The sequence below is a fragment of the Dicentrarchus labrax genome, unplaced genomic scaffold (genome assembly GCF_905237075.1).
Source record: "Dicentrarchus labrax unplaced genomic scaffold, dlabrax2021, whole genome shotgun sequence".
In the NCBI taxonomy this organism is placed as follows: Eukaryota; Metazoa; Chordata; class Actinopteri; family Moronidae; genus Dicentrarchus; species Dicentrarchus labrax.
This window is the reverse complement of record NW_026136713.1, coordinates 1,996,186-2,140,364: the sequence shown is the minus strand read 5'-3', so window position 1 is coordinate 2,140,364 and position 144,179 is coordinate 1,996,186. Positions and strand designations below refer to the sequence as shown.

At 41.2% G+C, this 144,179-nt stretch overlaps 2 long non-coding RNA genes across 3 annotated transcripts in view; one reads left to right on the top strand and one right to left on the bottom strand.

The window, feature by feature from the left end:
- Positions 1-28,168: 28,168 nt before the first annotated feature.
- Positions 28,169-82,330, bottom strand: LOC127375285 (uncharacterized). The gene is made up of 2 exons (XR_007887356.1): positions 82,119-82,330; positions 28,169-28,539 (listed from the first exon to the last, which is right to left on the bottom strand). It is a non-coding gene; the product is annotated as an uncharacterized LOC127375285 (long non-coding RNA).
- Positions 82,331-137,679: 55,349 nt separating this feature from the next.
- LOC127375279 (uncharacterized) overlaps positions 137,680-144,179 on the top strand; it is a 135,517-nt gene continuing 129,017 nt past the window's right edge. For both annotated transcript variants that reach the window (XR_007887344.1, XR_007887345.1), the window contains exon 1: positions 137,680-138,254. This is a non-coding gene — a long non-coding RNA (uncharacterized LOC127375279). The remainder of the gene's footprint in view (positions 138,255-144,179) is intronic.

The following is a 144,179-nucleotide window of genomic DNA, read 5'->3' as shown; positions in this document are numbered from 1 at the left end:
GTGAAAAATGCTCAAAGGATGTGCACAGTACTACAGTGTTTTGAAGGCGATGTAAACATGTCATTTCCTTAAATGTTATCTTGCAGAATTTGGCCACAAAAAGCACATAAGGACGTAGTTTGGAGTAAACACAGCTAAGGCATAATTTTTAGTTGCAGACCAGAGTTAACTAATACAGCTTTTTAAAGGTTGATATGAATCTTTATAAGCAAAATTCATGGTTAAGTATATTTAGGGTAAGTCTGATAAGCCAGCCATTGTGAAGATAGTGAGTTAAGGGATAATCTAACTATTGCTCATAATTGATGTGTACCCTCAACATAAGTTTAATTCCCCACCTTATGCTAAAAGGATTTTCTACTGTAAGTGAAGTTATTGTATTCAGACTTTCTTAAATTTCTGTTGTGTTAGCTTCACTGTATCACTGTAGAAACGTCCATTTCAGAGGAACACAGGGTGGAACTGGACAAGTTAACCAAAAGGAGAAGTCTGGTTATGTTCTATATTTTTAAAAAAAAAAACAAATCAATGAGCACTGTGGCACTGGGTGACATGTTCTTTTATTACCATGAGCACACACACACACACACACACACACACACACACACACACACACACACACACACACACACACACACACACTGTAGTTTATTCTGACTCCCACACACTCAGCTGCCAGGAATCCTTGAGTTTTAAATATTTATGTCTTGAGTAGGAACCAATTCTGGACCCAAGACTGGGATTTTAAAATGCTCAGCTGGATTGAGGTCAGGTGACTCAGCTGGCAGTTGCTGTAAAAAAAAATGTAATTCCACTGTTTGGCTCATTGACAGAATATAATTAACGGACAGAGCGTCAAGCTCAATTGGCTGCTAAGTCTAATAGTATTGACTCTCATAGGGAAATAGGGAGCCTACCTCTGACTTATTTATTTATGATTTATGAACTCAGTAAACAGTTTCCTAATGAGTGTATGGTCTCAATCTCTAGTTTCAATCTTCTTCCATACAGCATGATGTTCATTTAGTAAATTATGGTCATGGAATACCTGGGAAAATATAGACTAGTTTTCCAGTCTTGGAAACACCTGGAAATTGATTAGAATGACCATGTCATGTCATTCTGGAAGATTTTAATTGTATTTTAGCACCTCACTCAGATCGCGATCAGGTTTACGACTGGGTGCATGTTTTGTTTGAAACTCGACTCTCTATCTCTCTGATACTTCAAAGCAAGTTTGCCTGATGTGGAGTGGAATGGACTTGTAGCAATCTTTTCAGGGTTGAGTCATCAATGTCACAGTTAGAGGAAAACTGCAGTGAACTGTGGTCAGTTCGCCAAAGACTGCAGCAGAACACTGCTGTGGAGAAAACAGCCAAGAACGCCTTGAAAGCGAGTTAAAGTGGATCACCCTATAAACGCTGACTACCTACCTGTAATGAACCTGAGACACATCATGAAGGAGGAATAAAACTGGGGTTAAATGTGTCAATAAACCTACCGGTAAAGTGTATGACCGTTTGTGAAGAAGTACTGTCCTGTTTTGTTTTTGTCTCCTGGAAAATTACTTCTTAAAAAGAGTTGGAACCTTGAAAATAGATGATAAAGCAAGGTATGCTTTAGGGTCCAGCTCAACACACCAAACTAAGATGAAACTGTCAAACTAGGCAGCGCTGATCAAATATGAATCCAGATTCTGTTACTGTGTTGACTGTTTCTCTCCTCAAATCTTGTCCGGTGTCTATTTCCTTAGTCATGACCTATTTATTTGTTTTCCTTTACACGATCATTTCATTATTTTGGTATTTCTTGATCCAGATTTCCAAACTCTAACTCTCTGGTCTATCCATTCCTGAGGCTTCCCAGGCATTTATCAGGGGTCTGCATCTTGTGGTGAACCCTCTGAGGCAGTGTGGGTGTTTGTGTCCTTGCTGTAGCTTCGCAGTTTAAATGCAAGTACTGTATTTTGCCATATTATTTGAGAAAATATGTGTGGGCCATGCAGAGCATACAGATGGACAGCAGAGAATTGAGTTATGCTGCAGGAGTAGTGAGAGAAGTTTCTGTTGACATTTGAAGTTGACAGTGAAAACATGTCTCAGAACATTGTCACTGACATGAATTCAAGACAAGCACAGCCACTTATTCTAAAGAAGAGGACTAAAAACACTTTTAGAGTCTTTCAAGGTATCAAGGTTCATTTATTTGTCATTTTACAACAAAGGGTTTCACAATAAAATGTGAGTTGTAGCCCATTCATGCAACACACACAGCATACATAAAAATATTTGAATTTGAATAGAATACATTAAAATCTAAATTAAGTGATATATACAGGTACTTATTGACTTATGGTGGTAGCACAGGCAAGTGACTGCCTGCTGAGCATTTCTGCTTGCCGTACCTCCGATGGTGCCATTGCGGGTTGCTGCAGGGTCATCAGCCGGGAGCCAACTTCATTGATGTTTCGCTCCATTAATCCCGGAACATCTCACGGTGGTGGAGGAACGGCAGGGACGTCTCCCAGCTGCCCCCTGCAGCTGACCCTAGGATCCTTGCTTTCCCCACGCCTGGTCCTTCCTTCTTAACCAAAGCCAGAAGCTTCCCTGCTCAGTCACCTCGGCCAGGTCTTTCAGAACCTTTTTGAGTTTGGGGCCTGTGACTCCCATGTTCCTTATGAAGCGCTGGGTGGATGCTCCCACAAACCCCTACAGCCGACTTCCACCGGGTAGCTGACAGCTGACCACCCAGCCTCTCTGCATTTGGCTGTGAGGTCGAGGTACCGGCCTTTTTTCCTCTCAAAGGCTGCCCCCATTCCTCCCTCCCACGGGACAGTGAGCTTTGCCAAGATTACTGTCCGGGCTGTGGCAGACCAGAGAATGATGTCTGGTCGAAGGTTGGTTGTGGTGATCTCTGTTGGAAACCTGAGCTGCCGATCGAGGTCCACTCTCAGGTTGCACTCACAACTGCCTGACAGGGCTGATCTCTGTGGCTGCGTGATGTTAGGGGCCCCTCCTCCCTCTCTGATGAAATGGATCGGCCGCCTTGATGTCTGTGTCTGCCGGAGACCTCCAGGATCTCCGGCAGCTTCCACAGGACTCGGTCATGGCGCCACCTGTACCGACCCTGGGTCAGTGCTGTTTTGCAGCTTGACAGGATGTGCTGCAGGCTCGGATTTGGGGCATTGCAGAGTTGGCAGCTCTCCTCTGAGCCATACCACAGACAGAGGTTGCTGGTGCTTGGGAGGGTGTCGTAGGTGGGCCTTATGAGGAAACTCAGCCTGGCTTAGGGGATCTTCCACATGTCGGCCCAACTTACGGTCCTGCTTATTACTCCTTCCCAGGTCATCCAGCGTCCTTGCTGGCGCTGGCTAAGGGCTTTGATCTGATAGTTCTCCTCCTCTGTCCTGACCACCTCGGAAATCACTAGCTCTTTCCTCTCCTTCCTTGTGGCTTTGGACCACATCTTTGGAGCAGTCCCCCACCCCAGGCCAGTTCTCCCTGACTGTGTCCTGCCAACAATCTCTTGGTGTTTCAGCCTGCTGATAGCCTGGTCGACTGCTAGTTCTGCCCTCCACTTGCGACCTGTTCGGACTGGGGCTTTGGTGTTCTGCACAGATGGGTCTGACGAGTCCCTCAGCTCTAGGACAAGCCTCACCTTCTCCTGTCTGTAGCCCAACATCCTCATCCTGGCCCAACTAAGGAGTTCTTCAAACCTCTTCATTAGCTGGTTGGTACGGGCTGCTGTTTGAAGAAGGGTGGTTACATCATCCATGTAACTCCGCAGGGCTGGCAGTCATTCGCCTGATTGTCCTCTCACCCCTCGGATCATCTGTCTCCCACCGATGAGAATGATTTCAAAGGCTGCTGTGAAGAGGATGGGAGAGACTGAGCAACCCATTGCGATGCCTTTCTGTCGTTGCATCCTGGGTTGTGTAACAAACAGTGAAGCTGTTAAAGTAATTGGAAATGAGGTTCCGAATGCTCGGTGGTATGTGAAAGAATTCTAGGGCAAAGGTGATTAGCTGATGGGGAATGGAACCATAGGCATTCTTCAGATCCAGCCAAACTACATGGAGGTCTTGTTTTTCCTGCTTGGCTGTCTGAATCTGCTCCCAGATCATGGTTGAGTGTTCCACACAATCGGGGAACCCTGGGACGCCTGCCTCCTGGCAACTGGTGTCAATGTAACAGTTGTTCAGGAGGTAGTTGGTTAAATGCTTGGCCACTACAGAAAAGAATATTTTCCCTTCCACGTTTAGAGGTGCAATGCCTCTAAACTGGTTGATGTTGCAGGAATTTGGTTCTTTTGGGATGAAGGTTGTCACGGCTCGGATCCATTCTGAGGGGATGTTCTTGGCCTTCCATGCTACTCTCATCAGCCTCCAGAGTAGCTTCAGCACCATGTGGCAGTTCTTATAAACCTTATAGGGCACGCCATTGGGACCTGGTGCAGAGGCAGACCTTGCCCTGTCTAGCCACTAGCTTAAGCCTAAGTATACATATAAATCTATATATAAATATACCCAGAAAGAATGTACATGCCTCAGGAAAGAATCTGCTCTGTAGTCTGGTGGAAAAGCAGTGGATACTTGTGTATCTGAGTGAACAGGCTGAGATTTTTGGGTGGAGGATCAAACAGGGTATATTTGAGTTTTTTGACTGACATGAGTGTCAGCCTGTCAGCGTCAGCACTCATCTAAATCTGACTCCGAGATAGTAACTGTTTCATATTGCCCCTTTCAAAAAACTCATAACTCCTTACATAACTATGTTTTTCTCCAGTCCAGTGAGAGGCTGCAGGAGAATGGTAGTTATCTCAAAACTAAAAGTATCAAATGTGTGACATCTAACAGTAAGTTGCAATTTGCAATATCACCACCAGATGCCACTGAATCCTACACACTGGACCTTTAAAGCAAATCTTGACTATTATTTCTGGTTAAAGCTGTTTAGTAACATTTTGGGGAATACACTGATCTGTGTTGTTTCTTAAAGTCAGATGATAAGATTTTTTTACGAATTACGGAACTAGTTTAATTTTTGGTGTTTAGGTGTTAGTTGATTGGTCTCGTACTCATAGCGCCCCCTTACTGAAAACAGGAAGTAAGCCTTGTGTGGCAATTGTCATCTGATTTAAGTCAGGTTTTCACAATGTGGTCTACACATGATGTTAGTGTATAACGCAACCGCAGCACGCATGACACGGATAACCTAGCTTAGCATAAAATCTGGAAGCAGGGATTCATTAAAATAATTCTTCTATAGACAGCATTGTTCTTAGATTGAATCCCAGTCATACATTTATTTTTTTCTGCTAACCATGTTCACTGTGGCTGCAGTTTCTGACAGTTATGCTCTGTGACAAGAGCTTCTGTGCACGATCAACCAAGACTCTTTCTCCCTCTCTGTACTTCACTGTCACTCCCTCTCTATTTCTCCATCCTCATTCTCTCTGCTCTCTCCATCTTTTTTCTTCCCTATTTTCTCCACCCCACCCACCTTCCTCATCCATCTTTCCTTTCATCTCTCTCAGTCTCTCTTGTTCCTTTTCTTTCTGCTCCCTCCTCCATATCCTTCCCTCATTCCCTCTCCTTTTTTATCATGCATCAACTGCTGCATCTGATGAGCACATCAGTCAAGGCCTGGCTAATGAAGTCCCTCTCCTTCGCCATTAGAGTGAAATAACTAATCTCTCCCTCTCTTTCACTCTCTCTCTCATTTAACTAAACCACTCTCTCTCCCCACTCACCTCCTCCATAATCCATCTCCTCCGCTCCCTCCTTCCTTCTCTTTTCTCTTCTCCTCAGTCCTCCCGAGCGTCACTTTCTCTCCGTCATTAAGGAGAGAAATAAGAGGGAGGCTGACTGAGGTAAAGGCTGCAGGTTGACCTGGTCATAAGAAGAGAGAGAAAAGGGAGATATTTTAAAAAAGGCTTGGATCACAACATCATAAACAAACAAACAAAAAGAATTAGCATATTTATAATTGGGTAAATGAAATGGCAGGGAAACCATGACCTCCAGAGTGTGACAAGGCTGACAAAGGTCACAAATACAAAAAATATCAAATAGTGAATGCTTATATTCATTGAAAACTCTTTGGCAGGATGTAAGCCCTTGAAGGTAAAAAATGAATCCTTTATGAAAAAAACTGAGTTCAGATGTTTAACCCTCCAGTACAACCCTGAATAAAACATATGTGTGTGCTGTAATATTGTTGCTGTAGTCATTCCTCTACTATGAATACAGATGTAATTAAGGTAAAAGCTCATAGCTTTTCTTAGTAATAACACATGCACATCATTAAATTGATCAAATCAGGCTGATTTGTTATTATTAAACGAACCTTGAACATTATTAGATTAATAAGTAGAGTGGATAATACTCATTTCATCTAATAGAATGTAACGGTTCATCACACATACACAAACTGTGTGTGGACATGCATGTGTTGCATTGTGTTTCACACTCTTTATTTGCAGGCTTTTGCCACCCTCAATGCATGTCTGCTAGGCATGTTGTGTATTTATTTTAAGAATAGGTTAGGCTACTAAGAAATATCATTAATTTGTATGTAATTGTGCCATCTTTTATTTAAAAAAAAGCTATTTTTTGTGTATATCCACATATATTATACTTTTTTTTAAGACAGGAAGACATACGAGACCAATGAGGCCAGGATTTCTTTATTTGTGATCTCATTTCTATTATTATTTTTATTTATCATATTAGACAGATAGAGTATAATATGGATAACATTAATTATGTCTCTCTTACTGTTTTTTCTTATATTTTTTCTTAACAATATTTTTGGGACTTTTATTGCCTTTAATCAATAGCGACAGCTAAGGAGTGATAAGAAATGGGCGAGAGAGAGAGAGCAAGGGGATGACACGCAACAAACTGCTGCAGATTGGAGTTGAATCCATGGCTGCTACAGCAAGAACCCAGCCCTGGCACATACAAGGTTGCCAGCTCCCCAAGGTAAACTACTTAGTTTTGGAACTACAGTTCCCATCATACTCAAGTGGGCAAACAGGACGTACAGTGTTGTAGTGGCTTGATGCCGCATTGGCTGACGGATTGTACGTCAGCCGCGCTGCCATATTGGTCCAGGCAACTTGCCATAACTCTCAAGACAAAACATGCCTGACAGCAGCTTTGGGCTATGCAAAAGGTCACACAATATTATATGTACAATTAAAATCTAATCTAATCTAATCTAATCTAATAATATAATATAATATAATAATTATATTCATTTTGTATTGCACTACAATGAAAATAAACTTTTATTCTATAATGTACATTGATGTTTTTTAGTAGTAATTCATGCTGCTTTTTATACCGTATTGTAAGAGGAAAAGGGCCGGTGCTGGCCATCTGGGTGCCCTACGCATAATTGCTTCATTGTGCCTGTATACTATCTATATAACCTTTTTAAATTTGAAACCATTATTATTACAATTATACACCTCCACCCATTCACATTTTGGTAACTTTACATAAAAAAAAAATCATGCTTAGCATTAGCATTAGCTGCCAGCAGTGCCTTGGATGTCTAAACATGGTGAGTAAACATCTGAAATTATTAGCATGGTCTCTTTTACATTATTTCTTAGCTGATAGGGTTTATCCTAAGAGATACCATTATCACTGAAAGGAGCGAGTCACATTGATTATAGCAATATGGGTACCACATCTGTTTGTTCAGACTTAACTGAGTTATGACACCGAGGAGGTAAGGTTCAAAAGCTTACAGGGATTCTTACTGCTGAAGCATACCATCATATAAAGAGGAAGAAGGAAGCGCTGCATGACTCTGGTGGTTGGTCAAACAGGTGCTCTTTAGTTAGGTCAGTGATCCAGGAAATCGTGTGTATAATGTCAAGTGATGCAGACAACCATAGAAAAAGACTAAGGCAATGGATGAATTAATGTACTGAATTTATTCCTCAAGCATGGGCAATAAAAACTGCAAATGCTGCAAAAGCACTTCCTGTACTGTCTGGCCCATGCTATTACTTTTGTGCCCTCTATGGGTCATGTCATGTATTGGCCTTTTTGGTGTCCGATGACCTCTGTCACAGGTGGGGTATGTAGTATATGTGGTGGAAACCAAGGCTGTCCTTGTCCAGGCTGTCTTCTGCTGTCTTTGGCTGTCCTCTCCATCCCCATTGTACAGACCCCATCCTACTGCATAGCTGTCGCCAAGTGGTACGGTCAGCAGCAGCCTCCAGGGTCATGTGGTCTGATTGTGCACTTCATCAAAGCATTCTTCATCTGGTCCTTGTTGCGCTTTTTCGGCCCTCCAGCTGAGCGCCAATGTAGCTGGCCTTATAATACTCTGAGGGGTAGCTGATACTGGGGCGTTCTTATCATGTGCCCCAGCCACTGTAGCTGGTGCTGCATGGCCTCAATACTTCTGCAATTGGTTTTAGTAAGTATTTCAGTGTGAGGCACACAATCACGCCAAGTAATTCCCAGAATGCGCTGGAGGCCGCTTATGTGGAATTGCTCCAAGGACTTGATGTGAAGGCTGTAGGTAACCCAAGCTTCACAGCTAAAGCCAGTTGCAGCTGGTGTACATGGACTGATTGTTTGTCAGTAGCTAATAAAGTGTTGATACATGTTGATTTGTTTTATTGCTCATGCTTGAAGAAGACATTTATTACAGTAATTTCATCTATAGACGGAGTGCCTGTCTATTTGTTGTCTGCATCACTTGACATTACACAAGATTTCCTGTATTGCTATTCTTTGCATACAATGATATATTAAACAATAATGAGCTTCTAGCTTTGTGTAAACAAGTTGTATTGTTTATACACACAGACACACACACACACACACACACACACACACACACACACACACACACACACACACCTGAATAAGGCCAGCTCCATAAAGGAATGGTTTCCCAAGTTTGGTATGGAGGAACTTGATTGATCTCAACCATATCCAACACCTTTGGGGACTGTCATCAGTCAAGTATGCGTGTTGCACATAGGGTGTGTTCATTTAGTGTCTCATTGGAAAACACTGCCCCATGTTGGATGATTTAATATGTGTAATGACAACAGATGTAGTGAAGTGAAAACAAGGAAAGGTATATGTATGGTGATTGGAACAGAATGCAGTCCAGTCACTGACAGGGAGGTGGACATGAGCCGAGGCTTTTCCACTAACTACTTGTTCAGCAGATAAAATCCCATGCCCCCACATCCACCCCGTGGTATTGACTCAACCTTGCGTGATGAGTGCCTTGATCCGCTCTCCCAACACATCAGCCTGTTCCCTCATGGCACCCATAACCAGCCCCCCCAATCCAACATTAGCACTTTTACCACGGCCCCATGAGTAATTCGCATTTATGCAAAACAGGACCACCAAATTAATGTCATGATCACTTAGCTGCGTGCTAAGGTTATGCTAATGTGCCATCTGAAACCTGGCGGCTTAATTTAATTTTTTTGTCCCCCCTTGCCCAGGATTGGCGCAGCTCACACAACGGGTGGACTCGTCCATTTAATGAATCTGCTTAAAATCCAATAAAGACTTTTCATAGCTCATCGAGCCTCCGTCACCATCTAGCACCATTATCCTGCGGCGTCACATCCACAAGTTGGTTTATACCACACAAAACCACCGGGGTCAGAGGAGGACTCACAGCGCATTCACAGTCAGTACATACAGTGTGTGGTGCTCTGAAGATGCAAGCTAAAGTTTATGGTCTGTTTTACTGATGTCTCTATCACCTTTTGACTGCATTGTCATCTAAAAGCTATTAAAAACACATTAGAGCCATAGTATTGCGCTGGGTGACTTATTACTTCATTGCACTGTGTGGTATATTCCTCAGTAGTGTAAACACTACTATAGAGATAAAAAACCTGCAGAGCTGTTTTAAGGCTATACTTTAGTGATCACCTAAATGTAAAAATATGACCGTGTTTCCTTATAGTTTTTGGAAAATAATGGCACACACTGGTATGGAGGAATAAACCGTACACACTTTGGTTACACAGGTAATATTTATTAAGAACAAGTTATTGTTGACTTTGGTCTCTTCAGGGTTGAATTATTGATATGTATTTGAATTTGATGAACATAAAAAAAAAACATGTCAGCATTAGTATTTATGGGAATGCTGGAAGAAACATAATCGAAGTGTGGTTCTGCTCCTGAAACTCTGCTATTAGGTTCAATTAAGAGTTAATACAATAGGAGCCAGATGGTGTCAATATGCTTCAAACAATGTGCTTGACTGATCATCGAACAACATCTGAAGACCCCTCACCCACACCTTTTCAACATCAGAATGCTGCATCTGTTAACTTTTTAAACTTTCCAAGCAGACAATCCAAGAAGCATGCCGACTGTCCACAGTGATTGGCCAGTTGTAAGCTCTCTCTTGATTCTTCACGAGTGCTTCAAGGTCCAGTGTGTAGGACTTAGTAACATATAGTGGTGTTATTGCAGATCGCAACTCCCTAGCTTCACTTCCTAGTGCAAAGGGGAAACTATGTAGACCACGGAACATGCAAAAAATACTACCTCCATTGAAAGCAACTTATGGCGTCTGTAGATAAAACAGCTAATTTTAAGGTTATAAAAACACAACGATTCTTAATTTCAGGTGATTATACACTAATAAAAACATAATATTATATTCCCACTCTGCAAAAAGATCCTCCTTAATGATACACACTCGACCTTTTAGTGTGCCACACCATGTTCTGTCTTGTCTTCAAGAAGGCTTTTCACTGCACTGCCCATTCGAGTGTGGCCTTTAGGATGTGGTACAAACGTGGAAACGAGTTTGCCTTTAGTTTCTTTCACCCCAGCCTTATGAAACGCTTGTTGTGTAGAGATTCTAAAATGAAAGAAGCAAGCAGGCCAACTTCCTTTGGTGTCTTATGGGCACTTTTCCATGATCGTGCAGTTGGAATTTAGTAGGTTACCATTTCTACATGAACTTTTGATCTCCTGTCGCTAACCCCCCGTTAATGAATGAGGCAGAATATCTATCTCGTCTCCCCTCTTTGACTGAGGAACTGTAGAGGAAAAAATGGTGCTCCCAATAGTAGGAATAAGTACTGCTTGTCATAATGCTTCTGTTTACATCTGAATGTTTCCATAGTGCTGCAAGTTTACACAGATGGTGAAATCCAGCAGTGAAAGGATCAATTATGATGCCATGCTGCAGTAACCAGTTTAATGCCAGCGCCATTGTGAGCAGATTTTGCATTATTGCAGTTTACATGTGTTGACCCAAAACCAGGTTTCTTAAGAATGTAATCCTCTGTGCATGTAAACATAGCCACTTGCCTACAGCTGAGGGCATTAGCGCTCAGCAAACATGTTTAACAAAAGCTCCAAATATTTCAACTCTCTACAGGAGAAACACGACCCGCATATCAAAAGGGTTTTTTGTGTGTGTTTTGTAGCCGCAGTCAGAAACGCGACCGGAGCATCTGCCAAACACTGCTGGCTGAAATCAAAAAGAGCTGCCTAGTGGACTCAGTCCTTTCCTCAAGTAAACAACATCTGCAGGCAGCAGCACCTTCTGTGGCCCCGTCCAGCTGGGGGCCTGGCCAGGTGAGGTTGAGAGGACCAGGGCCCTGTTGATGTCACCCAGTGGGAGAGAGCTCCTTCCTCACCAGCTGTGGAGCTAAAGCTGCCCGTATATCTGCTTGGTTTTTTTTGGTTTTTTTACTGGCTCTTTCTGCAAATAGAAGGGTCCTTTTGGTTCTATATCATGCGCAGGCATGGACAGAATTATGCATGATGTAGGACTCAGGTGTGTACAGTGTTTGGATCATACTATGCATACTGATAGACAGCTGAGTGGAGATTATGCACAGAGGTGTAGTGCTAATTGTTGAAGTACCAGAGCACACATATGACACAAGCACATCAGTGTACACGGTAAAGTTGTGGCTCGTTTCAAAGGTTATGCAACCACTGTTCCTACGGTGGCATACACACACTTTATTTACAGGTCAAACTGATAAGAACAACCAAAATGTCATGAATAATCCCTCATTGCACAGGAAGTGGGCCTGTAAACTGTGATGGATATGAACGAGACACAATTTGGGTAATCATTTTAGCATTTAGCCTCCACCTCAACCAGGGATATCAAAAGACTTGCCCCGGCCTGATGGGCAATGTAATACGTCCAGCGTGATCTGGGTCTACGTTTTAGAAACCTCTTAAATGAGATGCCTGAACCACCCAGGCCTCCTCCTGAATCTCACCTCTTGAGTGCCTGGTGTCTGGGCCTATATCTATTTAGCCCAGGAAGTAACATGGAACTGCCACAGTTAGGTCTTTTGCACCAACAAAGAACTATTCAGAGCATTTCAAGCAACAATAGACGGTTTTCCTTGGAAACCAAAGTGCGCATGTCATATTCTACAGGTTGTTGTGCATTGTGCAGCGCCCTATGTTATTGATGTTTCCAATTACTATGGTTCCACTCAAAACTGGTGGGAATGCAGGCAGGTTCACTAGATAGCAGGTTCCAAGAATCTTGAACTGGACTGGTTAAAGATGTAAAATTTATTTGGTGGAAACCTCAACAGCAGAAATAGAGGTTGGGTGAACTGTCAATGAGGCAGAAGGCCTTGGCGTGCTGAACCATGTTTGTGATAATTCTAGGCAGATTCGGTATCTATTTTGCAAACAGCTCATCTTGAAAGAGGTGCTTTTGTGAAATACCATTTGGTAATTTAGAGCTAATAGCATTTGTTCTAAAAATCTTCTAGTATTTCAAAGTGAAATATGAGCCAATTTTAATACATCAAGAACAATGTTGATTTGCACATTAGTAGGCAGGGGCAAAACTTAATCAAGGGAAAGCAAGGGGAACCTCTGTACTTGGAGGTATAAGAAAATTAGTCAAAAAAGTTCCTGCATTCTGTATGATGTCCTTGCTGTATATGAGGCCTACAGTAGATCAGGCACTGGGGCCAGAGAGCTATATGGCAGGGCCATAGGAGGTTAGTGAGTTCAGTTTATTTATCCCTGTGAGGAAACTCGTCCTCATCATTTGACCCAACCTAACTGTAACTGGGTAGTGGGCAGCCAGTCTCCCGCGTCTAGGGACCTACTCCTATTCAGGCTTCTTCAAGGGCAAGGACAGATCTCCTGAACAGGGCATGAAAACATTATTCCTAGACATGGCAATTGGGTGAGAAGGACCAGAGCAGGGCCTGGGGTAAAAGGGGCACTATCAGTAAATCTGTCACTACTGTCTTCTGTTGGGTGGCCAAATTGGAGGGCATTTCTGCTCCAGACAGTTGATAAACAACAACATGTGGAAAAAACATTTTGAAAGGGCACTTTGGTATGTAAAGTTCAATCCCTCCAAGGTGTTATTTTTATCTTATAAAGGTCATACTGAGGGAGAATCCTTGTTGAGGGAACCATTCTCTGCTCTTTGGGCTCTACATGAACACATACAGAAGAGCCTTTTCTATGTCATTAAATGCTGTGTTAATTTAATACTTATTACAATTAACCTTTAACTTATTTTCATTCAATTTCCACTAATGACCACTCTGTTAGTTTATCTTTTCTAAATCCTTTTTTCTCTTTCACTTTGACTGTGTGTTCATTTGACTTTGCCTGAAACAAAACAGAACCTATTTGTGGGAGCCTACAAAAGAGAAATAATTGAATTGGATAATTGGTGCTTGGAAAGCTGGCCTGCTCCAGCTGCCACTGATGAGATTTATTTCTCTAAAAATGTACAGTATAGCCTCAAGACTTATCAGGAGTGCAGCAACAGGACAAGACACAATAAAATGGTAGTTGCAGGCTTTCCCTTTTGTAATGTGACATATTTCAAACTGAAACAGAATATACAGATGGGGTATCATTTTGGGAATGTTGGCCTCCCCCCACATCTCCCCCACCCGCAGAGAGGGCCAGTGACCAATCGGTAGGAGTTGGGAGTGAGACCTACATTACATGATGCACCTTGCCTGTAATGTTGGTAATGGTTAAAATTGAGTGATACCATGTAGGCTAGGACAGGAAGGTGATGTATCATGCTACTTGTTAATGTTCAATTGTCCTATGGCTGAGGTGGACATTAAAGTGGACCAAGTCACACAGCCAAAAGGTCTAATTCAGTAACTATCAAGTTTATTTTTAATGAGAGTGTTACACTAAGCTAACTGAATCCCATCATATAAAACAGTGGGTATGTGGCTGTCCCAAGTCACATTTGGTACATATAGGGTAAAGAATGGGCCATCAAAGTTTTTTTTAGCATTTTACAGAAAATATAAATATATATAAATACTCTCCAGTATAATATAAATGCTAGTAATATAAATGCTTTTTAGCCATGCTAGCAGCTCAGCTCTAGGAATGGTTCACAACTTTAGCTAAACTCAGAATTACTCTGGTGTTAATGGTGATAATTTGCCAAGAAACTTCCAGATTGAATAGATGACACTCTAGTCTCACTTTGAGTTTGCAGTCAGGGGATTCAGACTGCCAAAAGTGAGCTTGAGTGGCTTTGATCATTACGAGCGTGAGAATCCCTGTTGCTGGCTCAAATGTAGTTATACAATTCCTTTTGCTACTCAGATCATCTGTTACACTTATGATTCTGTCCTCCCTCACACACAATTCCAGTTCTGCTCTTCCAAATCCGTGCCTGTGCGCTCTCCAATGTTGACTTGCACACTGAGTAGCGCTCAAATTTGTTTTGTACGCTCTCAAATCTTTTGACCTCAATATACTTCCATACTCCTTCAGCTAACACAGATCTCAGACACTGCACCTGGTAAAACTTGGTAAACTTGGGTGGTTATTTTATTCTCTTTTTAAGTTAAGTTTGAGCCTCCAGAGCTCATTACAATTTAAAATATAGCAGCTGTATATTTAGCTTAGTCAGTCCATCAGATGCTTCACTGATGGTGTGTGTTGGAGCCTACGGTACTGTCCATCAAACCCCCTTAAAATTAAAATTTCAATGCGAAAATGCAAAACATAAATCAGCTCTCTAATGTTGTGCATCCAAGTAGAGAATTGCACTTGTAAAGATTTAAAACTATCTTTGGAGGTGCCCATGTGCTGGGTGGAACTCTGCAGAAAGTGTAACAATGTAAAAAATTGACTTTGAGTACAGGAAGTAAATGAAGCCAGATCCATACACAACTTGAAATTCAATATAAAATGTATTTCTTTGGAAGAGAAGATTAAAAACACTACCAGTATAATTCTGTTGGCTTTTTACTCACACACATCAGGAATCCAGAGCTCAAATTAATCTTATGTTGGGACTTGTATATGAAAGTGAAATGGATAAGGCAATCATTCATTACACACCCCAGTCACAAGTATGAGAACATCTGAAACTGATAGTTAGTTAGTTAGTGCTTTGTATAAATACATCAATAACAGCAGAGGCTACTATAAACATGACTGAATCAATGATGTTCATCCAGTGTAATGGCAACCCATTTTTTGGGGGGTGGTCCATCTGGGCACAACTTTCCGCCAATGTGAGAAAAAAAAAAGTTCTCAAAATATTGGCTTACTACTGTTTCCTAGTGTCTCCCAACTCTTCAAAAAAGCTTAAATTCTATCATATTTGTTCTACTGTACAATGAGTACTTACTCTGTCTGTATGATGCATCCAGTGTGTACTACAGCTATCAACTGTCAATTGACTAAAAGATCCTCTCGAGAATAGTCTTTCTGGAACAATAATGTGTGTCTGATATGTTATTATTGTCAGTGTATGTGCACTGGTGGCTTTTCTACGTCACTCTGTAGAAGTTGCATACTGGGCCAGGACTGACATCCAATTCAAAACTATTTGTGATATCACAAATCATATTTTCAATGAGCACAGAGAAACTTTCAGCAGATGAATGGGAAAACATCCTTCTAGTGTCAAACTCTGCACATACATCACTCTGTACAGTGAAGCTCAAACATCAGACAGTAGAAACAAGAAGAAACACTGTTTTCTGACTGGAGGGGACTTTGGAAGACCTGATCATCTTCAAGCCAAAGCCTTCCTGAAACAACACAAAAAATTTCTTCAGGTGGGTCAGCAGCTCCTTAGGAGAGGGTTGGCCACCTTTCATTGCCAGTTGGCTATTCATGAATATCAGATGATGTCACAAACGTATCCTCACCTGATGTCACTCACATTCTAATTTGTCTGCCGCCATGTTGAGTACCTGATTCGGCGAGATCGCTAAGTCTGTTGCAAGCGTTTAAGTATAACGGCGTTACTAACTAATCGCCAAATTTAATTAAAGATGATAACATACGAATCAGTATTAATTAAGCAATCAGTGTGAATTGGTTTATATACTGTGTCTAACAGCATGAGTGTAGTGTCAAATGTCAGTTTATCGTTCAATAAAAACGTGTTACAATATCTGGTAGAGATTCACATCAGTCGCTAACGTTAGCTGAGGAAATTGTTCAAGTTTAGAACCAGTTTAAGATTATAGCCCGTAAACACCACCATCTCTTTTAGTGTGTGTGCTTTTAATGGTTTTAGTGTAAATGAGTTAATGCCATAGCCTCCCCTCTGCTCTCCGTCCTGTAACGTTATTTACCACAGATATTATTCAAGTGCTCCTGAGACTGGTGACATTAGCAAGTGGTTAGCTAATCTGTTTACACAAAAACGTTGGCAGGCTAACGATGATATCTTTTGAAAGTAGCGTTTCTTTTCATGGCAGTCGAGGTGCGCAATGTTGTCTCTCGTAGCCATTTACTGTATCCATACGAATCCATAAATCGTAGCAAGCGAGCTAATGCTTGTCAGTACTGTCTATGCCGGTACTCGGTAGGTGCTCGAGATGGCGCTAGTAAGCTGGGAAAAGAGCGGATGACGTAAAAGGTCACGTGACTGATATTCATGAATAGCTCTCGCTCACACCTGACAGGTGGCACACCTCACCATTACCCCAAAATGACGGCTACATTATTTAACTCGGCCTCTGCTTTACCTCTGTAAGTCAGCCTGCTTAGCTTTCCCCTCGCCTTCCCTCTTGCCTTCATTAATGTTGGCTGTCTGCCCCTCCCACCTCTCTCCCTCCCCTACTCTCTCTCTCTCTCTTTCTCTCCCCCTCTCTCGCTCTCTCCTCTGTCTGCTTGGCCCCTTGTGAACTGTGTACAAATATAGATTAGTTTAGAAATTCATTAGCCCAGTCGTTATCTGTCATTGGCGTGCGCCACACCATAACAAGCCCCGAGGGGGGGTGAGGGAGGGAGGGGGTGCGTGTGGGGGTGCACACTCGCATTGGTGGCGAGATAAGCAATGAGTTCCTCTTTTTCAATGTGTCAAAGAGAGAGAAAGGGAGAGGAAGAAAGTTAATAAAGAGAGGGAGCGACAGAGGGAGAGATAGAGAGGAGCAGATAAAAATAGAGGGAGATAGATGCAGGGAGGAGGGGGAGAGGACGGCGGGATGGGGGATGTTGAGGTTAGGGAAACAGCAGGAGATGCCGACAGCATTTTTAACATCTGTTTATGCTCTGCAGATTTCGGAGTACACACACACATATCCCGGACAACATTTCCCAACATGCTACAGCGTCAGGAGACAGAGTGCGCTGACAGGCCAGCTGTTCCCTCATTGATATGTTTGGTTGTGTGTTACTTATGTGAGTCGGCATGTGGGTCTGACTTAGACTACCTTTGGGGACACATTTAAGACTAAAGACCAGTTAATTGGGGACAACTTGTTCAACTGGGGACTAATTGTTTTTATTGTTATTTGATGTTATGTTATGTAGCAATCCAAAATCTGCATGGGGTATTTTATTTTGAAAATTTACTGGATTCTCAGTGCTGTTTCTGTGTCTTACTTCCTGCCAATGAGATCTGCCCTGTGCTGCTTGATGGGTCATGTCTGCCATCAAAAATAGTTCAGCTGGGGCATCCTGATGGCTCACCTGGTAGAGCTGGTGCTCAATGTGCTGGGGATGGGTCCTTACTGCAGCGGCCATGGGTTTGAGTCCAACCTGTGGCCCTTTTCTGCATTTCGTCTGCTCTCTCTCCCTTTCATGTCTATCTACAACTGTCCAATCCAATAAAGGCAAAAAGCCCCAAAAAACATATTTAAAAATTATATTCTATTCTCTGTGGAGCAGAAATGAGAGACACTTCTGGGATGCGTCACTGCGCTTCACGAGCATTGTGTAGAACGGGCACCCGTGCATCTGGATGTTCTGAATGGAACTGCAGGACAGCAAAGTAAAACACGCATGACCATATGATGCTATGTAACATATGCAATGTATTTATACAAAGAATTAAATAAAACATACTAAATTCATTCATTTTGTGTATATTATTGTATGTAATTCATTAATTGTTAGTCTTGTTAATCTGTTCTCGTTGAATGAGAGAGCTAAGAAACGTTCGGTTTGAAATTGGCAAAAAATTTAAATATTTTAACACAACAGCATGTCTACCGTTTCTGGCGGCCTCACCGAATTCTATCATCTAGCGCAGGGGTCCCCAAACTACGGCCCCCGGGCCACATCCGGCCCGTCTAATCAACTGGAGTGGCCCGCTTAACAAACCCAAACAATCCCTCTAAACATGGCCTTTTATTTAAAATTGCATTTTCCTATAGAGCTTGGCAACGTGATGTCACCGTGTTCGCGCCGCAGTGTCGGGCGATCAAGCGTCAGGTGCGCGCGGGAGAGGAGAACGGAAGAAAGCCAGACAACAAAATGCCGAAACTGTTGGGGAAACGGAAAATAGATTCAGAGTGCAGAGTTTTTCAACAGCCGTGGACAGATGACTATTTTTTTGTCCAGTGCAAAGAAAAGGCAGTTTGTTTAATCTGCAAAGAGACAGTGACGGTGTTTAAAGAATTTAATATCCGCCGACACTATGAAACCCGCCATATGCTAGCTTGCCCAGCAGAGTACAATGCTACGCCAAACACAGGTGAACCTGTCATCCGTTCGGGCCAGCTTCAAGGTAACAACTGATTGCAAGCTGTGGAAAGTCGTTCAGTGATGGGGAGGAACGAGGTCTCACCTCCCCACTACAAGTCAACTGCCTGATTCACCAGCAAGCACTGTGCTGCAAAGTTCTGAAGTGGGAATCTGTCATGAAGGTGGTTGTGTCTTGCATAAACTTTATCAGAGCAAACGGAAGCAGCAAAGATATGCAGGCTAAAGCAGCTTAAATAAGGCGCCCTGAATTACATTTGCCAATTGGATGCTTGAGAGAATCAGCTGAGCTGTAAGCTGACTGTGTATATTTTCCCAATAGGAAGCTTAGGAGAAATCAGCTGAGCCATCCGCTTATGTGTTAACAATTAGCTGTGATCAGCTGATGTAGCTGGAATTGAGAGCTGAGCTTGACTTTGTGGCCTTCCTGAACTAACGCTGTGTTAATTTTTATTTCGGAGTCATAACTGTAACAATAATTTACATACGTATACGCGTCGACCTCGCCCATCCGTCCACATGCAACCCTCATAACTCACCCTCAATACAACCCAACTAAGCACAACCCGCAAAAGTATCCAAATAAACCAATCAATATCAAAGCTCTTGCCACTGCCTTGAAGAACCACCCAGATTGACAGTTCACCTAGGTTTACAGGTTGTGCCAAATTCCTCCTATATATGCAACAACTTACAGTCAGCCATCTCCGAGCCCAACATTGTTGATAAACTCCTGGATAAAGAAATCAAAGATACATTCATGATTGGTCAATTTCCCAGTCCGCTGTTCCCTACATTTGGAATCAGTCCAACCCACGTCGCCACCAGGAAATACTCCATAAAAAAGACTCACAGAAGTACTTAACAACAACTTCTATCACCACTCAGCCACCTAATCTATGCCATCCACACCATCCCACAAGGTCGATCCTTCTAATCACACCTCCTTTCCATAACCTCTTTTCAATTCAATTCAATTTAATTTTATTTGTATAGCGCCAAATCATAACAGAAGTTATCTCAGAACACTTTTCAAAATAGAGCAGGTCTAGACTGTATTCCTTATAAAATTATTTACAGAGACCCAACAGTTCCCACCATGAGCAAGCATTTGGCGACGGCAGCAAGGAAAAAACGTCCTTTTAAGAGGCAGAAACCTCAGAAAGACCACGGCTCTAGATGGGTGGCGGTCTGCCTCGACTAGTTGGGGTGAGAGTGAGAGAGAGAGAGAATTGGGTAAAGACAGAAGGACAGGGACAAAGGCAAAGGTACACAGCAACAATAGTAGCAACAACTACACTAATAGTAGTGACTGATGGTGATAATGATGCTAGACATGAAGAATATGATGACGACGACGACGATGACGACGACAACAACGATGGGGGACAATGAGCAGTGATTATAGTATAGTAACTGTAGTAATAATAATAGTAATAATACTAGTAATAATAATAATAACAATAATCAGTATTATTTGCAATGGGAGTCAAGCAGGAACATGGCATGAGGTACCACCAGGATCCATGAGAACCTGCGACACAAGAAAGCATGAGAACTCTAGGGAAGAAGTGAAGTTAGTAACATGCATTAATGGGACATGAATGTGTGCAGAAAGAGAGGGAGAGGATGAGAGGAGCTCAGTGCATCATGGGAAATCCCCCGATAGTCTAGGCCTATAGCAGCATAACTAAGGAATGGTTCAGGACTCAGCTGAGCCAAACCTAACTATAAGCTTTATCAAAGAGGAACGTCTTAAGAATACTCCTAAATGTGGAGAGGGTGTCTGCCTCCCGAACCACAACTGGAAGCTGGTTCCAGGAGCTTGGTAACTGAAGGCTCTGGCTCCTGTTCTACTTTTAGAGACTATAGGAAAGTAGCCCTGCATTCAGAGAGCGCAGTGTTCTAGTGGGGTAATAGGGTACTATGAGCTCTTTAAGATATGAAGGGGCTTGACCATGAAGTGTTTTGTAGGTGAGGAGGAGGATTTTAAATTCTATTCTGAATTTTACAGGGAGTCAGTGCAGAGTAGCTAATACAGGAGAGATGTGATCTCTTTTTCTAGTTCCTGTCAGTTCTCGTGCTGCAGCGTTCTGAATTATTTTAGCCATCTTAATGGACTTATTGGGGCAACCTGATAATAAGGATCTTCAGTAATCCAGCCTAGAAGTAAGAAATGCATGGATTAGTTTTCCTGCATCCGTCTGTGACAGGATGTGCCTGATTTTTGCAATGTTACGGAAATGAAAAAAGGCAGTCTTGGAGGTTTGCTTTATGTGGATGAGGAGGTGGGTGTGGTTTGCACTCAGCTGGTACCCATGGAGTAATCACACTTACCTCTTTTAAGGCAGTAAAGTAAGGTAGTCTGCTGGATCTCAAGGCCGACATACATGACAGAGGAGACACAACCGGAGCAGACCTTAATGGACTTTTGGAAACAGGCTAAGTTGTGTGTTAATTCTGTGTGCGGCTGAGAAAAGAATAAAGCTGTCTTCCTCAATAATCCCTGTTGTTGGTCTGTGTGCTGGGAGAACCCTCTGTAGTAGCGAGTCTTGCTACAGTGGGAATTTAAGGACATATCCTGATTGAAGATAATCAGATTCCTGACAGTGGTGCTGGAGGCCAAGGTAATACCATCTAGAGTAACTATATCTTTAGACAGTGTGTCTCCGAGGTGATGGGGGCAAGTACGAGTTTAGCATCAGAAAATTGCACTTTGCAGATTTTATGTCCTTAAGAAATGTTTTTAACTTAGAGAACTGATTAATTTCATCGGGCTTGATCGACAGATATAACTGGGTATCATCTGCATAACAGTGAAAGTTAATGTAGTGATTCATAATAATGTTGCCTAAGGGAAGCATATAAAACGTGAATAGAATTGGTCCAAGCACAGAACGTTGTGGAACTCCATGACTAACTTGTCAAGTGTTTATGGAGGATTCATCGTTAACGTGTACAAACTGAGAACGATCTGATAAATATGACTTAAACCAGCTTAGTGCGGTTTCTTTAATGCCGATTTGATGCTCAAGTCTCTGTAAAAGAATATTATGGTCTGGTGTCAAATGTGGCTCTAAGATCCAGTAATACAAGTACAGAGAAGTCCATTGTCGGCAGCAATTAAAAGGTCGTTATCCTGACTGAAAATCCTCGAATAAGCTGGTGCTATGTAGAAAGTCACGCAACTGCTTGACATCTACTTTCTTCAGAATTTTAGAGAGGAAGGGGAGGTTAGAAATTGGCCTATAGTTGGCTAAAACCCCTGGGTCAAGAGTGGGCTTTTTAAGAAGGGGTTTAATTACAGCTACTTTAAAGGACTGTGGTACATATCCTGACAATAAAGACAGATTGATCATATCCAGTAAAGAAGTGCCAATTAGGGGTACGACTTCTTTAAGCAGCCTAGTTGGGATGGGGTCTAACAGACAGTTTGATGGCTTCGATGTAGAAATTATTGAAGTTAGTTGATGAAGATCGATAGCAGACAAACAGTCTAAATATATATCTGAGTTTACATTTGTGAAAGTTCCTGAACTTTGAGAGACATTGATACCTTTTAAAGGCATTTGGTTATTAATTTTGTCTTTAAGAATTTTATCATAAAAGAAGCTCGTAAAGTCGTTGCTACTGAGGGTTGTGGGGATACGTGGCTCAATAGAGGAGGGCCTTTCTATATGTTTTAAGACTATCTGGCCAAATTGAGTGATATTCTCATACTAATACTCTTCTGTCCCATCCCTCCACGAACACGCCACACCGGACGATGCATGTAAAACGGAGCTAAAATTATGGCCCCAGCTCCTCCCACTATGGAACAGCATTTCATTATTTTACAACCACAACCACATCACTAAGCCAAAACACATCCAGCTATTCACAGACGCAGCACCTCCCATCGAAGCTGCTACTCTGGTGGATTTTCAGCCAAACGGCCATTCGAATTGTCATCCCTCTCTTCTGCCATCTGTGAAACGTACCCGTAACCATAGCAGCTATTGTTTGGGGACACAAATCGTCCAAAAAAAATCACCACCACCATCCGACACCATAAAAAAGGGTCCCACTGCCTTGATGTAATGCAGTTCAAACGGAAGCTCACCCTAGCTTCAGCCCAGCATCGGTTCATTACCCGAGCCAAAAACAATCACCAAATACTCTTTCGCTCTTCGTTACAGAAATTCAGACAATAATTGGCACTAGCCTCCGACGCCGTTCCGGTTCCAGTCCACCCGTCTTCAGGCACCATCTTCTACTAACTCCCCAGATGGACAATCTGGTTACTGTTTTCTTTCACCCAATGTGCTTGCACCCCTCAGCTTCATCCCGTTCCCCGATCCATCATTAAGATTATCGTACCCACACGAAACCGGTTTTGTCACTTCCTGGCAAATCCCGTCTAAATCAAGAGTGTCCCCAGAGCTGTACTCGGGGCGTTCCCTCTGCATTAGAGCCACCCCGACTGCTTCCAGGCAGGGAATCCCAGATAACGTCACTAAACTACTCGGCAGATGTTCTTCTCGAGCATATCTCATTACATCTGTAACGACCTAAACGATATCAAAGACGCCATGCTTGCGAGTCGATTCAAAGTTTATTTTTGGGGATCTCTACGAGAGATACGAATAGACGGTTTCCCCACTCAGAGTCTCACAACCTACTCGGTTCCCTGTAGACTTGTCTCTGTACTTGTATTGTTAGATCTAAGTGCTGCATTTGACACCATCATATTACAGAGAATTGAGCATCTAATTGGCATTAACCTGTTGTTATGTCAACGGCCCGTATGCGGACCCATGTTGTTTACATTCCGCCATGTTGCTTTTAGTACCCATACCATACATCATTGGAAAGCTTAGAATCTCGTCTATTTATTCATCAAAACGCTTTTTGGATACAATCACAACAGCAGGCACAATCGGCCTAGCAAGCGAAGAATCCTAAAATTGAGCCAACTCACCCAAGAAGCCTCATTGTAATCCTGAAATCAGTAATAATCCAACAAAAACAGTCCTGTTTCATTGCCTAAGGTCCAATATATCCACTCCAGTAAGATTTATTGTCCATCTACATGAGCACATAGATAAATGCCCATGAACAGCTATTGCATTATTTGAAATCAGCCGGTCGTTGTGTGTGATTTTTCGCTTTTCCTTTGTGAAAACTACATTTCCAATGCATACAGCTCTGATACCATGATCCCAAAGTGGCCGCCGGACTCTAAACTTTTGATTGACACCTCATTTGACCCAATACGAGCTTCCATGCCATCTCCACAGCCTTCAATAGCCAATGAGTGCCCGCTTGATAAGGAAGTTCCAGCCCCTCTTCTATTGTGTACGGGTCAACCAATTGTAACTGAGTCTGCCGATGACTGGCGTGTCATGTAGCCAATTAAATTCTGAGCACGATCATATGCAAATTCAATGAACACACAGACGTACGAAGGCGTGCCTTAGCTAATTCATCTGTTGAGAGCAGGAAGCTCGTGCGTTAGTGCGTAAAAGTATTTAAAAAAGAATTTCACAGGCGATATCTTTCTTTCTATTTTCTTGACTTTGTTGACTTGGCTGGCGGAGAATTTGATTTGGCCACCATGGCAAATTTTGATCCAAAACACCTCAAATCCATCCAACAAATTGTTGAGTACTGCACCAGGTCGAGTGATGAGTCTGCCGGTGAAGAATCAGAGATTGACAGCCCACCGGACTCTCATGACTCTGAAGCCGAGGAGATGTTTGTCGAGGGCCAAGATATTCTTCTGGACAAGTAAGTATATTATAACTTATATATATATAATATAATAATAATAAGATAAGATAAGATATTCCTTTATTTGTCCCACAATGGGGAAATAACAAATATATATAAATATATATATATAAATGATTGAACATTTTTGTCTACTTTGTAAATGACTTACACAAAAAAATATTTCTTCATTTCAAATAACAGACAAATCTCAGATCAAGAGTCAGATGAGGAGTGGGAGCCTGATACCTCCTCTGCCAGTAAGCGGAGTAGAGTGGAGCAGCAGGAGAGCAGCTCTTCAGAAGAGGAGCCCCACGCCCCAACTCCCCAGAGAGGTAGAGGACGGGGGGGAACAAGAGGGAGAAGCAGCAGAGGAAGAGGCAGGAGAGGAAGAAGAGGAGGAGGCGGTGATGGCAGCAGCATCAGCGGTCAACCTGGGAGGTCCACCATCCCAGCTGGAGGGAGATGGAATGATGTAGACACCCCAGACATCACGCCACCACAGCCTACCTTCAGACCCAGCAATGCACCTGGACCCCGTCTCATCCTCACAGCTTCATACACCCCCCTAGAGCTTTTTCAGTTGTTTTTTACCAAGCTGGTGTTACAAACAATAGTTGAGAACACCAATATACATGGCTCCACACACCATTCTTCAGCGACCCATCCCTGGTCTGACATCACGCTGCAGGACATGCTTTCATTCATGGCCCTGATTATTTACATGGGTGTGGTGAAGTGCTGTTGCTTCACCGATTACTGGTGAGGGGGGAACCTTTGCCATTCGCAAAACGGGTTATGACTGGAAGGAAGTTCCTCATGATGAACCAGGCCCTTCATCTGAGCAGCCCAGCAGTAGATGATGCTAATGAGCAGAAGAAAGGCACAGCAGCCTATGACCGCCTCTGCAAAATAAAGCCACTCTACAATGAGATCAGGGAAGCCTGCAAGAGGAACAACCACCCTGACCAGGAAATTTCCATCAATGAGAGGATGGTTGCCTCCAAAGCCCGTACTGGCTTGAAGCAGTACATGAAAAACAAACCAGTGAAGTGGGGGTACAAGCTCTTTGTTTTGGCAGAGTCCAAGACCGGCTACACATGGGACTTTTTTGTGTATGAGGGAGGTCCCAGGGAAACACTGGCATGGGACTCAGTTATGAGTCGGTGATGGAGCTGATGGACACACAGTTGCTTGGCACTGGCTACAAGCTGTATGTAGATCATTTCTACACAAGTCCTGTCCTTTTCCAGGACCTCCTCCTCCAGAAGAGGATCTGGGCGTGTGGAACCATCCGCACCGACAGAATTGGCTTTCCAAAGACAAAAGACCACAGCCTGGATTCCAAATCTCCCCGTGGCAGCATACGCTGGATGAGGAAGGACTCCCTCCTTTTCGTCCAGTGGCGAGACATGAGGGATGTCTCCATGTGTTCAGCACTCCACACAGCCCATTCAGGAGACAAGGTGCGAAGGAGGGTGAAAGGTGCAAATGGGCAGTGGATGGTGAAGGACATCTCGGTGCCACCATGTGTGAAAGACTACAACAGGTACATACTACATATTCTTTTATGTTTTACACTCTTTGAAATGTAATAATTTGTTTGCTTGATATATTTATGTTTTGGTATATTTTTCTCAATGTTGTCTATTTTTCTATATATCCAGGTGCATTGGTGGAGTGGACCTGTCAGATGCCCTGATAGGGTACTACAAGGTCCTACACAAGACCCAGAGGTGGTACAAAACTTTTTTTTATCACTTCATGGACATTGCCATTGTGATCGCCTTCCTCCTGCACAAAGCCATCGCCAGTGGAAAAGGAGAGAAGCCACTGAACCAGAAAGCTTTCAGGGAGACCCTCGCCGAGCAGCTGGCACAGGTGGGCTCTCCTTCCACAGCCAGACCTGTACCACCACCTCCTCCAGCCAGAGCACACCACAGGCCAGTGTACATCACTGGGCACAGCACAAATGGACGGCTGAAGTGCAGGCAGTGCCATGCAAAGACACCACTGAAGTGTGCCTCCTGTGATCATCCTGTGCCTTTGTGCTTGGTGGTTGGGCGGGACTGCTACAATGCAGGGCATGTTGCTAATAACCTGTCAGGAGGTTATAAGGACACAGAGGGACAGTCTTGGCTCAGGGACTTTGTATATAGTTTTTGTAAATTGTTCATGATTGTTGTGTGTTAAGTTTGCTGTGTTTTATTTTATGCACAAAAATCACTTTTTTATTTCCAAAAAATTCAAGTTCAGAAAGACATAATATGCACAAAGTTCAATAAAACACAAAAAAATGTGTTTACACTTCACTTAGTCTGTGTCATTACTACTGACAGAGCTATCCTATCCCATACCCATATTCACTGAGTGTCACCTTTCATTAGAGCCCAAGATGTAACCTGTAAGTCAAAGCGTTCAAAAGTTATGACCTTTTTATCCAAGGTCCGTAACCATGGTTACCAAGGGTCCCTTTGGGGTCTCCAAATGGCAGTTTGAAAACACCTGGTGGTGCCCTTAGAAAAACCTGTGTAATATGTTCATTTTTTGTGATTTTGTTCTAAAATTTGAACCTGAACTTGGTAACACTTGATACTATGCTCCTATTGTGTTTTCCAGCTTATACCTCACATCTATAGGTCATCTCCAGCCATCTGTTTGTACAAAATAATTCAGGCGGAATTTATATCCTTCAAAGGCAGTATGTTCACACCACAATTACTCAGTGCCAGAAGCACATAGAGTGATCCTGACTGTTTTGCTAAACAATGCAGAGCGTTATCTTTTGAATGAGACCAAAACCATGCATATACTGCAAATGGTTGAAGAATAGCTTTTAATTGACTTTGGGTATGTTGTTTTTAGACGTTTTTAGGTAATTTTACATACATGGTAAGGGGTTAAAGGATCCGCACTAAGCTGGGTTAAATCCTTTTATTTATCAGCTCATTCTCAGTTTGTACATGTTAACCATGAATCCTCCATAAACACTAAAGTTAGTCATGGAGTTCCACAAGGTTCTGTGCTTGGTCTAATTCTATTCCCTTTATATATGCTTCCCTTTGGGCAACATTATTAGGAATTACTCCATTAACTTTCAGTGTTATGCAGATTATACCCAGTTATATCTGTCAATCAAGCCTGATAAAATTAATCAATTATCTAAATTGGATGAGCTGCAATTTTCTGATGTTAAACTCAGAAAAAAAATGAAGTTCTTCTACTTGGCCCCAAACACATCCGAGACTCACTGTCTAAAGATATAGTTACTCTAGATGGTATTACCTTGGCCTCCAGCACCTCTGTCAGGAATCTTGGAGTTATCTTCAATCAGGATATGTCCTTTAACTCCCACACTTGCGTAACATTGCAAAAATCGGAGACATCCTGTCACAGACGGATGCAGAAAAAATAGTTCATGCATTTGTTACTTCTAGGCTAGATTACTGCAACTCCTTTCAATTCAATTCAATTTTATTTGTATAGCGCCAATTCATAACAGAAGTTATCTCAGGACACTTTTCAAATAGAGCAGGTCTAGACCGAACTCTTTAACATTAATTACAGAGACCCAACAGTACCACCATGAGCAAGCACTTGGCACAAGGGCAAGGAAAAACTGCCTGTTAAAAGGCAGAAACCTAGGACAGATCCTCCGGCTCTAGGTGGGTGGTCGTCTGTCTCGACCAGTTGGGGTGAGAGAGAGAGAGAGAGAGAGAGAGAGAGAGAGAGCGACAGACAGACAGACAGACGCACAGCAACAACAGTATTGGCAATGGCAGTCAAGCAGGACCATGGCAGGAGGCTCCACCAGGATCCACGAGAACCTGCGAGACGAGAAAGCACAAGAACTCCGGGAAGAAGTGGAGTTAGTAACATGCATTAAAGGGACATGAATGAGTGCAGAAAGAGAGAGGAAGAGAGTAGCTCAGTGCACCATGGGAAATCCCCCGATAGTCTAGGCCTATAGCAGCATAACTAAGGGATGGTTCAGGACTCACCTGATCCAGCCCTAACTATAAGCTTTATCAAAGAGGAATGTCTTAAGCCTACTCTTGAATGTGGTGAGGGTGTCTGCCTCCCGAACCACAACTGGAAGCTGGTTCCACAGGAGAGGAGCTTGGTAACTGAAGGCTCTGGCTCCTGTTCTACTTTTAGAGACTATAGGAACCACAAGTAGCCCAGCATTCAGAGAACGTAGTGTTCTAGTGGGGTAATAGGGTACTATGAGCTCTTTAAGATATGAAGGGGCCTGACCATGAAGAGCTTTATAGGTGAGGAGGAGTATTTTAAATTCAATTCTACATTTTATAGGGAGCCAATGCAGAGTAGCTAGTACAGGAGAGATGTGATCTCTTTTTCTAGTTCCTGTCAGTACTCGTGCTGCAGCGTTCTGAATTAATTGGAGCGTTTTAATGGACTTATTGGGGCAACCTGATAATAAAGAGTTGCAGTAATCCAGCCTTGAAGTAACAAATGCAACTCCTTATGATCAGGTTGCCCCAATAAGTCCATTAAGATGCTCCAATTAATTCAGAACGCTGCAGCACGAATACTGACAGGAACTAGGAAAAGAGATCATATTTCTCCTGTATTAGCCTCTCTGCTCTGGCTCCCTATAAAAAAAAAAAAATCTACAAAGCTCTTCATGGTCAGGCCCCTTTATATCTTAAAGATATAAAATAGTACCCTATTACCCCACTAGAACACTGCACTCTCTGCATGCAGGGCTTCTTATGGTTCATATCGTCTCTAAAAGTAGAACAGGAGCCAGAGCCTTCAGTTACCAAGCTCCTCTCCTGTGGAACCAGCTTCCAGTTGTGGTTCGGGAGGCAGACACCCTCTCCACATTTAAGAGTAGGCTTAAGACGTTCCTCTTTGATTAAGCTTATAGTTAGGGCTGGATCAGGTGAGTCCTGAACCATCCCTTAGATATGCTGCTCTAGGCCTATCGGGGGATTTCCCATGATGCACTGAGCTCCTTGTTGTTGCTATGCACCTTTGTCTCTGTCTCTGTCTCTGTCCTTCTGTCTTTACCTCTCTCTCTCTCTCTCTCACTTACCCCAACTGGTCAAGTCGAATGGCCACCCACCTAGAACCAGAGTTTGTCCGAGGTTTCTGCCTCTTTAAAGGAAGTTTCTCCTTGCCGCTGTCGCCAAGTGCTTGCTCATGGTGGGAACTGTTGGGTCTCTGTAAATCATTTTATAATGGATAAGAGAGAAAGAGATAACTTCTGTTTTTAATTGGCGCTATACAAATAAAATTGAATTGAAATTTAATTCCCTCTTACCATTTCGCTGAACCCCTCCGTCCATTCAGCCATCTGCCAATAAACCCACCTTTCTTCCATCCGTTAATCCCTCGGGCCACGGTTTGTTGTTCTTTCTGCAGTTTAGTAATTAATCATCTAAATATTTTGTTTTTTTACTCCATCAGTTGGCTGGACTCTGTGAGCAAACTCTTAATTGGGCCTCAAGGAGAAGAGAAAAATTACATTTTTGGAGATCGTACTTCTATGACTCCGTCTTCAGCTCTTTGCACAGGCGTGATTGTAAGGGTAGTTATTAAGTTGCAGAGTGCTACAGCACTTCACAGCCGGAGCCGCAAAAAACACTCTAAGTAATCGAAGTAAAACCTGCATGTGCAGCGCAGTAATGTGCAAAATGTAACTTTTGTTGTAGCAGAATCAAATGTATTTGTACAGCATGCATTTAATGTTGTAGTGGAGACAAACAAGAGGAATGAAAGAGGATGATGCTCAATTAAAGTTGTTTACCACATTAGAATCCTGTGAGTTTATGGTGCGCATCTGATTCTGCTTATAAATGGAACAGGCTGTGCTGCACTTTGAAATGACTTCTTTAAAATAAATTAATTCCTGCTTCCCCTCAACAACTTTAAACCACTGCTCTCTCATATTGTTTATAATGCTTGTGATTAGTTTTTAATGTGACCCTGTATGTTGCTGCCTGGTTGTATTGTGCTTTTGTCACTGTTTTCTTGCTCTTTTGTGATCTCACTCTATATTAGTGCTGACTGAACAAATGCACTCCTTTATTTTACCATAGATTTATCACCATTCCATTCTGCGTAAAGTCAATCTGGGAAAAAGAAGTGACAATTTTCTTAAAGGGGCCATATTATGCAAAATGCATTTTTCTAATGTTTGTACACACATATTCGGGTATATGGGTGGCCTACCAACACAGAAACTGTGTAAAAAATCAACTCAGTCCTTTTTTAGTGGGCGGGCCATGTCAGAAGACCTCAGCTCAAACGCTCTGACCTTCAGATTTTGCCCCTCTTGTAAAGTAACAGAGCCATTTGCATAGCACCACCTCCCCTCTGACTAACCACCTCCCATGGACAAGAGCTGCTTTTGCTGTTTATCATGTTTGGCCTGCAAGCCCTGGCTGTTCCTAAAAGCCTGGGGCTAAGTGCCCCAGCTGCCCTGATGTTTGCTACACGGACCAGCACAGAAGTCTGCATGTCCTCCCATCATCAGAGGAAGATACATACTTTATTTTGGATTGTTTATTTATTTTTGAAATGGGACTGAAATGTTCCCACAAGGACTGCAACTACTTTCTCAAAAGAGTACCAGCTCATGGACCGATACGGACCGTCTTGTCACCCAACCTCTCATTTAGAAGCTGTAAGTTTTTCTCTATTTAATGTTGTTTTACTGTTTATTGTGTAGGTTAGCCTGCTGGACTTGGCATTAACATGCTGTGCAGCTATTGTGGCTAACATTGTAGTCACACAGGCTGGGCCGATGTCGGACTTTATGTTGTAATATGAGGGACAGTCAGAAGCTGTGTGACCGTTAAGAAGCTGAAAATACCAGGAGTAGTAGTTTGGAGGCTGGTGGTTGTTTTTCATGTGGCTTTTTGTGTAACTTTGTACTGATGTGTTAACATTAGCTCAGCCAGCTAAAGACAGAGCTATGTGTAAGGCAAAAATGTTCAAACTGCAGGAATTTATTTGTTTAGTAAGGCTGTGTAACCTTTAGTAGCACCGAGAAGCTGAAGAAGAAGATGAAGAGAAGATGATGAGAAGATGCTGAGGATGTTTTATGAGTCTGTTGTGGCCAGTGCGATCTTCTTCACTGTCACATGCTGGGGCAGTGGGCTGAAGGTCGCAGACACTAACAGACTAAATTAACTTATCAAGAGGGCCGGTGATGCCGTGGGGGAGGAATTGGACACCCTGACAACCGTGGCAGAGAGGAGGATGCTGTCCAGGCTAAAGTTTATCTTGGACAATGTCTCACACCCTCTCTATGACACGTTGGCCCAGCAGAGGAGCACCTTCAGCAGAAGACTCCTCTCACCCAGATGCACCACAGAGCGCCACAGGAAATCATTTCTACCTGTGGTCATCAAACTCTATAACGCCTCCCTCAGAGAGTCAGACACCCCCTCTCTGTGATCTGACTCATACACGGACAATCACTGTTGCGCTTTTTGCACATTCTAAACTGTACATTTTACCTTTATATACACTACCAGTCAAACGTTTGGACACACCTTCTCATTTAATGGTTTTTCTTTATTTTCATGACTATTTACATTGTAGATTCTCACTGAAGGCATCAAAACTATGAATGAACGCATGGAATTATGTAGTAAACAAAAAAGTGTGAAATAACTCTAAATATGTTTCATATTTTAGATTCCTCAAAGTAGCCACCCTTTGCTTTGTTGACAGCGCTGCAAACCCTTGGCCTTCTCTCAATGAGCTTCATGATGTAGTCACCTGAAATGGTTTTCACTTCACAGGTGTGCCTTGTCAGGATTCATTTGTGGAATTTCTTGCCTTCTTAATGGGGTTGGGACCATCAGTTGTGTTGTGCAGAAGTCAGGTTGGTACACAGCTGACAGCCCTATTTGACAACTGTTAGAATTCATATTATGGTAAGAACCAATCAGCTAAGTTAAGAGAAATGACAGTCCATCATTACTTTAAGAACTGAAGGTAAGTCAGTCCGGAAAATTGCAAAAACTTTGAATGTGTCCCCAAGTTCAGTCGCAAAAAACATCAAGCGCTACGACGAAACTGGCTCACATGAGGACCAACCCAGGAAAGGAAGACCAAGAGTCACCTCTGCTGCTGAGGATAAGTTCATCTGGGTCACCAGCCTCAGAAATCGCAAGTTAACAGCACCTCAGATTAGAGCCCAGAATAATGCCACACACATCTCTACATCAACTGTTCAGAGGAGACAGGCCTTTATGGTCAAATAGCTGCTGAAAATCACTACTAAGGAAAAGCAGCAAGCAGAAGAGATTTGTTTGGGCCAAGAAACACAAGGAATGGACATTAGACCAGTGGAAATCTGTGCTTTGGTCTGATGAGTCCAAATTTGAGATCTTTGGTTCCACCCGCCGTGTCTTCGTGCGACGCAGAAAAGGTAAACGGATGGTCTCTACATGCATGGATCCCACCGTGAAGCATGGAGGAGGAGGTGTGATGGTGTGGGGGTGCTTTGCTGGTGACACTGTTGGGGATTTATTCCAAATTGAAGGCACACTGAACCAGCATGGCTACCACAGCATCCTGCAGCATCATGCCATCCCATCCGGTTTGCGTTTAGTTGGACCATCATTTATTTTTCAACAGGACAATGACCCCAAACACACCTCCAGGCTATGTAAGGGCTATTTGACCAAGAAGGAGAGTGATGGAGTGCTGCGCCAGATGATCTGGCCTCCACAGTCACCTGACCTAAACCCAATCGAGATGGTTTGGGATGAGATGGACCGCAGAGTGAAAGCAAAAGGGCCAACAAGTGCTCAGCATCTCTGGGAACTCCTTCAAGACTGTTGGAAAACCATTTCAGGTGACTACCTCATGAAGCTCATCGAGAGAATGCCAAGAGTGTGCATAGCAGTAATCAAAGCAAAGGGTGGCTACTTTGAAGAATCTAAAATATAAAACATGTTTTTTTGATGCCTTCAGTGAGAATCTACAATGTAAATAGTCATGAAAATAAAGAAAAACCATTAAATGAGAAGGTGTGTCCAAACATTTGACTGGTAGTGTATATATATATTTATATATATTCTTAATATATTATATGATCTGGAGTATGTGATTAAAGTAATTTCCCCCTGGGATTATTAAAGTATTTCTGATTCTGAAGCTATAGTAGCTCACTGCTGTTGGTGAAGTAAAACCATGACTAATGTAAACCGTTAGAGTTAATGCAGTTACAGTAATAGATTACTGAGGAGTATTACTAAGTCTGATGTTGGACTTTATATATTTATATATATATATATATATCTCGAGCAGGGCCGCCTTAACCTAATGTTAGGCCCCCGGGGCTGAGAGGTTTTGTAGGCCCCCCATCCCCTCGATTTATAGAGTCTCATTTTAAAAAAGTGTAATATCTAGGTAATCTACATCATAAAATGCATTAGTTTCTTTCGAGACATACAACAGTGAGTTTTCCCTCTTCGAGCCAGAAAACACCATAATATTGTTATTAACATATCACTGAGCCCACTTGAGCATAAACACAAGACACTTTATTTAAAAACCACACACAGCAACTTATGGTGATAATAAAACCAAAATGTGCGAAAGTATGATTTCAAACGATATGAAAAACAACCCACACCAACCATCACCTGTCTGCACAAACATTGATAATAACTGATAACAGCATAAGCAAAGAACAGAAACAGATCAAAGTAGGAGCCTCTTCTCTGGCCTCAGCGGGCCCTGTGAACCAATCACATGCACCTGCACCTGCACAGACACACAAACACACTCCATTCAGGACCATGGATAGCAACATGGCCTAATGCCAGGTACCAAAAAGGTCACTGTTATATGGGTCATCTTCATCATCATTTACAGGGAGAGGCTCTCCTCCTAACTGGTTTGCGGCCTGGTCCTCTCTCTGGGGCTCGTGTGCTCCGCCCTCCTCCTCCCCTCCATTGCTACGGGCGGTCCCCTGCTCCTCTTCAGCTACGTCCACCTGCGCGGCCTGCGCGGCCTGCGCCTCCTCCGCTCCCCCGGTATGTGGGATAGCGATCCTCCTCCGGTGCTGGGTCCATCTTCAGTAACAGAAGTAGCTGGTTTAAAAAATCCGGTGAGCTTTGGGATGCTCTTTAGCAGATCTTTTTCGCGTAACTCCTTCTTTATAAGTTTTTTTCTTTTCTGGGCACCACTCTCAAACGTCCTCCCCGACATTTTCCACTTAATGTCACTCAATCATAGAGGGTCACACCCCAAAACTAATTATAGACATTCTGATAGGTAAGCCCACGGGCCATAGGCTATGGGGCCACGTGGGTCACTCCTAATTTGGCTCAATCAGCAACCATGTAACGTGCGATTAGAGTGATTGACAGAAAACCTGACAAGTTACAAAACAATATGACCTTTTATGGGAGGCCCCTGAACTTGGGAGGCCCCTGGGCTTCAGCCCAGGTAAGCCCGTGCATTAAAGCGGCCTTGATCTCGAGGGACAATCACAAACTGTGTAACTTTCTACTAACTGCTACCGTTAGCTCACGTAGCATTAGCTTTGTCTTTATACTGAAGCCCCTCCAGTGTGTGTGTGTTGCTGCTGTATGTAAGTTCACTTGATAAATGAGGACAGAGTTAACAGTAGAGCTGTGGTGAGAGGAATGGTCAAACTGCAGGAATGAATTTGTTTGTTAAGATTGTATAACTTTGATTAGCACACAGTAGCTGCAGCCTGCTAGGCCTCGTCTGTGAGCTCACTGCCGCAGGTTACTATAGTTACGGAGTCCGCTGTTGGACTTTACGTTGTAATAGAATAGACACTGTGATTGTTCAGCCTCGTTAGAAGCTACCAAAATACAGAGAGTAAGTTATGGTGATTATTTTTCATAATGCTTCTTGTGTAACTTTCTGCTGATGTGCTAACCAGCTAGTGCTAGCTTGTTATTCCGAAGCCGTTCTGCTCGGCTCCGGTGTGTGTGTGTGTGTGTGTGTGTGTGTGGCTACTGAATATAAATGAACTTGATCTACGTGCACCAGAGTTAACACTAGAGCTACAGTGAGAGAGAAACAGTCAAACTGCAGGGATTCATTAGTTTAGTAATATTGTGTAACTTTGATTAGCACCCAGCAGCTGGGGTTGCTCACTAGGCTTTATGTGGAGTCAAACCGACTAATAAAAGTTTTCTGATCCATTTATTTAGCGTTACTGAAGTACTGCTATTACTGACGATATAAGTGCAGGTCCAGTGTAACATCTTATACTCATATAATCTCCTGTTGTATTATAAACACTGAGGCTCACTGCTGAATGTCTGTTATTGCACCGGGAACTTGTTCCAACATCAGTTACAGTCAGTAAATGTCCTGTGTGTGTATCTGCTGCCATTAGATAGACATTGTGTTGGTAACCTCAGACTGTTTCAACAACACATCACTACAGTTAGCTGCAACAAGGAACCACCAGAGACACTGCTTATTATTTTATTTTATAACTGAGGACTACTGTGAGCCACAATGAGCTGTTGTACTTGTAGTACAGTTAAGTAACACTGAATCCTCCATGTTTTACAGGTGACCTGATGAAGCTCAGGTGTTCCTGGACCCATCAGAGGACAGAGACAGCTGCAGCATCAGGACAGTCTGGGTATCCAAAGGAAGACTGATGAAGATGAACACTGACTGCAGAGCTCCATTACCAGCTCACACTTCAATATACTAGAAACCATAAACCTTGATGGAGGACATGATCTGCACAGTTTACATTAAAGTTATAGCTTTGTTACTTACAACATGTGTAACTGGAATATTAATGAAACATTAATAAAGTTTTATTTTTAAGAAGGGTTTTGGTCATTTTTAAATTCAGTAACAAGTATGGTTTTATACAAATAACATGTTATTTCACAGAAGAAGTTTTATGAAGATTTCCTGTATGTAGACGAGTTGAAACCCTGCTCAGTGTAACATCTATCAATATGAAAATGTGAAATTTTAAGCCTGTAGTAAATGACCGTAAGCAACACAATACATTACTGTCTCACATTCAAACTTTATTATGTTGACAGATAAATGACATCATAATATATAATTATAAATGATATTCAGTATATACAGTATTTTAAAAGGGGTTAAAACATAATTGCAGCTTTTACAAATAAATAAATCTGAAGGTTAACTTTGGTAATAATTGTCTAACAAATGTTTCAAGTTAAAATATCAGACTCACTATGAAATATGGAAAAAGTACAGTTTACAATTGGTTACTTAGCAGTTTTTCAACTACATAAGAAAGTTAGTTTATTAGATGAGTAATTCCTTCAGTTATGTTGACATGTTGTACAGGATAAAGTATTCCAGGCAGCCTCATTATGGTATGTTTCCATGGTCTCAGTAAACTAATGTGTAGTAAAGTAAAGTATATAACAGATGGGAGGTTACAGTAATCATTATACTATTACTCTGATTACTTTGGTACATTTACTGGCTGTTTCTTCACTAAAAACAATTGCTTGAGTAATGTTTCATGTTGTATGGTAACATCCCCCCATCCGGGTAATTACAGTTTACATTATATACTATGCTAGAGGCACATGCTAACACGCAGTGGCGGACTGGCCATCGGGAGCACCGGGACTTTTCCCGGTGGCCTGGATGCCGAACTGGCCCACTCGGCGATTGCCGATGGTCGATACCAAAGGCTCGGTTCGGGTCGCGCTTGATTTTTAAATAAACAATCCGTCGTGCGGCTCATTAGAGTATCTGCCTCGCTGAAGCTCACACACACTGAGCAGCAACGTTGGGCACAAACACACCCCCTCCTCTCTTTTTCTGAGGCTCTCTGTCACAGCACTGCAGACACACACACACCAAGTTGCGGCCCCTCCCCCCTCCTCCCTCACCTGTAGTTCTACATGCTTGAAAAATGGAGCGAGATCGACAGCCCAAGAGGAAAGGTGGAGCAGAGAGGGAGAGGCAACAGGTGGTGACAACAGACACACAACCAGAGCCTATCCAGCACCACCAGCTTAATGAGGAGGTTAGTTCCTGATGGGTTAGGTTTTTTTTACATGAGTGAGTGAACGTTGTAACCTTTTCTTTCTTTTTTTTTTACTCACTGTGACTATTGTATCATATTTTAAATTTCTTTCTGTGTGTTTGAAGTTTCCTTGTTTAATGTGACAGAGAGTAAATCTACACATCTGCAGTGCGCCACCTGTGTACCTCTCACTTGTGGTATGATACTATGGTTGACACAGTGGTCAAATTTATAACTAGTCTGGTACCTGTTACATAAAAATAGAATTTTAGGTTTAGGTGGATGATGGTGTAACCTATTTTATTTCATCTACTACTACGCTGTTAAATGTGCAGCCTGCACATTAAAAGTGTAGTAGTAAATGAAATAGAATAGAAATGATGTGATTTGAGTACAGGTTATTGCAGCACAACAGAAACATTTATTTTGTAGGGGAAAGAAACAGAAAAGTCTGTGTGTGGGCGCATGTGGAGCCTTTGCTTTATTATTTTACACTCGTACATCAGTAGGTACCCAACCTAACTCACTCTTGGTGTTTTGCGTTAATCGGGTGGTGGTGGCCTGGGATGGTATCAAATTCTCGGCCTGAATTATTGTCCCAGTCCGCCCCTGCTAACACGTTACCTCTTTAGCTCCTCACAACAAATATGTTTAACTTCACTGGGCTGTGTAGACTGTAGGTCACTGCTCACTGCTGTACCTGTAGACTCCCGCTCTAACATCCGGTGGTGAAGTTTTTGGTTTAGAAGCAGTAATTGAATTAATATTGACGGTAGAAATGCAGATTATTCTGATGAAATAAAGTTGTGTTGCTGGTGTTATATTTACTGCTTTCAGCCCTTCATTCTCAAGTCCTTTTCTACAGAAGAGGATCAAAAAACTATTTTAAAAGGTGAAAAATTTGAGTTCTGAATTTAAAGAAAAAACTTTAGGATTCTGACTTCTAACTTTAAACTCAGAACTAGAATATTTTTTTCACATGTGGCACTAATCCTCTTCCGTACTTTCAGCCAAAGAACTTCTGTACAGCTTTGTTTGAACATGATAGGCGTGCACGCTCCTCCCTTGGGTTTTCCTCCCTCTGTCCCAGACAAAGCAGCCTGCTGATCCCATCATTGTTAGCTACTTTGGATGGTTTTTGGGTTTTACAGTTTGAGCTTGGAGGTCTGGTAGTCCAGTTTTTGGTTCTTTGTTTCTTAGTTCAGTTAAAGTGTTTCTGATAGTTTAGGTTTGGGAAGCTCTGTGTCCATTTTGGCCAGACCTCCAGACTCCAGAATAAAGCATTTTTTTCTTTGAAACTAACTATCAGGTTTCAGTGTCTGCTTGATATGTTGCTGTTCACAACTAGCTGAGCCATTATTTTGTGGCAGTAACAAAGAACATTTATAGAAAGACTTGTCAGAAACAATATTTGGTAGCTGGTACACCAGAGGGAGCAGAGAGAACAGCGGTGAGCTGGAATGTAATTATGGGATGAATATCATATCATATTTTGAAACTGAAAAAAGCTTTGAAAGCTTGAAATGTAATAAAAAAAGTTTTGAGGGCTTGCATTTTTTTGTAAATCTATGCAGCACTATTTTGTATTTGAGTTTTTCTTCTTCACAACTACAGCACTCTTTTTACACATTTTTAAGTTTATCACTGTTCTCCTGGAATATTTGTTTGTTTTCCAGGTTGCAAACAGTGTAAATGGTTATCTGAAAACTGGTGCACATACTGTATGTTAGGGAAAAAACTTTTCAAAGATTGAAACCTCAGTTTTAAAATCTTTATTTTAAAACTTTGGTGGATGCACATTTGCAACACCCACTTTTCTGCCCACACAGTTGCGAGTTGGTGAGTCATGTAATTTTTGGCAGCGGTGCTTCTTAAACTCTGCGGACTCTTCTCTGTTTAAGAAGATCATATGTGCAATCAGACTTTCTGCTCTTCACCGACAAGAAGACAGTCGGCACACAATTTATGTATAATTTTTAAGCGCCTGTCCAGCAAATGAACATCCTACTCTTGCATAATAGTTCACCCAAAGATGGGCCAGTAGTATTTGCACATTGTCGTTTTTGACTTCAAGTGTAGGGTCAAAAGAGACCTTTAAATATTAACCTGTTCATTTGGTGTGGGTAACTGGACTTTTATTGTGATGGGTCACTTCCTGTCACCTCATTCGGTCACTTCCTGTGACCGTAACCTGATGCAGCTAAAATTCCTGGCATGGCAGTATTCTCTTCTCTTCTCTCTCTCTCTCTCTCTCTCTCTCTCTCTCTCTCTCTCTTTGCTCACCTCTCTCATGCCGCTCTCTCGCTCACCCACACCAGGTCATAAGTTTTGGACCTTGGTGCGGCCCGGCCCGTCGGCGACACACGACAAAGGATTATAGTACGGCAGAGGGGCCTGCTTTTTCCTGCGATCCCTGCGAGGAGATTTAGAAGACAATGCCAGCTGAAAATGAAGTGTGTGTACTCTGTATACCCTGCTCTACACCACTGCACATGGCTCTGTATTTCTAGAGTTATGTTTTTACAGACATTAGGAATTGTTAGTATGTCATTTGTTAAAGGGAGGCTTAATATTCTCCCTGAACGTACAGAATACAATAAAAAACTTATAATAGTGCAAGATAAGGTAAGCTTTATAGTAAAAGAGCAGCTTTATTAGTTTATTAGTAGCTTTTATTAGTTGAAGACAAATGGAACTTTAAATAAATGAACATTTTCCTGCTGTGTGTGTGTGTGTGTGTGTGTGTGTGTGTGTTTGAAGCAGTACTAATATGTTTGTATAAAAAGTACGGTATGTAGGTGTTTTTTTAAAAGTGACATCTGCACATTGTTGTCACATTATGCCACATTGTGAGTTGAATTAAAAGTAATTTTATACAATTGTTGTAATGAACGGTAGGCTGTAAAAAAACCATGGACAGCAGCTGAGGTTCCAAACCAAGGACATCCTATTGTTATATGCTATCACCTCGACTCCTCTCATCGTTTCTCTACCTCGCCTCCTTCACTCATGTGGGAGGGACTAAGATGTGAGGAGAGGAGTCGAAGAGACAAACTGAGAAATGAGAAAGGCCTAGAAAACTGAAACGAATAATCCAGGTTTACCAGATGTGGAGCAAACTTTCAGCAACCTTTTCAACTTAATTTTAAGCCCAGTAGAAACATTCCTTGTTCCTTGTACATGCAACAATCACACTCTACCTCTTAATAGGTGAGAAGGAACATTTTCTGTAAAACAAAGTAAATTCTGCTTGATTAGTTACTTATGGGCTGTGGCCAAAGTAACGTTACTGTCAGAAAAAAACTAAAATGTAGTCAATTCACTGGAATAGCAGTGGAAAAACTCTGTCTAATCTCTTGTCAACCTGTAATGGACCTGAGACACAAAAGGGGGAATATGACTGAGTTAAATGTACCAATAGTAGGCCTACAAAAGCCGTTAAATCGTGTGACAGTTTGTGAGCAAGGTCTCTCCTGTATTGTCAAGAAAACTCTGGAAAGTCTAGGAAAGGTAATTTTCAAGTCACTTTTATTCATTCTGTGAAAACCTAATGAGGGCCTTGTAGTGAAACCTCTCAGCTGAATCAAGCACACGTTAGTGTTGTTCATTTTTCCTTAAGGTGCAGTATCTTCCCTGATTTATGTGCCATGTTTTAGGGCGGCTGTGGCTCAGAGGCAGAGCGGGTCGTTCCTTAATCGGAAGGTTGTGGGTTCGATCCCCAGCTCCTGGTGCCACATGTCGAAGTATCCTTGAGCAAGATACTGAATTGCTCCCGATGCCGTGCATCGGTGTGTGAATGTGTATGAATGTTAGTTTCTGTCTGATGGACTTTGCCATCACTGAGTGAATGTGTGTGAAAGGGTGAATGTGGCACGTAGTGTAAAAGCGCTTTGAGTGGTCGGAAGACTGGAAAGGTGCTATACAAGTACAGGTCCATTTACCATTTTAAAAAGCAATGCATAGGTTGGATTTTATTGTTTTACTAAATTTATATTTAATAAAATACCTTTCATGGAAATTATGATTTTAAAACTAATTAAAGTTGCAAGCAGCAATGAACGGGCCCTCGCAGTTCTACATTCTCGTTGTGCACAAACACCATGTGTATACCTCACCGTGAAAGTTTTACCCAAATCACATGATTGCCGCACAGGGCTTTGCATCCCTTTTCCAGTTAGTGGTGCTATGAGTATGACTGAGTATTGGCAGGAAGATGTGTTCAGGGGCGGTAGTCTTGACATGTAAAAAATTACAGCCAGTAACAGATTTTTGGGATTCTGTTACTGGCTGAAGGATACAGAATCTCTGTTTTGGGGGTTGCTGTGTATTTGATAGGCCTCCTCTATAATCTAACCTGTCATTGGGGACATCGCTGAAGAGGTATGGCACACGATGTGAAGGGAGATAGCGACTACAGGCTGTAGCAGATTTATAATTCTGATTAAAAGAAGTGATTTCCCCTCCACACCATCCCATTCCAAGAAAGAAATCACTGAAAACTTTTGCATGGGCGCCGCAGGAGATTTGTGAGTTTGGGGTTCAACCTTCCCGACAGTGGGAAGCCAGGCTCCAGACCCTCAACCCTTCGCCCGGTAGCTCGGTCCACCACCGATACCATCTCCACATTATCGGCGGAGGCTCAAGAAACATCCTTCATGTTTTATAAAGCGAGAGAGCCAACAGGAAATGAAAGAGTCCCGGCCTGGAAGACAAATAAAGAGAACAAGGGAGAAAAATCGACGGCAGAGAGGGGAATCCTTCATCTCCCCAGAGCTGTGGGGCCGTGGCTCGTTCTGGCTTGTGTGTGTGTTCTAGCTGAGGGGCCCGAGTGAAACTCAGCGGCGTCAATAAGAGGAGATGTTTTTTTTTTCTTCCCCGTCCAACTCTGTCTACTTATAAATGTTGTCATCCTTCTTAGGGCAAAAGATTAAAATGGGCTTTTGGGCCAAGCGCTGGAGCTCATTTGTAATGTCGTAGAAGAGCAGTGCCTGCAGCCTGACTGCACACACACACACACACACACACACACACTCACACATTCACAGCGAGAGAAGGGGCTGGGGTGGGGGGAGTTTGAGGGAAAAGAGAAAGTAGAAAGAGATGAAAATATGCAAGGAAAAACTCTGCCAGACTAACTTATTGACTCCATCCTGTGCCAGCAGAGCTTATATCTCTGTTTTTTCTTTCACCATCAATATAATTAGAGATGCTATTCAAGCTTATTCAAGGGCTTTTGTAAATCTTTTCTGTCAACTTCTCCTCTCTTGCTGTTCTTGACCCTAAAGAGAGGCTGCTGCATTTTTTCAAAATTTTGTTCCCATCATTCATTCAGACTCATTCAGACTGCCTTGGCGTTTGAGTGTATGAACTAAGTCTTGCCTGCAGGTACGTTGGAGGGGAGAGCAAGGTGGCGTTAGGAAAAATACAAGGTAAACAGTCAGCAGCCGCTCTCGCTCACATGAATACATTATTATTATTATTATTATTATTATTACAAGATTTCTCCACACGCCCACGTTCGGCTGTCTTCACTCAGCAAGAGGAGGGCACATTTGCAACGTGCAAAGGCAATAACTCGCACTAAAATGCCGTCTGAATGCGAGTAATTTTCTTCTAAAAGTGAGATGAATTGATTAACTGGCCTCGCTGTGACCCTGGCATATAATATCAAAAGAAAGAGCAACATGAAACATTAAGAACATTAATCACCGCCACAATCAAAAGTTGTTTAAATCTCATTTAAACTCTCATTCTCATTCAGCTCTATGTCTGGCTTATTATTGCATATAGTTAAATATAGTTTGGTTGTAGTCAAACCAAAAGAGCCTAAATCCCACAAGACAAAATCAGTGCTTCATGTTTGATAAAAATCCATTTCAACTATTCGCCTGACCTAAATGAGTCAGTCGTTATATACAAGATTTCAGATACAAATTAGAGGAGGACAATAAGAGACAATGGGCTCTATCTTGCACTCAGCGCAATTGACTTTGTACACTGGCGCTTGTATAATTCCTATTTTGCACTCGACGCACATTGGCATTTTCCCTCCACCGACGCACGTCCTTAAATTAGAGAATGAACTTGCGCTCCGGGGGGCAGTTCAGCGAAAAGAGGAGGCGTGTTCCGGCGCAAACGTTCCCTGGTGCTATTTTGCTGTTTCAGAAAACAATTCCGCCACAGACCAGGAAAAACCTAGTCTAAAGTCAGTGGCGCTTATTCAGATGCTATTTTAAGGGCGCAGACTTGAGGGGATGCGCCTGAGAGGCAGCAGCAACATCGCCACCCGGTCAAGACGGGCATTAATACTTTGCCGCATCCCGGACAGCTCCCGCTCCAGCATGTCAAACCCGGTTTGCTGCAGGAACGGGTGGTCCTCCGGCGTGTAGTGGGTCTGGATCCTCTGCACCTTGGTGTTTGCGCCGCTCCCTCCTCAGCTGGCCCTTGCGCACTGCTCGGCCCGTGCGCACTGCTCCCAAGGCCAGGGTCTTCTTCCTGCGGAGCTGCGTTACATTGTTTTGATTTATCGTATGGCTGTGTTTCATTTATTTCATGTCAATAATGTCACTTCTCTGTATTTTACGGCCCTGACGAGAACGTCGGTCTCCTCGGCTGTGAACCGCTCCTGGTGTGCGCCTGGCAAATCCGCCATTATAATAGCAATCCGCCATGGAACAAGCGCGCCTGCTTTTAAAGGGAATGTGAGATGACGCTCTGATTGGTTTATTCCACGTTACGCCCAAACTACACCTATGACTAATTTAGCTACTTCAGACCAACCCATTTTAGATTTGCATCGGGCGCAAGAGTCATTTATCCCGCCGGCATAATAGCAACAGCGCCCGAGATCCGCCCACAAAGCTACTTGCGTTTTGCGTTTGATACTTGCGTTTCAGATCAGCAAGATAGGGCCCAATAAGTCAAAGTGACATTGTTGTTTTGAATTTTATTTTTCTGGTAAGTAGATTTTGTTGGTATGTTCTGAACTCTTCAACATCTATTGCATTCACTCAGTAGAGACTGAGGACCTCATTCGAGTCTGACCTGTGTCCTGCTGGGTATCATTCTCTCTCTCTCTCTCTCTGTACCAATGTCAACACAGTCTGTCTTTTCTGACGACCCATATGTCATATGGGCACAACAGTCTCTGATTTCTTGTTGTTGGGTCCCATTTTGTCCAGACGGGATATTAGCCAGAGGCAGCCTTAAGTCCAAGCTGTGTCACATGGCTCCAATCCGACTCTCTTCCTCTCCTCTTGGGGCAACAGCACCCTTCATGGTGTGCTGGTCCGCTGCTCTTTAATTCAAGACCGTAGGTCTTTTTTTTGTCATAGGTAATATGTGTTTCAGTAATAAAGCTGAAAACAGATTAAAACAAAAACAGATAGTTTGAAGGAGCTAGCCTACCAGCTGCAGCATCTGAATGTGTAGCCATTGCCATAGCCAATATGTAATAATTTTTCGGCTCAGGTCTTTAAATTCCAAGTTCCGACATAATTCAGTGATGTTACAGTAATAAAGTGGAGAAAAAAATGCAGAAATTATGCAAGACTGAAGAAGCTAGCAGCCACTGCATCGGCATCCATTCTTTCTTATTCTTTCCTCTAGCAACACTCTCACAGTAAATTCTGCACTCTATGTATTGCATGATTACCATGAAATTCAATGAATATGTCAGTGTTACCCAAGGATATAGCATTTTTACTTCTGTAGTGCCACCCAGTTTTTAGGTACAGTACTGGTAATGTTTAAAGAACCAGATTAGTCACCATGTCTGTTTTCTGCTTTTTTGCATTTGGTGTGCAGTGAATTGCACTGATTGCAGCTCATAGAGAACAGTACCAGAACTTGAGCCCTTTATCCAACCACACTTACTACATCTGTCTGCTAAATTTACGTAACCATTTACTTTGTACACATACTGTACAGTATGAGCATGATGCATTTTTATAACACATTAGCACTTACACTTTAACTCACAGTTATACTTTACAAATACGCTGTAGCTCCCCTGCCCTTCAATGTATACATGTGCCTCGGTGTGTCCCAGTGCGAGACTGTGAAAGTGCATGTGTGTCAGTGTATGGCAGAGAGGAGGGTCATGCTGGTTTCAGCATATCCCTAGGGGGATCCAGTCAAAAGACCAGGCCTGGTGAGCTGCAGCAGCTTCAGCTTTAGCTCCGTGAATCTGAATAATTCACTAAATATCATGCCATCCCTTTCACTTCACAAGCATGGAGCAAGCAGAGAGAAAACTGAAAAGACTGCTGAGAGACAGAGGGCAACAAAAGAGCTGAGAAGAGATTCAGAGCTAGCAGATTAATAGTGCTCAGGACTTTGATGTCTTTGAGCATATTCACAACCAGCTAACTTGTCCCTGGCTGGACAACTATCTCTGGGCAGCATCTGTGAGGGTAAAAGAACCAATCACTGCTAGGCTTTAGGAAGAAGGGGGTGGGAAGAGAAGAGAGAGATTGAAGGAAGGAGGGAAACATTTAACTAATCCCTCTTGCCAAACCAAAAACAGAAAATCGGTCATCAGAAATGAATACGAGGGCATCCCCTCAGTTCCAAGCATCGAAATGCTGGCCTTAATCTTACTTAATGTGGTCTAATGGTGCTTGCCGAGTGGTTTGTTTCTGGACTTGGGCCCTGCCGGCTTGATGATAAAGCGTGACGCACTGGAGAGGAGTTGACGACTAAACTTAACCCAATTACTGAACTGTCCCTCTTACATAACATAGCAGCTTCTTCAATTAGAAATCGCTTGTAGCTCATAACTCTGTCACACATGGTTTTGGATTTGAGCAGAGAAAGGACCCAGAGCTTGTGGTGAACAATTAGAATGCCATATTAGCGCTGATGGAAGTGGACTCATCAGTAAATACTGCAGGGGAACAGACATGTCATTATCTGTCATAATCTGATGTCAGTATAAATACAGCTGACATGCTGGTTTTGTCCAAATGAGACCCCATGTAACTAACTTGTTATTATAGTTAACATCAAAGGCATAAAGGTGCAATCAAATCATAGCAAATTTTCTATTTGGCATGCACAGAAACAGACACACACACTCACACTTACTGAGTGAGAGCTGTGAATCCCCCTGGGGGAGAAAGCCCAGCATGAAGATGGTGTGTTACAGCAATATCATCCCTCCCTCTTGACCTGTGGGATTTTTGATCGGCTAACTGTAGGGACCCTCACCAGGCAAGACACAATTCCGGGAACTGGCAGGAAGCCAGGGATGTAAATACAGACACACATACACACTGGGGTACTGTGTGGCTGGAGACTAGTGGGTAAGGATGGGTCGAGATTAGAAGGGAAGGAGGAAAGACGGAAGGTACAAGGGAGAGTGGGATGCTAGAAAAATAAGACAATATTCTAGGAATATAGGCCAGGGTATTCTTGAAACAAACTTTTTTTTTAATTATGCATGGCCCTCCATTTCAAAATATTGCGCTTGTAGCTATCTTTCAAGCGACATTTCTGGATTCATCCACTATTGAAGTCAGGTGATGTAGAATACAGACCAAGAAAGTCTTCATGTGGAGGTAGAGGGGTGGATGAATGGCCCAAACAATCACAGGACTTTAACCCTAACATGGGGGAAAGTCATTGTGGCAATTATTAACCCTACCCCTAACATGTGTGAAAAGTAACATACATTAACCATGCAAGCTTTCTTTTGAAAGTCTAACTGGATGTTGCATATTTATTCTTGCTAACTTACCTACAGTGCCATATTTTGAAGTGCAGGGCCACTGACCAAGTGATGACTTTGCGACTTTGATGAGTTCAATTCAATTCAATCGAATTTTATTTGTATAGCGCCAATTCATAACAGAAGTTATCTCAGGACACTTTTCAAATAGAGCAGGTCTAGACCGAACTCTTTAAAACATTAATTACAGAGACCCAACAGTACCACCATGAGCAAGCACTTGGCGACAAGGGCAAGGAAAAACTGCCTGTTAAAAGGCAGAAACCTAGGACAGATCCTCCGGCTCTAGGTGGGTGGTCGTCTGTCTCGACCAGTTGGGGTGAGAGAGAGAGAGAGAGACAGACAGACAGACAGGTGCACAGCAACAACTACACTAATAGTAGTGACTGATGATGACAACAGCAACGATGGGGGACAATGAGCAGTGACAACAGCAACAACAGTAACCGTAGCTATATTAATACTTATAATAATAATAACACTAATATCAGTGATATTGGCAATGGCAGTCAAGCAGGACCATGGCAGGAGGCTCCACCAGGATCCATGAGAACCTGCGAGACGAAAAAGCACAAGAACTCCGGGGAAGAAGTGAAGTTAGTAACATGCATTAATGGGACACGAATGAGTGCAGAAAGAGAGAGGAAGAGAGGAGCTCAGTGCATCATGAGAAATCCCCAAATAGTCTAGGCCTATAGCAGCATAACTAAGGAATGGTTCAGGACTCACCTGAGCCAACCCTAACTATAAGCTTTATCAAAGAGGAATGTCTTAAGTCTACTCTTGAATGTGGAGAGGGTGTCTGCCTCCTGAACAGCAACTGGAAGCTGGTTCCACAGGAGAGGAGCTTGGTAACTGAAGGCTTTGGCTCCTGTTCTACTTTTAGAGACAATAGGAACCACAAGTAGCCCAGCATTCAGAGAACGTAGTGTTCTAGTGGGGTAATAGGGTACTATGAGCTCTTTAAGATATGAAGGGGCCTGACCATGAAGAGCTTTATAGGTGAGGAGGAGAATTTTAAATTCTATTCTGAATTTTACAGGGAGCCAATGCAGAGAAGCTAGTACAGGAGCGATGTGATCTCTTTTTCTAGTTCCTGTCAGTACTCGTGCTGCAGCGTTCTGAATTAATTGGAGCGTTTTAATGGACTTTTTGGGGCAACCTGATAATAAAGAGTTGCAGTAATCCAGCCTTGAAGTAACAAATGCATGGATTAGTTTTTCTGCATCTGTCTGTGATAGGATGTGTCTAATTTTTGAAATATCATGTAAATGAAAGAAGGCAGTCCTAGAGGTCTGCTTTATGTGGGAGTTAAATGACAAATCCTGATCAAAGATAACTCCAAGATTCCTGACAGTGGTGCTAGAGGCCAAGGTAATGCCATCTAGAGTAACTATATCTTTAGACAGTGAGTCTCTAAGGTTTTTGGGGCCAAGTACGAGAATTTCGTTTTTTTCTGAGTTTAACATCGGAAAATTGCAGCTCATCCAGGATTTTAAGTCCTTAAGACATGTTTGTAATTTAGATAATTGATTAATTTCATCTGGCTTGATCGATAGATATAACTGCGAATCATCTGTATAACAGTGAAAGTTAATGGAGTGATTCCTAATAATGTTGCCTAAAGGGAGCATATATAAAGTAAATAGTATTGGTCCAAGTACAGAACCTTGTGGAACTCCATGACTAACTGTAGTATTTATTGAAGATTCATCGTTAACATGTACAAACTGTGAACGATCTGATAAATATGACTTAAACCAGCTTAGTGCGGTTCCTTTAATGCCAATTTGATGCTCAAGTCTCTGTAAAAGAATATTATGGTCAATGGTGTCAAATGCAGCACTAAGATCTAATAATACAAGTACAGAGACAAGTCCATTGTCAGAAGCAATCAGAAGGTCATTATTAACTTTAACCAGAGCTGTCTCTGTGCTGTGATGAACTCTAAATCCTGACTGAAAATCCTCAAATAAACTATTGTTATGTACAAAGTCACACAACTCTTTGGCGACTACCTTCTCCAGAATCTTAGAGAGGAAGGGGAGGTTAGAGATTGGTCTATAGTTAGCTAAAACCCCTGGGTCAAGAGTGGGCTTTTTAAGAAGGGGTTTAATTACAGCTACTTTAAAGGACTGTGGTACATATCCTGATAATAAAGAAAGATTAATCATATCCAGTAAAGAAGTGCCAATTAAGGGAACAACTTCTTTAAGCAGCCTAGTTGGGATCAGGTCTAATAGACAGGTTGATGGCTTTGATGAAGAAATGATTGTTTTTCTGCTATCGATCTTCATCAGTTAACTTCAGTCTAAATATATATCTAAGTTTACATTGGCAGAAGTCCCTGAACTTGGAGAGCCACTGATAACTGTTGATGGCAGTTGGTGATTATTTTTTTCTCTAATAGTAATAATTTTGTTATAGAAGAAGCTCATGAAGTCATTGCTACTTAAGTTTATGGGGATATGTGGCTCAATAGAGCTGTGACTCTCTGTCAGCCTGGCTACAGTGCTGAAGAGGAACCTAGGGTTATTCTTATTTTCTTCTATTAGTGCTGAGTAATAGGCTCCTCTGGCATTACGGAGGGCCTTTCTATAAGTTTTAAGATTATTTTGCCAAATTGAGCGATATTCTGATAATTTGGAAGAGCGCCATTTCCTTTCAGTTTTCCTAGCTATTTGCTTTAACTGGCGGGTTTGGTGGTTGTACCACGGTGCTAGTCTCCTATGTTTTAATTTCCTTTTTATAGGAGTGATAGAGTCTAATGTTGATCGTAGTGAGCCTGCAGCACTATCAACAAGATTATTTCAGAGGGACTAAAGTTGTTATAGGATTCTGTTAAATTCAGACATGGCATTGAATTAAACACTGAAGGAATCTCCTCCTTAAATTTAGCTACAGCACTGTCAGATAGACATCTGCTGTAGGAAGTTTTGCCTAATGGCTTATAATCTAACAACATGAATTCAAAAGTTATTAAATAATGGTCAGATAGGAAAGGATTATGTGGGAAGACTATTAAATGTTCAATATCAATGCCATATGATAGAACAAGGTCAAGAGTGTGATTAAAACAATGAGTTGGTTTATTTACACTCTGACAGAAGCCAATTGAGTCTGTTAATGATTTAGTTGGAAGTTAGACTGGGTTGGTTCAAGAAAGCATTCTTGGTGTTGCACTCGGTTGTATACACAAAGAGTGATGCAGCAGTGGTGTGAAGAATGGAAAACAAACATGCACATTGCCAAATTGCAGCATAAAGCAGACATGTTTATAGGATTGTCGGTTTCTGATTTTGGATTGGAAGAGTGCACTAACCAACAATCTTTTTAACATTCTGACAGCGTCCAGGGAGGGGCTTTATGGTGTTTAATGATCCAACAAGCACGTCATTTTAAGTATTCTGAAACATTAAGGGACAGGAGGTGATTATGAAAGACTGGGGGATTGGTAGGAAAGTAAGATGGGAGCTAGGAAAGGAGGGAGATTTTGTTGAAATATGGGTAAGGGAGGAAAGAAAGATAAAGAAATGAGGATTACAGATGGGGTGGAGTAAATTTTTCAAGATAAGAGAATAATCAAGGAGGTAAGGAAAAAATAAAAGACGGCTGACTAAGAGAGGATGGCTCGTTCATAGGGAAGGAAGGAATACTGTTGGGAAAAAGGAAAAAGATTTGATTGGAAGATGCAGTTTGTTCCATGTTTACTTAAATCTAACTCCATGTTGAGATTAAAAACACAACACCAAAGCAGGCTAAGCCTTCAGCTGAAAAGACATTAAAGGAGAGAAGCTACTGTACATGACACAAGGCTTTAAAAGCAGATGTACCAAAGGGTTCAAAGTCGCAGTGGGGGGTGCTAGTGTACATGGGTGTATGTTGTTAATTAGACAACTGTGTTGTAATAAGCCCCACATTGCGTCAGTGTACTGGAAGACATTCTGTGTGCCATCTGGGCAAGCTGGGCAGCAAGTGAATAGTAAACCAGCATTCAGGGTTGGTTTGGTTTTGTTGGCCTAACAACCACCAGTCAGCCACACAAACTCTGCTTCTAAACTCCACTCAGACACAAGGAGCAACCATAAAAGTTTCATCAATATTAGCAGCGTTCCCATCAGGAGTCCCTTCTGTTTCGTCACTCTGATTATTTCACTCTCTGCTTGGATCAAAGGAAGCTTTGGGGAACAGTATGAGCCGAGCCAACTGCTATTGACATTGGTTGCTTGTTGTGCTGCAGGGTTCAGCTAGTACTAGACAAGTTATCACAGAGGCCTCTGTGATAACTTGTCTAGTACTAGCTGAATAAGTCACACATGCCCATGTTTTAAGTCTTGGAAAGAACCTCTAATCACTCTACCAAACTAAATATTAACAGTGCGACACCTTGGTAACACTGAGGTACAGTCCTAATGCTTTGCTTTTTGTTTCACAACTTGCCTAGAAGGGTTGTGAATATCTGAAGGTCTGTTGTCAACCACTAACTCTGTCTAGACAGAAAAATATCAACAATGGCTGGGTGGATAGCCATGACATATGTTACAAGCAAATCATCATCATTATTGTTATTTGACTACCACTCAAAAGTTTGGGGTCCCCTGTTATATTTATGTTTTTCTTCTTTCCTTCAATAATGTTTATGTTAACAGAGATATAAATATAGCATAAATCAGACACCAAATGTATTATTGACATTTGAAATAGTTTTAGCCCCCAAAAAATAAAATAAAATAAAACAAAATAAATTATTACAATTCCATTTTGTTGACGTCCCCACAGTGCTGTACTGGGTTACAAGCCTTTAATTTGGAATGTTTTCCAGTCCAGAAAAGCATCAGTGACCTGAGATCATTATTGAACCACAGCAGTGCGACTGGGCTCTGAATATTATCCGACTTTCTATAACCTAAAAGCATGACAGATAGTTCAAACATTACCAGCGAATGTATCCTAATGATGATGGTTTCCTGACTGGAATCATCATCATGGTCCAACATGTCTCTGGCAAGTTTGACTTTTTTAAAGAATTCAGCATTTCCAGCAGGTCAGGTGGGTGTGACATGTGTTTTTGAGAAGGTATCAGCAAACAAAAACAACAGAGTTCTTCACGGGCTCATTGAGAGGGTAATGAGCTTCACAGACAGCAGCAGAGCTGAGCCAAACACACTGTCATTTCTTGTGTGGAGGGCCAGTACACTCTCACAGCAGATCATTTCAATGCTTACATTCAGTTTTATCCAACATTAAGCCTGACCTTATACATATACCTAGTATACGCCAGTTTGTTGAATGGAACAATAATGGATAACTCTGCAGAAGCGTATTTCTTTAGATGTTTGAAACCATATTACTGGCCACTTAAAAGAAACAAGACATCATTCTCTGTTTGCCTGTGGCTTGGATTTCATAATTTGATGGAAGATCTGAGAGCAGATCCATTAACTTAATGTACCTGTGACATCCGTTCTGGCACAGACTGTTCCTTAGATCACTACCTTTCTTGCTGATGTCTCTGTAAAGTTCATTTGGTTTGTCAAATAAATCAGCAATACAAGTTCAGGCATGAAACTACCTGGCTGATTGGATTGCTCAGTAGTGTGCATTTACAAGCAAACCAATGATTGCTGGCATAGCCTGATGTCAAGAAATTCTCTTGATGCTTTTCACCCTCCTGATCCCTACCAAGTCTGCTTTAATTTGCTTTGTCTTGTCATATGGGGGAATAGTGGACTCAGCCAAAGCCTCACACTTAGGTCAAGTGGCAACCCCTGAGCAAGTTTCATTCACTGAAGACAGATCTTGTGTTTAGAGTTATAGTTGGCCATGAAACAGCTAGGAAAGTGTTTATTGCTTCCTCATATTTACGTGTTTCCTGTAAAAACAGGCAGCAAGGGAGGAACTTGTAACAGATATTGATTGGTGTTCACAGCAGCCAATAGCGCTGAGTGTGCATTAAGTCTTTAACGGAATCCAGCAATAGCGGGCTATTAGCTAACTCTTCCCATACTGGGAGGTATGTAAACCTGGACTGAGACCGGACACAGCATTCAAGACAGAGGGCCAGTTCGACTACAGAGACTACTACACAGAACTGTATATACTAATATTTAATTTAAATATGGGGCAGAGTTTCCTTTGTGCTAATAACTGGTCCCTTACCACTGGCAATTGAGGTAGGCAGATGTAAAGGTATCCCTAAAGAGCAGCGAGGATGCATTTCATTTCCTGTTTCACTGCCCTGTGTACAATGACTTGAGGAACCTTCTGTTTCAAAAAATCCAGTTGAAGAACCCTGATCTGTTTTGGTTGTGTGAAGGTAAAATGTTGAGTTGGCTCTTTGTGGAGGAGATTTTTATTTTAGCTAGATTTGTAGAAAATGCATGTCAATTAAGACAGAGAGCACTGTATCCAACATATTAAGACATTTTGGTCATGACATTTTTTTGTTTTTGTAAGCCCATATGGGCTGGGCACCACAGAATGGTGCGGGAGACTTAAAGGAGTCATATTATGCCCCTTTTCAGGTTCATAATTGTATTTTGTGGCTCTACTACAATAGGTTTAGATATTTTAATGTTTAAAAAACACATAGATTTTCTCATACTGCCTATAACTAAGCACCTCTTCAGGTGCTTTTTTCAGCCTCTGTCTAAAACGCTCCGTTTTAGCTTCTGTCTCTTTAAGGCCCCGCTTCCGAAAAAGGATGACGCAGATGACACGGATTACGTTTTCTCGTTCACTCGCTCGCTCGCTTGTAGCGGAGCTCCGCTAGACAACAAGGAAGTAAACGGCGGTGGGTCGCAAGTTTGATGACGTCAGAAAAGGGGAAACATCAGAAATGGGCAAAAAATCTGAATTGAGTGCTTTATCTCCTGTATTTTGACTGAGGCAGCCCACAAATAATAACTGAGTCATCTTTTTTCACATGTTTTCTGCTGATAGGCACTCCAGAGTCCCAAATGTATATAATCAAACAATTAAAAAGTTGGTTTTGCATAATATGTCCCCTTTAAATAAATAAAATCATCATTAAGTCAATCGTTAAGGTGCTTTTCCTGAGCCCAAAATAAAGCCAGAATTATTACAGTAAGACTTTTCTTTCTTTTCAACAAATTTTTTGAAGTGGAGTTTAATCTAAACTGGAGCAGAGTCATGTGAACCCAGACTGAGCCCCATGAGGTCCAGTCAGATCCTGGGGTGGTTCAGACACAAATGTGAAGCGCCAGCTTGTGTCAGCAAAAGCTGTGGTGACTTCTAGAGACAGAGTGTCAGCGTCTCAGAGTCAAGGCTCATAGATACTTGTTATTGGACTACATCTGTGGTAGACCGTGCTATTTGCCCGAAGACATACTCCACACCCACCTACACACACACACACACACACACACACACACACACACACACACACACTGCCCACAGCCAGGCTTGGATAAGCTGGTAATCTTGTGAAAAGCAGCAGGATATCAAAATATCACTAATATGGTGAATCATGCATGTTCACAGCGACCACAGCTCTGAGGGACATCTGACTGTGGACGTGTGTGTGTGTGTGTGTGTGTGTGTGAGAGTCTGCTTACGTTGGTACTCACTACAGTGCCACATCAGTGAGTGCTATGGTCGGGTCTGTCACTGGTCAGCCAAATTAGTCAGAAACAGGTTGCTTAAGCTTCAGGTGAGAGAACATGCACACACACACTTGCACACACGCACACACACCTCCCGACTGTGGCTTCCTGTAGCCTTGCATTCTGTCGCTGTGAACATTCTCAGTGTGTGTTAGTCATCTTTTCTTGACTTTCACTTCCAGCAGAGTTCATCAAAAATATTTCTTGGAGTTTGCTGTTGGTCGAAAGCATTTTGACTTTTAAACCTTTGGCTGCGTTTCATTAGTCGTTCAACACGCCCTCGTTCACTTGCCCTCGGGGGAATCCCCGCCGCCATCATAAGTGTCGTTCCAATTGTCTGGAAAACTGAAGTGAACTTGGTGAGATGGACCCTCGGAGGGCTGGATATCACCCACAATGCATTGCAGTTTACATCATTGCCGCTATAATGCCGAGTAAGGGCAAGTGCGTTTCATAAAAAACTTTTGTGAGGTAAATATGCAAGGGTTGGGCATCCCTGCTCAAGAGTTCTTGACTAAGGTAAGGTGTCACCATTCAAACTGTGTGCTACAAGTGTATTTGGCATAAATTGTTTCTTGCACAGATGTTTCACATTCCAGTATTTAATGTGAAATATTGGAGTTTATCTTTGCTATCTTAAAAAACACCATATTAAAAGTGACATTAATGATTGAAAAAGTATAAAAATGCATGTGTAGTGAACCAGAGTGAAGTGTTGTGAACGCAACCCCGGTAGTCCAGCAAAACTCCTCCCTTAGCTCCTCCCCCTGCCCACGTGCAGTATAAAGGGCCTCAGCCGGCTCAGTGGAGCCTCTTGCTGGTCCCTGGTGGTGGTTGCCTGCTGAAGGTGGTGAGTAGGGTCCCCATTTTTAGTGTTTCCTGGTGGTTTAAAGTTGTCCCCCCAACTAACATGCCTTTTTGTGTTTTAGGCTCACCTGCTGCTGTTCTGTCTTGCTTTGTTTTTGTTAGGTTTGCCTTTTCTTTTCCCTATTTCTTTTCCCTTTGGACCAGCTTTTTCATCTGTTTTGGCCTTTTGTTTATTTTGCTCATTTTGTCTGGTTTTGATTTGTTCTCTTGGTCCAGATTTATTACGTTTGTTTACTTTGAATACATTTCTGTTATCTTGCTTGAGTATGTTTTGAGATTGTTTAATTATCTATGGGGTTGTTGGTTTTCTTAACTTTTGATTTTCTTTGTTTCAGGAGTGTCTTTTCTTTTGTTCCCTTGAGTTTTGGTGCGGCCTGGGTGTCCTCAGGTGGGCGGCTAGGCACCATGGTGGAACCTCAGTCCCGTTGCATGCAAGTAGGCACTGGGGCTCTTTTAGTGCATGTTTTTGTTGTAGTGTTTGTAGTGTTGCCCCCCTGACTTGTGAGACGGGGTATTTTTCCAGTAGTCTGCCCCCACTGAGGCCCCAGCCCACTGATTTAAGTTCATTATACGTATTTTGTTAGTTTTAGAGTGTTTTCATAGTTGGCTTTTTAAAAAAAATTTTTACAGCCTTATAAATAAAAACCCCACCTCTGCCTCATCAGTTTTGAACCTGTGCCCTTTATAGAATTTGGTTTTCATATCCTGGGGTGCAAGTCCCCGGGTGGCGTTGTCTGTCCCTAAATTGGTTCCTTCCCCTAGTTATCTTTAGTTCCCCCCCCTTTACTTGCATTTAAAAACATAGAGAGGGAGAGAGAGAGAGAGAGAGAGAGAGAGAGAGAGAGAGAGAGAGAGAGAGAGAGAGAGAGAGAGAGAGAGAGAGAGAGAGAGAGAGAGAGAGAGAGAGAGGGAGAGAGGGAGAGAGGGAGGGAGAGAGGGAGAGAGGGAGAGAGAGACCCCATAGGGTTAGGTTACTCGTGTGTAAAGTTGACACTCTTTTACATCTTGCGTCACCGTGGATTTTGGCTGTAATACAGTGTATGGCACAGCAGGGAATCGGACTATTTTGCTCACATCTTTAGAGACCTGTTCCATTAACAACCCAGGTCAAGCGCTCAATGGACGGACCATAGTCCAAGCTGACAAAGCACAAGACTCCAGTGACATGAGAGGAGGCAGACTGTTTATCGATGGACAGTTTCTTTTTATGTGAATATGAAACTATGTTATCACTATCTTGCTGCTGTTTACATTCAACCAGATGAAGATTCAAAAGATGAACTGCAGAATTATTTTGTGGTTGTATACAAGTAATTTTTACAATTTTATTTATTGTGAATAAGAAATTAGAAATGTAATCACTTATGTGCTCTGTGTAGCATGAAGGAAAAGAGAATTTTCATTTCGTTGTAACCCTAACCTGTTGTACAACCTTGTGTGATATAATGATAAATACATTACTTTGATCCTTGGTTTTCAGTTCCCTGTGAGATCTTTTCATTCAGTCAAAAGCCGCCCAGGTATCAGGTATGCGGAGGAGAGCTGAACGTGGGCAAAGGAAAAGGTCAGGAGTTGTCCACATGATATTAGCAAATGTTTCCACCATCCATAGGGAGAGGCACTGAAAGAAGAGAAGCACTCATTTCTTAGACAAACACATGCTCATTGATGTCCAGGTCCCCTGTGAAGGAAGCTCAAGGCTGAATAGAGCATTCAGCTTGTTGAGTTTAGTGAGGGAGTTGAGATAGGGTATTTGAACATTTTAAAGTAGCTTAGCAACTACACTATATGGCCAACATAATGTGACACCCCATCCACAGACTAGGAGAGCTGGTGTAAAGGTTAAAGAGAGAACGAGAGGGACTAGAAATTAAAACCTTATCTTCCATCAATCATAACAGTAAGACCAAGGAGCTGGTGGTGAACTGCCAGAGGAACAGTAGGCCCCTTGTCCTGGTTATCATCCAACAGGAGAAGGAAGTGCAAAGGCAAAATTCATACAAGTATCAGCAAGCAGCAAGTACCTTGGGGTCCACCACTCTGCTGCTATACCACACCACATCTTATGTTATTTTGTCAGGCAGGAGCAAAAGTGAAAGGACCATGACATTGTTATTATCCCCATGAAACCTCCAAGGGAACAGGCTAAGATGTTACTTTGTAGAGATGAAGTTACTCTAGATGGCATTACCTTGGCCTCTAGCACCACTGACAGGAATCTTGGAGTTATCTTTGATCAGGACATGTCATTTAATTCCAACATAAAGCAAACCTCTAGGACTGCCTTCTTTCATCTACGTAATATTACAAACACATACTATCACAGACAGATGCAGAAAAACTAATCCATGCATTTGTTACTTCTAGGCTGGATTACTGCAACTCTTTATTATCAGGTTGCCCCAATAAGTCCATTAAAACGCTCCAATTAATTCAGAACGCTGCAGCACGAGTACTGACAGGAACTAGAAAAAGAGATCACATCTCTCCTGTACTAGCTTCTCTGCATTGGCTCCCTGTAAAATGTAGAATAGAATTTAAAATCCTCCTCCTCACCTATAAAGCTCTTCATGGTCAGGCCCCTTCATATCTTAAAGAGCTCATAGTACCCTATTACCCCACTAGAACACTACGTTCTCTGAATGCTGGGCTACTTGTGGTTCCTATAGTCTCTAAAAGTAGAACAGGAGCCAGAGCCTTCAGTTACCAAGCTCCTCTCCTGTGGAACCAGCAACAGGCGCCTGTCAGTGGTATCATATTTATGCACATGTCAGCGTTTTGATTTGAGGCAGAAATTACACAATGAGCCTTTAAGTAAGTAGTTATTCTTTTGGCCATGGTGACAGAGGTCCCCTTTGTCAGGTCATCAGTTGGTCCACCACTTTGGTCTAGGCTGAAACATGTCAGCAACTATCGGATAGATTCCCATCAGATTTGGTATCCAATTTTTAATGTTTTACCTCGTTTTTGCTCTTGTGCCACCAGCAGGTGTACATTTGTGGTATTATCTTAAATGTCTCAACAATTATTGGATGGATTGCTATGAAATCTAGTTCAGACATTCATGTGCCCCTCAGGGTACATTTTCACTTTTCATCCAGTGCCATCATTTGTGTAAAACATATGATCTTCATCAGCAGATTTAATTTACTTAGTTGTTATTTGTCACTTGTTGACTGTTAAAAGCAAAATATTGATTCCCATTGTTTTTAGTGAGAAGTTTGAACAAAGGCATTCAAAAGCACTTCATTTTTAATGAAGTCGGGTTGCTGTGATCAGTCTTTGATTTTCTGGACTGATATCCATCACCAAAAAGTGTTGAAATGAAAACCCTGGGCTAATATCCATGCCTGCTGTGTGGATAAGACCTCCTACGCCATAGGGCTGTTTAGATTTGATGATATCTTTATGTGCCAAATTAATTCCTAAAATGAATATCTCGGGGCTATCTGCAAAGGTTTGCTCTCATAATTAAGCAGCGCTTCCTAATACCGTCTCCTAGCTTGGGGCATCTCCTTTTAAATCTGTCTTTGAGAGGCCTTTTTTTCTCTTTTTTATCACTACTTCTTTCGTTCTGGGTTGGGGGTCTAGCTTAATCAGGTGACGGGCTGCTACATCACATGGCGTCATATCAGAAGACAGATGGAGATGACAGAGAGTGCACAGGAAGGTCACTGATGGAAAGGACTCCACAGTCACCCCGGCATTTGTACCTATTAATGACCCATGATGTTAAATAGCACCGAGGGAGGGCCCGACAGTCACGCTCTGTATGTCCGGAGGACAGGGAACTTGACCGCCATTTTATCCAGCCAAGCTTGACGGCACACTTTTTTTTTCATCTTTCTCCCTCTCATCTCAGTTTGTTGTCTCTTCTCCTAAATGACTGCTGGGAGAATTGATGCGCCATTTATCATTTTGATGGGAGGCTCAGGCACTAGACGATGAGACCGAGGGTCAACAGATTCACCCACACATTCAGCACGGTTAAAAAGTGCCTGTGAGGTTATCACAGCAGAGGCTCTTCATTATATTTCAGTGACCATCTCTACTGTAGGTATACAATTACCAGATTATCTGCATGCATGTTGTGCAGTTTACTGCTACTCCTGCTGGCAATTATGACAATCTTTATTTCTAGAGGCCATTTAAAGATTCTAGTGCCAGTAAGCGTCAACTGTAAACGGAAATTATTTCCCTCCAATGTCAACAACGTTGAAGTCAAATAACAAGAGCATTTAATAGAATGATAGGCAATATAAGAAACTACTTTCTCCCTGCAACACAGGCTCTGGTAATACCATTTACATAACTTACACCACTTACATAAATGCCAGCGCCTACTGTAAAATAAGCAGTATGAATCACCTTTAGTCTCCATCTCTATCGCTCTCTGTCTTTTTAATGGCAAGAAAGCAGGTAGTTTAGTCATCTGAAGCTGTGCAGTACAGTGCAAGTGTTGGGATGTGTGAGGGGAGACAGCCATGGTGTGTAATTAATCTATGCAGAGTGAGTAGGGGTAATGGCAGCTCTTCAGCTGGACTGCTCTGGTGCAACAGCAGGGTACCGTTTACATGATGGAGCAACTGCCGATAAAGGAGAAGCAGCACTTTAAATGAAGATGAAGGGGCTGATGGGGGGGAAGGGGTGCAGAGCAGGGTTCCACTGGTACACTCTGCAAAAACACCCTATGAATTAGGGTGGTGATAGTTAATATTTATAAATACCCTTTGTGGGCGACGCATAAGACTCAATAGTTTCAGACTTCTTTTTTGCAGCCAGTGGAGCTGCCCTATGCTGGCCATTAGAAATAATGCAGGCTTAATACACTTCCACATTGGCTTCACTTTACAGACCCAGAAGCTCTGTCCACTAATACTGTCAATGGATCCGGTCACCCTCCTGTTCCCACAGACAGCTATTGTAAGAAATAGCTGAGAACTGGAAATCCAGCAATGTTGCCAAGAATACTGGAATAAGAAACAATTACAGTCAGATGTTCAGTCCAGTTTTAATAAATTGCACTTTTCTTTTTGTCTTAGAGGGGGTCCATGTGTCAAAATATACTTTTATGACTTATTTGTGTTTGTTTGTGTTTAAATACCACTCAGCAAACATAATATGTTGTTCATACAAAATGTTTCCATGGGGTCTCCAAGGGCCCACAGTGCATTTATCAGCAATTAATATATTCATTAGTTACAGCCATAAAAAAACAAGGATAACTCTTAAACCCTTCATGTATAACTGAGGTTATAATTTCTATTATTAGTGCACTGTTGTATTGCTGTATGGGTACTGCCTGTTATAAAGCTTTTGTTGTACTGTAACTCTTTGTTGGCTCACCCTCACTGAAAAACACATTTGACCAAAACAGACTAAAAGAAAGGTCTGAGGAGGTCTATAAAACAAAGGTAACTTAAAGAGAGAGGCAACGAAGGCTGGTAAACACTCTCCAGCTAACCTTATGCTAATGACCTCTGTATTGCTTTGATGTAACTTCCCATATCCTCATGTTCTCCTTATTCTCACAATTAAACCTCTCTTCCCTCCCCGGAAAAGAGCAGCCCTGCAAAATCGGCTCTTGGTTGTTGTTTTTTAATCGTGTTCATCTCGGCTTGCGTCTGATTCGAGGTCAAAGGTCAAATGCAACCAAACACTGCCTCAGCTCTAATAGGCCTGGTTATAATCTTTAGTTTAGCCAAATAAAAGTGCTAAACTGGGATTCATTTGCAGCTGCAGGAGGGTCAAATCAAAGTGTTCCCATGAGGCAGACAGGAACCTCTGGGAGAACTCTTTCTGCTTTCTTTCATGATCTCGAGTAATTACTAAAATACATATCCACCAAGGACTAACTGATGATCTGATGGGCTAAGCCCATATAAAATTATTTTTTTTTATTTTTGCTCTTTTTTTTCGTCTTCAATTGTATTATTCTTAGAAGTTACTGTTTTTAACATTTTTATTTATAAAATAAATATATATTTTTTTTTTTTTTGAATTTTATGAGTCATACCCCAGACACCATGTCACAAACTACTGATATGTTGGGCCCATGTGGGTATTAAATGGCCTGAACAATAGGCCCTATATGGGATTGTCTGTCATAATAGCCCAATGTCAATTTCCCATGTCGGATTTATGCAGGATTACACTGGGCTGGGCATTCGCCAACCCAAATGGGGTCCATTTGCGTTGCCAACTCTGGGCCCATGCTCTCATTTCCTATTAGTAACCTAACTATGACTCACAGAGGCCTGCTTAGTTGAGCCAACAGGGCCCCAGATAAGATGTTCATTGTGGGACTATACACACTTGGCACCTGTAGCCCAGTATAACACATGTGGGGCCTGCATATACATGTTGGCTGGGTGGTGAATGGTAAATGGACCTGTACTTATATAGCGCCTTTATGGTCTCCCAACCACTCAAAGTGTTTTTACACTACATGCCACATTCGCCGTTTCACACACATTCACACAGCATCGGAAGCAGTTTGGGGTTCATTATCAGGGATCGAACCAACAACCTTCTGATTAGGGGACGACCCGCTCTGCCTCTGCAAGGCAGCCGCCCCAGTAACCTTGTCAACTCTGCGCTGATTAATACGCCTCCGGCTGACATTACTGTCTTTCTGAGGCTGTAGCAGGCTAGAAACTAGAAGAACTAGGGTATCCATTGGTACCAGCCATGTTATGGTAGCTTGTCAGGATGGGGGCAAAATAAAACATTTAAAAGTAAATGTTGGGGATGGAAAAACTGGCATGGCTATTTTTAAAGGGATCCCTTGACCTCTCAGCTCAATATCTGAATGGAAATGGCTTCTATGGGTACCCTTGAGTCTCCCCATTAGAAACATGCCCACTTTCCCCATGCAGTTTTAAGTATAATTGTGTGTATGTGGATCTTTCTGCATACTGGATTCCATAAACAGTGTTAGGAAAAGCTGAGAGTTGTGTGGATCCACTGAGCCTAATTGTATAAATGTGTGATGATGTTAGTCCCCATAGTAGCCATTTCATTGAACATTGACCTCACTGTATAAAATGAGCTATTGTGACCTCTAGGATAATGGATGGCTTTCCATAGTAATAGTGACTTGTAATAGTGATTTCTCACCATATTTTAGTTGTACACTGTAATCAGTCATTATGATTTCTGTGTAAGATCAATATAAAACATTAAGTATCCATGTCAACTGTGCAATGTAATTTAATCCAACCAACAATATTGAGTTTTGGGTCAAGAGTTGGGCTCACTGTAGTATCTTTGTTAGCAAGACACACGGATTTAAGTCAGACTCGGTCTGAGGCTGGGCCATCTACGGTGGACATGCGCATTTCAACACTTTGGGAAAAACTGAATTTTCAGGGGTTTCATCTACAATCCTACGCATCGTGGGTCTCCCTCCATGTTGGATCAGCTTTCTCTGATAGTGAGTATTTCCTCAAACTGTTTAAGTTAGTCTGTATTGTTGTAAATGTAATTCGCGATTGTTTTGGCTACGCGTGTAGTCACAAGTTTATTTTGGGGCTTTGGAAATTGTTGTTATATTAGCTAGGAAGCTAGCTAGCCAGCGTTAGCCCTCGGTCATGGTTGCTAGGTCCGCGGTTTTACCGCTGAATTGGGCTATCTATCTATCTATCTATCTATCTATCTATCTATCTATCTATCTCTCTCTCTCTCTCTCTCTCTCTCTCTCTCTCTCTCTCTCTCTCTATCTCTCTCTCTCTCTCTATCTATCTATCTATCTATCTATCTCTCTCTCTCTCTCTCTCTATCTATCTATCTATCTATCTCTCTCTCTCTCTCTCTCTATCTATCTATCTATCTATCTATCTCTCTATCTCTCTCTCTATCTATCTATCTATCTATCTCTCCTACTCTCTATCTATCTATCTATCTATCTATCTATCTATCTATCTATCAGTGACACTATAAAGCAATATTTTATTTATCATAATATACTGTATCATATTTCATGAGGCCATTTTAGGACCTAAGGTGAAAAAAATGCTTTTTAATGCTGGCACACTAAAAATGTATGGTGTAACTTTATAAATATTACTTTACACTTGGCAAAGATGGCAATGCTGTCGAACTTAAAAAGCAGTGTATATGGTTTGGCAGTGGCTTATTATGAGTTACGGTTTTGGGAAACTTTTTTGGGTTACTTTTGTGGCCGTTGGGCTGGTTTTGTCACACAGACCTGGCAACCCTGCCCTGGGGGCTTATGGACAGAAAGTTTCTCAGCAACGCGCAGTGGGCCTTTTTTGAATTTAGAATCGCACCAACTTGTCCACTTTGTTGCAGACTAACGTAAATGTTTGTTGTCAGATTTCAGCTAGCGTCTGTTAACGGTAGGGTGGCCATTCGTCCGGCTTTTGGCCGGACAGTCCAACATCACCCTGTCCAGCTGCAGGCGCAGCCTACACTCATTTGTCCTCCTTTTGAGAAAATAACTAAAAAGGTTGCCTTTTGACACATTACCTTGTTAGTTTAATACTTATTGGCTAAAAAGCTGTATCAAAATAAATAATTTCATTGGTTACATTTTCCTGTCCTGACCTATCAACACATGGCTAATTTTAATATTCAAATGAGCCATGTTTGATTCGATCACCCACCAGGCTGTCAATCAAGCTCTCTGCGACAGAGAACCTAACGTGAGCTAACGTCGGTTGTTGGACTGAAATTCTGAAAATGCTCATACTCAGATGTATAGGCAAAGCCTAGACACCTGAAACAGAAGGTGCTGCATTTTTTTTACCCTTTTTGCAGACTGGTTCTTGGGGCTATGGGGCTCAGCCGCTAACAGCAAATAAAGTGTTGTATGATCAAGCATTAAGACCTAGCTGCGATTTTACATGCAGATGGTCGGTGATGTTTTTTCTGTATATAGGTTGTGGTAAATGTGGTTATGAGCCATACAACTGAGGTATATTTCTGAATGAACGCTAGCTAGTTAGCTTGTAGTTGACTACCCTGTAGCAAACTAGTGTTGCTAAGCGACGCATAGACTGAATCACCGTGATGTTGTGCTGTCACAGTCGGATAACTCGCTGGTGGAGATATTAGAAATTAACTTGTCATCTTCAGCTGTAACAGTAACATTGTGCAGTGTTACTGTAAACTCAAGCTGTCAAATTAGCTTGGACAGGTGAAACAGGTCTCCACTCTAACGTCAGGTAAAGTGTTGATATTAAGATGTTGAGTTATGCGGGCACTGTACATTTGAGATGAATGAGATGTATATACTTTAAAATAATAAGGATAAAGACAATTCATTTGTTTGTAAGCTAATGCAGGGTTTTTCCACCCAAAAGTAATTGTAAACAAACAGCTGATTCGGTCTATACATTAGCAGCCAAGTCTAACACAGACAAGTATTTTACCTGGCTGTTTCTCTGCAAAATCAAGTGCTTGTTTGTGGCACAATGTGAAATATGAATTCATGAATGACAAACAAGGCAAAGCATGAGTGAATGCATGAATTGAATTAATGATATATTTTTTTTTAAAAACACTTGCCTTAAATGGCTGCTCTTGTCCACTGTCCTCTTTAATCCTGAGCAAAATAATGTAAAATGGGCTACAGTTACTAACATTTCTAGACAAGTGTGGATGAGCTGAGCCCCTTTTCCTGATGAGTACACCCATTGTAATATCAGCTTAAATTTTTTTTTCATGTGTTCTGGTTAAAACATAAACCAACTAATTGTTTTGTCTCCTGCTAATTTTCATTTTAGGTCATATATGCAGTGCAAGTTCTGTACATTTGTTGGGTCCAACCAAGATGTTCTTTGAGACACCACCAGTGTCATGGTGACAGGAGTAGTCTGTCTTTGAAAAAACCAAAGCGAGGAGAGGTCAATTATGTTCCCGATCATCTAGAAAACAACGATGATGATACATTAGAAGGTGAAAGATCTGCCATGGTAAATGAGATGAAAAAGAGAAGCAAAGACATGACCTGGGCGGCTGTGGCTCAGAGGCAGAGTGGGTCGTTCCTAAATTGGAAGGCTGTGGGTTCGATCCCCAGCTCCTGGTGCCACATGTCGAAGTATCCTTGAGCAAGATACTGAACCCCAAATTGCTCCTGATGCCGTGCATTGGTGTGTGAATGTGTATGAATGTTAGTTTCTGTTCGATGGACTTTGCCATCACTGAGTGAATGTGTGTGAAAGGGTGAATGTGGCATGTAGTGTAAAAGTGCTTTGAGTGGTCGGAAGGCTAGAAAGGTGCTATACAAGTACAGGTCCATTTACCATTTACCTTCATCAGACAGAAGATGGACCTCATATTCTCCCTGAGGAGGAAGGAGATTGTGGATCAACAACCTATGGTGTCAGAGATCCAGGAGAGATGGCCTGCTCTGTTTTCTGAAGAACAGGTAATAAAATCTGTGTGATTTCATTTCACATTAATATTTTTAGCTCTCCTGTTAGCACTGAGTTTCTTGTTAACTAAAGTAGAATAACGCTCTTACAAGGATAGGTCACATTTTTTTGAAAGGTGGTGCTGTGTGTCCCAAAGCAGTATATTCCAAAGTTGGTGGTAATACATTGACTGTGGATAAATGCTCAACACAACCTCATTTTCAAAATGTGTTCTATCCCTTGGTATTGTATGAGGTACTTCATCCATCGTTAGTCTATTTCCTACAGTCAATTGCTTTGACACACATCTAAAAGCAGCAGGAGCACTGGTATATCAAGCTAAGCAATGTATGTCTGTGGACAGGCCTATCTAAAAAATAATCAGTTTAGGTGTATGCTTGCATTTTCACTGCTTTGCCTTGTCATCATACACCTTTTCCAAGAGGAAAGTGCCGCTATATAAGTCAAATATCACTCTGCAAAGCATCCTAGCTGCTTTTGCAAAAACTAATAGCTAAGTTATTTTATATCCTGGAACACAGGAATTGCTGGTCTACTTTTGTCTTTTTTGCTACTGTGTGACTTTGGTAAATCCAAACTAACCCTTTAAAACACCAGAGTCACACACTAACACAAACTAACTAGCAGATCAAGAGAGTGGTAGACCAGCAACCACAGTGAAGTGTGGTTGGTTTGGAGAGAGCAATATTTGGTTTATATGAAAGTGGCGTCCCATCAGAAAAGGAGTGTCTGTTGGCAAGGTGAAGCAGTGACAATAGTCTAAATACAGCATACACTTGCTTACACAGCTGATCATCTAATGTTGGTAATACAATGACTTTGGATCTCACAGTACCTCATACACCCCACTTCAAACAGTCCACCTATCCCTTTAAAATCATTAGATAAACATGTGAACTCTGTTGAAGGGTGACACTAGTGATTCCTATAAACTCAACAGAAAATATTTACAGTAATAATTATTTTAAGTTAAATAAATGTTTTAATACTGAAATGTGATTCTGCTTTTGTGTTCAACAGATTTGTGCAGAGTTCTACCGTGTCATCACCAAGGAGCTATTGGGGATCTTCAGATCAGCCTCAGATGAGTACTCTACTCGCCATTGGTCAAGAAATGGAAAAACTCCTTGACAAGCTTGATTACCAGGTAGACTGATCACTTGAGATCAATTTAAATGTTTATTATTGGAATTTACATATCTGTGGCTCAGTCTCTAATTTTTGCTCTTAAAGGGCATCACCACGTATGTAAAAATACAGTGTTGGTCACTTCTCTGTCGAGTAGTTTCCCCTTTTTTTTTGGGGGGGGTTCAGACATCTGACATTGGAGTACACAGAAGGAACACATCCCTGCAAGGTATACCCCTGTTTCTTCACAAGGATTCAGAGAAGCTCTTCAGGACATGCTTGGTGAGTACAGTAGGAGGCTCAACATTTTTAGATTTGTGGGAAGGAATTGGTTCCTAATTTTTAATTTTCAGTAATCTCTAAATTTGGCACCACCTTCATGTTTTTATCAGGAAACTGATCCAGATGACAGTCAGACAAGAGGACTCAAGATTGGTATCCTCACTGTCCTTGAAGATGATGGTGCCCCTACCTTGCTGTCCAGAGTCCAGAATATTGCTGTTTTGTTGGAAGAGGACATTGTCCTCACAGATCTCCCAGACCTCCCCACTGCGTTCGCCTTACTGTTTGGCCTGCTCTATGCCTTGAACATCAATTTCCCCAAAGAAAACAGGTACACCTTTGAAGTGATCGAGACCATCTTTATGAAACTTTCCACCAACTGCACACAGCGTGTCAGGAGCCTCAAAACCAAGCTTTTACTGTAAGTCAGCTAAAACCTGACTCAAAAAGTCAATACTATTTCTTAAAGCGATACTTAACATTTTTTTTCTTGTAATTAGCCTCTCAACCGAGATCCAGACAAGAGGATAGATATCATTTTTTAGACTGTGCGTGCATTAACAAGAAACAGATGTGTAGAGATCACCCAGCGCTAATTAGCTTAACTCCAATGAACGGTAGTAAACGGGATTCACTCTGCTTAGTCATCAGATAAACTTTTCAACGGTGTAAACGGTCCTGTTTGCTTGAAAAAGACAACAAAATAAAATGTCTGTCCTTCTCCTCGTACATAGACATTTTATTTTGTTGACTACTTCTTCCTGTTGTTCTTGTGCTGTTGCTGCACTTTACTTCCTGTAAGTATTTGATTAAAAATAACATCACTCGCTAATCTGACTCTAAAAATAACATAACTGGGTAAATAAACAAATCACAACAAGCAAACAGGACCGTTTACACCGTTGGAAAGTTTATCTGATGACTAAGCGGAGTGAATCCCGTTTACTACCGTTCATTGGAGCTAAGCTAATTAGCGGTGGGTGATCTCTACACATCTGTTTCTTGTAAATTCACGAAAAAATGTTATCCTCTTGTCTGGATCGGGGTTGAGAGGCTAATAACCAGAAGAAAAAAAATGGTAGGAGAATCGCTTTATGTTGCTTTTGGCTACATGCAGACGTGCATGGCAAACTTTTTTGTTTTGTTTTTATGGGTGTTTTATTCAGTTGGATAATGCTGCCCATTTTACAATGTTAAATTGTATGCCTTTAACTGGCATTGTTTTTTGAAATTTTACATAAAACTGTTGTGTTGTGAACCGCACAGGTTTTGCGTATTTGTATTTGACACGGCCACTTCAGATATGTCAGCAATGTTGTTGCTGTTGTTACAATTGTAATGCACTGCACAATGACATGTTTACGAGATGGTAAATATGTCTTGATTGTATTTGACCATAGGTCAATAACACTTGAAGTTACTATTGTTATGGAGCTACTTGTTCTGCACTTGGGTTTGCTGCATTAAGACAGTGATTCTCTGCTGCTGAAGTAGCTGTGGTACATCTTGCTTGTTCTACTGCTGTCTGGCATTCAGAAATGTAAAATGGAACAGTTTCCAATTATTACTTTTAATAAAGTATGAAGTAAACTTTAAACTTGTTTTGTATTCTTTGAAGTGCAATTTTAAATGTTATTAACCTTAACTTGAAATATTAAGTTAACAACCCTAACTTACTTTTAGTTTTGTAAAATGTAAAAATCTTAGTTGGTATAACTCTAACTTTTAAGTTTTAAAGAAGAAAAAAAAAATGAAGAAAAGTAAATTATCTGAACAAAAGATTATTAGTTGGCCAAACTGTTTGAAAACATAGACTTTTAAGTTGGCACAACTCTAACTTTCAAGTTTGTCTAAAGAAGAAAATGTAATTATACAAACAAAATAATATTAGATGATGGAACTTTTTTAAAACTCAAGATCTTTTGTTGGGCTCAAAACTCAAAAATTGATTGCAGTAAGTTGCCTTGAAATTTTGAGTTTTCTCAACTTTTTCATTTTTACAGTGTAGAAAAAGGTAATTGAAAGGGAGTTGACATAAAAAATGTCACTAGCGTATTACATTATCCAGCGCTGAATGCCCCACCACTTCGCAAATCATTCTGGCACCCCTGAATGTCACGGCTTCCTAACTGGAAGCAATAAGAACAAGCGAACATCCGATTCTTTCAGTTTCTTCCTACTTGCCCTGGTGCTATTTTTGTGAAGCTCTGTGCACTTGCTCCACCTCCAATCTGCTAAGACAAAGTGTGGAGTGGAACAGCAAAGTTCATTTATTCAGGTAAAATACAGTAGGGGACGCTGGAAACTTGGCATCAAAGTGACTACTTCAGGTGGTACAGTGGCTAGTGTGATGAAATATTTTAAACTCAAGGTTTACTCATTAGCTCTCTCACATGACCTTATACATGAAATGGAACTTCCTCAGGTGTCATTAAGTGACCTAAGGATGGAAATATGATCACGTGAGAACAAGTGGTCTTGGGGTGACTCAAGGGTTAAGATCCAGACCATGAATCGACTCCAGCTGACCTTGGGTGCATTTCTCTCTCCAGTGTTTCCTACCATTTCTCTACCGGTGTTATCAAATAAAGGCATAGAAGGGACACAATAAAAAAAAGCAATATACTTGCAAAAAGATCGTAGGAACCTTGAGTCCAGAATATTTTATTACAAAGTGAATAATTAACCTCCACACTTAAGATAATATGGTAGCTTCCTCCATTTTGGACTCGTTTGGATCTTACAGTGCTGTCTATGGTATCAAAGGACTGTCAGTACTGTTGAGATGGTTTGGAAATCTCTTCACTAACATTGAACAGTGTGATGGCGCTGCAAACATTTTCTCTGCCTCCTTGAAGGAATCTATTGCTCCAAAATGTAGCTGTTTTGTTTAATAACAAAATAATAGATACTGATAGAATGTACATTCCCTGGCATTGGACAGTAGTAACATATCCTACTGCTAGAGGAAGTTGGTGTTGAGATCACCTCAGGATACTTGTAGAAAATGTTGAAGAATTAGGAGAAAACACCAAAGAGTTGCTGAATGAGGTCCCACTAACATTATTAGTAATTAAGAAGCCAAAAATAATTAGTTATGTTTTGTGTCTAGTTAAATCCTGAAGAAGACATGAGCAGCAGCAGTTTTGATTTGAACATAGGGAGGAGAATCTATGAGTAAGCGTGACTAAAGATGATCAAAACTCTGATTTTAAAAGTCCACATGTTCCTGCTATGCTATTATAACTATTTGTTACACTGACAGCAGATTTGATTGATATGATGACTCAACATCCTGGTCGTTATGCTGTGATGTGTCATCGGTCCTCAACAAAAACAATGTTCACGCCCAACCAGAGCTTTCAAACTCTGGGCTGAATGGAAGCCAAGTCACTGCATATATTCATCACATTTCAAGTGCCCCTTTTTTTTTTACACTGATACACAGTTACTTGCCATATCAATGCCATTTTGTAACCACATGCTGTGTGTATTTTCATTCAAGAAATCTTCCATGAGAATAAAAATGTACCCATGTAAATTAAATATGTACCCATGGAATATATATAGACCCCTAGCTGCACCTGGCCAGACATGAAATCAACCATTAATTCCATTGATTGTAGTAATGAAATTATTGTTCAAGGGGAGACACTAAACGTGAACAGGGTAAACATTTTAACTAATAGATATCACCCAGAAACTTCCCCAGCTGATTACTGACGTTAAGACAATCGTTTTTGTATTTCAAGTATAGAAGCATCCTCTACTTCAAAATTTACTAATTTTCATACATTTCCAGAACAGAAATCTGAACATTGGATAAAGCAGGTTTGAAATTCTTGTTTCATTTTATTGACATATGGTAGTCAAGGTTTTTACAGGGGTAATTGTGGATATCTGCTTTCATCACTCCATAAATCAGAAGATACTGTCAACAGCACATTCTTTCATGAATAAACTGTGATTGTGCTACTAAATATTTCTGGCTCATAAAAACTCATTTTGTGAAAAAAGGCCTTTAAAGATATAAAAGCACCACATGTGAATAGGGTAAAACATGTAACCAATAGATATCCCCATCAAACTTCCCCAGTTGATTACTAACATTAAGATAATTATTTTTTGTATGACAAGTTTTCTGAAATGTTATGCCCAATTATGTGAATGACGCATTATCTAATGTTAACTTTTCAATTCAATTCAATTTTATTTGTATAGCACCAATTATAACAGAAGTTATCTCAGGTATCTCACTTTTCAAATAGAGCAGGTCTAGACCGAACTCCTTTTGATGAAATCTACAGAGGCAAATGGAGAAAGTGTAGTAAAATAAACACCTAAATGTTTATTTTGGGCATTTTCTTTCCACTAGTCTGAAAGAAGATGGTAAATGGACCTGTACTTGTATAGCGCCTTTCTAGTCTTCCGACCACTCAAAGCGCTTTTACACTACGTGCCACATTCACCCTTTCACACACATTTATACAGTGATGGCAAATCGAACAGAAACTAACTCATTCATACACATTCACACCGATGCACAGCATCAGGGTTCAGTATCTTGCTCAAGGATACTTCGACATGTGGCGGGAGGAGTCGGGGATCGAACCAACAACCTTTCGATTAGTGGACGACCCGCTCTTTCTTTGAGCCACATCTGCCATAGACATGTTAAAGAAGATAGGAATAGGATAGGAAAATAGCACAAAATCTCAAAATTGAGCAGTGCATTAAAAAACAACATGTTTTTGTCTGTGGTGTCTCGCCTGTGGTTGACTTCTACTAAAATCTGTACTGGTCCCGTGAAGATAAAACTTTTTTTCCAATCTAAACATAACACAAGTATTTAATGAACCAACCGTAGTCACCCCTATTTTTAAGTCTCTGCTTGACTGCATATTTGTCTCACACAGAAGTTGATCTTTTGCCAGATTGCTTAAGTGAGCATTCAATAATTTATTACATCACGACAAAAAGCCAAATCACCACAGAATTTGATCAGGCAGTATAAAAAATGACTAATGATGCAAAAAGAAAATGACTATTAAGTGAGATAGATTGCAATTGATACAACATATTCAAAACACTTCCTCTGAATTCAGTGATGTGGCAGACAGACATTCCCCCTGGAAAGTCTCTAAGGGCTAATATTCACGTCTGATCACCCCTGTACCCATATTTCCTGTCACACTGAGCAGATTGGCTCTTTTGGTGTCGGTGCATTTTTTCATATTCTTTAGTGGAATGCAGCAGGCATTTGATGGGCCTCTATATAAAACCATCTATTCAATATTGTTTAACCCTGGAACAGTATGGTGAGCAGCAGAGGAGGGGTTCATGAAGGGGTTAAAATAATTTCATTTTATGTAGCCTTGTTCATAGAGTGATACATCTTTGCTCTTTATAATTGTACTGTGGTGGACCTCCAGACATCCACACACACACACACACACACACACACACACACACACACACACACACATATACACACTTGCTGGCAAGCTCATGGAGGGCTATAAAAGTGTTCATTTTCTCTCTCCCCTCCACTATTACATCTCCTTATCTAGTCCATCTTCTGTTCTCCCTCCACTCTAGGCACTGCAATCAGACCCAGCGGAGAGGGAATGCTTCGCTGCATGCCGGCGTGCAGAGACAGCCTCGTTCTTTTTATGGCCTGGCTGATAAAGCAATGAGGCAATCGGCCATTCCCATCAGAGAAAGAGGCATGATTTGGCTGGGCTTAGCAGCACTCGTCAGTTCTCCTCTCAACTCACCTGCTCATCCCGCTCCTTTTATTTCTTTTCATTACTTTCATCCTGCCACCCCTGCAGACAACACTGAAGTCGCATTCATACTACTATTGTGCTGTTTTTTGCTTTATATTCAGACGGGACCATAGACAGAAATTGAGGCAGAATAAATGTGTGTATTATGAAAAGGAGGTGAACACAGTGAGAGCTCATTTTAGCTGCACAAACTCGACAGCAACATACACTTTCAACATAAAGGACCAGCGCGTAGGTTTTAGTGGCATCTACCACTCAGGTTGCAGATTGCAACCAATTTAATATCAAGCAATCAGCCTTCCAATTGGAAGGAGGAGAAATTACAGGGGCTGCAAAACTTGTGAACAATACAAAAGGTCTTTTCTACAGCCAGTGTTTGGTTTGTATGTTCTGGGCTACTGCAGAAACATGGTGGTTCAACACAGTGGACCCACTCCCTCTGTAGATAAAAAAAACAACTAATTCTAAGGTAACAAAAACTCAAATATTCTTATGTAGCCAGCCAGCTATGTATTTATTAGCTTTTAACTAGCAAATCATTTCTGGTATTAATTATAAAAACGTAACATAGATGATATATACAAACTTAACATTGTGCTAGCTGCATAGCTAGCTACCTGTTGGTCAGCTACCATTACCCAAGCAGTCCAGTTCCTCACATCACTTGTATAATGTAAGCTGACCAACAGCTGGCTAGCTAGTCAGCTAATGTAACCTCGGTAACAATAGCTAACGTTGGAGACATATACAGTGACTGATGATGTCGCACTCTTGCCTGTAGAAAAGCAAACCGGTTCTCAGAAGATTCTCAAGGTAAACCAACTCTAAACCAGCACTGACACTAGCCCAGAACTAACACTAGGTTCGCGTTGGTGGGATGGGGGTGAGAATGACCCAAATCTTAACATGTTGATATGAATGCCTTCACACCTCCTCAACTGGTCTGTAGAGGGCTGAGGGAAGTGCTGGACGAAAGGGATGGGGTGGGTGGAGGATGGCTGTAAAAGGGGTGAATGATGGGCTTCCAGGAGGAGATCAATAGCTCAAGGCCTTGAGCACAGATTGGCTCTCACTCCACAGGGAATTCACCATAGACCTGCAACTATGTGCACTAAGCACAACACACGCAACCCATTTTGCATCCACCACCTTCAGACTCCACTCCTAACCAAGCCCCTGACCCACCCCTACAAAAACCGTGTCTCTACTCCCTACTGCTTCAGTCCCATTCATCAAAACTGAGCTGCACTCTGGGAGTATAATAGCTCAATCACAGAGTCCCCCCTCCCTGCTCCACTCCCCCAGCCCAGTCTGCAGTTGGCAGCACTCAAAACGTTCCCATCACTGAGCTTTTAGAGAGTTTCTCGTTCTGTCTCTGTGTATATTCAGGTATTTTTAGGAGTCACACAGAGGCCAGAGACATTTGTTCTGTTTAATTGGCTGGGTTTGAATGATCTTTACCAATAATACCAATACTGCTTCAAGACTGGCTTCAGAATTACTTTAAGGGTGATGGGGCAAAATGAGTTCATTGGCAGCTTCACAGCAATATTAAGCCACAGATTCCTGTCGTCACTTACAGTTAAAGTTCTCAAAGTGTTGCCAGTCTCACATACTTACTAGTTCACAATTAGGTATTACAGTGCTACAGTCTAGTGTAATCTGTCCAAAAAGTGTAGAGGTGTATTATTACCACAAATCAAAAGCATCAGAAAACCAAGGAACAACATCCAAGGTTATAAAATGAAGCCAGCACAGAAGTAACAAAAAGATGTTGGTAGGCAGGGGCCAAAACCAGGAAAACCAGGTACACCTAGTTGACATCATTGTAAAAGCACTTTTGACTATATTGTGGTTGTGTGACGGTCTAACACATAGATGCTTGGCTACTTCAAGAATAGGCACAGGACATCCCTTCATGCATCTGCCCCAGAGTTAATGGATGAATGGTGAGGACACGTGTAGACAAACACAAGCCTTGTTGTGCGTATCCACTAACAGCACTATTTTAAGAGCAGGGAAGCCTTCCCCTCACTGTTTCCAAAGGGAAATGTATGCACATTGCTGGGAAATACAAAATCAATTTGTCCTCTCTTGTTTAGTGAAGAAGCAGCCGAGAGAGGGAGGAGTCTACTCCACCCTCTTATTTCTCTTTTACTCTGTTTATTCTTTCTTTTAGTGCAACTCTTTCTTCTCTCTCATTTACTCGTATTAGCACACTTCCCTCTCAACTCTTATCTACCATTGCACGTGTTACTATACTCAATACCCATCATCTTGTGTGTTGATTCTACTTGATCCAATTTGTGTGCGTGCGTGTGTGTGTTGTGCTACCACAATATTAGTTTATACCCCAGGGGGAAATCTTCTGCCGTTCAGATGCAAGAATAGTTATTGAAATGTTGTGATGATAAATGGGTAAACACATGATATTTATTCCACACAGCGCTCAAACTTTAGTTTTTGAAGTCCGTCCCTTAATCCCAATGCAGCTAAATATGTTGACAATGCAAAGAACTGCAAATGCTAAATTGGAAGACAATTTATTCTTATAGTGTTTGACAGTGTTTTTAATAAAAGACTGGATGTTGTGGTATTGTGCTACAGTGTGTCTTTTGAAAGTACCCAAGCATTAAAAGTTGTTCACCCAACCATCCACCCTGGGTGGAAATTACTATGGCTCACATTCTATTGAGTCAATATTGCTTTAATTATCGTTTTCTTCAATAATGACAATAATATTTTCCTAAGCATAACAAAGTACTTTTAGCTACCTAAAGTTACCCAAATCTTAACCATAGAGGAGGCCGATCACAAAGCAATCCAAGCCACTTCTCGCTCCCAAGTTGTCAAATACTCCTGCTTGATCAGTAGCCCAAGCGTCAAAATATGTAGATAAGATGTAGATGAAATATATTCATGTACTTAAGTTATATCAGGTACACAACGTAGCTTACAATTTATTTCCTAAACCTAAACAATTAGTTTTGCTAACTGGATTTGCCTATGTTTTCTTGCTAACTGGACCATGGAACCCTGAGCGTCAGGAAATAGCTTGAGAGGGATACCTACAGTGTCATATTTTCAAGGGCCACTGGCCAAGCAACCACATTGAAACAATCATATGAATTTTCTGTCATGGTAAAGCACTGCCAAAGGTTGGTTGGTTTGTCCATATGTTCATCCAATACTGTAGTCTGTTTGAAGTGAACAAATTCTGGCCAGACTACCAATACATTTTGGTGTGATTATTGATAGTACCCAGAAGATTCATTCTAATGTTTTTGGTGATTTTTCTTGGCATCATTAGATCAAAATATATTTCCACAATTTGCTGAGCACAGATATGGTCAACAGAGGATGAACCCTTCCCATTGTGGACACATCAGGGCGTCAACTGTGCAAACAAGATATCTTCCTAACCATGTAATAGAATTTGCAGAGTACAGACATATCACATACACAGAGGATGAAACTGTTTCATTTTAACAAACATATAGCCCTTTCGCAGATTTGACAGCGTTTGGCCAAATGTGTTTGGGGTGTGAAAGCAGGCAGTGTTTTAACTGGTCTCTCAAGTTTTCTGTTCTCATTCTTCACACACCTACTTCAATACCATGAATGCCTTTAAGGAGAGGCAGTCTTTAAGTGTTATCCCTATCCATACAATTCATCACGTTGAGACTACAAAGACACACAATGGACAGAGTTCTTGGTGAGAGATCAGGGAGGCGGTGGGATGGAGCCGGAAAAGGCTACGACTGCAGGTTTTTCACCCTGCCTTTCAGAACACGTATGACATTTAGCAGAAAATAATGGCAGCTATGGTATCGTTCACACTAAATCGGGCACTGCGGAGAAAGCGCCATCCTCCCATTGAATTGAGCAGGGGCAGTTTAAGGGTTTAGGCTGCAGCTTTTGGTCAAACTGTTCAACACTCAACAAGAAATACCAGTGAAACCAGGCGCTACCCAGACAGAGTTTATTGGCCAAACTGTGATAACAAGTTGTGTCCTCGCTTGGTTTATTTCTTATACCAAGCTTTGATGTCTACATCTGGCTTGCAGCCAATGCTTCAAAATAACAAAACCAAGAAGCTTCCTTTGGTTTATGTCTATTTGTTTGAGAGAGATAAATAACATTTTATTTTTTTTATTGTTTCACAGCGGTAACAAGCCCCACACACTGTGGCACAATCCTGTGGCTAATCGCTGCAACACCAGATTTTGTCAAAATATGACCTTAAGGTTAGGAAAATATTTCGGTTATGGCTAGTGACAAGCAGCTAACACAGTTGGTTAAGGTTAAGGTATTAGTTTTTTACCACGAGTAAATAGCCATGAGATGTTGAAGGCTTTTAAAATCACTGCCCTCTTGAGTGCCTCAGATTTCTTCAACAATTCTAAACTTAGGAATGCCTAACTGAAGAGCACCAGACGGTCACCTTTTTTACACTCAAGCAGCACTCCATGCAGTTTGTTTTGCTCCTAAGTTTAAATATTAGAGGTACTGGATGTAAACTGTTTTGTCCAATGTAAACCCAATTCCTAGGGATACTGGGCTGGAACACTGGCCTTTACTGCTTCTTTGAAGAACAATCATCACCATATTGCTCATTCCATCAAACAACTTTCTTATGACAAGGTGTAATTCACATTAGCCTTGTGTCCCTCAACACATTTTGAAGTATCACATTAGAAAAGGTTGATGGAAACTGCAAAATTATTTTTCACGATTGCTTGAGGTGGTTTTTAGCTCTTTTTGAAACAGGGACTCTCTTAACGGGAGATAGAAACTTTTTGTTTTTCTTACATAGTTTACACTTAACTCACATGACTGATGAGCTGTTTCCACCGCAACAGTCTCCTCATCGCTCCTATTGCTCTATATTGCATCCACACAGATCTGATGGAACCAAATATTTTCATTCTGTTTTCGTTTTGAGGCTTGACTCCACTCTTTTAATTACGTGATCTTGTTGTGCTGTCTTCTTCTGGTTTTCCAACTGGAGAATTGGCGCAACTTACTGTTTATATTGTTCACCAACTCTTATTAGAATAGGTAGTCGATGGAAACAAGTACTAATTTTTTTGCTGAATTACTCCAAATCCGGATAAAATATGCGCTACATGGGGCACCCTGGTAGCTCACCCGATAAAGCTGAAGTCTGCTGGAGTCCTTGCTGCAGCGGCCATGGGTTGAACTCCGACCTTTGGCCCTTTGCTGTGGATCCCTCCCCTTTATTGTCTCTTCAGCAATAAAAGCCCCAAAAATATAAATAAAATAAAATAAAATAAAATTGCAACAAACTTGGATGGAAACACTGCTACTGTAGCTTCTACGGGTTGCTCGTGGCTTTAGAGTGGCTTTTAGTTTCTTCAGCTCTTAAATGAAAATCAAATTGTTCTACTACAACTGCAGTAACAGGAGGAAGACAACCTCATAGACAGAAGCTGGTCCACAAAGGTTTTTTAACACGGGCATCTCATGATGTGACAGTTCAATAATACAAATACTACAGGCTTTTAAGCACATCAGCATATGGAGAGGCTTGCTGCTCTGACAAGCATAAAAAAGCTTTTTTTTTTCAAGCATGTCATGGGCTCAATTTGGAAATTGCATCACAATCATCTATCTAAAAGCTATTCCTTTGTGTTCCGGGCTGCTTTTATTTCCTCTCAGAGTGGTAGGGCAAAGCCAATATGTTGACTGTTGACTGTACAGTATAACAGGTTAACAAAGAAAAAAAAATTCCTTGTCAAGAGCTTAATTCACATGCTGTCTGGTAGTGTGGCGGGGGAGGTTATTTGTGCATCATGTTTGCGGTTGGCAGAATCAGGGAGAAGAGCGACCCCGGTGCTGTTGCTGCTTTGTTTCCTGTGCAACTCCTTTGCTTGTGGTTTCTGTTGGATGGTTGCCAGTGAATCGGGGGCCATCGCAACCAGCACAGACAGCCATGTGTCAGTTTTATTACTCATACTGTTGTCTTGCACAATGGAGTAAAGCTGCTTTGTTGCTGCCTCTCACTCTCATTCTCCTTCCTACCAAGTTTGTCTTTGGTATCCACGTCTCCCTCTCTGTTCTCTGTCATTTTCACACTCAGCCTCCTTCTCTGGGTCTCCGTCTTTGACACCCTCGCTTGATTTTTTTTTCTCCGTTAGCAGTTTTATATCTGTTACCCAGCCTCCTGTCTGTCTCCGTATGTGCCTCTGTCTCTTGTTTTCAATAAGGACTAATGGTGACAGGTTTAAATCCAGCAGAAAGACGTGCAGAGTTGGGTCCTAGCTACCACATGCTCCCAAAGGATTCCCCTTGTTTATTTTACATTGTGCTTTAGCTCTCATCTCAGTGTACAAACATCCAGTAAAGCTTCTGTTCGCTTACAGTGATACCACCACCACATGCCGAGAAGATGACTGCTGCTTTATTTGCCTCCAGAGACGCAGCCCCCCACCCCTCCTGCTGCCTCCACCTATCCTGGCACAAATCAAAATAATGGCCCTTTTTGCTGATGCTCCACATTCCACATTTTCAAAAGGCAAATGTGTGAATATGTCAACTGCCTTTTGTCCAACAGCGCATGAAATCACCAAAAAAGGGGACAGAGGGACCTGCCGGCCCCCTTGGGCTCCCATAGGCAGGATTTGGGTCTTTTTTAAGGGAATGGAGGGACAAGGGGGGATTGGGTGGGAGAGGGAATACAATCCATGTATTTTTTTTTTTTTTTTGTAAGGTGGAAAAAAAACTTTATAAAAAAAAAATTTTAAAAAAATTTTTTATTTTTTTTTTTTTTTTTTTTAAAAAATTAAACCTAATAAAAAACATTTTTTTTTAAATTTATTTTTTTTTTTTTTTTTTTTTTTTTTTTTTTTTTTTTTTTTTTTTTTTTTTTTAAGTTTTTTTTTATTTTTTTTTTAAAAAAGGGTAAAAAAAGGTTTGGAAGGGGGGGGGGGGGGTGGTTTGGATTTTTTTTTTTTTAGTTTGGGGGGTTTTTATTATTATTTTTATTTTTTTTTTTTTTTATTATTTTATATTTTTTTGTTTTTTTTTTTTTTTTTTTTTTTTTTTTTTTAATTAAATTTTTATTTTTTTTTTTTTTTTTTTTTTTTTTTATTATTTTTTTTTTTTTTTTTTTTTTTTTTTTTTTTTTGTTTGTTAAAATTATATTATTTTTTTTTTTTTTTTGCTCCCCCTATAATTTTTTTTTTTTTTTTTTTTTTTAATATTTATTTTTTGTTTTGTTTTAAAGTTGAGTTGTGGAGTAAAAAGTGTTAAAGTCTGCCTTGGTGGTCGTGGAGAATGGATGGGTAAATCAAGCCCAGGACTTGAACACAGGAGGCTGTTCATGTCCAGTAATCACTGAATTCTTTTTAAATTATGTTACATTACATATCTGACATTACTGTTTTTATTTGAACTCAAACCACAATCTTTTCCTAAGCCTATCAAGTAGGAGTTTTTGTGCCCAATCCTAATCAAGTAGGTTGCCTAAACCAACCACCATTTAAACTAAAATGTTTCACAGCAAGGTTTGGTTTGAAAGTCTAAGTGGATGTTGCATATTTATTCTTGCCAACTTGACTGGGGAGCCCTGCATATCCAGGAAAGACAATAGAGGGGTACCTAGATAGACATTTTGAAAAGTTAGGATGGAGTAGGCAGTATAGCAGTGAGTATGTGTCTATGCACGGATCCAAAACCATGTAATTTATTAGCCTGGAAACGGGACCTTGTTACTTGTGTGCCTGTTCACCTTTTTTTTCGCCAGGATAGCGAAGTCATGCCCACACACTACTGACTCTGACAAAGGGTTTAACCTGAGCCAGGCCATACCACAATGATAGCAATCATACAGGCTAATGTAGCAAGTAATGTATGCTTCTTAAAAAATAATAATATATATATATATTATTTTAACAACTGTGTCGGTATCGGCCGATACACAAAGTTCAGAACTTAACATTTTTTACAGGATTCACAGATTGAACTATGATCTATTATCACTTTGTGTTAAAGAATATAATTGAACTAACTAATGACAGTTGTACCAGATTGCATTAGAGTGTACTGGTGTACCTAATAAAGAGAAATCAATACAAAACTGTACTGTCCGTCATACCTTTTAATTACCCAATTTGTAGGATGTAGTAGCATTTAGCTGTGAGGTTGCAAATTGCAACCAACTGAATACCCCTTGCATCACCCTTGTATTGCAATTATGTAGGGGGAACTCCAGTGGCAGCAAAATGCGCAAACAAATGTGTGAGGCCCTATCTAGAGCCAGTGTTTGGTGTGTCCGTTCTGGGCTACTGTAGAACATTTCAATTCAATTCAATTTTATTTGTATGATGATGAACATAAAGAAGATGATGACGACGGCAACAACAACGACAACAACAACGATGGGGGACAATTAGCAGTGATTATAGTAATAATAGTATCTGTAGTAATAATAATATAAATAATTATAATAATAATAATAATAATAATAACAATAATATCAGTGATATTAGCAATGGCAGTTAAGCAGGACCATGGCAGGAGGCTCCAGCAGGATCCATGAGAACCTGCGAGACGAGAAAGCACAAGAACTCCGGGGAAGAAGTGGAGTTAGTAACATGCATTAATGGAACATGAATGAGTGCAGAAAGAGAGAGGAAGAGAGGAGCTCAGTGCACCATGGGAAATCCCCCGATAGTCTAGGCCTATAGCAGCATAACTAAGGGATGGTTCAGGACTCACCTGATCCAGCCCTAACTATAAGCTTTATCAAGGAGGAATGTCTTAACCCTTTAGGCGCCGGGTTTTATTTTGAAAAATACTAGATTTTGACATCTAAATTTCAGGAGGCTCTGGCTTGAAAGTGGTTTGAGATAGAGACAAAGTGTAAATGAGACAAATATTGAGAATGACCTAAAGTTTATCTAGGTAGTCAATTTTCCCATCTAATTTGCATATTATGACGTCATATGGTGACGGCCATATTGGATTATATAATTTCCATGAAATACCTGATATTTTGAAAGAGAGTTGAACTTATTTCAAATCAGATGCAGGGCGTCCATCTGATTTGTAATGTTGTCCACATATCAAATGTACAGGGAAAAGTAAATTGTAAGCCAACAGTCATAAACTAGAACTATTACTACCACAAAACTCATGTAAACAGTAGGCGTTTTTTATGATTTTTTACCCACTACCACCCCCCATTGGAGGACACTTTTTCTTTTCTTTTTTTATTCTCTTCTTCATTATTATTATTATTATTATTATTATTATCATTATAATATGAATACACTGCCGCATCGGATGGCTGCGCCACTGCCGCGCATGGACGCACTGTGACCGGCGCGGTAGAAAGAGTGAACACTAACGCTGGTCCCAGCGCTATTCTCACCACCCCCGCTACTTCTACCACATCCATTAGCTCCCTTACTGATACTATGAGTTTGTGTAGTAATCCCACCTATGTTGGGCAAAGGGTCGTGTGTTAGTGCTTGTGTGTTTTCCCCGCTCTGCCTGGCAGCGCCGGTGCAAAGACGCACCGTGACTATCACGCTCACTAAACGACCAGCCGTCATCTCCCAAAGGTAGATTTTCCCCTTCAAAATCAGGGTCAGCGAATAGAAGAGACCCATCACTTCCCTAAGCGTCAACTTTTTGCTTGCCATTTTCATTTATTTCGTCTCAATAACTCCTAAATCCAGCAATACCGCTTCAGCATAAATTGCGCCTTGGCGCACTATTTCCGGTTTCTCACCTAACAGTTTGGACGGGTCTTCCTCGAACATTTTGCATTAAAACATGACGTTTTTCTGAGCTAAGGTCTAAGTATGGGATGTCTGCCAACTAGTGGAGGGGAGTATGAATGAGATATAACACTCTATTAGGAGAAAACAGCTGTTTGATTCAGTACCACGTCCTGTCGCAATTTTGCGACTTTGGCGCTTAAAGGGTTAAGCCTACTCTTGAATGTGGAGAGGGTGTCTGCCTTCCCGAACCACAACTGGAAGCTGGTTCCACAGGAGAGGAGCTTGGTAACTGAAGGCTCTGGCTCCTGTTCTACTTTTAGAGACTATAGGAACCACAAGTAGCCCAGCATTCAGAGAATGTAGTGTTCTAGTGGGGTAATAGGGTACTATGAGCTCTTTAAGATATGAAGGGGCCTGACCATGAAGAGCTTTATAGGTGAGGAGGAGGATTTTAAATTCTATTCTACATTTTACAGGGAGCCAATGCAGAGAAGCTAGTACAGGAGAGATGTGATCTCTTTTTCTAGTTCCTGTCAGTACTCGTGCTGCAGCGTTCTGAATTAATTGGAGTGTTTTAATGGACTTATTGGGGCAACCTGATAATAAAGAGTTGCAGTAATCCAGCCTTGAAGTAACAAATGCATGGATTAGTTTTTCTGCATCTGTCTGTGATAGTATGTGTCTAATTTTTCTAATATTACGTAAATGAAAGAAGGCAGTCCTAGAGGTCTGCTTTATGTGGGAGTTAAATGACAAATCCTGATCAAAGATAACTCCAAGATTCCTGATAGTGGTGCTAGAGGCCAAGGTAATGCCATCTAGAGTAACTATATCTTTAGACAGTGAGTCTCTAAGGCTTTTGGGGCTTTTGAAGTTAACTGATGAAGATTGATAGCAGAAAAAAATGTCTAAATATATATCTTATTTTACATATGTTAAAGTGGGGAAATATATTGGACACATGAACCTGTTGGTTCCGTGGGCTCCTGCTGTCTGGGCAATGCCTCCTTCGGACAGTCACCCAGCCTCCCTGTCTTCCCGGCTGCTCGGGAACCACCGGGTGACGGCTAGCAGAAGCTACACTGGGGCGGCCCACACCGGCTACTGGGGGCTGGCTAACTATTGCGGCTAAAGATTTCTCTGTGGTGCGGTGCCGTGCTTCTCATTCACTGAGCCTCACCTCCAGTGCAGTCAATAAACTACACTTAATACAGATACCATTATCACTAAAGGAGGCAGAGGAATAAGTGAACATCTGACATACTGAGCAGGACAGAGGAGAGGAAGAAGACATTGCTAAATGTTAATGCTAATGAAGCTAGTGTGTGAAAAAACTTTACTTTTACGAAAAGTCGGTAAAAGAAGGAAGTAGCTCCTAGTTCTTAGATAGAACTAGTCTACGTTTAAATGTTAAGCGGGTAAATAACCGCTGTAACGAGTTGAACAGTGACAGATGGATGTGGGTATTCATTAGCGGTCACTTTGCAAACACAGACATACTCTCGACCGTATCCTTATTTCCTGGTGTTACTGAAAACACAGCAGGGTTGGTGTGCTTTTGTAGTTCAGGGTGTGTGTGATATGCTGCATGAATTTTTAGATTCAGTGTGACTTACACCATCTAGGGAATTTGTCTCTCATGTCCATCGTGAATAAACATCATACATCCTCTTAGAAGTGAGAGAAACTCCAGAAAGTTCCTGAGAATATTCGTTTTCTTCCATATCAAAGCAATCCAAGGATAGTTGTCTGTACATCCATTGGTACATTGCGCACAATAAGTGCTAATGGCTAATTCAACCATTTGCTAAAATGTAATCAAATATAGGCAAAAAAGTTCAGTTCAGTTTAGTCAGTTCTCTGCATAAACTGCTATTCTTGTGTATGGTTGCTGAAAATAATCAAACCGAGGAACCACAAGGAGCTTTTATTGAGTACCAAAAGGTGTTGTTCATAAGGAGGAGAAATGATACTTCTGTGGACGGGGCAGCAGCAAAATGTAATGTAATGTATATTTAAAATATTGGGAAACTGAAACCGTTGTATCCATCTGTGTTCTCTTTAAAGCCACCAGACTCAGTAATTTTAGCTTGCAAAGCTTCTGTTCCACCGCTGCCTCGATCCACAGCATCTTGCAGTGGCAATTTGGATACGAATGAACATGTGAAAACACCAAAGTCACACAATGACACGAATAAACTGATCGATGCAGCGGTAGATCAGCAACTGTGTTCTGCAAGGTAAAATGACTGTTTTTATCAAAGGAATCTGGTTGCTTTGAACAGAGCCACTGAACGATGTCAATTCCCATGCAGGAAGGGCAAGTCTTTCAGTTCAGTTAATAATTGATATCCAACATACGTTGTGATTTTCTGTTTGTACCTTTCACTCTAATATCATTTAAACTAGCACAACACAGACTTTCCTCCATCTCATCCATTCTGCTTTTCACTTCCTGCCCTCCATCTGAATTTTATGCATCATTAGAATCACATGACTGCAAACAAGTTATTAGAAGAAAAGTTCAAGGGTCAAAACAACATTAGGAATCAATTGCAGGGGACTAGAGTAGCCACAGCAAGGTTCTTTTTTAAATATCACACATTCAAAAGTGTTTGTCCTGAGGGTGGTGATGAAGGTAAGTTTGAGTGTCCATAATGGAAATGGGAAAACATATATATTATTTGACTGACAAAATGTAATCCCTGGGGGCTTCCTGACCTTTACCTTTTTGTAACTTTAGTGTATTGGTTTGTTGGCAATTCATCAAGATGCATATTGTCCTCAGTGAAGGAGACACACATCCCTAGACCTTGATGCAGGTGTAGTGAACCAGAGTGAAGTGTTGTGAACGCAACCCCGGTAGTCCAGCAAAACTCCTCCCTCAGCTCCTCCCCCTGCCCACGTGCAGTATAAAGGGCCTCAGCCGCTCAGTGGAGCCTCTTGCTGGTCCCTGGTGGTGGTTGCCTGCTGAAGGTGGTGAGTAGGGTCCCCATTTTTAGTGTTTCCTGGTGGTTTAAAGTTGTCCCCCCAACTAACATGCCTTTTTGTGTTTTAGGCTCACCTGCTGCTGTTCTGTCTTGCTTTGTTTTTGTTAGGTTTGCCTTTTCTTTTCCCTATTTCTTTTCCCTTTGGACCAGCTTTTTCATTTGTTTTGGCCTTTTGTTTATTTTGCTCATTTTGTCTGGTTTTGATTTGTTCTCTTGGTCCAGATTTATTACGTTTGTTTACTTTGAAATACATTTCTGTTATCTTGCTTGAGTATGTTTTGAGATTGTTTAATTATCTATGGGGTTGTTGGTTTTCTTAACTTTTGATTTTCTTTGTTTCAGGAGTGTCTTTTCTTTTGTTCCCTTGAGTTTTGGTGTGGCCTGGGTGTCCTCAGGTGGGCGGCTAGGCACCATGGTGGAACCTCAGTCCCGTTGCATGCAAGTAGGCACTGGGGCTCTTTTAGTGCATGATTTTGTTGTAGTGTTTGTAGTGTTGCCCCCCAGACTTGTGAGACGGGGTATTTTTCCAGTAGTCTGCCCCCACTGAGGCCCCAGCCCACTGATTTAAGTTCATTATACGTATTTCATTAGAGTTTTAGTATTGTTATAGTTGGCTTCTTTTAGATCGATTTTGTTCATGAAAACATTTGTTCTGTTTACCTACTGTCTCTGCCTCATCAGTTTCGACCCTGGGCCCTTTATATAATTTGGTTTTCATATCCTGGGGTGCAAGTCCCCGGTGGGGTTGTCGGTCCCTAAGTTAGTTCCTTCCCTTAGTTATCTTTAGTTCCCCCTTTATTTACATTTAAGAACTCCACTCCTTGCCACACAGGTACAGATTAAGGTCCATGTCAGAGACCAGAGTTACAGTAACACATATGGCTCATAGGTAGTTGTTCCACTAACATACACAATCATATCTGCGCCATTTTAAAATGTTTGCAATGTCTGTTTCATTCTATCACTGGCTAACATCACTGACCACTGAGGCCTGAGCTTTAGCTGACAGACTGTAGCATGTTGCTTAAATAAAGAGCAGAGGGCCAGAAGAGAGGCAGCACTGCTGATCCTTTTCCCTGATCTGTTCAATCCAGGATCCCTATGAGGTCTATTGCTATATGTCATTTCTAATTGAACTACAGCAAAGTTAAATTGGCTTTTAAGTATGTGTGTGTCTGTCTATAAGCAGAAAATAAAGTGTTATTAGTAAATTGAATAACAAAAGGTTTATGAGTCCAGGTAACAATATATACTGTGTATACAAGAATAGATAACACAGAGCACAGGTTAGAGACAACAGAAATCAGACATAACTAGCATAGAAACACTGTATTTTCATACATCATACTGCACAGTGGGAGGAGGGTTGCTGTGTTGCACCAGTACTGTATGTATATATTTAAGGCACACACATCCGCCTCACCAGGCCAGGGACATGGCTGGACTGCATGCTTATGTCACACACAGAAATACAGCAGACGTTTCCTTTCACTGAGTGACAGAAGCTATGTCAAATCTAAACAGCAGTGTGCGTGTCAGGTTGACGCCCTAAACGGCCACACATACAGCAGAGTGATGGAAAGCAGAGGATCACACACCCTGTTGAGGTCAACATTAGCCCTGAGGTGCTAGCCTGCATGTCTGAGAGTGTTGAGCTGAATGCATGTTTCTCATCAGCTCCCAGTCATAAGATAAAAGTAACAAATAGTTCCATCAGGAGAGGGACGCCATCTCAACCCGGTGTTAAAGTCCCTATTAAGCCAAAACCTATGTCTTTATCACATGTCTAGCACAATATGTCTCTTATAAGCCAGTATGTGGGCAAAAGAGTTCAACATTTCCTTAAACAAAATTTAAAATGTTGATTTTTGCATACAATGAAATGGCTGAGTCAGTTCTTGCCTCACTTACTGTGCAAAAATGCAACTTTATTCACTGATTTGGTAAATGTAAATGGACTGTACTTAAATTCTAACATATGACCACTGCAGCAAGGACTAAGCCTTGGTCCATGGGGCTCCAGCTCTACCAGGTGAGCTTTCAGGGTGCCCCAGTACTGAGGTCAGTAACAAAGTTTCCTGATGGAAAGATAGCTTATGTGGCAGGTCTAGCACATTTGGTACCTACACTGTTTGCCTGGCCAGCTGCGAAACTAAGTTACATTAGCTGACAATTAATTTGTACATATCCATGTGAGTAGAGCACTAGACCTGGCGGATGATTCCATTACTCTCCTATACTATAGCACATCAGGCAGACTTTCAGATTGATTGTATCTAGCCACTGTACAGCATGTGTTGTTACTGCTTACTCATTCTTCTTTTCTTTAAAAATGCATAGCAGTGTGTTTGCTGGTGTGTATTTGAAAGAGTCAGAAGAGGAAGCAGTTGGTTCAAGAGTGCCACAGACCAACCAGCCAGTCATCAAAAAGAACCATGCGCAGTTGTTGAAGGCGAGAGTTAGTACTCAGATCTTTACACAAGTAAAAGCAAGTGTGGTGTAAAGAATAGTGAGGACAGAATCATTGGATTTTCTCTGGAAAACGAAAAAAAAACTGTAATGAACACAAATCATGAAAAATGTTAAGTTCTTTCAGAATGTAGTCAAAAATGAATCTCATCACAATGAATGGCAGATCACCTGTGTGTGGGTGTGGTTTGATCACATACCAATTGCAATCTGCATTTACACATGCGGTGCATCCTTTTTCTCTTATCCAGATAACAATATCTAGATGCAGTTATAAACAGCATACTAACAGCAGGTAGGGATGGAATTACTGCCAAGGAGCACTGAAGCTGTTGTGAAGGTTCACAGTGGTCCAACACCTGACTTTGACACTTTATGTTGGGTTTTCCAGTAATTTGTCACCTGTCTGTAAAATCTATTGAATGTATGAGTGATGGTGCAGCTGAATAATTGAGTGATGGTGCAGGTGAGATGATGAGGCTGAAGGCTGTGACCACCCATGCTGAGTCAGTCAATATCCCGGGTACTTGTGGGGGAGGAGGGGGACATACATCGCTCCACACTTAAAGACATGGAATACATTCAGTTCCAATCACCTGTTTCATGTACATTTTGATTTATGCATTTCTAATTGACAACCACCAGACCTTTAATGTTTCAAAGTAAGTACCTTAATTCGGCACCACCCTAACCCTAAACACAACATAATCCTAACCCTGATGCTGCATTCACATGGAATCAGGCAAATGGTAGACGGCAAACCAGATGTCATGTTAATGGATGAGAGCAGGGCGGTAATCTTGAGTGAGGCCAGCAGAAAATACTGGCAACGGTAATTGTAGTTAAAATATTTTAACTTCTTGCCAGTCTCTGTGACAGTATTTAATACCTGAGGCGCAAATAATAAATAAATTACATAAAATAATCACAAAATAACTGTATTTAATATATTTTATTCCATTTGTTGTAAACAATACGACATCACCATAGCAACACATCATCATGTGCGTTTTGATTTGCCGTCCTGTCATTCCCTCGGACAGTTTTTTCATACTGTGAGGAAGCAGCTGTCCATCTGCTGTCTACCTGAATCCTGTGTTTAAACAGAGATGCAGTTGTTAATGGGAACCCCCCCAGCATTGCTCTACACAGGGTTTCAGAAATACAGAGTTCCTAAAACTGAACATGCTAGGGGGGTTTGGGATATGCATCATTTGATGTAAACGCTATTGACACACCAGAAATGTAGAATTATAACTATACATGACAAGAACTCAAGTCTAAAAATAATTAGTTGCATTATCACAGAAGTTCCTTGCTGATTCTTTCTTACCAGATCACGAGGACAATGTTATACAAAAGACAACACACATTATTTTCAAATAGCAGTTTCTACTGATTTGGGGCCAAGCTAGCAAGCTTGATCTTCAACAGAGCCACATATTAAAGAATCTGAAATCTTGAAACTGTAACACCGAAATTGGACAGTAACTTAAACTGAAGGGATCCTTTACAGAGGTTTCCAAAAGTCCTTTGTTTAATGTCTTATAATTGTATTGATTACATTCAAAGTGATCCTCTGTATAGGGGTGTAAGCCAATACATTACCTACATACAAAAAAACATCTGACCTTTTGCAGTCATATCCCAAATTTCCCAACTCATTCCAACCTAAACGCAAAGACATCACACACCGCTTGTTACAATCAGCAGTATTTACTTTTTGCAGTTGTATCATCTCCCGATATCCATCAAGGAGACACATCTATAAATTGCATCTCCTCATAATTTCATCCTTTCTTGGCCCATAATCGTCAGATTCAGATGTTTTCTTCTGTATCCAGAGTAATCCTGGTGGTGCAGTGTGGGCAGAAATGACTAAGTGCCAAAACAGACTGACTCAGTAAAATAGTTCATGGATATTTAATTTATATTCAGTGCATATGCATTAATGCAATGCATAACAGATTATTTGTACAATGAACACAATAGCTGCAGGTTTGTGTAAAACTAGACATTTAGATGAATCAAGAACTGATTATTTCCTGTGAATATTGATCAGAGATGAGTTTTCCTGATAGTCTTTTTACATCTTTATATCTTTAAATCCATTAAGCCTCCACCCACTAATGTGGAATTCAATTCTCAAGTAAATATGTTTCAAATAGGCTAGTAAACATAAAGTCACTAAGTATGAAAATCAGAGCTGCTTGCTGCTAATTCGCTTGAATATGACTAAAACTGGACAACTGTGTTTACACATAAAATAAGTAAGGCCTACAAAACAATCTAAAGTTTTTATTATTTCCTGTTGTACTTACTTATTCACTTACTCTGTTCCATGTCATTCATTGCTTTCTATAATTTCCTCCCAAAATAACAATACCGGAATGTTCCTTTACTTTGTGTTCAACTTTTTCCCTCTCAGTCAGGCTCCAGTGCCTGTGAGCATGGGAGAGATACAGCCTGTGCTCTTCTACTGAGAGAGTGTGTGTGAGACATGCACACTTACACACACATGGCTGCACACAAGAGGGGTACTGCACAAAACCAGGATAAGGGATTAAGCCGGGATATGTTGGTTATCCTGGCTGAATTTAGCCTCAAGTCGGTTGCATGAAAGCAGGTCTAACTTATCCCGGCCAAGTTACTATGGTGATTTATTCTCTGCAGTTAGCCTGCTCCAGACCAGGCTAACAGCCAGGCTAAGATTAATCCTAGTGATTCACCTGTATTTCCATCATCAATCCTGTGAGGAATTAATGTGTTTTACAGCATGTCCATGGTCTTTCTAAGTATGTTGCATCATTTTAATTATCCTGCATTAAAATATTACATATATATTGTCATTTCTCATTTAATTTAAATCTGTTGGCTGTTTGTAATTGCAACAGTCTTTTTATATTGATTCAAGTGGTAGTATTGTTACTCAGGACAAGTGTTATATTGCTATGCTAATGAAGACTGCTTGTCTAAATGCCGTCAGAGGTTTCATAAATATGTGTTTTATTGCAGTAATTGAGATTACAAAACACAGCTGATGAAGTTGCAAAGGTGTTTTCAATGAAATCTGTGACAAGGGCAATATAGTATATGTGTACATAGTAGTAGTATAGTACACACATCTAGTACATAGTGTTTTTTATTATTTCCCTACTCTTACTGTTTATTTATACTGTTTTCTCTCTATCCACTTTGCTGCTGTTACATTGGAATTTCCCCATTGTGGGACAAAAAGGATATCTCTCTATCTCTCTATCTTTCTATCTCTATATCCATCCAACTCCCATTCACCTGTTCCCTCTTCATAATGGCTTGCCCTTTCTTGGAGGATGTAGTGGATGAGGAAGCCCTAATCCTCAGACGAGCATTTAGTCATGAAAGAGTCTTCTGGGACAGGTCAGACCCATTGGCTGTTGGAGAGGACTATCTCATTGAGAGATACAGATTCTCAGGTGATGGACTAAGATATTTATGTAGGCTGCTGGGTCCAAAAATACAGCACCAGACGGCAGGAAGCCATGCTCTCACTGTACCACAGATGGTCTGTGTTACATTGAGATGTTTTGCAAGTGGGAGCTTCCTTTATTCTGTTGGGGATGCAGAGAACCTCAATAAAGGAATCATTTGCAGCACATATCCTGGCTTGGTGGGCCGCCCCCTGTGCCAGTTCTATGGGCTTTTTTTAAACTGCTACAATCATACAGACATTCAACATGTCAGCAGACAGCTAATCTATTCACCTCATTTGTTCACTGTTATCTACTTTACAGTCACTGACCAGCCTGCAAAATGTTCTTGCATTTAACTTTTTAAACATTTTTAATGTAACTTGCTGCCAGGTCTTTTTATGGCCAGACAAGTTTGTTCTTTATGAAGGATAGAAAGATAAAATAGATAAAAATAGATTAAATGACACACATTGTGGGTAATTGTTTGCACTTAATCATACTTTACATTTTCTGAGTAACATGAACCTCTACTTGCCACATTTAAAGCAAAGTGTACAACAGTTGATTAGTGGACTTAAAGTAACTCCTTTAGTCCTTTAATTGGAGCCTAATGATGACAGTTCCAGTGGAGCACTGTTTATTCATTGTACAGTTTTGGACTACTTAAGCATTAAGCCGGTCCGCTATTGTCTGCCAGGCTTTCTCTCTTTCTTTCATTATGGCATTGGTATTGCCTTTGTTTCTTATATCTTCCACCTCTTCATAGAACTCCATCAGTAGCTGTTGTTCAGCGGCCGTGAAATATGAAGCGCGACTCTTATCCATGTTCCCATCGATGATTCTGTGAGCGATCGCGAGGTCTAGTTCAGTATGCTGTGAACACGCACTTATCCCGACTATCTACACCTGGCTTAACATAGCCGCGCCTTTTCATCCTGGCTCGGCTAACGTGCAACCGATTAAGCCAGGATGCGCCGAGCAGGCTAGGTCAAGCCGCGCTTGCTCAATTATCCTGGATTTCTTTATTCTACTTTTGTGCAATACCCCTCAGTACTAAGGCAGGCGCACACACACGCGTGCCGCAGAACAGTGTCCGACATTCTGCTCAGCGGCTATAACAATGATGGATGAGGAGGGCAGCACCAGCAGATTGCTTAGCCAGACATGAAGGCAGAAAAGATGAATACAAACACTGATTTGTCATTCTCTCCTTTCTTTCTCTCTGTCTACTTCTTCTTGTTTCCACAACCACCCCCCCCCCCCCACACACACACACACACACACTCTCTCTCTCTTTTGCTGCTCACCAGTTCCATCCTACATTGTTTTTCTCACTCTTTCACTCACTCAAACAATGACCTGTGAATTAGGGACGAGCCTCGGAGGTTCACATGTAATATCAGCTGATCGATACTCGGTGTGCTCCAGGAGGCCTCCAGGGCTCTTTGTTGCCATGGAAACGCTGAAGCCCAAGCAGTAGTGGTGACATGTATTACGGTGACTAACTGAAATAGTCTCTGACCACTTTTACACATGGAGGGACATAAAACATAAGACTCTTCTTCCTAAAAAGCAGGTGTCATTTTCCCACCGGAGACACTTAAACTGCTCTTTTGTTTTGTTCATTCTCAGCTGTAAGTCTTTATACTGTATACAGTTATTTGACAATTCACATGCAATCAATAAAAAAAGTTAGTCTTCACAGAGTAGAAATAGAATTTAGCTTTTTGTTCAAAAAGCATTTTTTTGCACTTGCAGTGTTGAGTGCGGTTGTGTCGGATCTCTACCGCTCTCTCCTCCGCTGCAGAGTTTCACAGCTGATCCTGCTCTGCTCACATACACAGAGCTCAGACTGGAGAGGCGGACAGCGAGAGAGAGTTTACGATGGCTGCACCCTGTATGATAGCTTCACCAGTACAAACTAGTGATGTGTCTGTCGCAAATCTCTTTTAAGTGAACAATGGGAGCCGGCTCCCGTCCACGAGCTGCTTTTTTTAATTTGGAATTTTGTAAAGTAATACAAGGCAACAATGATATGATGATCTCTGCGCTACGGGTGCTCCATGCATGCAGTGACTGAATGTCACGTGCGTGCTGTGCAACCAATCACATGAGGAGAGACAAGGATCATACCACCAAGCAGGGAGGGGCATAGCAGCACTCATAGAAGGGTGGAAGGAGCAAAGAAGGAGAGAAAAGAATGCGGTGCAGTGCGAAGATGAGTGACAGCAGAAAAAGAAGCAGCATTTGGACGCATTTTAATAGTTACAAGGGTCTGTAAATGGAATGAAAACAGTTGGCTGCAGCAATATATTGATATTAGAAAATTTTATTTTTACTTCAGTACAAGGGATGTATTGAATAATTTAGGTGATATATGTGTACACATACAAATCATAAGTCAAAACAGCGCTAAATTTGGCTGAATTATAAAGGGTATAAGTGGTAAAATGAAGAGTCGTTTGGGAGCCGAAAGAGGTGGCTCTTCTTGGAGAGCTAAGCCAAATCATGTGGCTTACTAAAAAGAACCGGAATTCCCATCACTAGTACAAACAGCAGTGTGACAGCTGATGTAAAATAAAAGATCAGATTGGATCAATAAAGCTCAATATAGCTGATCAGTTAAAAAATGCCTTGAATGTCTCAGACACTGATCTTTGAGATTGAATTGGGACATCCCTAGTCTGTACGTTTGTCTGCTTTCACTCTGGTGGCAGTGTAAGGGGAGGGATTCTCCACAAGATAGACATAAACATCTCCAAAGTGGAGCTCTGGCAGGGACTGTTTTCAGTCATTGAAATACTGCAGCGGGTGTAAGTACCCAAAACCTTGCAGTTTGTTCACATATCTTTCGTCTTTTGAGAGATGATGTAATATGCATAGCTTGAAATTAATGGATAATTAACATGCCTCTTTTGCAGTTCTACAGAGTTTCCAGTGTAAGTCGTCATCTTGAAACGTTATTTTGCTCCATGCCATTATCACAGTATCACAATACTGAACACTATGAATACCTGATGTAGGACACCTACTAAGTAGTTACAGTGAAACTGCTTGTTTACCATTGTAAATGAATGCGCTGAAATAAATGTAGTCAAATTGTAGCATAACGTTAACTCTCTGGCTCGTAGCTTAGTGAAAGTGCTCTATGAGTGGGGGGAAATAGTACAAACCATAGGTATGACTTGGCAACAGGAGATGTTCATATTTGCTGGAGTAAATTCAACGTCTCCATTGCATTAGAACCTTCTAAGATGGTATGGATTCTACCTTAACTGAAGAGCTAATAGAACAATGAGAGGGAAACATTGAATTTGTCAAAAGGGAAGACTATTAAATATGTATGGTTGTTTAAAAGTAAAATAAAAAATAAATATATAAACATAATACAGACAGAATTTTATAAAAGGTTCCTAAAAATATCAGGAAATCTAATCTCTAATTAGTAATAATAAATAATAATAATCTGCTCAGAATTCATCCAAATCTCTGGTTTTACACAAACGTCCTGCAGTTATTGTGTTCACTGCTTGGGTTCATTGTACAGGTTATCAGTTGTTGTACTGTTATTGTTATGCATTGAATATAATATGAAATATTCATAAAATAATGTCACACGTTTGTTTGTGTGGCAGATGTATTAAAAGACACTTCCCTTGTGCTCTAAAAAAAGAAAAAAAAGCGAATTGATAGGAAGCATTTAAATGAAAAGTGAGTGAAATGACACTAGAGAGAAAGAGAGGGAGGACTGGAGTGCTGGATGCTAATGAAGGCCATAAAGAGGAAGGCAGTGAGAGAGACGGAGCTGTGGAGGGAGATGATTATGAAGCAGCTGGCATACAGAGCAGTAAATCTACCAAGAAGCCCGAGCTGCTGTGTGTGTGTGTGTGTGTGTGTGTGTGTGTGTGTGTGTGTGTGTGTGTGTGTGTGGTCACTGCAGCCAGTCTGACAGTCACACACTCTGCTAGCCAACAAGTCCTCGCAGCCAGCTAGTCAGCCCGTTACCACCTCCTGCATGCCAACCAGTGAATTAGGCAACAGCTTAATCTGTGTTCTGACTCTCCGTGTCTGTGCTGGAAACAGAGAGTCCGCTGGAGATTTCAGTCACTACAAGCACATTTACGGGCGACTGTAAAAGTTTCTGTGTGTTACCTGTGTTGTAACGTTAGATAAGGTAACGGCTCAGAGAGGCTAAGTATCTGGTGACTGTGGTAGAATGTCAGGCTACCGTGACATAGCAGGCCAGTCTGCAGGTTTTATATATATATTAAAGCCTTTAATTCATTAATGCCTGATCAGTAGCAATTATAATATTAACACGCATTTGTCTAAGACAACAGCTTCCCTATATCTGACACCCTAGTGCCACCTACACATCAATGTATGAATGTGTGTGAATGTGAATGTAGTGTGAAGCGTTTTTTGCACATCACTCCCCACAGATATGTTTACACAGAGATACCTTAACCCGTAGTCGGAGCCTACAGGTGGATGCTGGGGTGGTGGTGGGGCTTACAGCGCAGCAGCAGCAGCAATACGGCTGCAGGGCAACAGCAACATTGACAGAGCAGAGGGAGAGCTGGGAAATTGTGCAGTTTAAATAGACCGCCAGATTGGAAGGGAGCGCTTGGTTAGTGATTATGGAATAAGGCATGTCGTGTGTGTATAGCAGTGCAGCTCGAGTTGACTGCCTGAACTAGCTCGCAGGCTTCGCTCCATTCATATCAGTGACCTGTGTCTCTTTAGCCCTATTCACACGGGACTAGTATTACCTGGGACCTCGAGTAATTTGTAATAATTGCGGAGGTTGTCTGTGATCTTAATCCCGTGTGAATCTGCCATGTCCGTAATTTGTAAAGTAAAAATTCCACTGCAAATTACCTACCATATTTCACCAAACACAGAGGTCATGTGATAATATTAGCCCTGTGCGAATCGGCATCTCTGTGATTTGGGGTTGTTTTTTGTTTTATTTTAAGGTTTTTTGTGTTTTCCGCGCCTTTTTTCTGCCTTTTTCCCGGTCGAGAATTATGGAGGCTGCGTTAGAGGTACAGGTAGCCCCTGTACAGACAGGCACCGGAGCAAGAGGTCTTTGTAAATACTTTCCCAAACTGTGTGGTTGTGCACCATTTGATCAAATTGCTTATGGTAATGTGGTTCACCCCACACAGCAATTGACATCATATCCGGGGTATAATGTCAGTAAATTCGAGTTAAAACACAGACTTTGCTTATCCCGTGCGAATGCCCCGCACAAAACACAGACGTGGTGGGGTAATTACTAAATCACCTGAGGTCCCCAGGTAAAACTTGTCCCGTGCGAATAGGGCTTTTGTCATTGTTTTGTGTCTGTAGGCATTTTGTGAATCTTTGTACTTAAACCGATCAGCCATAACATTCTGAGCACTGACTGGTGAAGTGAATAACACTTATTATCTGGTTATCATGTCACCTGTCAGTGGGTGGAATATATTAGGCAGCAAGTGAACATTTTATCCTAAAAGTTGATGTTAGAAGCAGGAAAAATGGGCAACGATTTGAGCAACTTTGAATAGTGTAGTTATTGTGTGTATTGTTTTTGTTATTTTGCATCACTTTGTGGTCGTTTTGTTTCTCTGTGAAGTCATTTTGTATGTCATTGTTATTATTGTAAGCATCTTTGTAGTTATGTTGAATCTCTGTGGTTGTTTTGTGTATCTTTGTAGTTATGTTGTATCTGTATGTAGTTGTTTTGTATCTCTTCATAGTTATTTTGCATCACTTTGTAGTTGCTTTGTGCCTCTTTGAAGTGATTTTTTTTGTCTTTGTGGTTGTATAGTGGGTGGTTGTATATCTGACACCCTTGTGCCACCTATGCATCACTGTATGAATGTGTGTGAATGTGAATGTAGTATGAAGTGCTTTGAGTGGTAGCAAGACTAGAGAGTCGCTATATAAGTACCACTTGAGCATCATGAGACATTGATACAAGAACAAGAAATGGAAAAATACTCACAATATCTAATCAGAATCAATGTGTTATGGGATTCCCACATCCAGAGCAATATTGATCAAACCCACAATAAATATGTAATCAAACAAGCTGCATTTAATCCATTATGTTAGAAAAGCCTGGACAAAATGGACATGTCAATATGTGCATTTTAATTTGATTTAATTTAAGGCTCACATCAATAACCCTCGAGGGTGCAAACCAGCATGGATAGATCAAAAACAGGAGCAACAACCAGTGAAAGAGCAAGAGCAGGAAAAGGAAAGGAGACGGAGGTGTAAGCGTGAGGAGGTAGGTGGATACGGAGTGGGTCTGAGGGCCACAGCAGTCTGTGGTGTGTATACCTCAGAGACATCACTGGCTTCATGAACGCTACAAATGTTAGATTTGCTGAGTGTGAAGGCCGGGACCGTGGAGAGATCGATGAAGGCCAGCCCCTGTCGCAGCTGAGCAACTCGCCTTCTGATAGCGAGGCGCCAAAAGGCCCCTGAGCAACACCGTGATCCGGGTCAAACAGCACAGCACAGCCCTGGAGATGGAGTGAGGAGGAGATTAGGGAAGGAAGGGAGGAAAGGGGTTGAAAGAAGGAGAGGAGAGAGGAGAAGATAAAACAGGAGAGATGAGAGGAGAGGAGAAGAGAAGAGGAAAGAAGGAAAGGAGAGAAGTGGATAACAACGGAAGGGAGAGGGAGAAAAGTTGTTTTGGTCCTGTCGGCCCAGTGTGGAGACACACACACACACACACACACACCTTCGCATCTCATGTGTGAAGCAGCGTAGTGATGTGTCAGCAGTGAACAGTGACCCTGTTGAAGCACCAGGCAATTCCAGTGCTGATCAGACGCTTTCAAACACTTCCACACATATTTCTTTTTCCCCCTCTGGAGATTCTCATCTGTCTGACCAACCAGCAACTTGGTGAGCCACTGAGAATAGAAGCTTCTGTGAAATTAAGCCACTGATTCCAAAATCACAGACTCCATTTGCTCAGCTTGGATACAGCCAGCTATTTCCTACATTTCCCAGAATACTATACAACAGAGCCCAGTAAAAGGATTATCAAACAATGAGCTATACAAGCGTAGCAGTGGCCAGAATAATTGTCTCTGTCGTATTGTGTTTTCTTAAAGGGGACATCTCAGCTATTCAATAATTCCCGATTTCACAGTAGGGAAATCTCACATGTAAATAATACAATGGAAGATGGCTGAATTCCATTTAGCTGCTTCAATTTCAGGGCCCTGGTATTGTGCATGCTGGCTCACTGTCACACTGTCAAGCCTTACTGAGACACCTGAGCCATTGTTAATGTTATTGTTCTGTGTCCATAGTTATTTTCTGAATATTTGTACTTATGTTGTGTCTGTTTGTGGTTGTTTTGTGTCTCTTTGAACTAATTTTGTGTGTCTTTGTAGTTGTTTTGTGTATCTTTTTAGTTATTTTGCATCCTTTTGTGGTTGTATTGTCTCTTTGTGTTTACTGTATTTTGTGTCTCTTTGTGGTTGTTTTGTGTCTCTTAGTTGCGTCTCTTTGTGGTCATTTGGTATATCTCTGTGGTTATTGTGTGTCTCTCTTTATAGTTATGTGTCATTCTGTGGCTGTGCCTCTGCCTCAGCTGTCTTCAGCTGTGTTCCCCCACCCTTGTGTTTTTTGTTTGTCCCCTGATCGTCTTCTCTCTCTCTTTGTGTGTCTCTGTGTGCGTGGCACTCACTCCTGCTGCCTAATCATCTGCACTCCTGCAGTATAAAACCCGGCTCTTCTCTCCAGTCTTTGCCAGATGGTTCAGTTTGTCTGCGTAGTACAGACTCTACAGCCCATTCTGAGAACCAGTTGAGTATTTTTCTCGTATTTTACCTGTGCCTCAAGTCCATTACTCACCTGTGATCTCTGCCTGGCTGCCTCGTCCACTACCACTTCAGTCTATTTCCCTGACTTCATTCCAGTTCAACCTGCCTGCCCTGCTCCACTGTGAAAGTCTGATCCAGCCTGTCAACCACATCTCTCTCTTGTGAATAAATCCAATTTGAACCGTTGAAAAGCCTTTGTCCGAGTCCTGCTTTTGGTCCAGACGAATTACGTAGCTTAAAATGACATTGCTTCTTTCTGTGGTAGTTTTATGTCTCTTTGTAGTTTGTGGTCATTCTGTGTCTCTTTGCGGTAGTCTTTTGACACGTTGCTTCAGTTCGGTTGTGTGTCCTTTTGTGGTTGATGTGTATCTCTAGCTGCCTATGTTATTTAGTGGTTATGATCCTTAGGTAATTAATTCGAGATGTTGATCTTGATCTTGACCCCTATGAAGTAGAACATATTAATGACATGATTTGACTGGAGTAAAAGTTACTTTAAAGGTTACCTGTTGCATATTGTTTTCCTTCCTATTTCATTTAGTGGTTATGATTCTAATGAAAGCCCAACATTTCTGTCTGTTTAACCAAAAAAAACTATTTGACACCTTCAGAAAAACAACAACAATTTTTTTTTAAAACTGATTTGCATATGCACAATGTGCAATACAACAATGTAGATTTTGGCTGGAAGGGGTTAAACCATGAAGCTACCTAAACATAACCAAACCCTAACCATAGAGTTAAAACCACAAAGAGACGCAAAGGGCCTTTTCTCTTTTCTCTAATTTGTGTCTCCTCATCTACTCTCTCCTCCATCCTCCTGCCTGTGACCCGGAAATCAATCTCAGCACGTCATCCTAAAGGACATCAAAATTCCTAAATTGCATCTGTATGAGAAATAATAATCATTACAATGGTCCATCTCATTCTCATGAAAAACTTTATCTTCATGGATTATATTGATGCTGAATTGGCAAAGAAGACTGATGGAATATGCCACCCTTTTATCTTGTGTTTCTAGAGTTACGTGTTTTTTAAATATATTTTAATATAGAATAATGCAATAAAGTGAGATTTATAAATGGCATAGAAAGAGTAGCTTTGTTGGTCATGATTGAACTATAAAGAAGATGACACCAGTACATTATTGTCACATTATTCCAAGTTGTGAATTTAATTAAAAGTAAATATATAGTTTAGTATAGTATAGTTTTTATGAACACTGTTATGCTTATCCAACAGAGATAATAAAATACACCAGTAGTCTATAAGAAAACAATGGGCAGATGATGCAGCTGTACAGTTGTTGACTCTGAAGCAAGGGCATCTAGTTTTTTTTAAATACCTGTCGCCTCAAACCTCTTTCCTCTGTGTTCTTCACCTTCTCGGCTCTCATGTCTGAGGGAAGGACTAAGAGGCGAGGAGAGGAATCGAGGATGTACAAACTGGGAAATGAAACCACAAAAAGATGCAAAACAAAACACATAGAGAAGGCCAAATGACAACAATATGCCAAATTATAACAAAGATATACAAAAAGACAACATAACAACACACAAACCAGTCCTGGACCAAATGCAGCATATAACATACATCTGAAAAATCACCACATACTTCAGTCAATTAGGTGTGTGTGAACTTTTAGATGCAACTATGCCTACATGAATGTTTGTGATTGCATTACAGTCTGGTCTGTTGAGCCTATTGTCAGTGAAGAACCAGGTTTCAGTGCTCTATGATGGATCTGTTACTGTATGATTGTTAAACATCAGTGCAATGGGACAGCTCCAGGAAGAAGCAATCCGTTCTTTAATTGTAAAGGACTGACATCAAAACCTGACATTTACTATTGACATTTTAAACAGATGAAACATTTTGGGCTTTCTCACTTCTGTTTGTGCTACAGATATCCCATCGTTACCTCTGAGGGGAAACAGCCAAAACAAACCGGAGTCATGAATTCAAGCCTGTAATAGTGTAGAATTTACTGGCAAAGGGACAATTCATGGAAGTTGCTGATGATTAAATATTTATTTTAAATCAAGTAGTTACAATGGCGGGAAATGTTAATGCTACAGAGATATTTCAGATAATCGTGCGCTTCCAACTGTGCACTGTGGAAGAACAGGACTGGCCTGCACAGAGCATTGCCCTGAACCCCATCTATCACCTTTGGGATGAACTGATCATTAGTATTTATTCATCACTCTATACTGTACTACTAATACTGTACATATTTTCAATGTTAAGTAACTGTTAACTGTAACTTAAGTTACATAAGGTACGTAACATACCTTAGGTACAACCAAGTCGTTTTTGGGGCCATGCAAGCTTTTTTAAACTCTAAACTGTAAGTTGCATATTTATTAGTACTCACTTCACAATGGAGCCATGCATGTGCATAAATTATGCTAAGAGGCACCTGCAGCATCATATTCTAAAGCAGAGGTGAGAATGTGTTGCCTAACTAGCCTAACTAGCCTAACTGCAGCCAGGTTCCAACATCTGGTGGATCGTGAAAGTGGAGGCTGTTACAGCACCATAATAATGCCCATGGTGTCCACATACTTTTGGCCATATCATGTCTTTAATCCAGATGAATTATATTGACATATTCTGGATATAAACATGTGTTAGAATCTGCTTCCTTTTCTATCAAGCAGCCATCCATCCCTGCTGCAGTTTAGACTTAATATATGAACTGCTGCACTGGAACTGTGGAAAATGGATCCAGAATGCAGCGGGACGCATCATATTCCATTTTCTGTCGACTGTGTTATCTTATCGCGAGCATGATCAATAGCAAGGCTAATAAAAGCAAGCCTCTCTCTCCCTCCTGCAGCCTGCTACCTGTGTTACCTTTCTATAATCCTGACTGTGCTATCGCAGCCTTAGAGGCTGAGCACAAACTCTCTGCCTCTGACACACCAAAGACCAAATAACTGCACAGCCTATCATAAGGGGACATCAAGTGTGTGCCATCGTCTGGAAAATATGAAAAAAATAATAAAAATAACACGTTAATGCCACATCAGATTTTCACACTTAAATATACCCAAGCATCCAGGGTGGGAAGCCTGTGACATTTTCAAAGTGTCCCATTTAAGAAATGAGAACATTCCAGCAAAATCTAATTCACACCTCAGGAACAGACTGCAGCTGCACACAGTCCACAGATCAGACGGCCGCTGCAGTGCAAATTTCAGAGCAGTGTGAGGTCTGGTTTGTTTTCTGCCTCCACTTCAGTCCAGACTGAAATATCTCATTGCCTGGAATGGATATGAAATAACTAGAAAACAAATAATAAAAAAATCACAATAATAATCTTGTGGTAATAATCTTGTGGGATGAATTATACATCCAATGTTTCAAAGCTAAAATATTGTGACTTGCAAATTGTTACCTTATTGTGAAGTAAGTGTGAAGCTCGCGTTGGACATGTAACAAGGTATATAGCAAAGAAAAGTAAGAAAATACATTACATCAATACAAAAAAAAAAAAACACTAAAAAGGTTACAAATATTTTCATTTTCATATATCTTACAACTTTGAATAAAAGCAGGGTCCCTTTACTAGGCTACATGTTATGACAAATAAACACAGGTCTCCAATAGAGGCCTGGTCTGGATTTTATAGAAATTATCACGATGTATAAGACCTCTTAAAACCCACCGGGTTGCCCGCTTGAGCGAATTTTAAGGTGTTTAGATCACCTACACAAATATAAACGTATACATTTTTGTCAATATGGACATGCTGCACATTGTTAGATCAGTTAGATTCTCCACAAGTCAATCCTTTAGTTCATTTTACGGAAACTAAACACCAAAGTTTAAGAACGTTAATTCTAATAAATAAACTAAAAAATAAACACCTTGGCTATTATTTGCTATTATTAGCATTCCATCCATGTATCATTTAAATTCAACACTTTTTTTGCATTGTAGGTTTGAATGTGTCCCAGTGGTGCAGCTGTAGCTTGTGATGCGGATGTTGGGATGTTGATGACTGACCCAACACAGTCGGGATCTAATCTGAGCAGGAATGTCTCCTCTCTCCCTCTCCCAACCCCCCAACCCCTTGTCTTACTCCATCCCTCACAGCTGAGTTTTCCAGAGCTGTGGGAGACCTGTCGGTAATTAATGGAACGCCCAAAGACATTTTAGCCACCGTGCAGAGCCAGAACACGTTTCAGACACTCACCAAGAGAGCTGGGACCCCAAGCCAGAGTGAGCGAGGCAGTGTGAGGGAGAGAAAGATACCCCATTTACACCTGGCATTAAAATGTGACCTACCAAATGTATAAAAGTATATTTAATCTTGTATTAATGGATTTTTTTGGACATTACTTTTGTATACATTATAAAGTTGATATTGTCAGGACCGGTGACCAGAACTCAGACGTAGACCAGAGTTGAAGTTTCAATAAAGGTGAATTTATTGAAATTGCACAAACAGAATGTGGTTTGAGTGGCTGGAGATTCTGATGAGTCAGAGAGTGGGAATGGGGTCCAGGCTCCAGTGCTCTAGGTCTTGCAGTGCTGGCAGGCAGAACTGGGTCCAGGCTCAGGGCAAGATGGTCTGAGATAAGACCATAAGGTGATGATGAGGAACAGGTGTGCTGGAGTGGTGTGATGAGCTGCAGGTGTGTCGGCAGGAGCTCCAGCGACCACGCCCACCACTGGCTTCCAGAGCATGAGGGAGAGAGCAAAACACAGAGACGGACGCCAAACCAAAACACACCAAGCACACAGCAGGCACACCAAAAGGGAGAAAAAGAACACAAAACTACATTCACACACACACATACCATGAAGGAGGCCAGGGTCAGCGGGCCGTGACAGATATGGCTAATGTGTTAGCAAACAGTTGCTTTATTACACATACAGCAGACACAGGGCAACATAAGCATTCATTTGGAGGATCAAACCAGTAAAGTTCAATTTTTCAATTCAATTAAATTTTATTTGTATAGTGCCAAATCATAACAGCAGTGATCTCAGGACACTTCTCAAAATAGAGCAGGTCTAGACCGAACTAATTTACAAAGACCCAACAGTTCCCACTGTGAGCAAGCACTTGGCTCCCGCGGCAAGGAAAAACTTTTAAAAACCTTTTAAGAGGCAGAAACCTCGGACAGCCCCGGCTCTGGGTGGGTGGCTGTCTGCCTCGACCAGTTGGGGTGAGAGAGAGAGAGAGAGAGAGAGAGAGAGAATGGGGTAATGACAGAAGGACAGAGACAGAGACAAAGGTGCACAGCAACAAATGGAGCGAAGCCTGCGAGCTAGTTCAGACAGTCAACTTGAGCTGCACTGCTATACACACATGACATGCCTTATTCCATAATCACTAACCAAGTGCACCCTTTCAATCTGGCGGTCTATTTAAGCTGCAAAATTTCCCAGCTCTCCCTCTGCTGTGTCAATGTTGCCTTGCATAACATTGCTGCTACTCTGTAAGCTATTGCTGCCTGCTGCACTTCAAGCTTTCTCAGTTATTGATTAATCTGACCATGTCTGCAAATGCGTTTGAGTCCTTCTCAGTACAGTAAATAATAAAGCCGAAAGGTAGGATGACAGAGACCCCTGCTCTGTGCTGTAGCATCAACTGAAATGACTCACCGGCGGGCCCGTGTACCGCATCCAGGAAGAGCTGTATGCTCGCTACATCTCAGTTTCCTCCGGCCTTAACCGTGAAGAGCTCCGCTGTTGTCCAGGACTTGGGTTTAAACCCCGCTAATTCAAACATTACCCAAAAAGTGAAGGTAAAGCACCATAGAGGCATACTGTTTCTCATTAGCGTCTCCTTAGACCTGCAGACCATGTTCCTCAAAGATCAAGGCGATCTAATCGTGGTCCTGATACTGAAGGATCCATTCTGTCTCTTGATATGAAATCTGCTCTGAGTGTCATCAATTAATTCCCCGGAAAACAATACACTTTTTCCTCGGCCTGTAATATAAACACAGGGAAATCTTCTGCTACCAGTGAGACCGCTCAACCTGTCCCGCTGCCTGTTGACGTCACATCCCCCAGAGGTTTCTGGGATGGCAGTCCCAGCTCCAACAATGTGCTCTCGGTTCCTGCACCCCTGCAGTAGCAATTCCTGATTCCCTCAGGAGTCAAATTCTAACAGGTAATCTGTTTCTCACTCAGCAATTATTAAAATCTATATTGACAGGCTCAAGATATGATGAGCAACAAGTTCATTTTTGTTTGTTCAAATTTAATTATTCTTTCTGGAAAATATAATTTCTCTACAAAATTAGAGAAGTAACAGAGAAATAGATGGGGAAGGAAAATAAATAAATAAATAAATAAAATAAAATAAATAACATTGGTGATGGTAGTAATGATGATGATGATCATGATGGTAATGGTGATTGTAATAGCGATTAAGATAATAATTATAATGATTGTGGTGGTTGTTATTATTGTTGTAATGTGTTCTATTATCATTCTGCCCTTGCAAGAATGTGGCTGACTTCTAACTTGGCAGATAGTTAAACAGTTTCTCAATAAAACACCACAGAGTCTTCAGGTATGTTTTTGATGTTTTACTTGAAAACATCAAAAACTGTGAAACTATAATACAAAAAATAAAAAAGCATGGCAGACTTTGTTTTGTCTGTTTCTTATACATTCATAAATAAAACACGCATACATATACACCAAAGTCTTTATTTACTCCACACAACAGAAGTGGTAATGAGTAGCGCTTAGCTCAATGCTAACATAATATGGAAAATCCCATTGATGGGCTAGCGCATATCGCAGCGATATCCACTTTACACACAAATGATAGTAAACCAAAACAGGACACCATAACAGGTAAGTCACACATGTACTTCACACACTAACGATATACTTACAGACTTATGTCCCTTCTAGGTACAGCAGAAAGAAAAATGAAGTGTGAGTGGAGATAACAACTATGATGGAACGAACTACCTAAGCTTGCAGGAACAAACGGTGCAGCAGCCTAAACACTCCCCAACACCCTTAAAGGGCCGGCACAATTATTATTATTATTATTATGTGGTTCTGATCTGGTGACTGAAGATTTGTGGATTGTGGAGATTTTCCGTAGTTCTGGAAGATAGTAATCCAGATTGAGAAACTCAACTTTTGGCGTCTTTAAAAACACCACATGTGAAGTTATCCACAACATAGAGAGGAGCTTGATACCTTGGCTGTAATATCAGTACTTGCTCTCCTAGGGTGGCTCTTTTTTATGAGCATCATACACTGAACAAAATTATAAACGCAACACTTTTGTTTTTGCCCCCATTCATCATGAGCTGAACTCAAAGATCTAAGACTTTCTCTATGTACACAAAAGGCCTATTTCTCTCAAATATTGTTCATCAATCTGTCAAAATGTGTGTTAGTGAGCACTTCTCCTTTGCCGAGATAATCCATCCACCTCACAGTGTGGCAAATCAAGATGCTGATCAGACAGCATGGGTATTGCACAGGTGTGACTTAGGCTGGCCACAATAAAAGGCCACTCGAAAATGTGCAGTTTCACTGTATTGGGATGGATTATTTCAAAAGGAGAAGTACTCACTAACACAGATTTTGACAGTTTTGCTGTTGAAGCAGAAGACCACCCACCTAGAGCCGAAGGATCTGTCCTAGGTTTCTGCCTCTTAACAGGCAGTTTTTCCTTGCCCTTGTCGCCAAGGTCTTGCTCATGGTGGTACTGTTGGGTATCTGTAATTAATGTTTTAAAGAGTTCGGTCTAGACCTGCTCTATTTGAAAAGTGTCCTGAGATAACTTCTGTTATGAATTGGAGCTATACAAATAAAATTGAATTGAATTGAATTAACAACTTGACATGGTTGCTTTTACATTTTCCAGTTTTAGAGTGATGTTTGGGTAGTGATATTTCTTTTTTTTAGTGGACAAAAAACATATTTTCTGTCAGTTAATTTAGCTAAAGTTAGTATTAGTGGCTAAACGGCTGTTAGCATCATTACAAACGTTAACTAGCAACTTCCGTATGTTCACGAACTGCTCTGCAAGAACTGGCAAAATCTCAGCCGCAGTTAAAAAATCTATGCTAATTTCTGTAAGCCAGCCTCCAAAGCGACAGGTACTTTCTTCACGATATATCTACTGCATTAGTTTCAATGATAATGAAACTAATAATAATGATAGTTTCTCATAGGACACTGATTGGTTTGAACCACTGTGGTTGGACAAAAGCACATAGCTTTAAGCCTGGCAGAATGGATTCTCATGTGATCTTGCAATTCCCGGTGCCTTGCAAGGTTAGAACTTCAACAAACAATGGAGGACAAGGAGCATCATTAACCTCTATCATGCAGTCACTATGAGGAACCTTTGAGATAATGAAGGTTCAGATACTGACTTGCAGTTTCAGTTGTAAAGTATTCCTTCTCCTACTGACACAGCAAATAGCCTCAGGCCAACTGAAGAGCTCTTTCTTTTCAGTGTGTTAATCAATAAAATGCCACCGCTTGAACTTATTGCACCTTTTCTTCTCAGCCTTATCTGTAGCACTTTAGGCTATTCAAAATTACAAAATATACAATTGCACTTATGAAAATATTCCCATTATGTTGTGCTGTAATCAAAACATTATTGCACAAGCATCACTGCTCTATTGATTGAAAATATTGTCGGCATTCAAACAGTGAGACATTTTTACAAGAGTGAAAAATGTGTTTTCTTAATGCAGTGTGTCTGGAGTGATTTGAAGTGGCTGAATGGCCCATTTCCCTTCCCATTATGAAAAATCAAAGTGCTCCTGACCACTGTGATTTTATTCAATCTGGTTTTATGTGAAATGATTTCTGATGACCTCTCTCTTCATGTCCCATACATGCTGAAATGCTTCTTCATCAGCAAGGTTTTGATCATTATCGCCCCTTGACTCCACACCCTCCTGGCCAGGACTCATCAACTGCTCACTGCAGAGTGCCAAATTGAGTCTCTCACACTTTCAGGACCTACACACTGCTGTTACACACTGTCACCTGATTAAATCCAATCAAATTTCAGGTTCACACTGTCACACTTGCACAACTTACTGAATACCAGCACCTCCCACAATATCTATTTACAGGAGTCATCCGGTGGCAGCCTTTCTGTACACCCTGCTGTGTAGTAGAATGAATAAATCATCTGTGCTAGGGCACTCTGCTATGACGTTCGTAATGATATATTTGGCATCGCAGACCAGTTAAATGTTTGGTGAGTGGGTATGTTTCTGATAGCAGCGTATTCTCCTGTCATCACACTGAGATTACATTAGGGGAACCCGGTTATTGAGTGAAAACCCACCAAAAAGTCTATATAATGACCCTCTTGCTGCTGCATTTCCTTCTGAACTACAGACATACACTGCTGTCTTCCTCCTGAAAAAGTTCAATTCTTATTTGATTCCTTATGACATTATATCTGTATTTAATGGTTTATAAAAAAGTGGAAGGGGTCTGTCAATCTGTAAACTTATGTCAGTGTACTCTCTTGTCCTGTCTAGCTAGCTAGCACTAGCACAGTAATATGCTAACTATTATTATATCTACTGGGTTAGCTGATAATTCAATTACAAATTTACAAATTTGGTACCATTTGGCCAACTGTTCATCCCATCAACTTCACACTTGGCGGGTGTATGCTGAGGACCCAAGGGAGTGCAGTGCTGAGTGTGGTGTGGAGACAATGGTATAAGTGACCATACTGTGGATCTCGGACTCTCAGACTCCTTTATTAACTGGAATAAATCTTCCATGCTTCCACTACACAGCAACACCTGGGATGTGGCAGTGCACACACCACCTGTCCTATTATGCTCAGGTCACATCACTTATTTAGGCATTAATACTTCCCCCAGGCTGTCATTGTGGTTCAGGCTCAACTTCCCTCCTCCTCCTAAAACATGAAATGATGACCTCCAGATCTGAATGAACCTACTGTTACCCATTATGGGTAGACTATCCACTGTTTAAATGACTTTCTAAAATATATTATTTGTTTTAATCATTCAGACTCCACCCCCCTGGTTTTAATCTCCGGGATTCTCCAAATTCTGCTGGAAAAACAAAACACTGAGAATTAAATTGGCAATCTACAAAAGCAAAAAACAAGCTCCAACTTTTTACCATTATTCTCAAATCAGCTTCAGTATATTTTCAAATGAACCCCTTAATCCATCAGAGAACAAATTGTTAGGTACAGAACAGTTTGTAAAGACATTCAGATTCCCAACCTAACATTCAAAAGTGCCATCCTTTTTTCAAAACCCTAAATTCTTCCCCTAAATCACAAAAAAATACGTTTGCAACATCTAGATAAACTCCCGTCTGAACCAACGATAATTTCTTGTGTGTTTGTGTGTGTGTGTGTGTGTGTGTATTGTGTATTGGACCACGTAATAGCTTGTTTGCACATGACGTCACATCATTGGGTTCCAGTGGCGCAACATTCTACATTGGAAGCACTATCACAAACTCTCAAAATATGTCCTTGATGGTTGCTGAAATAAAATCCATTCATAGCAGCTAACCTTAGTGTGGGTCCAAATTAACGTGTTAAAACACAAAACTCCTGTGTTCTGCTAGGGAAAATCTGGTTTGCATTGAACAGCCATATACCAGTATCAGTTCCAAGTCGCGAAGGGCAAGTCTTTTAATTCAGTTGAAAAGTCGTTCCTCTAAATCATGTCCAACATATGTTTTGATTCATCTTTCTCTCGTAATACACTCAATTCAATTCAATTCAATTTTATTTGTATAGCGCCAATTCATAACAGAAGTTATCTCAGGACACTTTTCAAAGAGAGCAGGTCTAGACCGAACTCTTTAAAACATTAATTACAGAGACCCAACAGTACCACCATGAGCAAGCACTTGGCGACAAGGGCAAGGAAAAACTGCCTGTTAAAAGACAGAAACCTAGAACAGATCCTTCGGCTCTAGGTGGGTGGTCGTCTGTCTCCACCAGTTGGGGTGAGAGAGAGAGAGAGAGAGAGAGAGAGAGAGGCAGAGAGAGAGAGAGCGAGAGACAGACAGACAGGTGCACAGCAACAACAGTATTGGCAATGGCAATCTAGCAGGGTTTTTTGGGCTATGGTCTTAAACTTTTGATCAGCTGATGAACAGCATGTTTGGGTTTAAATGCAATTTTCAATAAATTGTCTCTATTGTTTTGTCTCTTGCTCCTGTTTCTTCTTATGGCATTTTGAAGCTCTACTTACAACCTGGTTATGTTCCACCAACGCGAAATGCGAATACTTTTTTCTCCCGGTCTTAAGATTTTGTTCAGGAGTGTATTGTTTAAACTAACACAGCACTGACTTTCCTTCATCTCATATTCTGCTTTTCACTTCTTGCCCTCCATCTGAATTCCACGCATCATCAAAATCATGTGACTCTCTCTCTCTCTGTTTGGTACCGTAGGAACAGCCCAACTATGAGAGTCTGTTACCAAACATACAGACAATATAAGTAAGATGGATGTTGAGCTTCCATAGTTTACAATCACCTCCAACTTTAAGAAAAGGCTTTTCTCTGCCAAAAAGCAAATCTCCTTCCAGGCATCAGGTGCAACTCGGGTGTCACTGTTTTGACATTGTGTTGCTGTGCGGCTCCGGGTAAATCACAGCAGCTGTCAGACATGGAGGGGCTCTAAATTGGAGGAGCATCATATAACAAAGAGTAGGTGTAAAGGACAAGAGACAGACAGTGAATTAAATGTCGTGGACTGGAGGTGAGGTCGGCTGTGCAGCAGATAGAGAATCAGAGGTAGAGACGAAGCCAGCAAGAGGCCTGCAAACAGTTTAAGAAACCAAACTGTCACTGCTCACACTGTGGCAGAGTCATATTCCTCGCTGACATTAAGAATTTGGGTTGAAATATTTTGTAATTACAAAGGACAGTCATATTATTAAAGAAAAGTCATATTTAGTCAAAGTCACAATATTTGGAGAATAAAGTCATTTAAATAAAGAATGGTTGCTTGGGGAAACAAATGTCATATGTCATGATTAGGTTGTTTGGTCATATGTCTTATATTACAACCCCAACCTATAATTTATTCTACATTTTAAGAGCCATGGAGTAGCGTAGGAGGGGACCTCGTCCAGTCCGCAGACTCGTGCTGCAGCGCTGATCAGTGGCGTCTAACACTTACGGGCAACCTGATAATTCAGTAATCCAGCTCAAAGTCACCATGCAGCTTAGTTCCTGTGTGAGGATGTGTCTAATTTCATATAAAATAAAGCGGCGAGGCGCTAGGGGATAGACATCCGCAAAACTCCAGATTCCGACGTGTGCTGGGCCAGTCATGCCACAGGCCCCCCCAACCACCACCCAAAACCCCCCGTAACACGTACAAACCGAAACATCTGACAATTACTCAAACCAGTACAGTCCTTATACCATGTGCAAGTCACCATATTATTAAAGTGGCGCTAGCTATCACTATGTCTGAATGTTGATTGGACCACGTACGCTGAAGTTATGAGGACGTGTTCAGGGCAAAACTGTTTCAGAATATATTAAGTTTATTGGAGATTGTACATTGCACACTGAAGTTATGAGCACTATTTTATGGTGAATCTGCTGAAATCAACAAGTTGTCACTGGCACACGGTTCAACGTACAGTCTCAAATAGCACAACTTTTAATCAGCAATGTTGTTTGACTGTACTGACCAATTTTTGAGCAGATACGATAAATTCTCTAGGAGGAGTTTGTTCAAATAAAATGCAAAAAAAAGCTGGAAGTCTGAGTAATGCCGGAAATGGTATCACAGTTGGACATTCGATTCAACCTGGCCAACTTTGAGGGCACGTCACGGACACGCCCTTCAACGTACATGCACAAATAGCACAACTTTTAATCAGCACCATTTTTTGACTGTACTCCCAAATTTTGAAGCAGATCCCATAAATTCCCTAGGAGAAGTTTGTTCAAATACAACGCGAAAAGTTTGCCGAAAGTGAAAATTAAAATCAAAATGGCCGACTTCCTGTGGGGTTTCGGGTATGGGTCCAAGAGGCTTTCTTGTACGTCCCGACATGTTACACATGCCTACCGAGTTTCGTACATATCGGTGAAACGTGGCGCCGGGGCTGCTGTTTTTCTTATCCTGTAGGGGGCGCTACAAACAGGACAAACACGATTTGTGGTATGTGAGCTTCAGGCACCACTCTACACTGCCCTGTGAATTTCATATTCATAACTATTACGGTCTCCGCACAGTGATTTACCATGCCACCAGAGTGCCACCTAGTGGCGGATTGTTGACACATTTTTTAGCAAGCCTCAGGGAGCCATGGGCAAGCATCGTACCAAGTTTCATTTCAATCACACGTGCCGTTATGGAGATATAAACTTCTTCATTTTAAAGCGCGCCACCTAGAGGTGATGGCCTGAAATTGTGCACGATGCCTAAGGAAGACATGGCTAACTAAGGACCCAAGTTTGATGTCAATCGGACATACCAATATGGAGAAATGGTCCACTTCTTTTTTTGACAAAAAATCTACAGGAAGTTAGAATTTTATAGTGTTCTTATTTTTTGAAATTTCAAAAATGTTCAAATTATTTTTTTTGCCAGGACCGTCCCCAGGTGCTAGGTGAAAAATTTCTTGCGAATCGGACAAAGCGTGTAGGAGGAACACAAAAAAGTAGTTTAAGGACATTTCACGCTCTAACTATATAGGCGGAAGTGGGCGGGGCCTATATGGGGAGACTCAGCTCTATATACCGAACACGTGGATATAAGAATTTTGAATGTGTGACAAACGATGCAGGAGTTATTAGCCTAAACGGACTTCTCATGATAGTAGCGCCACCTAGTGGCGGACCCGAAAGCGAAACATAGAATATCAAATTTTTCACCAGGCCTGACCACTTTGCCAAATAAAATTGACTTTTCAAAAATGCAATCAAAAGTGCTAAAAATAGTGAAGAAGAAACGAAGCAAAAACAATAGGGATTTCCAGCGGTCGCTTGTGAGGTCCCTAATATTTCCTTGGGTTACAATAGGGTCTTGCACTTGTCAGTGCTCGATCCCTAATTACTTCAAAAATACTTAATATCGCAATTTAATTTGCAAAATAATGTTACTTTTCAAAGTTATTTGCATTTTTGTCTCAAAATACAAGGATTTTTCTTTTAATTATTTATCTTTTGCTTCTTTCTTGAAATATGATTAGTTTTATTTACATGTATATGCATACTGTGCATACTGCACAATTGGACATTTGAAGAAATATGAGAAATATGATTTTGGCGATAAGACCCAATGATGAGTGATGTCATATTTTAGGGAGGCAGTGATGCCACAAGCTGTACAGAAATATACCCCCGATGGAGTATTAGCACTGGTGGTGGTAAAGGGGAGTTATGGGCTTGATGGATGAGATGTGGAGCGGGGCTTCTGATGGGCTCAATAGAAGGACCCCTGGGCACAGGATGTGACGAAAACTGGAGGTGAAAAAGGTGGAAGAGAGAGAAAGATGACTGCAGCAGAGAAAGAAACAGTTTTACAGTGTGACAGCTACGAAGTTGTGGCAAAATATGATTTAACTGGTTTAACTGGAACAGTCAATGAGTTGGAAGCGGAAGAAAGCGAATGTAAATAGAGAAAGCAAGAATGTGGGCTTCCTGATTGAACTTCATTTGTGCTATTTTTCTAAGATGACTGCAAAGCTGGATTGAATTGCAATATTTAACAAGTTTGTAGTTCAATGGTGGTAACGTTGAAGTCATGCAACTGTAGTGTAGTTCGTTTATAGCCTACAAAAGGTTATGATACTTACAAAGTTCATTCAGCAAGATAATCCTCACAAATGAACACCACTTTTATGATTTTTGCATTGTAAATGCAATCGACAGAAGCAAAAAGCTAGGTTTGTCACCACAACAAGTGGTGTTCATCCCATTAGCTCTTTGACGAAGGAACCAGGACGATGCTAGTTATCCTTGCAGCCCTCTTTGGTAAAAAATACAAAGGGCACTAGTGCGCAGAAAGTTGTGCTCCTGACAGGGCACTTGATCATGTTTTATTCATAGGGCCATCCAAGAGGGCACTTTCCAGCCGCTATGCACATCTGGTGTGGTGTGGTATGTTTTTATAACATGATTATCACATAGCATGTTGCCACATGTAGCATTTTAAAGGCACGTTGTATGATTTTGTTAGGGCAACAAAATCCCAAATTAGCAAAAAATGTCTTCACAGCAAAAATAGGAAGCACCTTACAGGCACTACACAGGCAATGTGTATTCCCTGAGAAGCACAAATACTTCACACACACACACACACACACACTCCACCAGGCTGATGTGTTATTAAGGAGCTTGCTTGTTAAATAAGTCTATCACTCTCTCCTCCTGAGTACTTAGTCATTACCTTTGTATCCCTCTGCCGGCCTCCTGGGAGCCAGAATAAAGGGGAGAATCTTCTTAAATGTCACAACCGGCCCCTCCCTCTCTGTCAGTGTGCACCATGCGTATGTTTTGCTGTTCATGCATGCATGCATGAGTGTGCTTTAAGTTAAAGTATTCAGGCTCATTACAGAGAAGCTTTGTTTGTGTGTGTTGGGGGTGTGTGCAGTGGTCATTACAGGATGTCAGAATCCAGCCGAGTCTCTGCTGTCTCTGCATGGAGCAGCTGACACCCTGAGAAAAGGTCAGGATGGGAGTTACATATTGACTCTTGCTGTAGCCCGGGGTATGCTGGGAAATATTTGCAAATTGCAGAACACACACGTGTATGCAAACATATATCTTCTGTTGCTCACATATAAATCTCTCCCTCCAACAATTCAGCATGAATTGTTTCAAAAACTGTCAGGACTGACAACACTTTTACTGGTTGGTATATGAGGGTAAAGGTTATAAACCTGATTAATGCGTTCTCATTCCCAGATCGTCAAATACTGCCGCTTTCTTACGCCCACTGTCTGTGAATTAGTGGAAAGAGCTTCCAGGTCTGTGAAGTGAAGCACAAGTGTCTTAAACCTGGGTTACTTCTTAATGGACAGCAGGGGTCAGCTTCATGGACTACAAAAAAAAGTCTGATAGTATTGAGTCCTATAGAGAAATGAACTGACTTCTCACTTGATTTATAAGCTCAGTTAACAGTTTTCTAATGAGTTTATGGTCTCAATATCTAGTGTCAGTCTTCTTTCATACAGAATGATGTTCATTTAGTAAATTATGGTATGGTATTTAGAGTAAAATAGACCATAAAGCAGGGTATGCTTTAGGGTGTGGCTACCTGCCCAGTGGAGGTGGTGCGGTGGATGGATGGCTCAAACAAACACAGCACTTTCACCCAGGACACGATTAGATGGAATGTGATAGGTGTCAATACAGGAGTACTTCAACTGACAGGGCTGAAGGGGGTACATCATTTCCCACCAAATTAGTTCTGGTTCCATTCAAGATTCCATTGGTTCCATTGGAACCATCTTAACAGGGCGGCTGTGGCTCAGGAAGTAAAGCGGGTTGTCCACTAATCAAAGGGTTCTGGAGCAAGAGACTTAACCCCAAATTCCTACTGATGCTGTGCCATCAGGTTATGAATGTCTATGAATTGGTGAATGTGCTTGCCATTTTTTCATTCCAGCTGGGAACCAACTTTTCAGGTTCTACATCAATTTAGTTTTGGTTTAAATGCTCATAACTATTCAAAACTAGGTGCGCAAATCAGAACAGAACCAGTTCACTGTTGGTAGAAAATCCCTAGGGTAAAACTTTAGGAACTGCTGGTCTAAGATACAGTATACACCATGTAATTGCAACATCCTCAGTTCAGTTCTGGCTGGGAACCTTATCCTACTTGCTCTCTCCCCAAATATCTGTCTATATATCTCTACTGTGAACAGTCGAAGAAAGACAAAAAAAACTAAAAATAAATTAATTAATAAAATAATTTTTTGTGAAATCATTCATTTAACAACATTTGGGAAATAACATGGTCCTGTCACTCCTGGAGGTTATTTTTTTTGGCTCTGCTGTTTTGTTGTTTGTTTGACAGTCCTTTTATATTTTTACACAGGGTTGCGTGTAGACAATGAAGTTGAAGTTTTCACTCAATATCTTATATTTTCTACCTTTTCCACCTCAACACAAATGTGCAGCTGCACAAACTTCCATTAGACTGAACTCACCACCTTGTTTAGCTTGTCTGCATAGTTGCATTGGTCCAATTAAATGAAAAGAAAGCAGTCTCTGCACCGTGTGGAAACAATGTTATTAAAAGAAGGCAAAAGACAGCCATGGATCCTCATGCTGAGTGTACCTTGCAGGGTCCAGTAAAATCCACCATTCATGTATTTCCTGAAGTGACCAGCCTATCTCCCCACATCAGCCAGCCTTTTCCTAATTACAAAGCCTCAGAAAGCCTCACAATGCTGTCACTGTTGACCTTATCAAAGGCAGCTTCTGCCTCACACACCCCACAGTAGGCTATATCTTCTGAAATTATTGCTCCATATTTGTAATATCGCAACTCTAGCTGCTAATTACTCCCTAAATCTGGCCTCTTTTTCATTACACTCTGTCCAATTTCTCTCACAGGTTTCTCCATTTTAGATAATTACATTTGGTGAGTTAAGGTTGAGTGCCATTGGACCCTATTAAAAGCGCTATGAGTCAAAATCAGACGTGTTCTTTTACAGTCCTGGCTTCCTTTGCTGTATGAATGAATGGTCTTCTGTTTAATTTAATTTGCCTGCTAGCATGTGATGTGCTGTTGTACTGGTTATTAAATCACATTACATAGTTGTTACAGCCATGTGCTATGTCAGTTTGAACCCTCCAAATGTCTAGATCCTCCCCGACCCCCTCTCGAAGAAACTGAACACTGATCTTTTCATCATGCGCCATCTTTACCAATTTTTGCTTTTGAATTTGAAGCACATTTAGTCTACGCTTGGTGTAAAAAATGGGTTATATAAATAAAGTTGACTTGACCAAAAAAAAGTCATAGAAAAACTCCTAAAAACACAGTGACAAGGAAAATAATAATTATTTAAAAAATTAAAAAATAGAATGCCATTAGATAAAAAATAATGCTAAAATTTCAGAAAAAAATCTGAAACATATTTTTTTATTAATTAAGGTGTATTAAAATAGAAGAAAAGGAGTAATAGGCTCAGTTCTCATGGTTATATTAAGAACTCTGGCAGCAATGTTCAGAACACTGACAGTATAGGTCTGTGAAGTGAATCTAACACAGAAGTATCTTAAACCTGCATTCTGTGTAATGGCCAGCAGGAGGCAGCTCCATTGGCTGCAAAAAAAATTAAAAATGATATCATGCAGTGTTATGAAGAAATGAGCCCATCTCTCACTTGATTTATTATCTCAGTAAACAGTTTCCTAATGAGTTTATGGTCTCAATCTTAGATTCCAAACTTAGATCAAACTGGCAAAATATGATCAAATATGGCTTAACACTGAGCAACTGCAGAGCTCAACTTGCAGTACGTCACCTCCGCTGGCTTTGACAAACTGTCATGATGACGACCAGGAAGCCAAACTCGAGACTTCACAACAGTACTGTACAAACCAGTGTTACCTAATGGTCATTTGACGACACGTTCTCACACCAAACTTGTCAAATATTGCCACTGGGTCAGTGGCCCTCTGCTTCAAAATACGCTATAGATGCCCCTCTCATGTCATTTCTGGGCGTGCAGGGCTCCACGGTCAAGATGGCAACAATAATTATGCAACGTCCAGTTAGACTTTCAAAATAAATCTTGCATGGTTAATGTTGTGAAATGGTTGCAGTTTGGTTAGGTTTAGGCAGAAATACTACTTCCTTAGGATTGGTAAATGATTGTACATGAAAAAAACATCCCACCACCTCCATATGCAAACTTTCTTGCTCTTTATACTATGCCACCTGACTTCAATGTCCAAAGGGCTTCATATTTTGAAGCAGCTAAGCGGCAATATTTTAAGACTTCAGACACATTGCCTGGTTGTGTTCTGTTTTAAACTCATGCTGCTAAAAGCTGCTACCTGGAATCCACCTGCTGGACTATAGCTCTGAAGAAGGACAGAGCTGCACCTGACAGATCCATTAAGTGGTATAGTGGTTTCCAGATTTGTCATTCATTATGCTGTTTCTGATATTATGTGATCTGCTCTTTCAGTTGATTACCTGCTTTATTTGGAACCAGAATTAAGGACTTGCTTTTGCTGCTTTATTTTGGATTTCATGACCTAGTAGCACACTATGAATAGCTGTGAACCCTGGTCAGGTAGAGTGACAGCATTTCTCCTGGACTGCATTTCTGACCACCTCCACTCTTCAGTTTGAATCCTGCCACTGCTACCTGGTCTGTCCTCAAATACACCATTTAAGTTGGCATCATGTAGTATTTCTTTGTAGCACTGTGACCACCTGGGCACCCTGGTGGTCATAATGTTCTGCAGCCCCATACCAACAGACTGTTCTGACACCTTTCTATCAGAACCAGCATTAACTGTTTCAGCAGTTTGAGCTACAGTAGCTCGTCTGTTGGATCAGACCACACTGCCCAGCCTTCACTCCCCACGTGCGTCAATGAGCCTTGTCTTCGGTTCTTTTCCTTTCTTGGAGCACTTTTGATAGGTACTGACAACTGCAGCCCAGCAACACCCCACAAGAGCTACAGGTTTGGAGATGCTCTGACCCAGTCGTCCAGCCATCACAATGTGGCTCTTGTCAAAGTTGCTCACTGACCTTACAGCATTCAAATCATTGACAATAACTCACCTTTTTAAAATTGCTTTTAATGTTTAGTTTAGTCCGATGTATTTTCAGTGTTTTTACTATTTGATGCTGTTTTCGCTGCTTTTATGATTTTATGTAAAGTGTCTTTGAATATTCAGAAAAGCGCTTACAAATAAAATGCATTATTATTATTATTATTATTATTATTATTATTATTATTAAAGAAATCAAAGATTGGCAAATAGGAATGCCTGGATATAGTGTGTGTGTGTGTGTGTGTGTGTGTGTGTGTGTGTGTATGTGTGCGTGTGAGAGAGAGGGAAGGGTCAGGAGAGGTAGGCGAGACACACCCACTCGAGGGGAGGTGTGTATCAAGGTGACAGCCTAGATGGAAGAGGAGGTAACGTTACAGCGATGACGAGGTCTCACTGATGACGCTACACTGCCTCCCCAGAATGGCGGTCAGTTTAAACGGAATGTGTGATTTACGATACGTGTCTGCTTGCTGGGGTACCGTTATCTGGTCCCCAACATGGCTGGCAAATCAGAACACATCTATAGGTGTGTGTGTGTGTGTGTGTGTGTGCACCCGAGGATATCGAGCTGAGTTATACCCACTACAACCAAGGACGAAATCTTGATTTCAGAGGTGGGGGGGACACAAGTATTTTTAATAAAACTCTAACTCTTTTAGTTCACTGTGTTTTCTAGTTGTTCTTCTAGTTTTTTTTCAGCAAACCATCATTAGGCTGAAAAATCAAAACAAACCCATCAACTGTTTGGAACATTCTTAAAAAGCAAGAATGCACTGGTGAGCTCAGCAACACCAAAAAACCCGGAAGACCACAGAAAACAACTGTGGTGGATGACCGAAGAATTCTTTCCCTGGTGAAGAAAACACCCTTCACAACAGTTGGCCAGATCAAGAACACTCTCCAGGAGGTAGGTGTATGTGTGTCAAGTCAACAATCAAAGACTTCACCAGAGTGAATACAGAGGGTTCACCACAAGATGTAAACCATTGGTGAGCCTCAAAAACAGGAAGGCCAGATTAGAGTTTGCCAAACAACATCTAAAAAAGCCTTCACAGTTCTGGAACAACATCCTATGGACAGATGAGACAACGATCCACTTGTACCAGAGTGATGGGAAGAGAAGAGTATGGAGAGGGAAAGGAACTGCTCATGATCCAAAGCATACCACCTCATCAGTGAAGCATGGTGGTGGTAGTGTCATGGCGTGGGCATGTATGGCTGCCAATGGAACTGGTTCCCTTGTATTTATTGATGATGTGACTGCTGACAAAAGCAGCAGGATGAATTCTGAAGTGTTTCGGGCAATATTATCTGCTCATATTCAGCCAAATGCTTCAGAACTCATTGGACGGCACTTTACAGTTCAGATGGACAATGACCCGAAGCATACTGCGAAAGCAACCAAAGAGTTTTTTAAGGCAAAGAAGTGGAATGTTATGCAATGGCCAAGTCAATCACCTGACCTGAATCCGATTGAGCATGCATTTCACTTGCTGAAGACAAAACTGAAGGGAAAATGCCCCAAGAACAAGCTGGAACTGAAGACAGTTGCAGTAGAGGCCTGGCAGAGCATCACCAAGGATGAAACCCAGCGTCTGGTGATGTCTATGCATTCCAGACTTCAGGCTGTAATTGACTGCAAAGGATTTGCAACCAAGTATTAAAAAGTGAAAGTTTGATTTATGATTGTTAATTTGTCACCATTTCTCTCCCGTGCCCCAGGGTCCCTTTGTGCAGTTTGGCTTCCTGTGTCTGCTCACCTGTGCCTCTGTGTCTCCGGTCTCTTCCGCCATCTCACCCACCCGTTCCTGCTGTGGCCGCCCCTCATCCCCCCTGTGTGTGTGTGTGTGCGTGGAATAAAACCCCCTTTAAACCTTCCATACTGTCTGGGTATCTGCTCCTGGGTCCAGTCCTAACACCAGCCCTGACAGTCTTGCTGCAGTTAATTGCGCCAGCTGACCAGTAGGGCGGCAGTACATAAGTAAGGCCCTCCTTCTCGCGCTCTCACTGATGCATCATTTCCGGGTCAGGTGTTTGCCCGTGCAGGTAATGCTCCGCGCCACTGCTGCGGCTACTGCTTCGTTTAATTTATCACTGTGTCCTCATGCTGAAAGCCGGTGTGTTTTCACTGCAGAGCAGCGACCGCGTGCTCCGTGCTCCGTTTAGTCCCTGGTTCTCTCGAGCGGTAAGTGTCCTCTCTCTCTGTGTTACACCGGATGCTATCCTGTAGCTAATGCAGGTGTGGTCACAGGAAGATGTCCGCTGCCGTGTGGGTCTCTCTCTCCCTCCCTCTCCCTGTGCAGGTTTGACTTTAGAAACAGGTATGCTACCTTAAATCTAGTGCCCAAAAGCCTTGATAAAGGTAGCTTAGCAATGCTAATTTTATGTTTATTGACAGGGAACGCTCATCAGCTGGCCGAAATCTACAGGTGGCGATTCACGTGACTCCACCACCAGCTGCTGCGGCCCGCTGCTGCTTTGTCTGCACAGCTTTGTCTCTGCTGCTAACTACATAACTTTGTTTCTGCTGTTGTATGCGACGTTGTCTCCGGCAGCCACTTATTCTTTGCTGCCCTGTTCTGCGGCTCTGAGCTGCTTGGTGGCGCTGCTGTTGCTGGCTTTTGGCTACATAGTGGACTGCCGACACCACACTTTTAACCTGTTTATTTCCTTAATTTTAGCCAAATGATTGTATGGAGTTAATTCATTAGTTTTGTATCACTACTTTTGTTTCTTTTGCTTACTTTATTATTGTTTTGATTAAGTAAATTGTTTTGTTAAACTTATTTTGTGAACAATTTCCTGCTTTATGTTGTATATTGTTTTTGTACATTTTGGGTTAATTATTTCCGTTGGAACTTCCTTTTATTTCCTTCTCAGTGGCTGCAGGCTGGTGGTGGTGCTGGTGACGTGGGTGGTGGTGTCCCTCCTTCCTGTGTGCTGTGCTTCTTTGGATTTGGTGATACCACAGTGTGTGTCTGCCACGTGTGTCTGGGTGAACCCTTTTTCTTTAATTTATTTTAGTTGAGTCCCCTTCACCTGCTCTTTCCCCACCAGTAGGCTGCAGTCCTGATTAATTCAATTCAATTCAATTCAATTCAATTTTATTTGTATAGCGCCAATTCATAACAGAAGTTATCTCAGGACACTTTTCAAATAGAGCAGGTCTAGACCGAACTCTTTAACATTATTTACAGAGACCCAACAGTACCACCATGAGCAAGCACTTGGCGACAAGGGCAAGGAAAAACTGCCTGTTTAAAGGCAGAAACCCAGGACAGATCCTCCGGCTCTAGGTGGGTGGTCGTCTGTCTCGACCAGTTGGGGTGAGAGAGAGAGAGAGAGAGAGAGAGAGAGAGAGAGAGAGAGGCAGAGAGAGAGAGAGCGAGAGAGAGAGGCAGAGAGAGAGACAGCGGGAGACAGACAGACAGACAGACAGACAGGTGCACAGCAACAACAGTATTGGCAATGGCAGTCAAGCAGGACCATGACAGGAGGCTCCACCAGGATCCATGAGAACCTGCGAGACGAGAAAGCACAAGAACTCCGGGGAAGAAGTGGAGTTAGTAACATGCATTAATGGGACATGAATGAGTGCATAAAGAGAGAGGAAGGGAGGAGCTCAGTGCACCATGGGAAATCCCCCGATAGTCTAGGCCTATAGCAGCATAACTAAGGGATGGTTCAGGACTCACCTGATCCAGCCCTAACTATAAGCTTTATCAAAGAGGAATGTCTTAAGCCTACTCTTGAATGTGGAGAGGGTGTCTGCCTCCCGAACCACAACTGGAAGCTGGTTCCACAGGAGAGGAGCTTGGTAACTGAAGGCTCTGGCTCCTGTTCTACTTTTAGAGACTATAGGAACCACAAGTAGCCCAGCATTCAGAGAACGTAGTGTTCTAGTGGGGTAATAGGGTACTATGAGCTCTTTAAGATATGAAGGGGCCTGACCATGAAGAGCTTTATAGGTGAGGAGGAGGATTTTAAATTAAATTCTACATTTTACAGGGAGCCAATGCAGAGAAGCTAGTACAGGAGAGATGTGATCTCTTTTTCTAGTTCCTGTCAGTACTCGTGCTGCAGGGTTCTGAATTAATTGGAGCGTTTTAATGGACTTATTGGGGCAACCTGATAATAAAGAGTTGCAGTAATCCAGCCTTGAAGTAACAAATGCATGGATTAGTTTTTCTGCATCTGTCTGTGATAGGATGTGTCTAATTTTTCTAATATTACGTAAATGAAAGAAGGCGGTCCTAGAGGTCTGCTTTATGTGGGAGTTAAATGACAAATCCTGATCAAAGATAACTCCAAGATTCCTGACAGTGGTGCTAGAGGCCAAGTCAATGCCATCTAGAGTGACTATATCTTTAGACAATGAGTCTCTAAGGTTTTTGGGGCCAAGAACAAGAATTTCGTTTTTTTCTGAGTTTAACATCAGAAAATTGCAGGTCATCCAGGATTTTATGTCCGTAAGACATGTTTGTAATTTAGATAATTGATTAATTTCATTGGGTTTGATTGATAGATATAACTGCGTATCATCTGCATAACAGTGAAAGTTAATGGAGTGATTCCTAATAATGTTGCCTAAAGGGAGCATATATAAAGTAAATAGTATTGGTCCAAGTACAGAACCTTGTGGAACTCCATGACTAACTGTAGTATTTATTGAAGATTCATCGTTAACATGTACAAACTGCGAGCGATCTGATAAATATGACTTAAACCAGCTTAGTGCGGTTCCTTTAATGCCAATTTGATGCTCAAGTCTCCACAAAAGAATATTATGGTCAATGGTGTCAAATGCAGCACTAAGATCTAATAATACAAGTACAGAGACAAGTCCATTGTCAGAAGCAGTCAGAAGGTCATTATTAACTTTAACCAGAGCTGTCTCTGTGCTATGATGAACTCTAAATCCTGACTGAAAATCCTCAAATAAACTATTGTTATGTAGCAAGTCACACAACTCTTTGGCGACTACTTTCTCCAGAATCTTAGAGAGGAAGGGGGAGGTTAGAAATCTGTCTATAGTTAGCTAAAACCACTGGGTCAAGAGTGGGCTTTTTAAGAAGGGGTTTAATTACAGCTACTTTAAAGGACTGTGGTACATATCCTGATAATAAAGAAAGATTAATCATATCCAGTAAAGAAGTGCCAATTAAGGGAACAACTTCTTTAAGCAGCCTAGTTGGGATCGGGTCTAATAGACAGGTTGATGGCTTCGATGAAGAAATGATTGAAGTTAACTGATGAAGGTCGATAGCAGAAAAACAGTCTAAATATATATCTAAGTTTACATTGACAGAAGTCCCTGAACTTGGAGAGCCACTGATAACTGTTGATGGCAGTTGGTGATTAATTCTTTCTCTAATAGTAATAATTTTATTATAGAAGAAGCTCATGAAGTCATTGCTACTTAAGTTTATGGGTTTATGATTAGGCTCCCTTTGTTCATTTGGGATGAATGCTAATTTTTGTGATAATATATATTTTATTAAATAAAGTATTTTTGTAAACTGGGAACCACGTGTCTTGCTTATCGAGTGGAACGAACCTGTGTTTTTGATCAATGTAAAATAATATATAATAATTCCTTGGGTGCAATTCCCAAGGTGGCGTTGTCGAGCAGCCTAAGATTCACATTGAGAGCCTCCACGCTGCCACCTGAAGAAAGCAGCGATCAGCAATCGGTGTTTCTCCTGACGGAAAAACTTCGTCCTTCTGCAGGTAGTTAAAGAGAGAACAGCGGCTGCGTGCTGTCTCTGCGGAATCCCGAATTAATTGACGATCGTTAAAAAAAGGAGGAAAAAGGTGTAACAATCTGACTCGTCCAGTTGGTTTGAAGACACACTTTTAGAAAAATAAAAAGGGGGTTTTAAAAGATAAAGAGAATGCTCTCTAGTGCTATAAGAGTCGTACCTCAACGGACGGTGATCTCAGCAAGAAGCAAGAAGGAGAGAATCTCTTTGGCTTTTATACCTGGGATGACAGTTCTGGGGTCAGCGCGAATCTGACCAACGACAGGCCGGTGTTTGGGCGTTTATGGCTCCTAGACCACACCTAGGCCCCCCCACTAAGGGGTCTGAGATTTCGCGGGCTCCACATTTTATGACTTTCAGTCACCCCAAACAGGCTTTATGGCTCCAACAAGGCCCCTGAAAAATCTTTGTTCGAGCACATGGTCGGGCTCAACATTTGAATGTGAATGAGAGACATTTCAAACATAATCTAAGAATGTCCAAAGACATTTGTAACACTTGCTGTAAACAAACTTAATCAATACAGTCAAGTGCCTAAGTAACTGGCTGTAGCTGCAAAATGGAAATCTTAAAACGTGTACACATTCCATTTTATTTCAGGCCTCTTAATTAATTCATTTGCTCAATTAGTTTGCACAAAATTATGAAAATGAGGGCACGGATTAACCAAAGCAAGGGCATCAGCTCTATCTTGGGTGCTCACAACATCATCTTAACTCTGATATAATAAAAGTTTTGAAATATATATTTTAATTCCCCACACCCACTCACAGACTCTGAACAAAGTAGAGTTTTAATTATTACAACAATCTAGGCTTGTGACACAGAACCATGTTTGGCATGTAGGGCAGATACTGTCCTCTGAGTGTGTGCAAATTGAGATCTCTGGCAGCATTCTCAATTTGAGATGCACCATTCAAACTTAAAATCCAAATGAAAAAAGGGATGCATGCTTAAGGACAAATGCTTTCATTCAAGATGCCAAAATAAATCACATCTGAAAGCAGCGGGGTAATGAAGTTGAGGCGAGTTGATATTAAGATAAACTGCAACATGTTAAAACCTATAGCAAAGCTGTGAATAATACATTTCAGTCCCAATTCTGAGAGTATCTATTGCCTCGGCGCTCCTCCCTCTTCTGGGCCAGCATATATCTCTGAATGTTATTAAAGCTCTGCGAGACAGAGACAGATATTGGAAAAAGGAAATTGTGAAGAATGTTGGCTTGACTTTATAAAAAGACTGTGTTGCAGGAATGTAGATGAGTATGAATGACACTGGCCTGTGTTGGAGGGAGCTACAGTTTAGATGTGCTGTGAAGAAATTCCATTACCCATGGAGGGTCTCAGATTAGCTACAGTATCTACAGTATCTCCTACAAAGTATGTTTACTACTAATTTGCTTTGGAAACACCACTGGCAACATTTCTGTTGTATAACCCACACAGTGCAACATTCTCTGACTGTACAGAAGTCTTATGAAGGTCAGGTTGAATGGTTGGACAAATAATAACAAGCTATGGCACATTCAACAGGACCAACCAGATAAAAAGAAACATATCTTTACGTATTATTTTTTTTTTTTTAGAACTTTATATGTTTTAGATGGGGCTATGGTCATAAGAGTAAACAAGGTAAAGAAACCTTAACAGAACCGTGACCTCTTTGTAACATTACACCCCTAGCTTGTTGTCATTTTGCTGTATGAAATGCCTGCTAAAGCATAACCATTAATCCATTAAGGATGTTAAGATTCAACAAATGCATGGCATGAAAGTTCAAGATGCGATTGCATCGACTTAAAAAGTATGGATCGAATAATTCTTTTTTTACATCTTTACATCGGAAAAATCTGATTTATATACATTTAATTATTAGTAGAGGCCTAAGGCCTTTATTATTTAGAAATGTGACGAATAACTTTATATTTAGATTGATTCCTCCTATATAAACTGTTTCTCAAGAAATAAAATCAAACTATCTGTACTATATTGAATTACATTGCATCATCATTATTTTGGCTGTACAGGTTTATTATAGGGATTTGTGTGTACACCATTATCTATGTTCAACCAACTAAATTGTCTGTATTTGTATCTGTAGTCCTCACAATGGGTGGGGCCTAAACCAGACATGAGTGGTGCTCTAGCTGGAAGTGGGTGGGACTAATCGGAAAGTGGTTAATTTAAGCCTGAAATTTATAAGGGTTGATCGGAGGTTTCTATATTTATTACAAACTGTTCAGAGAAATGTTTTTGAAACACAAGAGTAAGATAAATTTATATAAAATAAAATGTACTAATAATTTTACACTTTACACTACTTTATCTGTACCAGATACTGGTTCTGCCAAGTACTCGACCTGAGTTAATAGTCTTAAATCAACAAATTTCTTTGATTCTTAAAATCTAAGAAACATTATTAATATGAGCACAATGGCATACTGAATGAATGAAAGGAAACAAAATGGCAGATCAATCTGATCATCAGGTTGCAGTGGCACAGAATCTTATTGGTGTGCATCAACGGCATGGCTTTAATCACAATATAGTCGTGATTGTTCATTTGTGACTTGAGATTTAAGGTCAAGTGTGTCTCTGGTTCATATTTAAACAATTCAGCTTTTCCTTTGAATAGCTTTGCATCAAAATTACCATATTTTGTTCTGACTTTTACTGAATTCAGTCTTTATTGTATTATTATAAGTATAATATAATAATATTTAGATTTTCATTGAACAACAATATTTTTTATCTTGTAAGAGCTCTCCTTCAGCCCAAAGTAGTTCAGTGTGGTCTCAGTTGGTGTGAACTTTTGATCTCTGATGTTGCATTTTATGGAAGACGATTAGAGTCACATGTAAAAAAAAAAAAAAAAAAAGCTAATAAAAACAGACATACCAACCTAAGAAACTCCTCTTCAGCTCCACTGACCATCAACACCTCCATCCAAAGCTCTCTTCTCCCTACATCCTCCTTTTACACTAAATTAGTTCTGGTTCTTGAACTAGTTCAATTCAAAACTCTTGGAACCTTGGTACTATCTAGTGAACCAGCCCGTGTTTCCTGCTGGAGCAAGTTGCCTGTTAATGGAAAAAAGGCTTGCATGGCCTCTTTTGTTGGTTCTGGTTCTTGCTGCTATCAAGCAAACCAAACCTGCTATTTTTAGGTGCTTGAACTGGTTCCCTGTTTGTAGAAAAGGTCTGAGAGTGCTCTTTTCCTTCCTGCAAGCCTTGGCACCACACTGCATATTTAAAGCAATACTTCCCTTTGGTGAAACACCTCAGCTTTTTAGTAGATGAGTGTTTGTGTGAGTGTGTGTGATGACTGATTGTGTGCCAGGCAGCCACACTCCTGATGTGTGTCTTTGATTATTGAAAGGTAATTATTGCTTTGGAGAGCATGTACAACCGCGCTCCCCTCCCTCCTTCGTATTCCTTTTTTTCTTCTCCTCTCTTCACTGAAGACCTTGTAGTGAAGCTTTTCTTCCATGGGGAAGGACAGTTGTGCCAGTGTCCATCACTGCCCTAATGGTGATAAATGCCCTTTCATTAACATGGCCCACATGTACCATACTCCCCCACTCCAGCCGCCACGGATTGTTCCTCCTCTGCCTCCACTTACCTTTCCTCCTTCTTCCCTCTCTTTTCTTGTGTGCGTGAGCATCCCTTACTCCCCTGCCGTGCTTTGTATTCTCCATCTAAGAGATTTAGGTGTGCAGTATGTAAGGATTTACAACATTTTCCTTTATTGCCTGTACAGGATGTGTGTTCAATTGCTTGATCACGCTACTGGCTCATTTGACTCATCATCTGATTCCACACATCGATTCACTTCAGTCTGTCACCTGATTGAACAATTTATGGGCTGGGCAATGGTTTTGTTTAAAAGGAATGGTTCAACATTTTGGGTAATAGGATTATTCTCTTTCTCTCTGAGAAAGAGAAGAGAAGAGAAGATCAATGTTGATCTTATGTCAAGTAGTCATTTTAAGTACAGAGCTTCAGTCTGAATTTAATTTGATAATAAAGGATTAAAATGTCCCCAAAAATTCCTAAAAAGTACACAGTAAGAAGAAAACACTATATATTTTTTTAACCTTGCAAGACTACTAGGCTCACAAGATCACAAGATCTTGCAGGTTTCAAGCTCTAAGTTTGTGTCCAACCACATGTGTTTGCACTAGGTCTGCGAGAAGTTTGCTCGAAAATAACAATGGCAGCTGCTAAAGAGATTAGCATTAGTTATATCAGAACTGGAGATTATTTGTTCACTGAAATAAGAGCAAAGAACGACACTAAAAGCTTTTATTTCCATGGCAAAGATGCTTTGATGGTTCTAATGCAGTCAAGTTAAAAAATTTGAGAATTTGTGATATAAGTTAACCTATGTCTAATTTGATACAGACAGAATAAAGCCCTTCCTTATAACTTCTTATGATCTATTTAATAAACACATACAGTATACAGTTGTGCTCATAAGTTTACATACCCTGGCAGAATGTCATTTTTTTGGCCATTTTTCAGAGAATGTGAATGATAAGAGAAAAACTTTTCTTTCACTCCTGGTTAGTGGTTGGATGAAGCCATTTATTCTCAAACAACTGTGTTTACTCTTTTTAAAACATAATGACAACAGAAACTACCCAAATGACCCTGATCAAAAGTTTACATACCCTGGAGATTTTGGCCTGATAACATGCACACAAGTTGACACAAACGGGTTTGAATGGCTACTAAAGATTACCATCCTCACCTGTGATCTGTTTGCTTGTAGAGAGAGAGAGAGAGTGTGTGTGTGTGTGTGTGTGTGTGTGTGTGTGTGTGTAAAAAAAAAGGTCAGTGAGTTTCTGAGCTCCTGACAGACCCTTGCATCTTTCATCCAGTGCTGTACTGACGTTTCTTGATTCTGAGTCATGGGGAAAGCAAAAGAATTGTCAAAGGATCTATGGAAAAAATGATTTTGATCTGTATAAAACAGGAAAGGGATATAAAAAAATATCCAATAAATTGAGAATACCAATCACCAGTGTTCAAACTCTAATTAAGAAGTGGAAAATGAGGGATTCTGTTGAAACCAAACAAAAATTTCAGCCACAACTGGCAGGAAAATTGTTCGGGATGCAAAGAAAAACCAACAAATAACTTCAGCTGAAATACAGGACTCTCTGAAAGAAAGTGGTGTGGTTGTTTCAAGATACACAATAAGGAGGCACTTGAAGAAAAATGGGCTGCATGGTCGAGTCGCCAGAAGAAAGCCATTACTACGCCAATGCCACAAAGCATCCCGCTTACAATATGCCAAACAGCACAGAGACAAGCCTCAAAACTTCTGGAACAAAGTCATTTGGAGTGATGAGACCAAAATGGAACTTTTTGGCCACAACCATAAACGTTACATTTGGAGATGAGTCAACAAGGCCTCTGATGAAAGGTACACCATTCCTACTGTGAAACACTGAGGTGGATCGCTGATGTTTTGGGGATGTGTGAGCTACAAAGGCACAGGAAACTTGGTCAAAATTGATGGCAAGATGAATGCAGCATGTTATCAGAAAATACTGGAGGAAAAGTTGCACTCATCAGCCCGGAAGCTGCGCATGGTACATACTTGGATGTTCCAACATGACAGCGATACAAAACACAAGGCCAAGTCGACCTGTCATTGGCTACAGCAGAATAAAGTAAAGGTTCTGGAGTGGCCATCTCAGTCTCCTGACCTCAATATCATTGAGCCACTCTGGGGAGATCTCAAACGTGCAGTTCATGTAAGACAGCCCAAGAATTTACAGGAACTAGAGGCTTTTTGCCAGAGGAATGGGCAGCTTTACCATCTGAGAAAATAAAGCGCCTCATCCACAAAACACTTCAAGCTGTCATTGATGTTAAAGGGGGCAATACACGGTATTAAGAACTGGGGTATGTGAACTTTTGATCATGATGAGTCATTTGGGTAATTTCTGTTGTCATTATGATTTAAAAAGAGTAAAAAGTTGTTTGATAATGGCTTCATCCAACCACTAACCATGAGTGATAGAAAAGTTTTTCTCTTATCATTCATATTCTCTGAAGATGGCCAAGAAATCATAAATTCTGCCAGGGTATGTAAACTTATGAGCACAACTGTATATCAAAAAGTTTATGTATGTGGTTATTTTGTAAATGGCTGTTCACACAAATAGTAGCTGGCACATCACAGTTATATCAGACTCAAATGTAACTGACAGGAATTCCAATGATTCCAGATGAACATAAAAAAGACTTAATCTATCCTTGGCAGCACATTTGAGGGGCTATAATACAGCTGTGTAGCTCATGGACCAGATTGTCATATTGCACTGGTGAGAAGACTGGGATATGGATTTACAACTGAGTGCATCGATCAGTTGGGTCAGGTGAGCTTGTAAGAGAGCCTGCACCTTGATTAAAAATCAGGCCCTAAAGTGAAACCTGGAAACCAGCACTGACAGCATATACAGTGTTTAATTCAATCAGACTGTTAAAGTAAAGCTCAAGTGACCAGCCATTATGTTAGTCTATTCCAAATCAAGGGGTCAATTTGACTTGGTTGGCTAGGGTTATGAAGGTGAGGGAGTAGGCAGGGTTTCTACTCTCACCTTCATAACCCAACCAGTCACTGTGTAAAATCCTTGGTGTTATCTAGCAAACAGGCCGACATTTCCACCAGTTTTGAGCAGGAACCATTGTAACCGGATACATCATCAACATGAAGCATAATACACAATGACCTGTAGATTATGACACGCACACTTTGGTTCCCAAGGAAAATCTGCTGTTTTACAGGTTCTGAAACAGTTTATTTTTGGTCAGAATGCTCAGAACGGTTCAAAACTAGGTGCTTGAACCATAATGGAGCTGATTTCTTGTTGGTGGAAAAGGCCTAACAGAGGCCTTGATTTGACTGTCAATCACACAAAAAAAGAGATGCTCAGGTATAGTAGTCTTCCATATTTGAAATGTTCTCATAAAATGCCAGACAGCATCTGAATCAGGAAATAAACATAATAAAATCAAGTAAAAAGAGCTCATGGAAAGACCAACACCATTAACACCCATTTATTTGCAAGGTCACAATTTTGAGTGACCAGTTTAAGCCAGTGACTAATTCCCATGATACCTGCTGTGTGTTGTTCTGTCATGATGTGTGAGGAACGCCTCTGCCACACTGCAGTATATAATATTGAGTCTTTCATTGATTTTACTGTGTCACATAGCACAACCTTTTTTGTGGATGCCGTGATGCTGCATTCTTTCTAAGCAAAGTCTCACACCGAATCAATAGCAAGGCCTCCACTGTTGACCCTGTTGCTACTCACTATTATTACTTCAACTGTACAAGGAGCCGTTGAGAAAATCACCACAATAACAGCCACTGTGGCTGAAGTCACAATGGACGTCCATTCACAGATAATTTTCATGCATTTATACTGATTACATATCTGTGTACACAACTGTACTCAAAAGGAAAATTGTCTTGAAACATCGGTTAATACATGTGGCTGCAGAATTTGGCAGATTTAACCCTAAAATGTTATTAGTTAGAACTTATTAGAAGGAGTAGTATTCAAGTTAGACAGTTTGATGCCTTGCTAGGTAGCTGGACAAGGGAGATCACAAAACTACAAGATAATGCAAGAATCCATCTTGCGAAGCTTCAAGGTATGCACTTGTGTCCGAACTACTGTTGCTTGGACCAATCAGTGTCCTTTGAAGAACTACTAGCAGTGTGCCGCAGCACCTTTTATTCAAGAACAACAATGGCAGCTACTAAAGAGGTTAGCTCGGTTATGCCAAAATTGAAGAGTATTTCTGTATTGAAAGCAAAGAAGATCCCTGAACTACATTTTATAACAATGGTTAATTGTTCATCCAGTATTTTTTGAAAGTGCCTGCCATTTTCGAAACAGTTTCCAACAACAAGCAGGACCATGGCAGGAAGCACCACCAGGATCCATGAGAACCTGCGAGACAAGAAAGCACAAGAACTCCAGGGAAGAAGTGAAGTTAGTAACATGCATTAATGGGACATGAATGAGTGCAGAAAGAGAGGGAGAGAATGAGAGGAGCTCAGTGCATCATGGGAAATCCCAAGTCTATAGCAGCATAACTAACGGATGGTTCAGGACTCACCTGATCCAGCCCTAACTATAAGCTTTATCAAAGCCTACTCTTAAATGTTGAAAGGGTGTCTGCCTTCCGAACCACAGCTGGAAGCTGGTTCCACAGGAGAGGAGCTTGGTAACTGAAGGCTCTGGCTCCTGTTCTACTTTTAGAGACTATAGGAACCACAAGTAGCCCTGCATTCAGAGAGTGCACTGTTCTAGTAGGGTAATAGGGTGCTACAAGCTTTAAGATATGAAGGGGCCTGACCACGAAGAGCTTTGTAGGTGAGGAGGAGGATTTAAAATTTTATTCTGAATTTTACAGGGAGCCAGTGCAGAGAAGCTAGTACAGGAGATATGTGATCTCTTTTCCTAGTTCCTGTCAGTACTCGTGCTGTAGCATTCTGAATTAATTGGAGCGTCTTAATGGATTTATTATTAATTATTTATTTATCAACCTGATAATAAAGAGTTGCAGTAATCCAGCCTAGAAGTAACAAATGCATGGATTAGTTTTTCTGCATCTGTCTGTGACAGGATGTGTCTAATTTTGTAATATTACGTAAATGAAAGAAGGCAGTCCTAGAGGTCTGCTTCATGTGGGAGTTAAAGGACATATCCTGATGAAAGATAATGCCAAGATTCCTGACGGTGGTGCTAGAAGCCAAGGTAATACCATCTGGAGTAACTATATCTTTAGACAGTGATTTTCGGAGGTGTTTTGGGCCAAGTACAAGAACTTCAGTTTTGTCTGAGTTTAAAATCAGAAAATTGCAGTTCATGCAGGTTTTTATGTCCTTAAGGCAGGCGTGTGTTTTTTAGATAATTGATTAATTTCATCAATTTCAATTTTATTTGTATAGCGCCAATTCATAACAGAAGTTATCTCAGGACACGTGATTGATAGATATAACTGGGTATCATCTGGATAACAATGAAAGTTAATGGAGTGATTCCTAATGTTGCCTGAGGTAAGCATATATTAGGTTAATAGAATTGGTTCAAGCCCAGAATATGGTGGAACTCCATGACTAACTTTGGTGTTTATGGAGGATTCAGGGTTAACATGTACAAACTGAGAACGATCTGATAAATAGGTCTTAAACCAGCTTAGTGCGGTTCCTTTAATGCCAATTAGATTCTCAAGTCTCTGTAATAGAATATGATGGTCAATGGTGTCAAATTCAGCACTAAGATCTAATAATAAAAGTACAGACACAAGTCCATTCTGACTTGCTGTTAACCCACTGTCAGTGACACCCGACCCATAATGGAGATGTCCGAAATTAAAAGCCTGCCAGCAACCATAATACACCTCAATATACCTTAAAAACTGTCTGAGCACATAACTGGTTGTGGTTGATCAGTGGGCTAAGGTGCATGTCATGCAGGATAAACACAGACCGGTATCTTCCAAAGGTCATAAGGAAGTTTTGAACCTAAAGGATTGTGGAAACAGTGTCTACACCTCAGCACTGTAATCCACCGCTCCCTACTGGCTTTATATCCTACACCATGACCTTTAGTCACATGTCATCCACCTGCAAGTGTTCTCTCTGCTGCACTGACATGGGGGATAAGAAGACAGACTCAGTCTAAAATATGATTTAGAGGAGGTGTGTCATATACGATCACTGCTGTCAGGGATGAAGAAGATTCTGAGGGAGGGCAGGGAAGATAGGGATGGATGGATAGATGTCTAGAGGACAAAGACAGATAGGTAGCTGACAGGTAGGAAAGATAACTGGGGAAAGAAAAAGGTAGACATAAGGATGGGATGTCAGAATGGAAAAAAAAAAAAAAAAAAAAGGAAATGCTTACATTTGTCCACATGCTGTTCTTGTCTCGTCTTCCAGAAGAGCAAAAATACATAACAGGAAGTGTTGGTGAACCAAATGTATATTAGCTTGTGCTGGTGACCACTCAGTTGTTTTATTCTATTTTTATGCACAACAATTACTAATATTGAGTAGTCAATGTGCAGCGTACTGCTATGCAATTAAATTAGAGTGTCTTTGCTCTTTCAGCCATGCTAGGGAATGCTCTAGGGTTGGTAACACCGGTTGGTCAATGCACCACTTTGGTTCACACTGGAATATCTAAGAAGCTGTTGAATGAATAGCCTTGGAATTTGATCCAGACATTTATGGTTCTCAGCAGTTGTGGGTTGAGTGCTGAAAATCTGTATTGAAGTGAAAGTCTACCATTTTAGAAACCCATTCAAGTAAAAGTAAAGTACAAGTTACTTTCAATTTTAATATATTTTTAAGGTGGGATTACTACAGCAATTGTGAAAGTGAAGTCAATATTGAAGGTGGAATTGTTTGAGTTTACCAGTTTTGTCCAAATCAATGGACAACAATTACAGTTGCAGTTTAGCAACAAGGCTCTAACTAAATCGGGCCTGTAATGGCAATGTTAACCCTTTAGGCGCCAGGTTTTATTTTGAAAAATACTAGATTTTGACATCTAAATTTCAGGAGGCTCTGGCTCTAAAGTGGTTTGAGATAGAGACAAAGTGTTTTTTATGATTTTTTACCCACTACCACCCCCCCTATTGGAGGACACTTTTTCTTTTCTTTTTTATTCTCTTCTTCATTATTATTATTATTATTATTATTATTATCATCGTCGTCATTATTATTATCATTATAATATGATAATAATAATAACAGTAGGCGTCTGCGAGTGTGGAACCTCTCATTGCAAGGCACAGTACAGAGACAATATGAACAATATTGAGACCCCACCACATAGCTAACAAATGGACAGGTACACATCCGCATCGGATGGCTGCGCCACTGTCGCGCATGGACGCACCGTCACCGGCGCGGTAGAAAGAGTGAACACTAACGCTGGTCCCAGCGCTATTCTTACCACCCCCGCTACTTCTACCACATCCATTAGCTCCCCTACTGATACTACGAGTTCGTGTAGTACTCCCACCTATGTTAGGTGTGCGTGATAGGCACGGTGCGTCTTCGCACGGCGCTGCCGGGCAGAGCGAGGAAGACACACAAGCACAAACACACGACCCTTTGCCTAACATAGGTGGGAGTACTACACAAACTCGTAGTATCAGTAAGGGAGCTAATGGATGTGGTAGAAGTAGCGGGGGTGGTAAGAATAGCGCTGGGACCAGCGTTAGTGTTCACTCTTTCTACCGCGCTGGTCCATGCGCGGCAGTGGCGCAGCCATCCGATGCAGATGTGTACCTGTCCATTTGTTAGGCTATGTGGTGGGGTCTCAATATTTTTCATATTGTCTCTGTACTGTGCCTTGCAATGAGAGGTTCCACACTCTACAAATACTACAAACTTTTATCTGGATAGATCAGATTAGGCCTCTGCAGCTAAAAGACGCCTACTGTTATTATTATTATCATATAATAATAATAATAATAATAATAATAATAATAATGAAAAAGAGAATAAAAAAGAAAAGAAAGTGTCCTCCAATAGGTGGGGTGGTAGTGGGTAAAAAAAAAAAATCATAAAAAACGCCTACTGTTTACGTGAGTTTTGTGGTAGTAATAGTTCTAGTTTACGACTGTTGGCTTACAATTTACTTTTCCCTGTTCATTTGATATGTGGACAACATAAAAAATAGATGGAGGGGGGTGAATCTGATGAAATAAGTTCAACTCTCTTTCAAAATATCAGGTATTTCATGGAAATTATATAATCCAATATGGCCGTCGACACATGACGTCATAATATGCAAATTAGATGGGGAAATTTACTCCCTAGATAAACTTTAGGTCATTCTCAATATTTGTCTCATTTACACTTTGTCTCTATCTCAAAGCACTTTCAAGCCAGAGCCTCCTGAAATTTAGATGTCAAAATCTAGTATTTTTCAAAATAAAAACCGGCGCCTAAAGGGTTAATTACTTCATCCTCAGTGAAATTTGTTTTGATTGTGTTGTTTAGCAGTAGCTCAATTTCCTTTTTCACATGTCCTGTTTCAATCAGGACCACTTCTACTCTAAAAGTAGAACAGGAGCCAGAGCCTTCAGTTACCAAGCTCCTCTCCTGTGGAACCAGCTTCCAGTTGTGGTTCGGGAGGCAGACACCCTCACCACATTCAAGAGTAGGCTTAAGACATTCCTCTTTGATAAAGCTTATAGTTAGGGCTGGATCAGGTGAGTCCTGAACCATCCCTTAGTTATGCTGCTATAGGCCTAGACTATCGGGGGATTTCCCATGGTGCACTGAGCTACTCTCTTCCTCTCTCTTTCTGCACTCATTCATGTTCCATTAATGCATGTTACTAACTTCACTTCTTCCCCGGAGTTCTTGTGCTTTCTCGTCTCGCAGGTTCTCATGGATCCTGGTGGAGCCTCCTGCCATGGTCCTGCTTGACTGCCATTGCCAATACTGTTGTTGCTGTGCACCTGTCTGTCTGTCTGTCTCTCGCTCTCTCTCTCTCTGCCTCGCTCTCTCTCTCTCTCTCTCTCTCTCTCACCCCAACTGGTCGAGACAGATGACCACCCACCTAGAGCCGGAGGATCTGTCCTAGGTTTCTGCCTTTTAACAGGCAGTTTTTCCTTGCCCTTGTCGCCAAGGTCTTGCTCATGGTGGTACTGTTGGGTCTCTGTAATTAATGTTAAAGAGTTCGGTCTAGACCTGCTCTATTTGAAAAGTGTCCTGAGATAACTTCTGTTATGAATTGGCGCTATACAAATAAAATTTAATTGAATTGAATTGAATTTTATCAGAATAACTGACTGCCAAAGCAGAACGTTACATTTGGTGGTATGGCTCTGTTCTGGGACCTCCTTGACCACTTTGTGGCCTGCCTGAACTAACGCTGTGCTTAATTTGTTTGCTCTTTCTCATGGGAAGTTGTAATTTTAACAAAAAATGTTTTAGTCATGGCTGCATGACTGAATGTGACCGGGTCAGTCTGCAGCTTTTGGTGTAACGAGTCAGTTTAAGACACAAATGCAGCACACTTAAGCAGTCACTAATGACCTGAGGCGGGATGGTCAGAAGCAGGCAGTTTTGAAACCAGGAGAGCAGTCCTAACAACGCTGGAAGGTCTTGCATGAGTACAAAGAACAATCTGGCAACGAATGAATGGTGAGGAGCAGAATATGAACCGGCGTGATTGGTGATCAGGAGCTTCTTGTGTGCACAGGTGAGCAGAGTGGCTGATGAGAAGGCGTGGCTGACTGGCAACGTGGAGCAGGGGCAGGTATGTGTAAAAGTACTGAGATGGCTGAGGCGAACAGGTGAGGAGGAAGGCAGACTGTGACATTGGGTATATTTCTATTGATAGAATGGCACATATTTGTCTAAGAAGGAAATGAAGATGAATAAATTAAAAGGAAGAATAATGACATGTTTGGGACTGGAAGACAAATGTGTGACAAATGTAAGTAAAGTGTGGTTATATATGTTATGTTTTATCTTCTGACAGTGCAGCCATTGACGGGAGTTCCATTCATTTGCAAGCGGACCTTTGAACTTAGATGTTTTTCGTCTCTAACAATCAACATGCACACACAGAATTTATAAAAGCAGTTGTACAACTCTATAAAGCTGTCATGGTGACAATGTTTTTCATCCTCCTCAATGACTTTGAGGTGAACAATTACAATTACACCATTCATACTACAAAGCAATTGGCAAAGGCCAATGCAGAGCATCAGCAGACGACATTATGTTGCATTGCATCTAACTTTTTGGCCGGACAAACCTGTATTGTTTTGCTGGAGCCCTTTGTGTTTTGTTTTTTGTTTTGTTTTTTGGGGGATTGTGGGATACTAACCTAGTCTTTTAACGTTATCTTTTTTGATATTTGTAGTTTCCAAGTGCGTGCTGACATGACCCTAAAGATGTAATCATTATGACATCATCAGGGTTATTTTCACAGATTTGATAAGGCTTGATGTGTAACATTGGTGGCGTGGTCTGTTTAAGGATTTATTAATTTAAAAAAAAGATTGAATTAATATCTACTTGGATGCAGTGTATAAAATATTCTCTTCACTTGGTGTGCACTTATTAGTTGAACAGCATTTATTAAACGTTGAGGCTTGCTCACCTAATGTATATTCGTACATACTTAATCACATCCCAGTGCTGCATTAGGTTAAGGTGTTCGGATAGACAAGCAGTCTGCTCCTGATTAATGCTAGAATTAAAATGTAATCAATCAGCCTGCATCATATCCATCATAGGATACTAGCTCCACTTAATGAAAGAGCCGATATCAGTCTGATATAGTACAGCTGTAATTCTAATCACATATTCATAAATAAATACATTTCAGATATATGGCAGTAGAAAAACATGTCTCTTTTATAATAAAATCTTTATTGGCTTTGGACTGGATTAGGCCATAAACTATCATGGTTCATTTGTTTAACACTGTCTCCTCTTAGCACAGCGGATGACACCCCTTCCCCCACCACCACCACGCACACAACGTATGTGCTTCTGGCATATTTGATCACTCAGCAATTTCGGGGGACAATCTCGTTCATCACACTGCTCATCAGCGTCTTTGAAGACCATTTGCTTTACAAATGAGAGGGCCCTGACAGCAGCACAAACAAATTCGGATGCAACAAAATACCAAGAGTATAGCAGGTCTGCTCTGCAACGACTAACAGATGTGTATGATTACGTGATAACAAGCCACGGTGCGTGCGTGTATGAGTTTCTGGGTTAGTGCTTGTCTTGCTGGAAGGAGTGTGAATGAGTGGGTGTGTATATGTGTGTGCATGAGAGGACTTGGCGTCATCAGCGCTGAAAGCTGCTGACTGATTCATCTGGCTTTTCTATCTGTTTGTGGTAAATGTTAACTTCTCTCTGATGTACAAATGGCACATGATTTTACATTTATACAGCTCAGCTCAGACAACGTCACTGGTGAACAACTTTTTTCATCAAGTTTGTATGCATGTGTAAGAATGCAAACTAAATTCAGACAGGCCTTGTTTGATTATATATTAACAATAGTAAGTCAAATGTTAAATATTCCACGTCTTTCACCATTTTGCAGAGTCAGGACTGCCAAGATAGCGAAGGCCGGAGCTGACCACACTGAGCTTCACAAAGGTTCTTCAGAAATCACTGACACAGAGGCTTAAGGCTCTGGTGTAGGATTTCCCACCCTCTCCTGTTTATTCAGCAGTCTTTTGTCCTGCTACCTGAAGCTCTTTCTCAAACAAAGCTTGTCTTTGTTGTCGGCTAATAAACAACTACACACTGGGTGTGCGCAGTGAGGAGCGAATGAGAGAGACAAAAAAATGACTTAAAAGGAGTGGGGCAGGGGAAAAGGTTAGCAGTAAGTTGTCAGTCTGGCTGTAAATGTACAGTGTATCATCAAGAAAAGTCTCGTCTTTTGTTTCCCAACAGCTGGAAGCTGGTGGTTAGCCCCAACCCTGCCTACATATAATTGATAGAATACATCACTTGATGCTTCTGAACACATCCTTAGTGATGTAACCTGGGGTCACTGGGTGTTTCAGGTTTGGTTGATCAGACCATGACTTGAACACAGGTTGTGGTATTTGCTGCTCCCCATTGACCTCCGTTCCTAATCCAGAGCCATCTCAAGGCATTCTCCACTGCCTCTGTGATGTTCTTGACTGGTTTTATCCTCACATTTCTCGTGATGCCTAGTTCAACCTAGGCTTTGAAAAATGATTGTCCCACAGAACTTCTGCAGCCATCAATGGACATGCACCTTGCCTTCCAGCCCTGGAAGTCAATGGCAAGCTCTCCATACTTTGCTTTCTTCCTTTCATGGGCCTCCACCAGAAGGTCCACCCACAACAAAGTCAGGTCCATTATAACTATGTGTTTTTGTTGCCTCTGAGACTAGGAGGATGTCTGGGAACTTGAGCTGTTTCTCAAGGTACACAGAAAGCTGGCAGTCTTGTGCTGTCGCCAAATTTCCTAATGGGACCTTCGCTGCTTTGGGCCTTGGCAGCTGTACTCCAAATTTACGAAGGTGATCATCTGGGTGGTGGGATGAGCTCATCTGCCATCACTGAATACCATGCTGATTGTTTCTGCTATAGGTTTCAGAACCTGGTCGTGACACCAGGACCTGCCCAAGAGCTTTTGGGCAGCAGCTGAGCATGTGTTCTAATAAGATAGTAATACGTTTTTTTATTGTAATTTTCAAGGAATATAAAATGAAACTTGACCTGTGCATTTGGTCCATCCTACAGTATATACATTAGGAGAAGTGAGCAGCTTAGGCGCCTGGGGAGCAGTTAGGGGTTGGGTGCCTTGCTCAAGGGCACATCGGCAGTGAACAGGAGGTGAAACTGGCACCTCTCCAGCTACCAGTCCACATTCCATACTGTGGTCTGTGGGACTTGAAACGGTGACCCTCTGGTTCCCAAGCCAAGTCCCTACACACTGAGCTACTGCCGCCCCCTTCCCTGAGCATTGTGGGCAATTCGAGGATTCCACATTAATATACTGAAAGTGAGTGGTGGGAATGCGGCTTTAGTTGTGATGGGTAAGGTTAGTGTAAGGGGCTAGAGAATGCATTATTTCAATGACAGGTCCCCACAAATATAGTAACAGAAGGGTGTGTGTGTGTGTGTGTGTGTGTGTGTGTGTGTGTGTGTGGGGCTTTGTCAGGCAATCACTCGAGTCCTCATCAAGGCTTGGCTACTCACAGGAGTGTATAACTGTGAATGGAGGCACTGTAGCCCGTAACAATGGCCAATACTCCAGAGAGACTAGATCAAAGTAACAAAGACGGATATTCATTTCAAACACATTTCAAAGATTGAATGGATCAAAAATAAATAAATAAATAACAGGGGGAAAAAAATATCATCAAAGTGAGTCCTGATTGAAATGCAGACAATTTTGCAGAGGGAGGAAACCGGGGCCAAGTCATCCATTTGCAAATGTGCATCATGGCAGAGAGAGGAGGTTCAAAGGTCACAGTGGCTATAGTGATGATAAAGTCTACATTATGTAACGTGAATGGGCGATAGCCATCAATGCAGCATGTTTCACTGTTTATCATTACAGCCTCTCATAAATGAATGTGTCAATACCATAAAGCCTTCACCTGTTTTTTGAAATTGTTTTGATATACAGTATGTGATTGTGTTTACAGATAAAAGGCATTGTTATTAGGTTTATCTGCAGATTCTGGCTGGCTGTTATTTTACTGTTGATGGAGGCTGGATGCTGATGTTGGTCATGCTGGTCAGCGTCAGGCAGGACGCAGCATGGTACAAAGGTGACTTATTGGGTCTTTAGAGTTTTCAGATTTGGGATCAGCTCCTTTGAACGGTAGCTTTAGCCATGCAGGTGAGTTAGTTGAGATCAGACGAGCCAACCTGATCCAGTGGCTTGCAGCACCGTGAAGCTTTAATGTGAAAAGATGTGGATTTAATGGGTGACCCAAACACTGTTTGCTTAGCCCCACCACCCATAGACACTGTTGCTATGACTACCTAGCTTTCTGCTCTGGAAAAGCAGATATGGAGTTTAAAGTTATAATGAGACTGGATTTACTTTTAAATTACATTTTTGAAACGATGGGACCTTGACTTCAGACAGATCAAGGCTTCTTCTGTGTTGGCAACCATAGATTTTCCTGTCGATAGCAGATATATCAGCTGTAACTAGCTACATATTTAAGCTTTTAATAGATCCCTGAGCTGGTTGAAAACACCTTCTCCAAGTAACTGTTTAATGTTTCCAGCCGACTTGTTTTAAAACACTGTAAAAGCATCTTCAAGAGGCAGCCACAAAACACATTTTGTGAGCACTCAGAAATGTCCAAGTTCCATGAGATAACGGTGCATGCATAATAACAGTCTAGGATCGGAGGTACTTGCTGCTGTTGATGGTAGAAGCACTAATATCAAGGGAAAAGGACAAATTACACAAGTCAACAACATCTGGCAGGCAAGATGCTCTGAAGGTGTTCTGCTCATGAAACGCTCTCGGTGCGCAGCTGACAAACTGCAAAGCTGCAAAGCCATGCCCGGTGGAAGGTTTTCTTTTTTAATATATAAAAGTTGCTATCCGGGTACGTACATTTACACATTTTACTCTGATGATACATGCAGAAAAAGTACATTATTGGATGTTTTAAGCAGAGTACTTGCTCAAGCCTATGATGCACTAATTTAATGTTTTAAAAAAGTAGTATTTACCTTGAGGTTTCTACTGTGATATAAAGAGAAGACTATGTAAAACACTGTCCTGGAAACCTCCTAAGTTCAGTCCATTCTGTCCCCCTGCATTACAAAGGAAGAGGGGAGGAAGGCTTCAGGCTCCTTGAATCACAGAACCTCTTCAAGTTTCAACATCCCTCCCTGTAATTGCCTCATGCTATCGCTCTCTGTGTACAAAGCATAATAAAACAGGACTAACTGGTCTTCCATGCCAATGTTATGGACATTACCTCAAGTGTGATAATCAAATGTTTCAAGGCACGAAGCTAGTAGCATGTGTGCATATGCAAATGAAAGCATAAAGGCACTATGAGTGTC